The 135,844-nt window shown below is 43.1% G+C and overlaps 11 protein-coding genes across 16 annotated transcripts; 9 read left to right on the plus strand and 2 right to left on the minus strand.

The window, feature by feature from the left end:
- Nucleotides 1-7,582: 7,582 nt before the first annotated feature.
- Nucleotides 7,583-13,147, plus strand: LOC149974644 (protein NLRC3-like). Of its 2 annotated transcripts, XM_090209786.1 has the most exons (4): nucleotides 7,583-8,773; nucleotides 10,584-10,750; nucleotides 10,852-12,775; nucleotides 12,859-13,147. In XM_090209786.1, the coding sequence occupies exons 1-4, from the start codon at nucleotides 8,658-8,660 to the stop codon at nucleotides 13,034-13,036; spliced, it is 2,385 nt and encodes a 794-aa protein (XP_090065912.1). In that variant the 5' UTR covers nucleotides 7,583-8,657; the 3' UTR covers nucleotides 13,037-13,147. The 2 variants fall into 2 exon arrangements, with proteins under 2 accessions (XP_090065912.1, XP_090065913.1); XM_090209787.1 differs by lacking the exon at nucleotides 12,859-13,147 and having other exon boundaries at nucleotides 7,993-8,773; nucleotides 10,852-12,779.
- Nucleotides 13,148-13,596: 449 nt separating this feature from the next.
- On the plus strand, nucleotides 13,597-19,446 carry LOC149974645 (neoverrucotoxin subunit beta-like; the record flags this gene model as incomplete). Its single annotated transcript, XM_090211792.1, has 3 exons — nucleotides 13,597-13,814; nucleotides 18,305-18,351; nucleotides 18,488-19,446. Coding segments are annotated over 3 exons (819 nt in total), but the record flags the coding sequence as incomplete, so codon positions are not given.
- Nucleotides 19,447-20,407: 961 nt separating this feature from the next.
- Nucleotides 20,408-35,932, plus strand: LOC149974646 (NACHT, LRR and PYD domains-containing protein 1 homolog). Of its 2 annotated transcripts, XM_090209836.1 has the most exons (9): nucleotides 20,408-20,878; nucleotides 21,362-21,399; nucleotides 24,302-24,366; nucleotides 24,499-24,713; nucleotides 24,902-25,158; nucleotides 25,316-25,444; nucleotides 34,511-34,637; nucleotides 34,715-34,744; nucleotides 35,384-35,821. In XM_090209836.1, the coding sequence occupies exons 3-9, from the start codon at nucleotides 24,359-24,361 to the stop codon at nucleotides 35,716-35,718; spliced, it is 1,101 nt and encodes a 366-aa protein (XP_090065962.1). In that variant the 5' UTR covers nucleotides 20,408-20,878; nucleotides 21,362-21,399; nucleotides 24,302-24,358; the 3' UTR covers nucleotides 35,719-35,821. The 2 variants fall into 2 exon arrangements, with proteins under 2 accessions (XP_090065962.1, XP_090065961.1); XM_090209835.1 differs by lacking the exons at nucleotides 20,408-20,878; nucleotides 21,362-21,399 and having other exon boundaries at nucleotides 22,157-24,366; nucleotides 35,384-35,932.
- Nucleotides 35,933-41,434: 5,502 nt separating this feature from the next.
- LOC149974647 (NLR family CARD domain-containing protein 3-like) lies at nucleotides 41,435-49,699 on the plus strand. 2 transcript variants are annotated; one of them, XM_090209789.1, is made up of 5 exons: nucleotides 41,435-41,957; nucleotides 44,650-44,792; nucleotides 46,599-46,765; nucleotides 46,867-48,682; nucleotides 48,766-49,699. In XM_090209789.1, exons 2-5 carry the CDS (start codon nucleotides 44,677-44,679, stop codon nucleotides 48,941-48,943), a joined length of 2,277 nt encoding a protein of 758 aa, XP_090065915.1. In that variant the 5' UTR covers nucleotides 41,435-41,957; nucleotides 44,650-44,676; the 3' UTR covers nucleotides 48,944-49,699. The 2 variants fall into 2 exon arrangements, with proteins under 2 accessions (XP_090065915.1, XP_090065916.1); XM_090209790.1 differs by lacking the exon at nucleotides 48,766-49,699 and having other exon boundaries at nucleotides 46,867-48,686.
- Nucleotides 49,114-53,435, plus strand: LOC149974648 (neoverrucotoxin subunit beta-like). The gene is made up of 4 exons (XM_090209747.1): nucleotides 49,114-49,157; nucleotides 49,548-49,721; nucleotides 52,197-52,243; nucleotides 52,380-53,435. The coding sequence occupies exons 1-4, from the start codon at nucleotides 49,114-49,116 to the stop codon at nucleotides 52,931-52,933; spliced, it is 819 nt and encodes a 272-aa protein (XP_090065873.1). The 3' UTR covers nucleotides 52,934-53,435.
- Nucleotides 53,436-54,210: 775 nt separating this feature from the next.
- LOC149974649 (uncharacterized) lies at nucleotides 54,211-60,856 on the plus strand. Of its 2 annotated transcripts, none has more exons than XM_090209847.1 (3): nucleotides 54,211-54,716; nucleotides 55,200-55,237; nucleotides 60,792-60,856. In XM_090209847.1, the coding sequence occupies exons 1-3, from the start codon at nucleotides 54,246-54,248 to the stop codon at nucleotides 60,823-60,825; spliced, it is 543 nt and encodes a 180-aa protein (XP_090065973.1). In that variant the 5' UTR covers nucleotides 54,211-54,245; the 3' UTR covers nucleotides 60,826-60,856. The 2 variants fall into 2 exon arrangements, 1 of the variants encoding a protein (XP_090065973.1); XR_016488714.1 differs by lacking the exon at nucleotides 60,792-60,856 and adding an exon at nucleotides 59,638-60,388 and having other exon boundaries at nucleotides 54,247-54,716; nucleotides 55,200-55,560.
- A 137-nt stretch (nucleotides 60,857-60,993) lies between these two features.
- LOC149974650 (NACHT, LRR and PYD domains-containing protein 1 homolog) lies at nucleotides 60,994-69,637 on the plus strand. Its single transcript, XM_090209844.1, has 6 exons — nucleotides 60,994-61,203; nucleotides 61,392-61,648; nucleotides 61,806-61,934; nucleotides 67,718-67,844; nucleotides 67,920-67,949; nucleotides 68,692-69,637. Exons 1-6 carry the CDS (start codon nucleotides 61,113-61,115, stop codon nucleotides 69,024-69,026), a joined length of 969 nt encoding a protein of 322 aa, XP_090065970.1. The 5' UTR covers nucleotides 60,994-61,112; the 3' UTR covers nucleotides 69,027-69,637.
- A 6,016-nt stretch (nucleotides 69,638-75,653) lies between these two features.
- Nucleotides 75,654-88,621, plus strand: LOC118936809 (NLR family CARD domain-containing protein 3-like). The gene is made up of 4 exons (XM_090209798.1): nucleotides 75,654-76,155; nucleotides 84,587-84,729; nucleotides 86,537-86,703; nucleotides 86,805-88,621. The coding sequence occupies exons 2-4, from the start codon at nucleotides 84,614-84,616 to the stop codon at nucleotides 88,619-88,621; spliced, it is 2,100 nt and encodes a 699-aa protein (XP_090065924.1). The 5' UTR covers nucleotides 75,654-76,155; nucleotides 84,587-84,613.
- A 4,304-nt stretch (nucleotides 88,622-92,925) lies between these two features.
- On the plus strand, nucleotides 92,926-106,944 carry LOC110528616 (NACHT, LRR and PYD domains-containing protein 1 homolog). Of its 2 annotated transcripts, XM_090209797.1 has the most exons (13): nucleotides 92,926-94,280; nucleotides 94,721-94,767; nucleotides 94,896-95,457; nucleotides 97,835-98,118; nucleotides 98,740-98,777; nucleotides 101,183-101,247; nucleotides 101,380-101,594; nucleotides 101,778-102,034; nucleotides 102,803-102,937; nucleotides 103,069-103,201; nucleotides 103,303-103,332; nucleotides 105,665-105,947; nucleotides 106,320-106,944. In XM_090209797.1, exons 1-13 carry the CDS (start codon nucleotides 94,270-94,272, stop codon nucleotides 106,324-106,326), a joined length of 2,067 nt encoding a protein of 688 aa, XP_090065923.1. In that variant the 5' UTR covers nucleotides 92,926-94,269; the 3' UTR covers nucleotides 106,327-106,944. The 2 variants fall into 2 exon arrangements, with proteins under 2 accessions (XP_090065923.1, XP_090065922.1); XM_090209796.1 differs by lacking the exon at nucleotides 92,926-94,280 and having other exon boundaries at nucleotides 94,668-94,767.
- A 6,083-nt stretch (nucleotides 106,945-113,027) lies between these two features.
- Nucleotides 113,028-123,882, minus strand: LOC118936856 (uncharacterized). The gene is made up of 16 exons (XM_090211794.1): nucleotides 123,854-123,882; nucleotides 123,723-123,727; nucleotides 123,364-123,418; nucleotides 123,022-123,195; nucleotides 122,415-122,461; nucleotides 121,723-122,278; nucleotides 119,981-120,792; nucleotides 119,462-119,499; nucleotides 118,090-118,154; nucleotides 117,743-117,957; nucleotides 117,294-117,550; nucleotides 116,461-116,595; nucleotides 116,197-116,329; nucleotides 116,066-116,095; nucleotides 114,577-114,859; nucleotides 113,028-113,920 (listed from the first exon to the last, which is right to left on the minus strand). Exons 1-16 carry the CDS (start codon nucleotides 123,880-123,882, stop codon nucleotides 113,914-113,916), a joined length of 2,841 nt encoding a protein of 946 aa, XP_090067920.1. The 3' UTR covers nucleotides 113,028-113,913.
- A 4,958-nt stretch (nucleotides 123,883-128,840) lies between these two features.
- Nucleotides 128,841-131,616, minus strand: LOC149974651 (protein NLRC3-like). Its single transcript, XM_090209784.1, has 3 exons — nucleotides 131,199-131,616; nucleotides 130,772-130,938; nucleotides 128,841-130,672 (listed from the first exon to the last, which is right to left on the minus strand). The coding sequence occupies exons 1-3, from the start codon at nucleotides 131,585-131,587 to the stop codon at nucleotides 128,841-128,843; spliced, it is 2,388 nt and encodes a 795-aa protein (XP_090065910.1). The 5' UTR covers nucleotides 131,588-131,616.
- Nucleotides 131,617-135,844: the final 4,228 nt, after the last annotated feature.

Here is a 135,844-nt window from a genome sequence, read left to right on the forward strand (position 1 = left end):
ACCATTTAGGACTCATTCTTTAACTTGGTGAGTATCCCACCACACTTCTGTCTATTCATTATTGGTTGGCTGGGAAGCCTGTAAACATTAATCTAATACACACACATTAAGAATGAGACACACACACACACACACAGTAACGCAAAAACATCTACTGCCCCGTGTCCCTGAACAGGTAAATAATGTGCCAAACAAAAACCAGAACAGGTAACCATAACAACAGGGTGAAGAAAAACAAACTGTTCCGGTCGTTCTGCTTCGCTGATCAGTCCTCCGTCTATCGCTAAGCAACGGTCACTAGGCTGACACTACAACCCAGAGCCATGGATACAGGAAACTGGCCCATGTCCAGCTTTAGCATACGGGTCCATACAAATAGGCTCTAATCTCAACTGGCACCCTGTTCCCTATGAAGTGCACTACTTTAGACCAGAGCTGTGAGGGAAGTAGTACATTATATAAGGAGGAGGGTGCCATTTGAGGGTATGATCATAGACTACAAAGTTTGTGTGATTGTCTCTGGTTTAGACGTGACAGTCTAGTGTGCAGAGATGAGTGGGAGAGGGGAGTCTAGAGCTGTTTTCGAATACCCATACTAACATACTGTATACTACATACTTAATGAGAAAATACTACATACTATTAGTTCATTTTAGTATACAGTATACTACATACTATTAGTTCATTTTAGTATACTGTATACTACACACTAATGAGTATATACTACATACTATTAGTTCATTTTAGTATACTGTATACTACATACTTAATGAGGATATACTACATACTATTAGTTCATTTTAGTATACTGTATACTACATACTTAATGATTATATACTACATACTATTAGTTCATTTTAGTATACTGTAACCGACCAGCTCGTTGCCTTCTCTACCGGAAGTTGATGCTGTTGCTATGCAACCTCTTGCTAGCTAGTTAGCGTAACAAATTACTAGTTACACATTGTTAGACTTTGGGTGTGTTATTAAATTAAATCTGGAGTGCTGGACGCTCAGACAGAGGAGTAGGGTTGTTTTGAGCTTTCTGGTGCTGCTGGAAACAATTTAATTACGTTTTTTCCCCCGATGTTTACTGACACTGGTCATATTCAACGGGTGTTGAGCGCCTCGTAAATTCATTATTCTGCGCTCTGGTCTCTCAGGCGAGATGCTCTGAAATCGGAGTAGAGACAGAGAGAATTTACGAAAACACAACGACTATACCATTTAGCTAAGCTAAGAATGACGGGAATAATCCAGTCAATAAACGTTGAGTAGTTAGTTGGCCTGTTGTTAATATACTGACACGTTTGATGTATAAGTAGCCAACTACTGTAGCGTCAGGTAGGTAGCTAACATACCGGTACATACAGCTGTAATGATATGATGTGTGGTTCGTAAGGACAGCGTAGCTAGCAAATTATCAGCCAACATAACGTGTAAGGTAACTTATTTGAAAAGTAATTACTTTCTTACATTGCTCAACATTTTCTGAACATTTGTCATAATTTGTTAAAGCAATGAATTTGTATCCGCTGTCGTTGGACTTCAGCAACATACTTTCCACTATTTTCTTCAAATCTGAAAACTATGTGAAGCCCCGCCCACTTCATGAAGAATTGCATTATGGGCCCAAAGTACGGAATTAGTGTGCTCTGCTTGTAAATTTAATATTTTGGCGAATACGTACGAGATCCGGGAACTTTTGGCAAACTAAACTATATCATACTATGACCAATAAGCATACTATCTACTCAAATCACGTTGCAAATAGTACGGTTAGTGTGGTTAGTATGAGTATTAGAAAACGAACTTCCATCTGAAATGACACCCTATTGGAGGAGATGAGGGGAGACTAAGATTACCATCTGAAATGACACCCTATTGGAGGAGATGAGGAGAGTCTAGGACTACCATCTGAAATGACACCTTATTGGAGGAGATGAGGGGAGACTAAGATTACCATCTGAAATGACACCCTATTGGAGGAGATGAGGAGAGTCTAGGATTACCATCTGAACTGACACCCTATTGGAGGAGATGAGGGGGTCGAGGACTACCATCTGAAATGACACCCTATTGGAGGAGATTGTAAACATGTATTGTATATATATTGTAAACATGTATTGTGATGTTATTGGAATGTACTTACTGTATTTGCATACTCACTGTGAATGTGTCTGGGAAACTGGCTCTGAGAATTTGGCATTCAACTTAAAACCACAGAAATGTATTTGATGAATATATTGTACAGTGTTGGCCTGTTAGAGGTTAATGAGAGAGGCTGAATATCAACACAACCATCTCAGTCTATCAGCAGTTTTCTCAGTGAGAGCCTCACGTCTGGAACACATTGACCATTGACAGACATACGGAGCTGTGTAACCTGTCACCCCTTTACCAATGACTTGAGAGTGGTTGAAGGACAAATAAGGAGCTGTTAACCTGTCACCCCTTTACCAATGACTTGAGAGTGGTTGAAGGACAAATAAGGAGCTGTTAACCTGTCACTCCTTTCCCAATGACTTGAGAGTGGTTGAAGGACAAATAAGGAGCTGTTAACCTGTCACTCCTTTCCCAATGACTTGAGAGTGTCTGAAGGACATATAAGGAGCTGTGTGACCTGTCACTCCTTTACCAATGACTTGAGTGGTTGAAGGACATATAAGGAGATGTGTGACCTGTCACTCCTTTACCAATGACTTGAGAGTGTCTGAAGGACATATAAGGAGCTGTGTGACCTGTCACTCCTTTACCAATGACTTGAGAGTGTCTGAAGGACATATAAGGAGCTGTGTGACCTGTCACTCCTTTACCAATGACTTGAGAGTGTCTGAAGGACATATAAGGAGCTGTGTGACCTGTCACTCCTTTACCAATGACTTGAGTGGTTGAAGGACATATAAGGAGATGTGTGACCTGTCACTCCTTTACCAATGACTTGAGAGTGTCTGAAGGACATATAAGGAGCTGTGTGACCTGTCACTCCTTTACCAATGACTTGAGAGTGTCTGAAGGACATATTAGGAGCTGTGTGACCTGTCACTCCTTTACCAATGACTTGAGAGTGTCTGAATGACATATAAGGAGCTGTTCAACCTACGTTGATCTACCTGCCCAGGAACTACAGTTAAACTAGCTAGCTGGCTAAATCTGTCACATTTACAGAAATGATGACTGATGTGAAGTACCTCTGTCAAATACATTTTCAATAAATGACAGGAAAAGGAATGGAATGTATTTGTCTGTGCATGTCTATCTCTGAATGTGTGTTGGTCTCTGTGTGTGAATGTGTCTTTGATTAGTGTGATTAGTTCAATGTAACTTCCCATTATAAATAGTGTATTTTTAACTTCATATGCTATACATTATAATCAATATTTTGGGGGAGTTTGCAGAATCATTGTCTATCATTGGTTACCCATCCTATCATGTTCCCTTAACAACACAGATATGACCGTCTAGCGTCCTTCTGCCGAACCTGGTTGTTGTCACACTGCCCTCTGCTGGTAGCACTGCAAAACATCACTCAAACAAATCCTGATATAAAATAATACAAAATGCACGTGTACCAGATAGAATATGAATTTATGGGCTGAATACTTGCATTAAGTGTATGAAAACGTTACATGACATAAATATGAATCTATAATATAATCGTATACATGTTGAACCAGCCCACTGTGTTGAAATAGGAAGTACATTTATAAGGAAGTGAAGGAAGAAACTGACAATATCGGTAGAAGAAAAATGTTTCTAAGGTTTGTACTGTACCGTTCTTTTACAATTTTATGGAGAAAAGAGGTTTGGAGGAGTTAGGCCATCGCACAGGTAAGACATCCACAGAATTGTTAAATTATTACAATACTGATTTCAACTTTCAATAATAATTATTTTAGGCTTCCTTACATTGATGCTGATTCATATTGATCAGCCTAGTCAATATGAATCAATGTTATATTATAGTCTACAGGGCCATGAGGTAGGTAGGGTATGGGAGATTGACTGCACATGATCGTGATTATTATCTTTGCGCTCTTTCACTTCCCGGAGGAAGACGTGTATCACGTAAACTAGTTTATTTGAAAAATAAAAGTAATTCTCGTCAATTCGGGCAAGTATAAGTGACGTGCGGCAATGGGTATTGAAACCAAATGAAGGGCTCATGTGAAAAGTTTTTGCCGCGATCACAACAACTGGGAGCTCTGAAAAATACGATGTCAGCTCTCGAGAAAGAGGACGGTTCAAATCGATTTTTCCCAGTCAGATTTCGTTTTTTACCGAGATCCCTGTGGTTTTGAATGCGACATTAAGTTGATAAACTCAGAAAGGTGGTGATCTGCTTTGCTCACTAGTTACCACATCCACAAAGTCAGAAGGTCCGCCTACCCGACCAATCAGATGAGGGAGGGTGATGACGCATTAGCTTACCCGACCAATCATATGGTTCCGGGAAACGCCGCAATCTCCAAATGGGTAAATCTCGAGTTCAAGTTTTGAGGACAAAATAACGAAACACATTCAGGAACAAGAACTGGCAACGTCACTAAAATTCATAACATCTGGAAAATACAAACGTTTTGGCCAAAGAATTAAGTGGGCGTTTTTCTTTTTTTCAATAACTAGTATTTAAATGATTAGATCAACTGTTTGTTTTTTACGCACTACAAAGCCTTGACAAGAATGACGCGCTCGGCCCACTATTTATTGTTTCTGCAGTAAGGATTCACCCTCTTTAGAGAATTATTGTGTAACTTATCTGCAGGTAATCGTTGTTTTGAGCTCAAAAAGCACTTCGTAGCTGTATGTAAACCAGGGAGCGAAATGAGCAGCTCTTCACCGATGCAATTCGGTTACCGACGTTCACCAAAAAGATCCGTTCAAAAACAACCTGTCGTTATCGAAAGACCCATCACTAGTTGAAACAATAAATATTTGTATAAGGAAGTAGAGGAAGTAACGGACGTTATCGTCGAAGAAACATGTTTCAGAGGTTTGTAGCTTTCTTTTCTAATGTAATGTAGAAAAGTATTTTTGAGAAGTTAGTTCATCATAAAGAGAGAGATGATTTAGGGTTTAGGACATCCGCCAAGTTAATACAATATTGATTGAAACGTTCAAGAATGATTATTTTAGGCTTATTTACGTTGGTATTGATTCATAGTGATTAGCCTAATCAATAAGATCCAATGTGATGTGAGAAAGGCTACAGGGCTATGAGGTATGGTATTATTGTTATCGGTGATTGACAGCACATTAAGGTGATTATTATCTGAGGAAACTGGCTCACTTTCACTTCCCGAAAGAAGACATCGGAATTATGTATAGCTGTCAATAAGTAAAATAGTCTGTCTCGTCAAGTAAATGTGACGTTCAACAATGTGCGTAGGAACTATTTAAATGTAGGGCTAAATCACATGTCAACTTTAAAGCTTTCTGGTGACAGATGAGGAAGGCAGTGGTCTGTTTGACGAACTGCAGATGCGCTCGATATAACGTCACCGGCTCATCTATGCGCGTTGTGAACCCCGGGTTGAATCGTCAGCACGCCTTTTCTCAGAATGAAATTCCCGGTGCGCCGGGCAAGATAAACTGATCGCACCTCAAGTGAACTCAAGCAGAACATGAGTCTCTTCACTAAACCAGGGATGTGCAACTGGCGGCCCGCAACCAATAATAATACAAACATTGTTTTGGAACTCAGTCTGGATCTCAACTTCCTGTTGACCGTTATAATAATAGAAAACACACAGTGCAGTGTGTAAATGTGGTTGAGCATCAGCAGTCAGTCTATTAGCCCATGTTAGCTACATGTTTTTTAGATTGGTAAATTAGTCTAGCGGCTAAACTTGTGGTAAGCATGGTTGAATTACCAACCGGGGTGGGTCCCATTGATCATCAGTTATCATATTAAAAACAGTTAACATTTGCCTCCACCTCATGGCAACATGTCCCCATGGCAACATGAGTAGAATTATCTGTAAAACTGAAAATGTTTTCTCCTGACCCATGGGGGTGTATGGATGTGGGTATGCAGACCCACGAGACACTGAGGCCCCTCATGATGACTGACATTTTTTTGTGGCCCCCACCTTATCTATGTTCTCCATCCCTGCACTAAATTATGAGGAGAGGGAACTACCTGAATTTGTCCAATAGAAACTCTCGTTGTTGAAACATTTTGCTCTCCTACCACGTTAATTATCCTAACCTGCCACGTTAATTATCCTAACCTACCACGTTAATAATCCTAACCTACCTCGTTAATAATCCTAACCTGCCACATTAGTCATCCTAACCTGCCACGTTAATTATCCTTAATCTGAGGTAATGGTTAGGCACAAGGTTAGCAGTGTGGTTAAGGTTAGGTTTAAAACCTGTTTGGGATAGGGGGCAGCATTTTCATGTTTGGATGAAAAGCGTGCCCAGAGTAAACATCCTGCTACTCAGGCCCAGAAGCTAATATATGCATATTATTAGTTGTATTGGATAGAAAACACTCTGAAGTTTCTAAAACTGTTTGAATGATGTCTGTGAGTATAACAGAACTCATATGGCAGGCGAAAACCTGAGAAAAATCCAACCAGGAAGTTGGAAATCTGAGGTTTGTAGTTTTTCAACTCATTGCCTATCGAATATACATGTTATATGTTATTGTTATTATAAATACAATATAATATGGTCATAATAGTTTGTAGGCCATAATAGTTTGTAGGCCATAATAGTTTGTAGGTCATAATAGTTTATAGGTCATAATAGTTTGTAGGCCATAATAGTTTGTAGGACAAACCATTCAGACGCTACATAAGATTTTGTGAGAAAAACGATTTTCGGGATGTCTCGTGGTCTGACAAACACCGTTGAAGCTCTGCCATCTTCAACCGCAGATGCGGAAGGGCGATATCGACGGATTCATAGACGAAGCTATGGATGCAAGGACTGACCAGACATTATATCAACATTAAATTACAGTTTTAACCATGTTTTAAGGCTACGGTGATTGTTTACAAACATTGGGGTAAAACAAGCTTATATTTTGGGTTCTGATGCAGTACGACAGTTGAACTGAACTCATGAGGCATTTATAAGTTCTATTCTTCAAGAATGGATCAGTATTGTCACGAACCGGCTCAAAGCCCGTAACAAAAGGGAGACAACGTGGAGATAAGGAGTAAGAAAACATATATTTATTAAATAAAGTAAACGAAGTACAATATACAATGGTAATGGTGTAATCAGTCATGTAAGTCAGTGTTTTGCATGAATGTGATAATGCAGGGTGTTGAAAGGTGCCAAAGCAAACAACCAAAAACCACCAAGATACACAACAAAATCCAAAAGGTGTCTGCATGGAGTCTCCTCCAAGAATGGGGAAGTGGTGTATTTGTCCTTGGACACACTGGACCCAGGTGTTTCACATGTAGCTGATGATCCTCCAAACTCCGCCCACCGGCATCCTAATAAGGAAAAGAGAACAAAGAGAGAATACGGCAGACAGAGTGGGAGGGTCGTCACAGTATACAGTATATCATTAATTCATAAGTCCAAAAATGGATGTAGCAACTAAGGATTCTAGCTTTAAAGACCCAAAGCAGGCATGTTTATATCAATATCAAATCATTTCTGGTAAACAATTAATGAAGTACTTTGCTGTAATGGATTTCCCCCCAAAAATGGTCTGTTATGGAATCAGGGGATCCAACCAGGTAGACTAGCTGTTGTTATGTAGTCAGGGGATCCAACCAGGTAGACTAGCTGTTGTTATGGAGTCAGGGGATCCAACCAGGTAGACTAGCTGTTGTTATGGAGTCAGGGGATCCAACCAGGTAGACTAGCTGTTGTTATGGAGTCATGGGATCCAACCAGGTAGACTAGCTGTTGTTATGGAGTCAGGGGATCCAACCAGGTAGACTAGCTGTTGTTGTGGAATCAGCAAATGGGGATCCAACCAGGTAGACTAGCTGTTGTTATTGAGTCAGGGGATCCAACCAGGTAGACTAGCTGTTGTTATTGAGTCAGGGGATCCAACCAGGTAGACTAGCTGTTGTTATGGAGTCAGGGGATCCAATCAGGTAGACTAGCTGTTGTTATGGAGTTAGGGGATCCAACCAGATAGACTAGCTGTTGTTATGTAGTCAGGGGATCCAACCAGGTAGACTAGCTGTTGTTATGGAGTCAGGGGATCCAACCAGGTAGACTAGCTGTTGTTATGGAGTCAGGGGATCCAACCAGGTAGACTAGCTGTTGTTATGGAGTCAGGGGATCCAACCAGGTAGACTAGCTGTTGTTATGGAGTCAGGGGATCCAACCAGGTAGACTAGCTGTTGCTATGAAGTCAGGGAATCCAACCAGGTCGACTAACTGTTGTTATGGAGTCAGCTAATGGGGATCCAACCAGGTAGACTAGCTGTTGTTATGGAGTCAGGGGATCCAACCAGGTAGACTAGCTGTTGTTATGGAGTCAGGGGATCCAATCAGGTAGACTAGCTGTTGTTGTGGAATCAGCAAATGGGGATCCAAGTCAAATCAAATGAATATTGGACTGTGTATCTTTAATAACATATTGGACTGTGTATCTTTAATAACATATTGGACTGTGTATCTTTAATAACATAGTGGACTGTGTATCTTTAATAACATAGTGAACTGTGAGTAATATGAGTCTCTCTGGGGAGAGAGAGGAGGAGACCACGGCCTCTAAAATGAGTCTCTCTGGGGAGAGAGAGGAGGGGACCACTGACTCTAAAATGACTCAAGACACCAGTTCTAAGTGGTAAGAGATTAAATGTAAAATACACATTTCTCTTAAAGATATAAAACTAAAGGGAAAAGTGTTCCCAAATTATATCAAATGTAGGTCTACAGTCGTGGCCAAAAGTTTTGAGAATGACACAAATATTAGTTTTCACAAAGTCTGCTGCCTCAGTGTCTTTAGATATTTTTGTCAGATGTTACTATGGAATACTGAAGTATAATTACAAGCATTTCATAAGTGTCAAAGGCTTTTATTGACAATTACATGAAGTTGATGCAAAGAGTCAATATTTGCAGTGTTGACCCTTCTTTTTCAAGACCTCTGCATTCCACCCTGGCATGCTGTCAATTAACTTCTGGGCCACATCCTGACTGATGGCAGCCCATTCTTGCATAATCAATGCTTGGAGTTTGTCAGAATTTGTGGGGTTTTGTTTGTCCACCCACCTGTTGAGGATTGACCAGAAGTTCTCAATGGGATTAAGGTCTGGGGAGTTTCCTGGCCATGGACCCAAAATATTGATCTGTTTTTTCTTCCCCGAGCCACTTCGTTATCACTTTTGCCTTATGGTAAGGTGCTCCATCATGCTGGAAAAGGCATGGTTCGTCACCAAACTGTTTCTGGATGGTTGGGAGAAGTTGCTCTCAGAGAATGTGTTGGTACCATTCTTTATTCATGGCTGTGTTCTTAGGCAAAATTGTGAATGAGCCCATTCCCTTGGCTGAGAAGCAACCCCACACATGAATGGTCTCAGGATGCTTTACTGTTGGCATGACACAGAACTGATGGTAGCGCTCACCTTGTCTTCTCCGGACAAGCTTTTTTCTGGATGCCCCAAACAATCGGAAAGGGGATTCATCAGAGAAAATGACTTTACCCCAGCCCTCAGCAGTCCAATCCCTGTACCTGTTGCAGAATATCAGTCTGTCCCTGACTTTTTTCCTGGAGAGAAGTGGCTTCTTTGCTGCCCTTCTTGACACCAGGCCATCCTCCAAAAGTCTTCACCTCACTGTGTGTGCAGATGCACTCACACCTGCCTGCTGCCATTCCTGAGCAAACTCTGTACTGGTGGTGCCCCGATTCTACAGCTGAATCAACTTTAGGAGACGGTCCTGGCGCTTGCTGGACTTTGGGAGCCCTGAAGCCTTCTTCACAACAATTGAACCGCTCTCCTTGAAGCTCTTGATTATCCGATAAATGGTTGATTTAGGTGCGATCTTACTGGCAGCAATATCCTTGCCCGTGAATCCCTTTTTTTGTGCAAAGCAATGATGACAGCACGTGTTTCCTTGCAGGTAACCATGGTTGACAGAGGAAGAACAATGATTCCAAGCACAACCCTCATTTTGAAGCTTCCAGTCTGTTATTCAAACTCAATCAGCATGACAGTGTGATCTACAGCCTTATCCTCATCAACACTCGCACCTGTGTTAAGAAGAGAATCACTGACATGATGTCAGCTGGTCCTTTTGCGGCAGGGCTGAAATGCAGTGGAAATGTTTTTTGGGGGATTCAGTTCATTTGCATGGCAAAGAGGGGCTTTGAAAATCATCTGATCACTCTTCATAACATTCTGTGGTATATGCAAATTGCCAACATACAAACTGAGGCAGCAGACTTTGTGAAAATTAATATTAATTCTCAAAACTTTTGGCCATGACTGTACATCATTCATTTAAAAGGCCAAAAATGGATTTACCAATTGCAGACTGTAGCTTTATAAGAAACATCAGGCCTTCTAGAAGTTCCGCTATACAGTTGTTAAAATGAAGTAGATGAGGATTTGATGTGATATTGATGAGGTGTTCTCTCTCCCTGTTTTGTTCAGTGTCCAGAAGCCCAGAGCAGAGTCCCCTACAACCAGCCTGCTATCAATGAAGAGTGATCAGCCACCTGCTTTCAGCCAGGAACCATTACCAGATGACAATAAGGAAGTGGAGAGTTTGGACAGTGAGGATGTATTAAAGATCACACACAACCTTCTGGACAGAAGAAGTAAGACTGTGTTTCATACAATATCACAAAGAACGGTACAAAGGCCCTTATAAAACACACACACAAACTTATGAGTCCCAACTCTCATTGTTTTCCTACAGGTCAAACTCTGCTGACAGTCCAACAAGACATTAAGGCTAAACTGAAACACAAGTATCAACACATATCTGAAGGAATTGGACACCATGGAAATCAAAGTTTGTTCAAGGACATCTACACAGAGCTCTACATCACAGAGGGTGGAAGTGGAGGGCTCAATAATGAACATGAGGTTAGACAGATCGAGATGGCATCCAATAAACTAACCACACAAGAGACACCAATCAAATGCAACGACATCTTCAAGCCTTTACCTGGACAAGACAAACCAATCAGAATTGTGCTGACCAAAGGAATCGCTGGCATTGGAAAAACAGTCTCTGTGCAGAAGGTCATCCTTGACTGGGCAGAAGGAAAAGCAAATCAAGACATTCATTTCATGTTTCCTCTTCCTTTTTGTGATCTGAACCTGAAAAAGGACCAATACAGTCTGATGCAACTTCTTTCCCACTACTTGTCAGAGCTGAAAGAGATTGACAGCATTGAAGATGGTGAAACCAAAACTGTTTTCATTTTTGATGGTCTGGATGAGTGTCGACTTCCTCTAGACTTCAAAAACAATGAGAAATGCTGTGATGTCACGGAGCCAACCTCAGTGGACGTGCTGCTGACAAATCTCATCAAGGGGAATCTGCTTCCCTCTGCTCTCCTCTGGATAACCTCACGGCCTGCAGCAGCCAATCAGATCCCTCCTGAGTGTGTTGACCAGATGACAGAGGTACGAGGGTTCAATGATCCACAGAAGGAGGAGTATTTCAGGAAGAAAATCACAGATCAGAATCTGGCCAATGAAATCATCAAACACATGAAGACATCAAGGAGCCTCCACATCATGTGCCACATGCCAGTCTTCTGTTGGATATCAGCCACTGTCCTTGAGATGATGCTGAAAGAGGCAGAGAAGGATGAAGTCCCCAAAACTCTGACCCAGATGTACTCACACTTCATGATCCAAATAATTTTGAAGAACAGGAAGTACAACAAAGCCACAGAGACAAACCCAAAGGAACTGTCTCAATCAGACAAAGAGATGATCCTGAAACTGGCAAAGCTGGCTTTCCAACAGCTGCAGAAGGGCAACCTGATCTTCTATGAGGAGGACCTGAGAGAGTGTGGCCTTGATGTCACAGAGGCATCAGAGTACTCAGCATTGTGTACAGAGATCTTTAAAGAGGAATCTGGGCTGTACCAAGACAAGGTCTACAGCTTTGTGCATCTGAGCATTCAGGAGTTTCTAGCAGCAGTGCATGCTTTAGAATCATGTCTGGGCAAGAAGGAAAATGTTTTCTCCCCCAAAGCAGTCACTAAGGGTCAAGATTATTATGAAAACAGCCGATTCAAATTCTGGTCATGCAAGTTGAAGCCTGACAAGTTGACGTCAATCGATGATAATGATTCCGATGATTGCGATGAAGACAAAAAGGATGACAATGATGAAGAGGAGTCAATCCAGTTGTTTGACTTACACAGGAGAGCAGTGGACCAGGCCTTGAAGAGTGAGATTGGAGACCTGGACCTGTTCCTCTGCTTCCTTCTGGGTCTCTCACTGGCGTCCAATCAGAATCTGTTACGAGGCGTTCTGACACAGACAGGATGTACCACACAGACCAATGAGGAAACAGTTGAGAGAACAGTCAAGTACCTTACAGACAACATCAAAAGGGAATCCTCAACAGACAGGATCATCAACTTGTTCCACTGTCTGAATGAACTTGATGCCAATTCTCTAGTTGGAGACATGCAGACCTCCCTGCGATCAGGAACTCTTTCAGAAACAGAGCTAGAACCTGACCAATGTTCAGCCCTGGCCTTCCTGTTACTGATGTCAGAGGAGGTGCTGGAGGAGTTTGACCTGAAAACATACAACACATCAGAGAAAGGTTATCAGAGGTTGCTGTCGGTAGTGAGAACCTGTAAGAGAGCACTGTAAGTTCTGTTATTGAGTTGATGTATACAGTATCATTATAATGAAGGATTTGTATATCTAACAGAGTATCTCCTCTCTCCAGACTGGAAAGCTGTAAACTCACATATAAATCCTGTGAGACTCTGACCTCAGCTCTGCAGACACCAAACTCCCCCCTGAGAGAACTGGACCTCAGCTACAATGACCTGGGAGACAGAGGAGTGGAGCTGCTCTGTGTTGGACTAACCAGTCCACTCTGCAACATACAGACACTAGTGTGAGTTAAATAACTTGACAATGAGTTATTATGTGTGTTTGAACATTTGTTAATCCTGTGCTCTTCTGCCCTCTAGTCTAGGTCAGTGTGGTCTGACAGAGGGTACCTGTTCTGATCTGGCCTCAGTCCTGAGTTCACCCAGCTCACAACTGAAACAACTGGAGCTGAGAGACAATGACCTGCAGGACTCAGGAGTTACACTGCTGTCTGCTGGACTGGTGGATCCAGACTGTAAACTACACACACTGGGGTAAGTACAGCTGTTTCAGTCAGGTTGGTACTGAGCTGAGTTACACTGCTGTCTGCTGGACTGGAGGATCCAGACTGTAAACTACACACACTGGGGTAAGTACAGCTGTTTCAGTCAGGTTGGTACTGAGCTGAGTTACACTGCTGTCTGCTGAACTGGAGGATCCAGACTGTAAACTACACACACTGGGGTGAGTACAGCTGTTTCAGTCAGGTCGGTAATGAGCTTATTAAAACAAATTATCAGAAAATCTTATTTTTTATCACATTGTTTGTGTCATGGACAAATGTATTGGTGTCCTACAAGATGATTGACACCAGTACATCAACCTAGACAGCTGTTGTGTGTCTCTCTGTAGGCTGTCTGGCTGTCTGGTCACAGAGGAGGGCTGTGCTGCTCTGTCTTCAGCTCTGAGGTCAAACCCCTCCCACCTGAAAGAGCTGGACCTGAGCTACAATCACCCAGGAGTCTCTGCAGGGGGACTGCTTTCAGCTGCTCTGGTGGATCCCACATATAAACTGACGAAGCTGAAGTAAGTCAGAATAGATGTCCTAATAGTGTGAGCAGCGGTTGTGTCATATGTAGTGTAGTAGGGTCAGTAACATGAGGACATGATGGTAGAATTAAGGGGAACTTTACTCAGCAGGCTGAGCACTCCAACACAGCATACATCATCACCACATGAATACTCTTCTTCTGCATCTCTGATATCCTGTTGGAATTGTACTCTGTTCTGTATGCAGTAGGTAGGATAGAATACCTGTATGTCTCTGTTCTGTATGCAGTAGGTAGGATAGAATACCTGTATGTCTCTAGTAATGAATTGTACTCTGTTCTGTATGCAGTAGGTAGGATAGAATACCTGTATGTCTCTAGTAATGAATTGTACTCCGTTCTGTATGCAGTAGGTAGGATAGAATACCTGTATGTCTCTAGTAATGAATTGTACTCCGTTCTGTATGCATTAGGCAGGATAGAATACCTGTATGTCTCTAGTAATGAATTGTACTCCGTTCTGTATGAAGTACAGTGCCTTGCGAAAGTATTCGGCCCCCTTGAACTTTGCGACCTTTTGCCACATTTCAGGCTTCAAACATAAAGATATAAAACTGTATTTTTTTGTGAAGAATCAACAACAAGTGGGACACAATCATGAAGTGGAACGACATTTATTGGATATTTCAAACTTTTTTAACAAATCAAAAACTGAAAAATTGGGCGTACAAAATTATTCAGCCCCTTTACTTTCAGTGCAGCAAACTCTCTCCAGAAGTTCAGTGAGGATCTCTGAATGATCCAATGTTGACCTAAATGACTAATGATGATAAATACAATCCACCTGTGTGTAATCAAGTCTCCGTATAAATGCACCTGCACTGTGATAGTCTCAGAGGTCCGTTAAAAGCGCAGAGAGCATCATGAAGAACAAGGAACACACCAGGCAGGTCCGAGATACTGTTGTGAAGAAGTTTAAAGCCGGATTTGGATACAAAAAGATTTCCCAAGCTTTAAACATCCCAAGGAGCACTGTGCAAGCAATAATATTGAAATGGAAGGAGTATCAGACCACTGCAAATCTACCAAGACCTGGCCGTCCCTCTAAACTTTCAGCTCATACAAGGAGAAGACTGATCAGAGATGCAGCCAAGAGGCCCATGATCACTCTGGATGAACTGCAGAGATCTACAGCTGAGGTGGGAGACTCTGTCCATAGGACAACAATCAGTCGTATATTGCACAAATCTGGCCTTTATGGAAGAGTGGCAAGAAGAAAGCCATTTCTTAAAGATATCCATAAAAAGTGTTGTTTAAAGTTTGCCACAAGCCACCTGGGAGACACACCAAACATGTGGAAGAAGGTGCTCTGGTCAGATGAAACCAAAATTGAACTTTTTGGCAACAATGCAAAACGTTATGTTTGGCGTAAAAGCAACACAGCTCATCACCCTGAACACACCATCCCCACTGTCAAACATGGTGGTGGCAGCATCATGGTTTGGGCCTGCTTTTCTTCAGCAGGGACAGGGAAGATGGTTAAAATTCATGGGAAGATGGATGGAGCCAAATACAGGACCATTCTGGAAGAAAACCTGATGGAGTCTGCAAAAGACCTGAGACAGGGACGGAGATTTGTCTTCCAACAAGACAATGATCCAAAACATAAAGCAAAATCTACAATGGAATGGTTCAAAAATAAACATATCCAGGTGTTAGAATGGCCAAGTCAAAGTCCAGACCTGAATCCAATCGAGAATCTGTGGAAAGAACTGAAAACTGCTGTTCACAAATGCTCTCCATCCAACCTCACTGAGCTCGAGCTGTTTTGCAAGGAGGAATGGGAAAACATTTCAGTCTCTCGATGTGCAAAACTGATAGAGACAATACCCCAAGCGACTTACAGCTGTAATCGCAGCAAAAGGTGGCGCTACAAAGTATTAACTTAAGGGGGCTGAATAATTTTGCACGCCCAATTTTTCAGTTTTTGATTTGTTAAAAAAGTTTGAAATATCCAATAAATGTCGTTCCACTTCATGATTGTGTCCCACTTGTTGTTGATTCTTCACAAAAAATACAGTTTTATATCTTTATGTTTGAAGCCTGAAATGTGGCAAAAGGTCACAAAGTTCAAGGGGGCCGAATACTTTCGCAAGGCACTGTAGGTAGGATAGAATACCTGTATGTCTCTAGTAATGAATTGTACTCTGTTCTGTATGCAGTAGGTAGGATAGAATACCTGTATGTCTCTAGTACTGAATTGTACTCCATTCTGTATGCAGTAGGTAGGATAGAATACCTGTATGTTTCCGTTCTGTATGCATTGGGTAGGATAGAATACCTGTATGTCTCTAGTAATGAATTGTACTCCGTTCTGTATGCAGTAGGTAGGATAGAATACCTGTATGTCTCTAGTAATGAATTGTACTCCGTTCTGTATGCAGTAGGTAGGATAGAATACCTGTATGTCTCTAGTAATGAATTGTACTCCGTTCTGTATGCATTAGGCAGGATAGAATACCTGTATGTCTCTAGTAATGAATTGTACTCCGTTCTGTATGAAGTACAGTGCCTTGCGAAAGTATTCGGCCCCCTTGAACTTTGCGACCTTTTGCCACATTTCAGGCTTCAAACATAAAGATATAAAACTGTATTTTTTTGTGAAGAATCAACAACAAGTGGGACACAATCATGAAGTGGAACGACATTTATTGGATATTTCAAACTTTTTTAACAAATCAAAAACTGAAAAATTGGGCGTACAAAATTATTCAGCCCCTTTACTTTCAGTGCAGCAAACTCTCTCCAGAAGTTCAGTGAGGATCTCTGAATGATCCAATGTTGACCTAAATGACTAATGATGATTAATACAATCCACCTGTGTGTAATCAAGTCTCCGTATAAATGCACCTGCACTGTGATAGTCTCAGAGGTCCGTTAAAAGCGCAGAGAGCATCATGGAGAACAAGGAACACACCAGGCAGGTCCGAGATACTGTTGTGAAGAAGTTTAAAGCCGGATTTGGATACAAAAAGATTTCCCAAGCTTTAAACATCCCAAGGAGCACTGTGCAAGCAATAATATTGAAATGGAAGGAGTATCAGACCACTGCAAATCTACCAAGACCTGGCCGTCCCTCTAAACTTTCAGCTCATACAAGGAGAAGACTGATCAGAGATGCAGCCAAGAGGCCCATGATCACTCTGGATGAACTGCAGAGATCTACAGCTGAGGTGGGAGACTCTGTCCATAGGACAACAATCAGTCGTATATTGCACAAATCTGGCCTTTATGGAAGAGTGGCAAGAAGAAAGCCATTTCTTAAAGATATCCATAAAAAGTGTTGTTTAAAGTTTGCCACAAGCCACCTGGGAGACACACCAAACATGTGGAAGAAGGTGCTCTGGTCAGATGAAACCAAAATTGAACTTTTTGGCAACAATGCAAAACGTTATGTTTGGCGTAAAAGCAACACAGCTCATCACCCTGAACACACCATCCCCACTGTCAAACATGGTGGTGGCAGCATCATGGTTTGGGCCTGCTTTTCTTCAGCAGGGACAGGGAAGATGGTTAAAATTCATGGGAAGATGGATGGAGCCAAATACAGGACCATTCTGGAAGAAAACCTGATGGAGTCTGCAAAAGACCTGAGACAGGGACGGAGATTTGTCTTCCAACAAGACAATGATCCAAAACAAAAAGCAAAATCTACAATGGAATGGTTCAAAAATAAACATATCCAGGTGTTAGAATGGCCAAGTCAAAGTCCAGACCTGAATCCAATCGAGAATCTGTGGAAAGAACTGAAAACTGCTGTTCACAAATGCTCTCCATCCAACCTCACTGAGCTCGAGCTGTTTTGCAAGGAGGAATGGGAAAACATTTCAGTCTCTCGATGTGCAAAACTGATAGAGACAATACCCCAAGCGACTTACAGCTGTAATCGCAGCAAAAGGTGGCGCTACAAAGTATTAACTTAAGGGGGCTGAATAATTTTGCACGCCCAATTTTTCAGTTTTTGATTTGTTAAAAAAGTTTGAAATATCCAATAAATGTCGTTCCACTTCATGATTGTGTCCCACTTGTTGTTGATTCTTCACAAAAAATACAGTTTTATATCTTTATGTTTGAAGCCTGAAATGTGGCAAAAGGTCACAAAGTTCAAGGGGGCCGAATACTTTCGCAAGGCACTGTAGGTAGGATAGAATACCTGTATGTCTCTAGTAATGAATTGTACTCTGTTCTGTATGCAGTAGGTAGGATAGAATACCTGTATGTCTCTAGTACTGAATTGTACTCCATTCTGTATGCAGTAGGTAGGATAGAATACCTGTATGTTTCCGTTCTGTATGCATTGGGTAGGATAGAATACCTGTATGTCTCTAGTAATGAATTGTACTCCGTTCTGTATGCAGTAGGTAGGATACTAATGAACTGGGATAGTGCACCAGAACACAGCAATATGGTTTAAATGTTGACTGCTTTATTAGGGTTTTGTCAGTCAATAACCTGTTTCTCCTACAGTGTGGATCATGGTGGAGAGTGCAGGCTGAAATCAGGGCTGAGGAAATGTAAGTCTCTTCAATCCTAATTAACTGCATATTCAGAACTATAGTAACTTAGTAACTAATCAATACTTGTTCTGTACCTACAAAACAACATTTTATGTGAAGATGTGGTTTGATTAAACTCTCCTTTCATCTACAGATGCCTGTCATCTCACCCTGGACCCAGATACAGCACACCCAAACCTGAGACTGTCTGAGGGGAACAGGAAGGTGACACGGGTGTTGAAGGAGCAGCATTATGAAGACCATCCAGACAGATTTGATTGTCATTGCCAAGTTGTATGCAGTGAAGTAATTTCTGGAGGTCGTTATTACTGGGAGGTGGAGAGGTATGGTGACATGGCTGACATTGGTGTGGTGTACAAAGGAATGAAGAGGAAGGGACGGGAGGATGACAGTTGGATTGGACTCAATAGGAAGTCCTGGTGTTTATACTGCTATGATAGTGCTTATGAATTTATCCATGCTGGAGTCAGCAGATCCATCTCTGGTCGTTATTCTCACAGAGTTGGAGTATATCTGGACTGGCCAGCTGGTACTTTGTCCTTCTATAGTGTGTCCTCCTCTGGTACACTGACACACCTTCACACAGAACACACCACATTCACTGAACCCCTCTATCCTGGATTTGGGGTTTACTCCTCCTCCTCAGTGACCCTGTGTCAGATAGATGACCAACACATTCAGAGGTGAGTCATAGCAATGTTTCATCATTTGTTTTCCCCTGGAATAATTTCTACAGTTAGATTAGTAGTAGTGGTGTTTTTTAATGTGTTCTCTTGGACCAACAGACAGTTAGATGTGGCACAAGCTCAGTGTTTTATGAGGGGGACGTATGTGTGTGGAGGTTGATACCTGGTGACTTCACATCTCTAGGGGGGTGTGTAACTCATGATACCTGGTGACTTCACATCTCTAGGGGGGTATGTAACTCATGATACCTGGTGACTTCACATCTCTAGGGGGGAATGTAACTCATGATACCTGGTGACTTCATCTCTAGGGGGTTATGTAACTCATGATACCTGGTGACTTCATCTCTAGGGGGGAATGTAACTCATGATACCTGGTGACTTCATCTCTAGGGGGGAATGTAACTCATGATACCTGGTGACTTCACATCTATAAGCAATGTCCACCTGAGGGATCCTGAGTGTCGCAGACCAGGGTTCGATCCCGGGCTGTATCGCAACCGGCCGTGAGGGCGGCGCACAATTGGCCTAGCGTTGTCCGGGTTAGGGGAGGGTCTGGGGTAGGGGAGGGTTTGGCTGGGGTAGGGGAGGGTCTGAGGTATGGGAGGGTTTGGCTGGTGTAGGGGAGGTTCTGGGGTAGGGGAGGATCTGGCTGGGGTAGGGAAGTTTCTGGGGTAGGGGAGGGTCTGGCTGGGGTAGGGGAGGCTCTGGGGTAGAGGAGGGTCTGGGGTAGGGGAGGGTCTGGCTGGTGTAGGGGAGGCTCTGGCTGGGGTTGGGGAGGTTCTGGGGTAGGGGAGGTTCTGGGGTAGGGGAGGGTCTGGGGTAGGGGATGCTCTGGCTGGGGTAGGGGAGGGTCTGGGATAGGGGAGGTTCTGGTGTAGGGGAGGGTCTGGGGTAGGGGAGGTTCTGGGGTAGGGGAGGGTCTGGCTGGGATAGGGGAGGCTCTGGGGTAGGGGAGGGTCTGGGGTAGGGGATGCTCTGGCTGGGGTAGGGGAGGTTCTGGGGTAGGGGAGGTTCTGGGGCAGGGGAGGTTCTGGGGTAGGGGAGGGTCTGGGGTAGGGGGGGGTCTGGGGTATGGTAGGGTCTCAAGGGGAGGGTCTAGGGTAGGGGAGGGTCTGGGGTAGGGTTGGTTCTGGGGTAGGGAGGTTTTGGGTTAGGGAACGGTCTGGGGTAGGGGAGATTCTGGGGTAGGGGAGGTTCTGGGGTAGGGGAGGTTCTGGCTGTAGGCCGCCATTTTAAATAAGATATTTTTCTTATTGTTCTTATCTTATTGACTTGCCTAGTTAAATAATAAAATAATAATATAACTAAATATAATATATTTAGTTGAATCAGTCTATCCTTCTGCTTTACCAACACCAGAGACCATGGTGGAGAGAGTTGGACCAAGCCTGGACCTGAGAAAACCAGAGACCATGGTGGAGAGAGTTGGACCAAGCCTGGACCTGAGGACACCAGAGACCATGGTGGAGAGTGTTGTATCAAGTCTGGACCTGAGAACACCAGAGACCATGGTGGAGAGAGTTGGACCAAGCCTGGACCTGAGAACACCAGAGACCATGGTGGAGAGAGTTGGACCAAGCCTGGACCTGAGAACACCAGAGACCATCGTGGAGAGAGTTGGACCAAGCCTGGACCTGAGAACACCAGAGACCATGTTGCAGAGTTTTGGATCAAACCTGAACCTGAGGACACAAGAGACCATGGTGGAGAGAGTTGTATCAAGCCTGGACCCGAGGACACCAGAGACCATGGTGGAGAGTGTTGTATCAAGCCTGGACCTGAGAACACCAGAGACCATGGTGGAGAGTGTTGTATCAAGTCTGGACCTGATAAATGTGAGTAAACTAATTTAATTGTTTTAAAATCCAAATACGATGAAAGCAATCACTACAGTTGATTCCCAGGCAAGGAACACAATCATGGTTTATTTGGTCAAAACAAACTTAAAGGTATTGTCAGCGATATGACGTAGATGCACAAAGTAAACGGTATTGTGGGCCGATTTCCGCAACAACTAAGAGCGTTGTAACACAATGCTAAACTTCTTGGCTGACACTCTGTTAGAGAGTGAAGAGAACATCCTAGGATCTAGCAGAAATCAGACCCCAACATCTACAAAACACGGACCAGAACGATGTTGTTTCCTGCTTCCACAAACATTAATTAATATAACACTTATGTCAGATTATGGTATGCTAATGAGTGTACATTCTGAGACTGTTGCTTAGTTTTATTCATTTTATTACAAGTCTATTTAATAATTATTAATTCATTATTACATGAGATTGTCCATTTTAAATAACTACTTTTGACTTCAGGGATTCCTCAGACCTGTAAGACTTGTGAACATGTTGAGGTAAGTCATAATGTCAATTCTTACTTTTACATATCTGCAGGAGTCAGGCACAGTCTCAAAACCAGGTGTGTACTGACCAACCATTCATACTGGGATATAGACAGTCCTGTGTTCTGCTTTAGTAATATAAACACAGTCTCACAGCCAGGTGTGTACTGACCAATCATTCATACTGGGATATAGACAGTCCTGTGTTCTGCTTTAGTAATATAAACACAGTCTCACAGCCAGGTGTGTACTGACCAATCATTCATACTGGTATATAGACAGTCCTGTGTTCTGCTTTAGTAATATTAACACAGTCTCAAAGCCAGGTGTGTACTGACCAACCATTCATGCTGGGATATAGACAGTCCTGTGTTCTGCTTGGAGGCATGCAGGATTTTAGCTGTTGTCATATTTTGTCATTAGACAGTTCAATTGATAAATCACCAGCATTCCATGTAACATTGATTAAATACATTAGTTATAGTGTCACGTATTATCAAGGTGGGTGGAATCAGGCGCAGAGAGCAGGTTTCAGTGATTCGACAGTTCATTCTCCGGCGCACAAAAAACAAGGTCAACCCAACACACAGGATGAATAATCCAAACACAGGATCAAAATAGACCGGAGAGTAAAACACAAATAACAGGAATAAAAAAACAATCCCGCACAAAACAAGGGCGGGACAACCTACTACATATAAGGACGTTAATTAAACTAAAATACACACAGGTGAAACTAATAAGACAAAACCAACAGACAAACGAAAAAGGGATCGGTTAGTGGCTAGTAGGACGGTGACGACGACCGCCGAGCACCGCCCGAACAGGCAGGAGAGCCAACTTCGCCGGAAGTCATGACAGTAGCCCCCCCCCCCCCGACGCGCCGCCACCGCAGCGCGCCGCCACCGTCCTCGAGGACGACCCGGAGGACGAGGTGCTGGGCAATCCGGGTGGAGGCGGTGGAAATCTCTCAGTAGAGAAGGGTCCAAAATGTCCCCCACCGGAACCCAGCATCTCTCCTCTGGACCGTACCCCTCCCAGTCCACGAGGTACTGTAGGACCCCACCCGGCGTCTCGAATCCAGAATGCCCCGAACTGTGTACGCCGGGGACCCCTCGATGTCCAGAGGGGCGGATACTGTAATACCTAGGAAGTTGTAACCTGTAACACACCTCGTTTATTCTCCTCAGGACTTTGAACGGCCCCACACACTGCGGCCCCAGCTTCCGACAGGGCAGGCGGAGGGGCAGGTTTCGGGTCGAGAGCCAGACCCTGTCCCCCGGTGCAAACACGGGGGCCTCACTGCGGTGCTGGTCAGCGCTCCTCTTCTGCCGTTCTCCCGCTAACCGTAGTGAGTCCTGAACGGCTTTCCAGGTGTCCTTGGAGCGCTGTACCCATTCCTCCACCGCAGGAGCCTCGGTCTGGCTCTGATGCCATGGGGCCAGGACCGGCTGGTAACCTAACACACACTCGAAAGGGGACAAGTTAGTTGAGGAGTGGCGTAGGGAGTTCTGAGCTTGTTCAGCCCAGGGAACATACCTTGCCCACTCACCAGGCCGGTCCCGGCAATAGGACCGCAGAAACCTGCCCACATCCTGGTTTACGCGCTCCACCTGTCCATTACTCTCGGGGTGAAAACCTGAGGTTAAGCTGACCGAGACCCCCAGTCTCTCCATAAACGCCCTCCATACTCTGGACGTAAATTGGGGACCCCGATCAGAAACGATGTCCTCAGGCACCCCATAGTGCCGGAAGACACGGGTAAACAAGGTCTCCGCAGTCTGCAGGGCCGTAGGGAGACCGGGCAACGGGATGAGACGACAGGACTTAGAAAACCGATCCACAACGACCAGGATCGTAGTACTTCCCTGGGACGGGGGAAGGTCGGTAAGAAAGTCCACAGATAAGTGTGTCCACGGCCGTTGTGGAACGGGGAGAGGTTGTAATTTCCCTCTAGGCAGGTGCCGAGGAGTCTTGCTCTGAGCACACACTGAGCAGGAGGAGACATAAAATCTCACGTCTTTAGCCAGCGTGGGCCACCAGTATCTCCCTCTCAGACTCCGCACTGTCCTCTCGATGCCAGGATGACCCGAGGAGGGGAGAGTATGAGCCCACCGGATCAGCTTGTCCCGGACCCCCCTCGGCACGTACTGAGTCCCCACTGGACAGTTAGGGGGGGCCGGCTCTGACCGTGAGGCCTCCTCTATCTCCGCGTCCACCTCCCATACCACCGGTGCCACGAGACATGACGGTGAAATGATGGGAGTTGGCTCAACGGACCGCTCCTCGGTATCATAGAGGCGGGACAGCGCGTCGGCTTTGGTGTTTTGGGAGCCTGGCCGGTATGAGAGGGTAAACCGGAACCTGGTAAAAAACATGGCCCATCTAGCCTGATGTGGATTTAGTCTCGTCGCTGCCCGGATATACTCGAGATTACGATGGTCAGTCCAGATGAGAAAAGGGTGTTTAGCCCCCTCAAGCCAATGTCTCCACACCTTCAGAGCCTTGACTACAGCTAACAACTCCCGGTCCCCCACATCATAGTTTTGCTCCGCTGGGCTGAGCTTGCTCGAAAAGAAAGCACACGGGCGAAGCTTGGGTGGCACGCCCGAGCGTTGGGACAGCACGGCTCCGACCCCAGCCTCAGACGCATCCACCTCCACTATGACGACCGCCGAGCACCGCCCGAACAGGCAGGGGAGCAGACTTCGGCGGAAGTCGTGACATATAGATTAGATGAGTTACTTTCGTTAATGGGCCAGTTTCCCAGACACAGATTAAGTCTAGTCCTGGACCTTAAAGAACTTTCTATTGAAACTTCCATTGGGCATGCTTTTTAGTCCAGCACTAGACTCAATCTGTGAGGCAGGAAACAGGCCCCATATGTATTACTGACATGCTTGTCCTTGTTCAGGACTCCACACACTGGCTTGAGATTGAACCCTTGACTTCCACTGTCCAGGGAGTGACAATGTTCAGGTAAAATAACTACTTTTAACATTTCATTCCACTTGCTAGTGTATTTCCCCATTACCTTTGGGAATAGTCTTCTAATCCAACCTCTCCGTTTGATGATTGACCCTCTCTACCACATCTTGTTGTTGCCATAAGGCACAGGACACCCAAAGGGAGTTATGAGTGCACAGTGTCTGGGCTCCGCTGGCTGTGTGAGAGAGATGTCATTCTGAAGTATCACTTCAGGAACTGGGAACCCTACAGTCAACTTCTGAAAGACATGCAGTACACACAAGGTGGTCCATTGCTGGACATCACTATGGAGTTAGGTGAACTGGAGGAAGTTCATCTGCCACACTGTGTCTGTTTAGGTAAAACCATATAGAAATAGTTTTCAGAAAGACATTTCCATGTAACTGAGTTTCACTTCCTAAATTAATGAATGAACTATTCTGGGAGTTTGAGTTTACTGTGATCTGGTACTGCATATTCTTTGTGTTTTAGTTGGATGAATAATACAATATTTGTCTTTCTGTCTCCTTTGTATTGTGTTGTTCAGGGACCAACCCTTCCCTGAGGAATGAGATGAAGATTCTTCATGTAGAGGAACATGGAGTGTCTTTAGAGGAAGTGCATGAGGTCACCAGATTCCATGCTAAGATTCTCCATCCAAAGTTCTCAGCTATCTCTGTTATACTGAGATTACTGTCTTGGAACGTAGATGTCCACTGTGAGCTGATGCTCTATCTGACAGTGATAAAGGAAAAACTAATTCAACGCCTATACCTGTTTCCCAGTAACCCCGGCCAGATACAGGTGAGGTACCATTATTATAGAGATGACCTTAAACTGTACCACTGGTTAGTTATGTTGACACTCATTAAATGAAGATAAGTGTGTTGCTAGTTTTCTGAATAATGTTTGAATTAGACTATACATTGACTGGCTGTGTATTCCGTGCCTCGTTTCGCAGGCTGTGGAACAACAGGAAATAAAGTTTCAAGGGTCTAAAAGGATTCCCATCACAAGACCAGAGCGGTCCTTCAAACTGAATAGTTACTTCAGACTGAACATTCCCTGTTCAACCTCCATCACTCCACCGGTACAGTTTTAGTAGACTAAGAACATGAATCTGACATTTAAGTCACATATATCTCTCTCTCTCTGTCTCTGTTCATGCTGGCAGTGTTTGGTGCATGCTGGGTATTGTATGAGCGAGTGTGAGTGTTGCCTGGAGTTAGATCGCCTGTGGTTACTTTTCTGGGTGGTTTCCTTTTTGCCACTGATTCAGGTTTTTTTCAGTGGTAGAATTAGATATATTGTATTTCTTGTTGAATTGTTTTGGTTGGGATGGCGACCCACATGGGGATGTCACTGGAAATGGGGATGGCAGTGGAGGAGATGCCCGGTACTAGTGATGTGGTACAGGAGGGGGTTCAGGTGGGGCTAGTCTCCCAGGTAGTGGAGGAGATGCCCGGTACTAGTGATGTGGTACAGGAGGGGGTTCAGGTGGGGCTAGTCTCCCAGGTAGTGGAGGAGATGCCCGGTACTAGTGATGTGATACAGGAGGGGGTTCAGGTGGGGCTAGTCTCCCAGGTAGTGGAGGAGATGCCCGGTACTAGTGATGTGGTACAGGAGGGGGTTCAGGTGGGGCTAGTCTCCCAGGTAGTGGAGAAGATGGTACTAGTGATGTGGTACAGGAGGGGGTTCAGGTGGAGCTAGTCTCCCAGGTAGTGGAGGAGATGCCCGGTACTAGTGATGTGGTACAGGAGGGGGTTCAGGTGGAGCTAGTCTCCCAGGTAGTGGAGGAGATGCCCGGTACTAGTGATGTGGTACAGGAGGGGGTTCAGGTGGGGCTAGTCTCCCAGGTAGTGGAGGAGATGCCCGGTACTAGTGATGTGATACAGGAGGGGGTTCAGGTGGGGCTAGTCTCCCAGGTAGTGGAGGAGATGCCCGGTACTAGTGATGTGGTACAGGAGGGGGTTCAGGTGGGGCTAGTCTCCCAGGTAGTGGAGAAGATGGTACTAGTGATGTGGTACAGGAGGGGGTTCAGGTGGAGCTAGTCTCCCAGGTAGTGGAGGAGATGCCCGGTACTAGTGATGTGGTACAGGAGGGGGTTCAGGTGGAGCTAGTCTCCCAGGTAGTGGAGGAGATGCCCGGTACTAGTGATGTGGTACAGGAGGGGGTTCAGGTGGAGCTAGTCTCCCAGGTAGTGGAGGAGATGCCCGGTACTAGTGATGTGGTACAGGAGGGGGTTCAGGTGGAGCTAGTCTCCCAGGTAGTGGAGATGCCCAGTACGGGTGATGTGGTACAGGAGGGGAGTGTTGAGAGGGATGTGGCAGAGGGGAGTCATGTGTCTGTGACCTCAGTTGAGGAGGATCAGGATAAGGATATGAACATTTCTGATATGATAGCAGCTGGCGATGACTCAATGGACAATCTAGGTAAATGCGTTTCTGGACCAGACTTTGGGGAAATCTGTTAAATTGGCTTGGGTATTAGAGGTAATAAAACAGAAATGGCTTCATTTAGTTTTTCAACAGGAGATACATGATGAGGCCAATGAGGTGGACTTGGGAATATGGTGGGAGGGGCAGCTTTTACACATGTTCTGCTGTTTGGGGTTTTAGGCTGGGTTTCTGTTCAGCACTTTGGGATACCAGCTGATGTACGAAGGGCTTTATAAATACATTTGATTTGATATACTCAGTCATGGTACTACTTTCAGTGCTGGGACGGCAATTTTGTTTTCCTCAGGCTTAAGGGTGACTGGTATCTAGAGATTGTCAAGGGTTAGGTTTTAGTGGTCAATGTTTTTTTTGTAATGTTTCTGCTCCTGATGAGGGTACAGAGCCTATTGCTGTATTTGATCAGGTAATGGAAACCTTAAGACAGCGTGGCTTCGTGTCTGTCTGGTCTACTAACTGAGTTTGAGCCTTCTGATGTGTGGAGTGTAAAGAATGCAAAAGTTAGTCAGTAAACATGGTTAAAAATTAATGAAGGTGGTGTCGGTGCAGCAAGGTTAGACAGGTTGTATGTATCTGATCACTTCTGTAGTAGTTAATGAAGGTGGTCTCAGTGCAGCAAGGTTAGACAGGTTGTATGTATCTGAGCTCTACTGTAGTAGTTAATGAAGGTGGTGTCGGTGCAGCAAGGTTAGACAGGTTGTATGTATCTGATCACTACTGTAGTAGTTAATGAAGGTGGTCTCAGTGCAGCAAGGTTAGACAGGTTGTATGTATCTGATCACTACTGTAGTAGTTAATGAAGGTGGTGTCGGTGCAGCAAGGTTAGACAGGTTGTATGTATCTGAGCTCTACTGTAGTAGTTAATGAAGGTGGTGTCGGTGCAGCAAGGTTAGACAGGTTGTATGTATCTGAGCTCTACTGTAGTAGTTAATGAAGGTGGTGTCGGTGCAGCAAGGTTAGACAGGTTGTATGTATCTGAGCTCTACTGTAGTAGTTAATGAAGGTGGTGTCGGTGCAGCAAGGTTAGACAGGTTGTATGTATCTGATCACTACTGTAGTATTTAATGAAGGTGGTGTCGGTGCAGCAAGGTTAGACAGGTTGTATGTATCTGAGCTCTACTGTAGTAGTTAATGAAGGTGGTGTCGGTGCAGCAAGGTTAGACAGGTTGTATGTATCTGAGCTCTACTGTAGTATTTAATGAAGGTGGTGTTGGTGTAGCAAGGTTAGACAGGTTGTATGTATCTGAGCTCTACTGTAGTATTTAATGAAGGTGGTGTCGGTGCAGCAAGGTTAGACAGGTTGTATGTATCTGAGCTCTACTGTAGTAGTTAATGAAGGTGGTGTCGCTGCAGCAAGGTTAGACAGGTTGTATGTATCTGAGCTCTACTGTAGTAGTTAATGAAGGTGGTGTCAGGTTGTATGTATCTGAGCTCTACTGTAGTAGTTAATGAAGGTGGTGTCAGGTTGTATGTATCTGAGCTCTACTGTAGTATTTAATGAAGGTGGTGTTGGTGCAGCAAGGTTAGACAGGTTGTATGTATCTGAGCTCTACTGTAGTATTTAAGGAAGGTGGTGTCGGTGCAGCAAGGTTAGACAGGTTGTATTATCTGAGCTCTACTGTAGTAGTTAATGAAGGTGGTCTCAGTGCAGCAATGTTAGACAGGTTGTATGTATCTGAGCTCTACTGTAGTAGTTAATGAAGGTGGTGTCGGTGCAGCAAGGTTAGACAGGTTGTATGTATCTGAGCTCTACTGTAGTAGTTAATGAAGGTGGTGTTGGTGCAGCAAGGTTAGACAGGTTGTATGTATCTGAGCTCTACTGTAGTAGTTAATGAAGGTGGTGTCGGTGCAGCAAGGTTAGACAGGTTGTATGTATCTGATCACTACTGTAGTAGTTAATGAAGGTGGTGTCGGTGCAGCAAGGTTAGACAGGTTGTATGTATCTGAGTTCTACTGTAGTAGTTAATGAAGGTGGTGTCGGTGCAGCAAGGTTAAACAGGTTGTATTATCTGAGCTCTACTGTAGTATTTAATGAAGGTGGTGTCGGTGCAGCAAGGTTAGACAGGTTGTATTATCTGAGCTCTACTGTAGTAGTTAATGAAGGTGGTGTCGGTGCAGCAAGGTTAGACAGGTTGTATATATCTGATCACTACTGTAGTATTTAATGAAGGTGGTGTCGGTGCAGCAAGGTTAGACAGGTTGTATGTATCTGAGCTCTACTGTAGTAGTTAATGAAGGTGGTGTCGGTGCAGCAAGGTTAGACAGGTTGTATGTATCTGAGCTCTACTGTAGTAGTTAATGAAGGTGGTGTCGGTGCAGCAAGGTTAGACAGGTTGTATTATCTGAGCTCTACTGTAGTATTTAATGAAGGTGGTGTCGGTGCAGCAAGGTTAGACAGGTTGTATTATCTGAGCTCTACTGTAGTATTTAATGAAGGTGGTGTCGGTGCAGCAAGGTTAGACAGGTTGTATGTATCTGAGCTCTACTGTAGTAGTTAATGAAGGTGGTGTCGGTGCAGCAAGGTTAGACAGGTTGTATGTATCTGAGCTCTACTGTAGTAGTTAATGAAGGTGGTGTCGGTGCAGCAAGGTTAGACAGGTTGTATGTATTTGATCACTACTGTAGTAGTTAATGAAGGTGGTGTCGGTGCAGCAAGGTTAGACAGGTTGTATGTATCTGAGCTCTACTGTAGTAGTTAATGAAGGTGGTGTCGGTGCAGCAAGGTCAGACAGGTTGTATGTATTTGATCACTACTGTAGTAGTTAATGAAGGTGGTGTCGGTGCAGCAAGGTTAGACAGGTTGTATGTATCTGATCACTACTGTAGTAGTTAATGAAGGTGGTGTCGGTGCAGCAAGGTTAGACAGGTTGTATGTATCTGAGCTCTACTGTAGTAGTTAATGAAGGTGGTGTCGGTGCAGCAAGGTTAGACAGGTTGTATTATCTAAGCTCTACTGTAGTAGTTAATGAAGGTGGTGTCGGTGCAGCAAGGTTAGACAGGTTGTATGTATCTGATAACTACTGTAGTAGTTAATGAAGGTGGTGTCGGTGCAGCAAGGTTAGACAGGTTGTATTATCTGAGCTCTACTGTAGTATTTAATGAAGGTGGTGTCGGTGCAGCAAGGTTAGACAGGTTGTATTATCTGAGCTCTACTGTAGTAGTTAATGAAGGTGGTGTCGGTGCAGCAAGGTTAGACAGGTTGTATGTATCTGAGCTCTACTATAGTATTTAATGAAGGTGGTGTTGGTGCAGCAAGGTTAGACAGGTTGTATTATCTGAGCTCTACTGTAGTATTTAATGAAGGTGGTGTCGGTGCAGCAAGGTTAGACAGGTTGTATGTATCTGAGCTCTACTGTAGTAGTTAATGAAGGTGGTGTCGGTGCAGCAAGGTTAGACAGGTTGTATTATCTGAGCTCTACTGTAGTATTTAATGAAGGTGGTGTCGGTGCAGCAAGGTTAGACAGGTTGTATTATCTGAGCTCTACTGTAGTATTTAATGAAGGTGGTGTCGGTGCAGCAAGGTTAGACAGGTTGTATGTATCTGAGCTCTACTGTAGTAGTTAATGAAGGTGGTGTCGGTGCAGCAAGGTTAGACAGGTTGTATGTATCTGAGCTCTACTATAGTATTTAATGAAGGTGGTGTTGGTGCAGCAAGGTTAGACAGGTTGTATTATCTGAGCTCTACTGTAGTATTTAATGAAGGTGGTGTCGGTGCAGCAAGGTTAGACAGGTTGTATTATCTGAGCTCTACTGTAGTATTTAATGAAGGTGGTGTCGGTGCAGCAAGGTTAGACAGGTTGTATGTATCTGATCTCTACTGTAGTAGTTAATGAAGGTGGTCTCGGTGCAGCAAGGTTAGACAGGTTGTATGTATCTGAGCTCTACTGTAGTAGTTAATGAAGGTGGTGTCGGTGCAGCAAGGTCAGACAGGTTGTATGTATTTGATCACTACTGTAGTAGTTAATGAAGGTGGTGTCGGTGCAGCAAGGTTAGGCAGGTTGTATGTATCTGAGCTCTACTGTAGTAGTTAATGAAGGTGGTGTCGGTGCAGCAAGGTCAGACAGGTTGTATGTATTTGATCACTACTGTAGTAGTTAATGAAGGTGGTGTCGGTGCAGCAAGGTTAGACAGGTTGTATGTATCTGATCACTACTGTAGTAGTTAATGAAGGTGGTGTCGGTGCAGCAAGGTTAGACAGGTTGTATGTATCTGAGCTCTACTGTAGTAGTTAATGAAGGTGGTGTCGGTGCAGCAAGGTTAGACAGGTTGTATTATCTGAGCTCTACTGTAGTAGTTAATGAAGGTGGTGTCGGTGCAGCAAGGTTAGACAGGTTGTATGTATCTGATAACTACTGTAGTAGTTAATGAAGGTGGTGTCGGTGCAGCAAGGTTAGACAGGTTGTATTATCTGAGCTCTACTGTAGTATTTAATGAAGGTGGTGTCGGTGCAGCAAGGTTAGACAGGTTGTATTATCTGAGCTCTACTGTAGTAGTTAATGAAGGTGGTGTCGGTGCAGCAAGGTTAGACAGGTTGTATGTATCTGAGCTCTACTATAGTATTTAATGAAGGTGGTGTTGGTGCAGCAAGGTTAGACAGGTTGTATTATCTGAGCTCTACTGTAGTATTTAATGAAGGTGGTGTCGGTGCAGCAAGGTTAGACAGGTTGTATGTATCTGAGCTCTACTATAGTATTTAATGAAGGTGGTGTCGCTGCAGCAAGGTTAGACAGGTTGTATTATCTGAGCTCTACTGTAGTATTTAATGAAGGTGGTGTCGGTGCAGCAAGGTTAGACAGGTTGTATGTATCTGAGCTCTACTATAGTATTTAATGAAGGTGGTGTCGCTGCAGCAAGGTTAGACAGGTTGTATTATCTGAGCTCTACTGTAGTATTTAATGAAGGTGGTGTCGGTGCAGCAAGGTCAGACAGGTTGTATGTATTTGATCACTACTGTAGTAGTTAATGAAGGTGGTGTCGGTGCAGCAAGGTTAGACAGGTTGTATGTATCTGATCACTACTGTAGTAGTTAATGAAGGTGGTGTCGGTGCAGCAAGGTTAGACAGGTTGTATGTATCTGAGCTCTACTGTAGTAGTTAATGAAGGTGGTGTCGGTGCAGCAAGGTTAGACAGGTTGTATTATCTGAGCTCTACTGTAGTAGTTAATGAAGGTGGTGTCGGTGCAGCAAGGTTAGACAGGTTGTATGTATCTGATAACTACTGTAGTAGTTAATGAAGGTGGTGTCGGTGCAGCAAGGTTAGACAGGTTGTATTATCTGAGCTCTACTGTAGTATTTAATGAAGGTGGTGTCGGTGCAGCAAGGTTAGACAGGTTGTATTATCTGAGCTCTACTGTAGTAGTTAATGAAGGTGGTGTCGGTGCAGCAAGGTTAGACAGGTTGTATGTATCTGAGCTCTACTATAGTATTTAATGAAGGTGGTGTTGGTGCAGCAAGGTTAGACAGGTTGTATTATCTGAGCTCTACTGTAGTATTTAATGAAGGTGGTGTCGGTGCAGCAAGGTTAGACAGGTTGTATGTATCTGAGCTCTACTATAGTATTTAATGAAGGTGGTGTCGCTGCAGCAAGGTTAGACAGGTTGTATTATCTGAGCTCTACTGTAGTATTTAATGAAGGTGGTGTCGGTGCAGCAAGGTTAGACAGGTTGTATTATCTGAGCTCTACTGTAGTATTTAATGAAGGTGGTGTCGGTGCAGCAAGGTTAAACAGGTTGTATGTATCTGATCACTACTGCAGTAGGGTTGTAAGGTGACATTACTCCTGAGGGTTTTTCTGATCACCATATTGTTACTGTTGATATTCACTTGTCATGTCCATGAAGGTTCACCTTATTGGTATTTCAACATGAAGATATTACATGACGCAATGTTTTGGGAAAGGTTTTTGGTGTTTTGGGAAAAATTGAGGGTTATTAATTTGAATTTTGAATCCTTGAGACAATGGTGGGTGGTTGGGAAGGCCCAAATACGTGTGTCTTGTCAACAGTATACTGCTCCGTCTAGTATTGAGTTAAAGAGACTATCAGGGCCCTTAAACAGGACATCACATCTATTGAATTGAAGTTGCTCACTCAGATGGACCCCGGAGCCCCTGGCATCAATGTTTTACAATCTGAGTTCTATAAGCACTGGGGTGCTACCCCAGCTGTCTATTGGGGGGGATTTTTATGAAGTGGTGTGTGAATCTTGTCATGAGTATTCTCTTCCTGTATCCTGTCAACGTGTTGTGCTTTCATTGTTGCAAAAGGGGGGGATTTGGCCCTTTTAAAAAAAACTGCCAACTTGTTGCATTGCTGTGTGCAGAATTTTAAATGATATCTACGTGTCTCTCAAACAGGTATATAGAATGAAGAAGGCTTTTGATCGTGTGGACCACCATGTTTAAAACAATGAAAGCCTTTGGGTTTGGGGATGTTTTTTTTGTCTTGGATGAGTTTACTGTCTGCTGGGGCCTCGTGTATGGGGAGGGTGGGTTGAGCTGCCCCATCCCCATCCAAAGGGGCATCAGGCAGGGATGCCCAATTTCAGGACTGATATATTGTCTAAAGTTAAACTGTTACATTGGTGCCGTGACCCGGATCACTGGTTGCTGCGGAAAAGGAGGAGGTCAAAAGGGAGGTGAGTGTAACTGGTGTGAAATGGCTAGCTAGTTAGCGGTGGTGCGCGCTAATAGCATTTCAATCAGTGACGTCACTTGCTCTAAGACCTTGAAGTAGTGGTTCCCCTTGCTCTGCAAGGGCCACGGCTTTTGTGGGGCGATGGGTAACGATGCCAAGAGGGTGACTGTTGACGTGTGCAGAGCGTCCCTGGTTCGCGCCCAGGTTGGGGCGAGGGGATGGGTGTAAAGTCTAAACTGTTACACAAGGCCTGGTGGACATCTCTTCTTGGATCATGGCTTTCTGGCTTCATGCAGCCCAGAGACTGTTGTACTGTGACGGTTCTAGCTGGGTGGATACAGCCGACACATTGATGAGGAGAGCAGGCTGTTTGGCTTAGACAAGCAACTTTTCCTCTTAAAGCTGGAGGGGGGTGATTTGTCTGGCCTGACTCCATTCTATGAGTCTGTTATGCAGGCTTGGAGAGTTTCCTCTTAAAGCTGGAGGGGGGGTGATTTGTCTGGTCTGACTCCATTCTATAAGTCTGTTATACAGGCTTGGAGAGTTTTCACCATGTTGGGGATGGGTGTCCATTCTGTGCTGAGTCTGAAACTCTGACACATCTGTTCTTACAGTGTCCCAGGTTGGTCGAGATGATTGACCTGATCACTGGTTGGTTCTCAGCTCTGGGAGAGGTTTTCTCTTCCCAAATGTTTATATTTGGGACAAAGTACAGGTTTAGTAGAAGGGATGTTGTTCTCTTACTTAACTTTGTGTCAGGGGCAGCTAAATTATCAATTTGATAGACATGAAAGAACAGTATTCGGGAACAGGGGACTGTGGACGTGCTGGAGGGGATGTTGGCAGCCAGATTGAGGGTTGAGTTTGCCTGTTACAAAATGGTTAACATTGATCTGTTTGAGTATGTGGGTTATTCAGAGGCTGTTATATTTAGTTACTGTGGCGGAAGATTTGGAGTTGTGTTTTTAATTAATGTTTAACCATGTTTTTGTTTAACCTCTCCTCTCTCTCTCTCTCTTGCTCTCTCTCCCCCTCCCTCGCTCTCTCTCCCCCTCCCTCCCCCCAGAGGATTCATCTCATACATAGAGACACCACACCAAGCTTTTTCAAGGTGGATATGGAAATTACAGGGATTGAGATGGAGTTAATCGGTGATGATGAGAGGATAGTATGGAAAGAAACTCTACAAAAATGTAGGAGAATATGTCAATCATAACTTTTTCTGACAGATGCTATGTAGAGTGATATAACCAATTTATGTTTCTTTCAGATGAATTCATCACTGAAACCCATTCAACTAGTAAGTAAACATGAGAGATACAAACCAATGACTTGAGGGTCAGTCAACATGGTTTACTGTAGGACCCGGACTAGTCCTGATTATAAAAGACTGTCTTCAAGAACAATGACATCTCTTCCAGGACTTGATGTAGATTAGCCTGTTTCTGAATGCCCCAATGACATCTCCTCCAGGACTTGATGTAGATTAGCCTGGTTCTGAATGTCCCAATGACATCTCCTCCAGGACGTGATGTAGATTAGCCTGGTTCTGAATGCCCCAATGACATCTCCTCCAGGACTTGATGGAGATTAGCCTGGTTCTGAATGCCCCAATGACATCTCCTCCAGGACTTGATGTAGATTAGCCTGGTTCTGAATGCCCCAATGACATCTCCTCCAGGACTTGATGTAGATCAGCCTGGTTCTGAATGCCCCAATGACATCTCCTCCAGGACTTGATGTAGATTAGCCTGGTTCTGAATGCCCCAGTCTGGTTTTCTATGTCTGTGAAACCGCCCCTAAATGTGAATTTGTGATATGTTCAGGTCGTTATTGTAAAACAGAATGTTTTCTCAATACTTTTATTTTAGGATTCTGCTTCTAAATGACTGAAATGTAAATGTACAAATGTAATTATTTTGTAACCTGACTCTCTCAGGTGCTGTGTTGGGGGCAGGAGGTCCGGCTGAGAACAGTCTGACTGGTTCTGCAGTGCAGCAGCTGCGTTCTGTACGGACAGAGTTTGTGAAACGAGTATCAGGACCTGTCCTGGATGGTCTGCTGGACAGACTCCTGCAACACACAGTCATCAACCAGGAGGAAATGGAGTCAGTGAAGGTGATAGCTGAGAGGGCAGAGAAGGCACGTGACATCATCGACATGGTGTTGAGAAAAGGAACTGAGTCAAGTTACAGGATGATCAACTTATTTGGGGAACTGGACCCTTGTCTTTGTTCACAGCTTCAGATCAACAGTGTTGGGCTTCCAACCTAATGGTAGAATGGATAGTAACAGTGTTGGGGTAACAACCTAATGGTAGAATAGATAGTAACAGTGTTGGGGTACCAACCTTATGGTAGAATGGATAGTAACAGTGTTGGGGTACCAACCTAATGGTAGAATGGATAGTAACAGTGTTGGGGTACCAACCTAATGGTAGAATGGATAGTAACAGTGTTGGGGTACCAACCTAATGGTAGAATGGTTAGTAACAGTGTTGGGCTTCCAACCTAATGGTAGAATGGATAGTAACAGTGTTGGGGTAACAACCTAATGGTAGAATAGATAGTAACAGTGTTGGGGTACCAACCTAATGGTAGAATGGATAGTAACAGTGTTGGGGTACCAACCTAATGGTAGAATGGATAGTAACAGTGTTGGGGTACCAACCTAATGGTAGAATGGATAGTAACAGTGTTGGGGTACCAACCTAATGGTAGAATGGTTAGTAACAGTGTTGGGGTACCAACCTAATGGTAGAATGGATAGTAACAGTGTTGGGGTACCAACCTAATGGTAGAATGGATAGTAACAGTGTTGGGGTACCAACCTAATGGTAGAATGGATAGTAACAGTGTTGGGGTATCAACCTAATGGTAGAATGGATAGTAACAGTGTTGGGGTATCAACCTAATGGTAGAATGGGTAGTAACAGTGTTGGGGTAAAAACCTAATGGACAGTAACAGTGTTGGGGTATCAACCTAATGGTAGAATGGGTAGTAACAGTGTTGGGGTACCAACCTAATGGACAGTAACAGTGTTGGGGTACCAACCTAATGGTAGAATGGACAGTAACAGTGTTGGGGTACCAACCTAATGGACAGTAACAGTGTTGGGGTACCAACCTAATGGTAGAATGGACAGTAACAGTGTTGGGGTTAAGTGTTGTAGTAACAGTGTTGATCCTGATCCTAGACCAATTAAATATAGTTTTTGGTTCCTACAATGGTTCCATAGTGCTCTATTCACTATGTAGTGCACTAGTATCGACCAGGGCCCTATTCCCTATGTAGTGCACTACTTTAGACCAGGGCCCATAGGGCTCTATATAGGGAATAGGACTCTGGTCTAAAGTAGTACACCCTAATAGGGAATAGTACTCTGGTCTAAAGTAGTGCACTATATAGGGAATAGGACTCTGGTCTATAGTAGTGCACTACATAGGGAATAGGGCCCTGGTCTAAAGTAGTACCACTATATAGGGAATAGGACTCTGGTCTAAAGTAGTGCACTATATAGGGAATAGGGCCCTGGTCTAAAGTAGTGCACTATATAGGGAATAGGGCTCTGGTCTAAAGTAGTGCACTACATAGGGAATAGGGCCCTGGTCTATAGTAGTGCACTACATAGGGAATAGGGTCCCATTTAGGACTATCATTTAACTTGGTGAGTATTCCACCACACTTCTGTCTGTTCACCATTGGTTGGCTGGGAAGCCTGTAAACATTCATCTAATACACACACATTAAGAATGAGACACACACACACACACAGTAACGCAAAAACATCTACTGCCCCGTGTCCCTGAACAGGTAAATAATGTGCCAAACAAAAACCAGAACAGGTAACCAAAACAACAGGGTGAAGAAAAACAAACAGCTCCGTTCCGTTCGTTCTGCTTCGCTGATCAGTCCTCCGTCTATCGCTAAGCAACGGTCACTAGGCTGACACTACAACCCAGAGCCATGGATACAGGAAACTGGCCCATGTCCAGCTGTAGCATACGGGTCCATACAAATAGGCTCTAATCTCAACTGGCACCCTCTTCCCTATGAAGTGCACTACTTTAGACCAGAGCTGTGAGGGAAGTAGTACATTATATAAGGAGGAGGGTGCCATTTGAGGGTGTGATCATAGACTACAGAGTTTGTGTGATTGTCTCTGGTTTAGACGTGACAGTCTAGTGCGCAGAGATGAGTGGGAGAGGGGAGTCTAGAGCTGTTTTCGAATACCCATACTAACATACTGTATACTACATACTTAATGAGAAAATACTACATACTATTAGTTCATTTTAGTATACTGTATATTACATACTTAATGAGTATATACTACATACTATTAGTTAATTTTAGTATACTGTATACTACATACTTAATGAGTATATACCACATACTATTAGTTAATTTTAGTATACTGTATACTATTAGTTCATTTTAGTATACTGTAACCGACCAGCTCGTTGCCTTCTCTACCGGAAGTTGATGCTGTTGCTATGCAACCTCTTGCTAGCTAGTTAGCGTAACAAATTACTAGTTACACATTGTTAGACTTTGGGTGTGTTATTACATTAAATCTGGAGTGCTGGACGCTCAGACAGAGGAGTAGGGTTGATTTGAGCTTTCTGGTGCTGCTGGAAACAATCTGTTTACGCCTTTTTCCCCCGATGTTTACTGACACTGGTCATATTCAACGGGTGTTGAGCGCCTCGTAAATTCATTATTCTGCGCTCTGGTCTCTCAGGCGAGATGCTCTGAAATCGGAGTAGAGACAGAGAGAATTTACGAAAACACAACGACTATACCATTTAGCTAAGCTAAGAATGACGGGAATAATCAAGTCAATAAACGTTGAGTAGTTAGTTGGCCTGTAGTTAATATACTGACACGTTTGATGTATAAGTAGCAAACTACTGTAGCGTCAGGTAGGTAGCTAACATACAGGTACATACAGCTGTATATGATGTGTGGTTCGTAAGGACAGCGTAGCTAGCAAATTATCAGCCAACATAACGTGTAAGGTAACTTATTTGAAAAGTAATTACTTTCTTACATTGCTCAACATTTTCTGAACATTTGTCATAATTTGTTAAAGCAATGACTTTGTATCCGCTGTCGTTGGACTTCAGCAACATACTTTCCACTATTTTCTTCAAATCTGAAAACTATGTGAAGCCCCGCCCACTTCATGAAGAATTGCATTATGGGCCCAAAGTATGGAATTAGTGTGTTCTGCTTGTAAATGTAATATTTTGGCGAATACGTACGAGATCCGGGAACTTTTGGCAAACTAAACTATATCATACTATGACCAATAAGCATACTATCTACTCAAATCACGTTGCAAATAGTACGGTTAGTGTGGTTAGTATGAGTATTAGAAAACGAACTTCCATCTGAAATGACACCCTATTGGAGGAGATGAGGGGAGACTAAGATTACCATCTGAAATGACACCCTATTGGAGGAGATGAGGAGAGTCTAGGACTACCATCTGAAATGACACCCTATTGGAGGAGATGAGGGGAGTCTAGGATTACCATCTGAACTGACACCCTATTGGAGGAGATGAGGGGGTCGAGGACTACCATCTGAAATGACACCCTATTGGAGGAGATTGTAAACATGTATTGTATATATATTGTAAACATGTATTGTGATGTTATTGGAATGTACTTACTGTATTTGCATACTCACTGTGAATGTGTCTGGGAAACTGGCTCTGAGAATTTGGCATTCAACTTAAAACCACAGAAATGTATTTGATGAATATATTGTACAGTGTTGGCCTGTTAGAGGTTAATGAGAGAGGCTGAATATCAACACAACCATCTCAGTCTATCAGCAGTTTTCTCAGTGAGAGCCTCACGTCTGGAACACATTGACCATTGACAGACATACGGAGCTGTGTAACCTGTCACCCCTTTACCAATGACTTGAGAGTGGTTGAAGGACAAATAAGGAGCTGTTAACCTGTCACCCCTTTACCAATGACTTGAGAGTGGTTGAAGGACAAATAAGGAGCTGTTAACCTGTCACTCCTTTCCCAATGACTTGAGAGTGTCTGAAGGACATATAAGGAGATGTGTGACCTGTCACTCCTTTACCAATGACTTGAGAGTGTCTGAAGGACATATAAGGAGCTGTGTGACCTGTCACTCCTTTACCAATGACTTGAGTGGTTGAAGGACATATAAGGAGATGTGTGACCTGTCACTCCTTTACCAATGACTTGAGAGTGTCTGAAGGACATATAAGGAGCTGTGTGACCTGTCACTCCTTTACCAATGACTTGAGAGTGTCTGAAGGACATATAAGGAGCTGTGTGACCTGTCACTCCTTTACCAATGACTTGAGAGTGTCTGAAGGACATATAAGGAGCTGTGTGACCTGTCACTCCTTTACCAATGACTTGAGTGGTTGAAGGACATATAAGGAGATGTGTGACCTGTCACTCCTTTACCAATGACTTGAGAGTGTCTGAAGGACATATAAGGAGCTGTGTGACCTGTCACTCCTTTACCAATGACTTGAGAGTGTCTGAAGGACATATAAGGAGCTGTGTGACCTGTCACTCCTTTACCAATGACTTGAGAGTGTCTGAATGACATATAAGGAGCTGTTCAACCTACGTTGATCTACCTGCCCAGGAACTACAGTTAAACTAGCTAGCTGGCTAAATCTGTCACATTTACAGAAATGATGACTGATGTGAAGTACCTCTGTCAAATACATTTTCAATAAATGACAGGAAAAGGAATGGAATGTATTTGTCTGTGCATGTCTATCTCTGAATGTGTGTTGGTCTCTGTGTGTGAATGTGTCTTTGATTAGTGTGATTAGTTCAATGTAACTTCCCATTATAAATAGTGTATTTTTAACTTCATATGCTATACATTATAATCAATATTTTGGGGGAGTTTGCAGAATCATTGTCTATCATTGGTTACCCATCCTATCATGTTCCCTTAACAACACAGATATGACCGTCTTGCGTCCTTCTGCCGAACCTGGTTGTTGTCACACTGCCCTCTGCTGGTAGCACTGCAAAACATCACTTAATCAAATCCTGATATAAAATAATACAAAATGCACTTGTACCAGATAGAATATGAATTTATGGGCTGAATACTTGCATTAAGTGTATGAAAACGTTACATGACATAAATATTAATCTATAATATAATCGTATACATGTTGAACCAGCCCACTGTGTTGAAATAGGAAGTACATTTATAAGGAAGTAAATGAAAAAATGGACAATATCAGTAGAAGAAAAATGTTTCTAAGGTTTGTACTGTACCGTTCTTTTACAATTTTATGGAGAAAAGTGGTTCGGAGAAGTTAGGCCATCGCACAGGTAAGACATCCACAAAATGGTTAAGTTATTACAATACTGATTTCAACTTTCAATAATGATTATTTTAGGCTTCCTTACATTGATGCTGATTCATATTGATCAGCCTAGTCAATATGAATCAATGTTATATTATAGTCTACAGGGCTATGAGGTAGGTAGGGTATGGGAGATTGACTGCACATGACCGTGATTATTGTCTTTGCGCTCTTTCACTTCACGTAAACTAGTTTCTTTGAAAAATAAAAGTAATTCTCGTCAATTCGGGCAAGTAAAAGTGACGTGCGGCAATGGGTATTGAAACTAAATGAAGGGCTCATGTGAAAAGTTTTTGCCGCCATCACAACAACTGGGAACAACTGGGAGCTCTGAAAAATACGATGTCAGCTCTCGAGAAAGAGAACGGTTCAAATCGATTTTTCCCAGTCAGATTTATTTTTTTACCGAGATCCCTGTGGTTTTGAATGCGACATTAAGTTGATAAACTCAGAAAGGTGGTGATCTGCTTTGCTCACTAGTTACCACATCCACAAAGTAAGAAGGTCCGCCTACCCGACCAATCAGATGAGGGAGTGTGATGACGCAATAGCTTACCCGACCAATCATATGGTTGCGGGAAACGCTGCAATCTCCAAATGGTAAATCTCGAGTTCAAGTTTTGAGGACCAAATAACGAAATACATTCAGGAACAAGAACTGGCAACGTCACTAAAATTCATAACATCAGGAAAATACAAACGTTTTGGCCAAAGAATTAAGTGGGCGTTTTTCTTTTTTTCGATAACTAGTATTTAAATGATTAGATCAACTGTTTGTTTTTTACGCAATACAAAGCCTTGACAAGAATGACGCGCTCGGCCCACTATTTATTGTTTCTGCAGTAAGGATTCACCCTCTTCAGAGAATTATTGTGTAACTTATCTGCAGGTAATCGTTGTTTTGAGCTCAAAAAGCACCTCGTAGCTGTATGTAAACCAGGGAGCGAAATGAACGGCTCTTTCACCGATGCAATTCGGTTACCGACGTTCACCAAAAAGATCCGTTCAAAAACAACCTGTCGTTATCGAACGACCCATCACTAGTTGAAACAGGAAATATTTGTATAAGGAAGTAGAGGAAGTAACGGACGTTATCGTCGAAGAAACATGTTTCAGAGGTTTGTAGCTTTCTTTTACAATGTAATGTAGAAAAGTATTTTTGAGAAGTTAAGTCATCATAAAGAGAGAGATGATTTAGGGGTTAAGACATCCGCCAAGTTAATACAATATTGATTTAAACGTTCAATTATTATTTTAGGCTTATTTACATTGGTATTGATTCATAGTGATTTAAGCTAATCAATAAGATCCAATGTGATGTGAGAAAGGCTACAGGGCTATGAGCTATGGTATTATTGTTATCGGTGATTGACAGCACATTAAGGTGATTATTATCTGAGGAAACTGGCTCACTTTCACTTTTTGAAAGAAGACGTGCATCGGAATTATGTAAAGCTGTCATTAAATCAAATAGTCTGTCTCGTCAAGTAAATGTGACGTTCAACAATGTGCATATAAACTATTTAAATGTGAGGCTAAATCAAATATTAAGTTTAAAGCTTTCTGGTGACAGATCAGGAAGGCGGTCGTCCGTTTGGCGAACTGCAGTTGCGCTCGATATAACGTCACCCGCTCATCTATGCGCGTTGTGAACCCCGGCACGCCTTTAATCAGAATGTAATCCCCGGTGCGCCGGACGAGATAAACGGATCGCAACTCAAATGAACTCAATCAGTGCATGGGTCTATTCACTAAACCAGGGATGGGCAACTGGCGGCCCGCAACCAAGAATAAAAAACAGTGTTTTGGAACTCAGTCTGGATCCCAACTTCCTGTTGAGAAAACACACGGTGCAGTTTGTAAATGTGGTTGAGCATCAGCAGTCAGTCTATTAGCCCATGTTAATAAAACTTGCAATAAACATGGTTGAATTACCAACCGGGGTGGGTCCCATTGGTCCCATTGCTCATCAGTTATTGTCACGGCTTTCTTCTGTTGAAGGAGAGGCGGACCAAAACGCAGCGTGGTTATTGTGATACATCTTTAATGAATATGATAAATGAACAATATACAAAACAAGTAATGTGAAAAACCGAAAACAGCCCTATCTGGTGTAACAAAGACAGGAACAATCACCCACAAAACCCAACACAAAACAGGCTACCTAAATATGGCTCCCAATCAGAGACAATGACTAACACCTGCCTCTGATTGAGAACCATATCAGGCCAAACACAGAAACAGACAAACTAGACACACAGAACATAGAATGCCCACTCAGATCACACCCTGACCAACCAAAACATAGAAACAGACAAACTAGACATCCAACATAGAATTCCCACTCAGATCACACCCTGACCAACCAAAACATAGAACATACAAAGCAAACTAGGGTCAGGGTGTGACAGTTAACATATTAAAAACTGGTAAAACTCATAGGAAACTCAACTCATAGGAATCCCCACCCAGTTGACTACTTTTAAAATGGTTGTAGGCCTCAACCACATTCCGTTCTAAAACAGATTATATCCATGATGAGTCCTCCATCTCCAGGGCAACAGGCACAACTCCAATATAAAGTTGTTTTTTCCCCTCGCAACAACCGAACCGTTACGAAACTTCTATTAGATCAAATAACGTAGCAATTTAGTAATTCAATTTTTTGTTGACAAATGTCAGCTAATAAGGATCCAAGTCAAATCAAATGAATAACATATTGGACTGTGTATCTTTAATAACATAGTGGACTGTGTATCTTTAATAACATAGTGGACTGTGTATCTTTAATAACATAGTGGACTGTGTATCTTTAATAACATAGTGGACTGTGTATCTTTAATAACATAGTGGACTGTGTATGTTTAATAACATAGTGGACTGTGTATCTTTAATAACATAGTGGACTGTGTATCTTTAATAACATAGTGGACTGTGTATCTTTAATAACATATTGGACTGTGTATCTTTAATAACATAATGGACTGTGTATCTTTAATAACATAGTGGACTGTGTATCTTTAATAACATAGTGGACTGTGTATCTTTAATAACATAGTGGACTGTGTATCTTTAATAACATAGTGGACTGTGTATGTAACATATTGGACTGTGTATCTTTAATAACATAGTGGACTGTGTATCTTTAATAACATATTGGGCTGTGTATCTTTAATAACATAGTGGACTGTGTATCTTTAATAACATAGTGGACTGTGTATCTTTAATAACATAGTGAACTGTGTATCTTTAATAACATAGTGGACTGTGTATCTTTAATAACATAGTGGACTGTGTATCTTTAATAACATAGTGGACTGTGTATCTTTAATAACATAGTGGACTGTGTATCTTTAATAACATAGTGGACTGTGTATCTTTAATAACATAGTGGACTGTGTATCTTTAAAACATAGTGGACTGTGTATCTTTAATAACATAGTGGACTGTGTATGTTGGATAACATAGTGGACTGTGTATGTTGGATAACATATTGGACTGTGTATCTTTAATAACATAGTGGACTGTGTATCTTTAATAACATAGTGGACTGTGTATCTTTAAAACATAGTGGACTGTGTATCTTTAATAACATAGTGGACTGTGTATCTTTAATAACATAGTGGACTGTGTATCTTTAATAACATAGTGGACTGTGTATCTTTGATAACATAGTGGACTGTGTATGTTGGATACAATATGAAGTCGCTGATTGAACTCTTTGACCACAGATAGTAAATGTGTTGTCATTGTTTATGGTTCTTCAACAATGTTCAGAAATATTGACTGTTCTGTTATTTCTTATTGTAGCTGAGTGAGTTTTGACTTACATCTAATATGAGTCTCTCTGGGGAGAGAGAGGAGGAGACCACGGCCTCTAAAATGAGTCTCTCTGGGGAGAGAGAGGAGGGGACCACTGACTCTAAAATGACTCAAGAGACCAGTTCTAAGTGGTAAGAGATTAAATGTAAAATATACATTTCTCTTAAAGATATAAAACTAAAGGGAAAAGTATTCCCAAATTATATCAAATGTAGGTCTACAGTCGTGGCCAAAAGTTTTGAGAATGACACAAATATTAGTTTTCACAAAGTCTGCTGCCTCAGTGTCTTTAGATATTTTTGTCAGATGTTACTATGGAATACTGAAGTATAATTACAAGCATTTCATAAGTGTCAAAGGCTTTTATTGACAATTACATGAAGTTGATGCAAAGAGTCAATATTTGCAGTGTTGACCCTTCTTTTTCAAGACCTCTGCATTCCACCCTGGCATGCTGTCAATTAACTTCTGGGCCACATCCTGACTGATGGCAGCCCATTCTTGCATAATCAATGCTTGGAGTTTGTCAGAATTTGTGGGGTTTTGTTTGTCCACCCACCTGTTGAGGATTGACCAGAAGTTCTCAATGGGATTAAGGTCTGGGGAGTTTCCTGGCCATGGACCCAAAATATTGATCTGTTTTTTCTTCCCCGAGCCACTTAGTTATCACTTTTGCCTTATGGTAAGGTGCTCCATCATGCTGGAAAAGGCATGGTTCGTCACCAAACTGTTTCTGGATGGTTGGGAGAAGTTGCTCTCAGAGAATGTGTTGGTACCATTCTTTATTCATGGCTGTGTTCTTAGGCAAAATTGTGAATGAGCCCATTCCCTTGGCTGAGAAGCAACCCCACACATGAATGGTCTCAGGATGCTTTACTGTTGGCATGACACAGAACTGATGGTAGCGCTCACCTTGTCTTCTCCGGACAAGCTTTTTTCTGGATGCCCCAAACAATCGGAAAGGGGATTCATCAGAGAAAATGACTTTACCCCAGCCCTCAGCAGTCCAATCCCTGTACCTGTTGCAGAATATCAGTCTGTCCCTGACTTTTTTCCTGGAGAGAAGTGGCTTCTTTGCTGCCCTTCTTGACACCAGGCCATCCTCCAAAAGTCTTCACCTCACTGTGCGTGCAGATGCACTCACACCTGCCTGCTGCCATTCCTGAGCAAACTTTGTACTGGTGGTGCCCCGATTCTACAGCTGAATCAACTTTAGGAGACGGTCCTGGCGCTTGCTGGACTTTGGGAGCCCTGAGGCCTTCTTCACAACAATTGAACCGCTCTCCTTGAAGCTCTTGATTATCCAATAAATGGTTGATTTAGGTGCGATCTTACTGGCAGCAATATCCTTGCCCGTGAATCCCTTTTTTCGTGCAAAGCAATGATGACAGCACGTGTTTCCTTGCAGGTAACCATGGTTGACAGAGGAAGAACAATGATTCCAAGCACAACCCTCATTTTGAAGCTTCCAGTCTGTTATTCAAACTCAATCAGCATGACAGTGTGATCTACAGCCTTATCCTCATCAACACTCGCACCTGTGTTAAGAAGACAATCACTGACATGATGTCAGCTGGTCCTTTTGCGGCAGGGCTGAAATGCAGTGGAAATGTTTTTGGGGGATTCAGTTCATTTGCATGGCAAAGAGGGACTTTGAAAATCATCTGATCACTCCTCATAACATTCTGGAGTATATGCAAATTGCCAACATACAAACTGAGGCAGCAGACTTTGTGAAAATTAATATTAATTCTCAAAACTTTTGGCCATGACTGTACATCATTCATTTAAAAGGCCAAAAATGGATTTACCAATTGCAGACTGTAGCTTTATAAGAAACATCAGGCCTAGAAGTTCCACTATACAGTTGTTAAAATGAAGTAGATGAGGATTTGATGTGATATTGATGAGGTGTTCTGTCTCCCTGTTTTGTTCAGTGTCCAGAAGCCCAGAGCAGAGTCACCTACAACCAGCCTGCTATCAATGAAGAGTGATCAGCCACCTGCTTTCAGCCAGGAACCATTACCAGATGACAATAAGGAAGTGGAGAGTTTGGACAGTGAGGATGTATTAAAGATCACACACAACCTTCTGGACAGAAGAAGTAAGACTGTGTTTCATACAATATCACAAAGAATGGTACAAAGGCCCTTATAAAACACACACACAAACTTATGAGTCCCAACTCTCATTGTTTTCCTACAGGTCAAACTCTGCTGATAGTCCAACATGACATTAAGGCTAAACTGAAACACAAGTATCAACACATATCTGAAGGAATTGGACACCATGGAAATCAATGTTTGTTCAAAGACATCTACACAGACCTCTACATCACAGAGGGTGGAAGTGGAGGGCTCAATAATGAACATGAGGTTAGACAGATAGAGATGGCATCCAATAAACAAAACACACAAGAGACACCAATCAAATGCAACGACATCTTCAAGCCTTTACCTGGACAAGACAAACCTATCAGAACTGTGCTGACCAAAGGAATCGCTGGCATTGGAAAAACAGTTTCTGTGCAGAAGGTCATCCTTGACTGGGCAGAGGGAAAAGCAAATCAGGACGTTCATTTCATGCTTCCTCTTCCTTTCCGTGATCTGAACCTGAAAAAGGACCAATACAGTCTGATGCAACTTCTTGCCCACTACTTCTCAGAGCTGAAAGAGATTGACAGCATTGAAGATGGTGAAACCAAAACTGTTTTCATTTTTGATGGTCTGGATGAGTGTCGACTTCCTCTAGACTTCAAAAACAATGAGAAGTGCTGTGATGTCACGAAGCCAACCTCAGTGGACGTGCTGCTGACAAACCTCATCAAGGGGAATTTGCTTCCCTCTGCTCTACTCTGGATAACTTCACGACCTGCAGCAGCCAATCAGATCCCTCCTGAGTGTGTTGACCAGATGACAGAGGTACGAGGGTTCAATGATCCACAGAAGAAGGAGTACTTCAGGAAGAAAATCACAGATCAGAAACTGGCCAATGAAATCATCAAACACATGAAGACATCAAGGAGCCTCCACATCATGTGCCACATGCCAGTGTTCTGTTGGATATCAGCCACTGTCCTTGAGATGATGCTGAAAGAGGCAGAGAAGGATGAAGTCCCCAAAACTCTGACCCAGATGTACTCACACTTCATTCTCATCCAAATCATTGCGAAGAACAAGAAGTACCACAAAGCCACAGAGACGAACCCAAAGGAAATGTCTCAGTCAGACAAAGCGATGATCCTGAAACTGGCAAAGCTGGCTTTCCAACAGCTGCTGAAGGGCAACCTGATCTTCTATGAGGAGGAACTGAGAGAGTGTGGGTTTGATGTCACAGAGGCATCAGAGTACTCAGCATTGTGTACAGAGATCTTTAAAGAGGAATCTGGGCTGTACCAAGACAAGGTCTACAGCTTTGTGCATCTGAGCATTCAGGAGTTTCTAGCAGCAGTGCATGCTTTAGAATCATGTCTGGGCAAGGAGGAAAATGTTTTCTCCCCCAAAGCAGTCCCTACTGATGATGAAGAAGAGGAGGAGGAGTCAATCCAGTTGTTTGACTTACACAGGAGAGCAGTGGACCAGGCCTTGAAGAGTGAGAATGGACACCTGGACCTGTTCCTCCGCTTCCTTCTGGGTCTCTCACTGGAGTCCAATCAGAATCTGTTACGAGGCCTTCTGACACAGACAGGAAGTACAACACAGACCAATGAGGAAACAGTTAAAAGAACAGTCAGGTACCTTTCAGACAAGATCAACCAGGAATCCTCACCAGAAAGGATCATCAACTTGTTCCACTGTCTGAATGAACTTGGTGCCAACTCTCTAGTTGAAGACATGCAGACCTCCCTGCATTCAGGAACTCTTTCAGAAACAAGACTAAAACCTGACCAATGTTCAGCCCTGGCCTTCCTGTTACTGATGTCAGAGGAGGTGCTGGATGAGTTTGACCTGAAAACATACAACACATCAGAGAAAGGTTATCAGAGGTTGCTGTCGGTAGTGAGAACCTGTAAGAGAGCACTGTAAGTTCTGTTATTGAGTTGATGTATACAGTATCATTATAATGAAGGATTTGTATATCTAACAGATTATCTCCTCTCTCCAGACTGGAAAGCTGTAAACTCACATATAAATCCTGTGAGACTCTGACCTCAGCTCTGCAGACACCAAACTCCCCCCTGAGAGAACTGGACCTCAGCTACAATGACCTGGGAGACAGAGGAGTGGAGCTGCTCTGTGTTGGACTAACCAGTCCACTCTGCAACATACAGACACTAGTGTGAGTTAAATAACTTGACAATGAGTTATTATGTGTGTTTGAACATTTGTTAATCCTGTGCTCTTCTGCCCTCTAGTCTAGGTCAGTGTGGTCTGACAGAGGGTACCTGTTCTGATCTGGCCTCAGTCCTGAGTTCACCCAGCTCACAACTGAAACAACTGGAGCTGAGAGACAATGACCTGCAGGACTCAGGAGTTACACTGCTGTCTGCTGGACTGGTGGATCCAGACTGTAAACTACACACACTGGGGTAAGTACAGCTGTTTCAGTCAGGTTGGTACTGAGCTGAGTTACACTGCTGTCTGCTGGACTGGAGGATCCAGACTGTAAACTACACACACTGGGGTAAGTACAGCTGTTTCAGTCAGGTTGGTACTGAGCTGAGTTACACTGCTGTCTGCTGAACTGGAGGATCCAGACTGTAAACTACACACACTGGGGTGAGTACAGCTGTTTCAGTCAGGTCGGTAATGAGCTTATTAAAACAAATGATCAGAAAATCTTATTTTTTATCACATTGTTTGTGTCATGGACAAATGTATTGGTGTCCTACAAGATGATTGACACCAGTACATCAACCTAGACAGCTGTTGTGTGTCTCTCTGTAGGCTGTCTGGCTGTCTGGTCACAGAGGAGGGCTGTGCTGCTCTGTCTTCAGCTCTGAGGTCAAACCCCTCCCACCTGAAAGAGCTGGACCTGAGCTACAATCACCCAGGAGTCTCTGCAGGGGGACTGCTTTCAGCTGCTCTGGTGGATCCCACATATAAACTGACGAAGCTGAAGTAAGTCAGAATAGATGTCCTAATAGTGTGAGCAGCGGTTGTGTCATATGTAGTGTAGTAGGGTCAGTAACATGAGGACATGATGGTAGAAATAAGGGGAACTTTACTCAGCAGGCTGAGCACTCCAACACAGCATACATCATCACCACATGAATACTCTTCTTCTGCATCTCTGATATCCTGTTGGAATTGTACTCTGTTCTGTATGTAGTAGGTAGGATAGAATACCTGTATGTCTCTAGTAATGAATTGTACTCTGTTCTGTATGCAGTAGGTAGGATAGAATACCTGTATGTCTCTGTTCTGTATGCAGTAGGTAGGATAGAATACCTGTATGTCTCTAGTAATGAATTGTACTCTGTTCTGTATGCAGTAGGTAGGATAGAATACCTGTATGTCTCTAGTAATGAATTGTACTCTGTTCTGTATGCAGTAGGTAGGATAGAATACCTGTATGTCTCTAGTAATGAATTGTACTCCGTTCTGTATGCAGTAGGTAGGATAGAATACCTGTATGTCTCTAGTAATGAATTGTACTCCGTTCTGTATGAAGTACAGTGCCTTGCGAAAGTATTCGGCCCCCTTGAACTTTGCGACCTTTTGCCACATTTCAGGCTTCAAACATAAAGATATAAAACTGTATTTTTTTGTGAAGAATCAACAACAAGTGGGACACAATCATGAAGTGGAACGACATTTATTGGATATTTCAAACTTTTTTAACAAATCAAAAACTGAAAAATTGGGCGTACAAAATTATTCAGCCCCTTTACTTTCAGTGCAGCAAACTCTCTCCAGAAGTTCAGTGAGGATCTCTGAATGATCCAATGTTGACCTAAATGACTAATGATGATTAATACAATCCACCTGTGTGTAATCAAGTCTCCGTATAAATGCACCTGCACTGTGATAGTCTCAGAGGTCCGTTAAAAGCGCAGAGAGCATCATGAAGAACAAGGAACACACCAGGCAGGTCCGAGATACTGTTGTGAAGAAGTTTAAAGCCGGATTTGGATACAAAAAGATTTCCCAAGCTTTAAACATCCCAAGGAGCACTGTGCAAGCAATAATATTGAAATGGAAGGAGTATCAGACCACTGCAAATCTACCAAGACCTGGCCGTCCCTCTAAACTTTCAGCTCATACAAGGAGAAGACTGATCAGAGATGCAGCCAAGAGGCCCATGATCACTCTGGATGAACTGCAGAGATCTACAGCTGAGGTGGGAGACTCTGTCCATAGGACAACAATCAGTCGTATATTGCACAAATCTGGCCTTTATGGAAGAGTGGCAAGAAGAAAGCCATTTCTTAAAGATATCCATAAAAAGTGTTGTTTAAAGTTTGCCACAAGCCACCTGGGAGACACACCAAACATGTGGAAGAAGGTGCTCTGGTCAGATGAAACCAAAATTGAACTTTTTGGCAACAATGCAAAACGTTATGTTTGGCGTAAAAGCAACACAGCTCATCACCCTGAACACACCATCCCCACTGTCAAACATGGTGGTGGCAGCATCATGGTTTGGGCCTGCTTTTCTTCAGCAGGGACAGGGAAGATGGTTAAAATTTATGGGAAGATGGATGGAGCCAAATACAGGACCATTCTGGAAGAAAACCTGATGGAGTCTGCAAAAGACCTGAGACAGGGACGGAGATTTGTCTTCCAACAAGACAATGATCCAAAACATAAAGCAAAATCTACAATGGAATGGTTCAAAAATAAACATATCCAGGTGTTAGAATGGCCAAGTCAAAGTCCAGACCTGAATCCAATCGAGAATCTGTGGAAAGAACTGAAAACTGCTGTTCACAAATGCTCTCCATCCAACCTCACTGAGCTCGAGCTGTTTTGCAAGGAGGAATGGGAAAACATTTCAGTCTCTCGATGTGCAAAACTTATAGAGACAATACCCCAAGCGACTTACAGCTGTAATCGCAGCAAAAGGTGGCGCTACAAAGTATTAACTTAAGGGGGCTGAATAATTTTGCACGCCCAATTTTTCAGTTTTTGATTTGTTAAAAAAGTTTGAAATATCCAATAAATGTCGTTCCACTTCATGATTGTGTCCCACTTGTTGTTGATTCTTCACAAAAAAATACAGTTTTATATCTTTATGTTTGAAGCCTGAAATGTGGCAAAAGGTCACAAAGTTCAAGGGGGCCGAATACTTTCGCAAGGCACTGTAGGTAGGATAGAATACCTGTATGTCTCTAGTAATGAATTGTACTCTGTTCTGTATGCAGTAGGTAGGATAGAATACCTGTATGTCTCTAGTACTGAATTGTACTCCATTCTGTATGCAGTAGGTAGGATAGAATACCTGTATGTCGCTAGTAATGAATTTTACTCTGTTCTGTATGCAGTAGGTAGGATACTAATGAACTGGGATAGTGCACCAGAACACAGCAATATGGTTTAAATGTTGACTGCTTTATTAGGGTTTTGTCAGTCAATAACCTGTTTCTCCTACAGTGTGGATCATGGTGGAGAGTGCAGGCTGAAATCAGGGCTGAGGAAATGTAAGTCTCTTCAATCCTAATTAACTGCATATTCAGAACTATAGTAACATAGTAACTAATCAATACTTGTTCTGTACCTACAAAACAACATTTTATGTGAAGATGTGGTTTGATTAAACTCTCCTTTCATCTACAGATGCCTGTCATCTCACCCTGGACCCAGATACAGCACACCCAAACCTGAGACTGTCTGAGGGGAACAGGAAGGTGACACGGGTGTTGAAGGAGCAGCATTATGAAGACCATCCAGACAGATTTGATTGTCATTGCCAAGTTGTCTGCAGTGAAGTAATTTCTGGAGGTCGTTATTACTGGGAGGTGGAGAGGTATGGTGACATGGCTGACATTGGTGTGGTGTACAAAGGAATGAAGAGGAAGGGACGGGAGGATGACAGTTGGATTGGACTCAATAGGAAGTCCTGGTGTTTATACTGCTATGATAGTGCTTATGAATTTATCCATGCTGGAGTCAGCAGATCCATCTCTGGTCGTTATTCTCACAGAGTTGGAGTATATCTGGACTGGCCAGCTGGTACTTTGTCCTTCTATAGTGTGTCCTCCTCTGGTACACTGACACACCTTCACACAGAACACACCACATTCACTGAACCCCTCTATCCTGGATTTGGGGTTTACTCCTCCTCCTCAGTGACCCTGTGTCAGATAGATGACCAACACATTCAGAGGTGAGTCATAGCAATGTTTCATCATTTGTTTTCCCCTGGAATAATTTCTACAGTTAGATTAGTAGTAGTGGTGTTTTTTAATGTGTTCTCTTGGACCAACAGACAGTTAGATGTGGCACAAGCTCAGTGTTTTATGAGGGGGACGTATGTGTGTGGAGGTTGATACCTGGTGACTTCACATCTCTAGGGGGGTGTGTAACTCATGATACCTGGTGACTTCACATCTCTAGAGGGGTATGTAACTCATGATACCTGGTGACTTCACATCTCTAGGGGGGAATGTAACTCATGATACCTGGTGACTTCATCTCTAGGGGGTTATGTAACTCATGATACCTGGTGACTTCATCTCTAGGGGGGAATGTAACTCATGATACCTGGTGACTTCATCTCTAGGGGGGAATGTAACTCATGATACCTGGTGACTTCACATCTATAAGCAATGTCCACCTGAGGGATCCTGAGTGTCGCAGACCAGGGTTCGATCCCGGGCTGTATCGCAACCGGCCGTGAGGGCGGCGCACAATTGGCCTAGCGTTGTCCGGGTTAGGGGAGGGTCTGGGGTAGGGGAGGGTTTGGCTGGGGTAGGGGAGGGTCTGAGGTATGGGAGGGTTTGGCTGGTGTAGGGGAGGTTCTGGGGTAGGGGAGGATCTGGCTGGGGTAGGGAAGGTTCTGGGGTAGGGGAGGGTCTGGCTGGGGTAGGGGAGGCTCTGGGGTAGAGGAGGGTCTGGGGTAGGGGAGGGTCTGGCTGGTGTAGGGGAGGCTCTGGCTGGGGTTGGGGAGGTTCTGGGGTAGGGGAGGTTCTGGGGTAGGGGAGGGTCTGGGGTAGGGGAGGTTCTGGGGTAGGGGAGGGTCTGGCTGGGATAGGGGAGGCTCTGGGGTAGGGGAGGGTCTGGGGTAGGGGATGCTCTGGCTGGGGTAGGGGAGGGTCTGGGGTAGGGGAGGTTCTGGGATAGGGGAGGTTCTGGGGCAGGGGAGGTTCTGGGGTAGGGGAGGGTCTGGGGTAGGGGGGGGTCTGGGGTATGGTAGGGTCTCAAGGGGAGGGTCTGGGGTAGGGGAGGGTCTGGGGTAGGGTTGGTTCTGGGGTAGGGGAGGTTTTGGGTTAGGGAAAGGTCTGGGGTAGGGGAGATTCTGGGGTAGGGGAGGTTCTGGGGTAGGGGAGGTTCTGGCTGTAGGCCGCCATTTTAAATAAGATATTTTTCTTATTGTTCTTATCGTATTGACTTGCCTAGTTAAATAATAAAATAATAATATAACTAAATATAATATATTTAGTTGAATCAGTCTATCCTTCTGCTTTACCAACACCAGAGACCATGGTGGAGAGAGTTGGACCAAGCCTGGACCTGAGAACACCAGAGACCATGGTGGAGAGAGTTGGACCAAGCCTGGACCTGAGGACACCAGAGACCATGGTGGAGAGTGTTGTATCAAGTCTGGACCTGAGAACACCAGAGACCATGGTGGAGAGAGTTGGACCAAGCCTGGACCTGAGAACACCAGAGACCATCGTGGAGAGAGTTGGACCAAGCCTGGACCTGAGAACACCAGAGACCATCGTGGAGAGAGTTGGACCAAGCCTGGACCTGAGAACACCAGAGACCATGTTGCAGAGTTTTGGATCAAACCTGAACCTGAGGACACAAGAGACCATGGTGGAGAGAGTTGTATCAAGCCTGGACCCGAGGACACCAGAGACCATGGTGGAGAGTGTTGTATCAAGCCTGGACCTGAGAACACCAGAGACCATGGTGGAGAGTGTTGTATCAAGTCTGGACCTGATAAATGTGAGTAAACTAATTTAATTGTTTTAAAATCCAAATACGATGAAAGCAATCACTACAGTTGATTCCCAGGCAAGGAACACAATCATGGTTTATTTGGTCAAAACAAACTTAAAGGTATTGTCAGCGATATGACGTAGATGCACAAAGTAAACGGTATTGTGGGCCGATTTCCGCAACAACTAAGAGCGTTGTAACACGATGCTAAACTTCTTGGCTGACACTCTGTTAGAGAGTGAAGAGAACATCCTAGGATCTAGCAGAAATCAGACCCCAACATCTACAAAACACGGACCAGAACGATGTTGTTTCCTGCTTCCACAAACATTAATTAATATAACACTTATGTCAGATTATGGTATGCTAATGAGTGTACATTCTGAGACTGTTGCTTAGTTTTATTCATTTTATTACAAGTCTATTTAATAATTATTAATTCATTATTACATGAGATTGTCCATTTTAAATAACTACTTTTGACTTCAGGGATTCCTCAGACCTGTAAGACTTGTGAACATGTTGAGGTAAGTCATAATGTCAATTCTTACTTTTACATATCTGCAGGAGTCAGGCACAGTCTCAAAACCAGGTGTGTACTGACCAATCATTCATACTGGTATATAGACAGTCCTGTGTTCTGCTTTAGTAATATTAACACAGTCTCAAAGCCAGGTGTGTACTGACCAACCATTCATGCTGGGATATAGACAGTCCTGTGTTCTGCTTGGAGGCATGCAGGATTTTAGCTGTTGTCATATTTTGTCATTAGACAGTTCAATTGATAAATCACCAGCATTCCATGTAACATTGATTAAATACATTAGTTATAGTGTCACGTATTATCAAGGTGGGTGGAATCAGGCGCAGAGAGCAGGTTTCAGTGATTCGACAGTTTATTCTCCGGCGCACAAAAAACACGGTCAACCCAACACACAGGGTGAATAATCCAACACAGGATCAAAATAGACCGGAGAGTAAAACACAAGTACTACACCAAATGACATGAATACAAACAATCCCGCACAAAACAAGGGCGGGACAACCTACTACATATAAGGACGTTAATTAAACTAAAATACACACAGGTGAAACTAATAAGACAAAACCAACAGACAAACGAAAAAGGGATCGGTTAGTGGCTAGTAGGACGGTGACGACGACCGCCGAGCACCGCCCGAACAGGCAGGAGAGCCAACTTCGCCGGAAGTCATGACAGTAGCCCCCCCCCCCCCCCCCCCCCCGCCACCGCAGCGCGCCGCCACCGTCCTCGAGGACGACCCGGAGGACGAGGTGCTGGGCAATCCGGGTGGAGGCGGTGGAAATCTCTCAGGAGAGAAGGGTCCAAAATGTCCCCCACCGGAACCCAGCATCTCTCCTCTGGACCGTACCCCTCCCAGTCCACGAGGTACTGTAGGCCCCCCACCCGGCGTCTCGAATCCAGAATGCCCCGAACTGTGTACGCCGGGGACCCCTCGATGTCCAGAGGGGCGGAGGGACCTCAGGCACCTCACCTTCTTGCAGGGGACCAGCCACCACCGGCCTGAGGAGAGACACATGAAACGAGGGGTTAATACGGTAATACCTAGGAAGTTGTAACCTGTAAAACACCTCGTTTATTCTCCTCAGGACTTTGAACGGCCCCACACACTGCGGCCCCAGCTTCCGACAGGGCAGGCGGAGGGGCAGGTTTCGGGTCGAGAGCCAGACCCTGTCCCCCGGTGCAAACACGGGGGCCTCACTGCGGTGCTGGTCAGCGCTCCTCTTCTGCCGTTCTCCCGCTAACCGTAGTGAATCCTGAACGGCTTTCCAGGTGTCCTTGGAGCTCTGTACCCATTCCTCCACCGCAGGAGCCTCGGTCTGGCTCTGATGCCATGGGGCCAGGACCGGCTGGTAACCTAACACACACTCAAAAGGGGACAAGTTAGTTGAGGAGTGGCGTAGGGAGTTCTGAGCTTGTTCAGCCCAGGGAACATACCTTGCCCACTCACCAGGCCGGTCCCGGCAATAGGACCGCAGAAACCTGCCCACATCCTGGTTTACGCGCTCCACCTGCCCATTACTCTCGGGGTGAAAACCTGAGGTTAAGCTGACCGAGACCCCCAGTCTCTCCATAAACGCCCTCCATACTCTGGACGTGAATTGGGGACCCCGATCAGAAACGATGTCCTCAGGCACCCCATAGTGCCGGAAGACACGGGTAAACAAGGCCTCCGCAGTCTGCAGGGCCGTAGGGAGACCGGGCAACGGGATGAGACGACAGGACTTAGAAAACCGATCCACAACGACCAGGATCGTAGTACTTCCCTGGGACGGGGGAAGGTCGGTAAGAAAGTCCACCGATAAGTGTGTCCACGGCCGTTGTGGAACGGGGAGAGGTTGCAATTTCCCTCTAGGCAGGTGCCGAGGAGCCTTGCTCTGAGCACACACTGAGCAGGAGGAGACATAAAATCTCACGTCTTCAGCCAGCGTGGGCCACCAGTATCTTCCTCTCAGACTCTGCACTGTCCTCTCGATGCCAGGATGACCCGAGGAGGGGAGAGTATGAGCCCACCGGATCAGCTTGTCCCGGACCCCCCTTGGCACGTACTGAGTCCCCACTGGACAGTTAGGGGGGGGCCGGCTCTGACCGTGAGGCCTCCTCTATCTCCGCGTCCACCTCCCATACCACCGGTGCCACGAGACATGACGGTGAAATGATGGGAGTTGGCTCAACGGACCGCTCCTCGGTATCATAGAGGCGGGACAGCGCGTCGGCTTTGGTGTTTTGGGAGCCTGGCCGGTATGAGAGGGTAAACCGGAACCTGGTAAAAAACATGGCCCATCTAGCCTGACATGGATTTAGTCTCTTCGCTGCCCGGATATACTCGAGATTACGATGGTCAGTCCAGATGAGAAAAGGGTGTTTAGCCCCCTCAAGCCAATGTCTCCACACCTTCAGAGCCTTGACTACAGCTAACAACTCCCGGTCCCACACATCATAGTTTCGCTCCACTAGGCTGAGCGTGCTCGAAAAGAAAGCACACGGGCGAAGCTTGGGTGGCACGCCCGAGCGTTGGGACAGCACGGCTCCGACCCCAGTCTCGGACGCATCCACCTCCACTATGAACGCTAAAGAGGGGTCCGGATGCGCCAACACGGGCGCATTGGTGAACAGCTCCTTCAAACGACTGAAGGCTCTGCCTGCCTCTGCTGACCAGCGCAAGCGCACCGGTCCTCCCTTCAGCAGTGAGGTGATGGGAGCAGCCACCTGACCAAAACCCCGGATAAACCTCCGGTAGTAATTGGCAAACCCTAAAAACCGCTGCACCTCTTTCACCGTGGTCGGAGTCGGCCAATTACGCATGGCTGTAACGCGGTCATCCTCCATCACCACCCCGGAGGTGGAAATACGATACCCCAGGAAGGAAACGGACTGTTTGAAAAACTCACATTTCTCCGCCTTGCAATACAGGTCATGCTCCAGCAGTCGCCCAAGTACCTTACGCACCAGAGACACATGTGCCGCGCGTGTGGCAGAATAGATCAAGATGTCATCGATGTACACTACCACTCCCTGCCCGAGCAGGTCTCGGAGAATCTCATCTACGAAGGATTGGAAGACGGCTGGAGCATTCTTCAACCCGTATGGCATGACGCGGTCCTCATAGTGACCAGATGTAGTACTAAATGCGGTTTTCCACTCATCTCCTCCCCGGATACGCACCAGATTATACGCGCTCCTCAGGTCCAGTTTTGTGAAGAAGCGCGCCCCGTGAAAGATTCCACCGCCGTAGCAATGAGAGGTAGTAGGTAACTAAACCCCACTGTGATGGAATTTAGACCTCTATAATCAATGCACGGACGCAGACCTCCATCCTTCTTCTTCACAAAAAATAAGCTTGAGGAGACGGGTGATGCGGAGAGCCGAATGTACCCCTGTCCCAGCGATTCAGCAACATATGTTTCCATCGCTACCATCTCCTCCTGGGACAATGGATACACGTGACTCCTAGGAAGTGCAGCGTTCTCCAGAAGGTTTATCACGCAGTCCTCTCGACGATGAGGTGGTAATTGGGTCGCCTTCTTTTTACTGAAGGCGATAGCCAAATCGGCATATTCAGAGGGAATGCGCACGGTGGAAACTTGGTCTGGACTCTCCACCGTAGTCGCACCAACGGCAACTCCTATACACCTACCTGAACACTCCTCTGACCACCCCTTAAAAGCCCCCTGTTGCCAGGGAATCACAGGGTTGTGTTGAGCTAACCAGGGAACCCCCAACACCACTGGAAACGCAGGTGAATCTATAAGGAACAGACTAATCTGCTCCTTATGATCACCCTGCGTTACCATGTCCAGCGGCACCGTAGCCTCCCTAATTACTCCTGACCCTAATGGTCGGCTATCTAAGGCGTGCACGGGGAAAGGTAGGTCTAACGACACCAGGGGAATCCCTAGCCTTAACGCAAGCCCACGATCCATGAAATTCCCAGCTGCGCCTGAATCGACTAGCGCCTTATGCTGTAGAGAGGGAAAAAACCCAGGGAAAGAAGTCAACACATACACATGACCGAAAGGAAGCTCTGGGTGAGTCTGGTGCTTACTCACCTGGGGTGATCGAGCAGTGCTCCGCCTGCCCTCCCGACTCCCAGACGAGTTCCTCCAGCACCGGTCGGACGTGTGCCCTCGTCGACCACAACTGGTGCAGGAGGACACTCCTCCTCCGGTCCCCCTCGAAGCCGCCCCTCCTAATTCCATAGGGATAGGGGCAGGAGGGCTGGGAAGTGGAAACGACAGGGCCTGATCCGAACGCCCGCGGGCAGCCTGCAGGTTGTCGAGACGGATAGCCAAGTCAATGAGTTCATCCAGTGTGAATGTGGTGTCCCGACATGCCAGCTCCCTGCGGCCGTCCTCCCTGAGACTGCATCTGAAATGATCGATCAAGGCCCTGTCGTTCCATCCTGCTCCTGCGGCCAAGGTCCTGAACTCCAGAGCAAAGTCCTGTACGCTCCTCGTCTCCTGACGCAGGTGGAACAGCCGTTCACCCGCCGCCCGACCCTCTGGTGGATGGTCAAAAACAGCTCGGAATCGGCGGGTGAACTCTGGGTAATTATCCCTCACCGAGTCCGGACCATTCCACACTGCGTTGGCCCACTCGAGGGCTCGCCCAGTCAAGCAGGAGACGAGGGCGCTCACGCTCTCCTCTCCGGAGGGAGCAGGACGCACGGTAGCCAGGTATAGTTCCAGTTGAAGGAGGAAACCCTGGCACCCAGCCGCCGTTCCGTCATACTCCCGTGGGAGTGTCAGCCGAAGAGCCCCGGAGCGAGATGTGGTCGCAGGAACAGGAGGTGCTGGAGAAGGGGGTGCTAGAGATGAGGTGGGAAGGCCACTCCTCTCACATCGATCCATCCTCTCCATCATTTGGTCCATGGCAGAACCAATCCGGTGAAGCACGCTGGTGTGATGGAGGACCCTCTCTTCCATCGATGGGAGAGGAGACGCGGCTGCTCCTGCTGATTCCATGGTCGGTGCGGGATTCTGTCACGTTTTATCAAGGTGGGTGGAATCAGGCGCAGAGAGCAGGTTTCAGTGATTCGACAGTTCATTCTCCGGAGCATAAAAAACACGGTCAACCCAACACACAGGGTGAATAATCCAAACACAGGATCAAAATAGACCGGAGAGTAAAACACAAATAACAGGGATACAAAAACAATCCCGCACAAAACAAGGGCGGGACAACCTACTACATATAAGGACGTTAATTAAACTAAAATACACACAGGTGAAACTAATAAGACAAAACCAACAGACAAACGAAAAAGGGATCGGTAGTGGCTAGTAGGATGGTGACGACGACCGCCGAGCACCGCAAGAACAGGCAGGAGAGCAGACTTCGGCGGAAGTCGTGACATATAGATTAGATGAGTTACTTTCGTTAATGGGCCAGTTTCCCAGACAGATTAAGTCTAGTCCTGGACCTTAAAGAACTTTCTATTGAAACTTCCATTGAGCATGCTTTTTAGTCCAGCACTAGACTCAATCTGTGTCCAGGAAACAGGCCCCATATGTATTACTGACATGCTTGTCCTTGTTCAGGACTCCACACACTGGCTTGAGATTGAACCCTTGACTTCCACTGTCCAGGGAGTGACAATGTTCAGGTAAAATAACTACTTTTAACATTTCATTCCACCTGCTAGTGTATTTCCCCATTACCTTTGGGAATAGTCTTCTTATCCAACCTCTCCATTTGACCATTGACCCTCTCTACCATATCTTGTTGTTGCTCTCAGACACAGGACACCCAAAGGGAGTTATGAGTGTGCAGTGTCTGGGCTCCGCTGGCTGTGTGAGAGAGATGTCATTCTGAAGTATCACTTCAGGAACTGGGAACCCTACAGTCAACTTCTGAAAGACATGCAGTACACACAAGGTGGTCCATTGCTGGACATCACTATGGAGTTAGGTGAACTGGAGGAAGTTAATCTGCCACACTGTGTCTGTTTAGGTAAAACCATATAGAAATAGTTTTCAGAAAGACATTTCCATGTAACTGAGTTTCACTTCCTAAATTAATGAATTAACTATTCTGGGAGTTTGAGTTTACTGTGATCTGGTACTGCATATTCTTTGTATTTTAGTTGGATGAATAATACAATATTTGTCGTTCTGTCTCCTTTTTATGGTGTTGTTCAGGGACAAACCCTTCCCTGAGGAATGAGATGAAGATTCTTCATGTAGAGGAACATGGAGTGTCTTTAGAGGAAGTGCATGAGGTCACCAGATTCCATGCTAAGATTCTCCATCCAAAGTTCTCAGCTATCTCTGTTATACTGAGATTACTGTCTTGGAACGTAGATGTCCACTGTGAGCTGATGCTCTATCTGACAGTGATAAAGGAAAAACTAATTCAACGCCTATACCTGTTTCCCAGTAACCCCGGCCAGATACAGGTGAGGTACCATTATTATAGAGATGACCTTAACATAACTATCCAGTGGTACAGTTTGACACTCATTAAATGAAGATAAGTGTGTTGCTAGTTTTCTGAATAATGTTTGAATTAGACTATACATTGACTGGCTGGGCATTCCGTGCCTCGTTTTGCAGGCTGTGGAACAACAGGAAATAAAGTTTCAAGGGTCTAAAAGGATTCCCATCACAAGACCAGAGCGGTCCTTCAAACTGAATAGTTACTTCAGACTGAACATTCCCTGTTCAACCTCCATCACTCCACCGGTACAGTTTTAGTAGACTAAGAACATGAATCTGACATTTAAGTCACATATCTCTCTCTCTCTGTCTCTGTTCATGCTGGCAGTGTTTGGTGCATGCTGGGTATTGTATGAGCGAGTGTGAGTGTTGTCTGGAGTTAGATCGCCTGTGGTTACTTTTCTGGGTGGTTTCCTTTTTGCCGCTGATTCAGGTTTTTTTCAGTGGTAGAACTTGATATATTGTATTTCTTGTTGAATTGTTTTGGTTGGCATGGCGACCCACATGGGGATGTCACTGGAGATGGGGATGGCAGTGGAGGAGATGCTCGGTACTAGTGATGTGGTACAGGAGGGGGTTCAGGTGGGGCTAGTCTCCCAGGTAGTGGAGGAGATGCCCGGTACTAGTGATGTGGTACAGGAGGGGGTTCGGGTGGAGCTAGTCTCCCAGGTAGTGGAGGAGATGCCCGGTACTAGTGATGTGGTACAGGAGGGGGTTCAGGTGGAGCTAGTCTCCCAGGTAGTGGAGGAGATGCCCGGTACTAGTGATGTGGCACAGGAGGGGGTTCAGGTGGGGCTAGTCTCCCAGGTAGTGGAGGAGATGCCCGGTACTAGTGATGTGGTACAGGAGGGGGTTCAGGTGGAGCTAGTCTCCCAGGTAGTGGAGGAGATGCCCGGTACTAGTGATGTGGTACAGGAGGGGGTTCAGGTGGGGCTAGTCTCCCAGGTAGTGGAGGAGATGCCCGGTACTAGTGATGTGGTACAGGAGGGGGTTCAGGTGGAGCTAGTCTCCCAGGTAGTGGAGGAGATGCCCGGTACTAGTGATGTGGTACAGGAGGGGGTTCAGGTGGGGCTAGTCTCCCAGGTAGTGGAGGAGATGCCCGGTACTAGTGATGTGGTACAGGAGGGGGTTCAGGTGGAGCTAGTCTCCCAGGTAGTGGAGGAGATGCCCGGTACTAGTGATGTGGTACAGGAGGGGGTTCAGGTGGGGCTAGTCTCCCAGGTAGTGGAGGAGATGCCCGGTACTAGTGATGTGGTACAGGAGGGGGTTCAGGTGGGGCTAGTCTCCCAGGTAGTGGAGAAGATGGTACTAGTGATGTGGTACAGGAGGGGGTTCAGGTGGAGCTAGTCTCCCAGGTAGTGGAGGAGATGCCCGGTACTAGTGATGTGGTACAGGAGGGGGTTCAGGTGGAGCTAGTCTCCCAGGTAGTGGAGGAGATGCCCGGTACTAGTGATGTGGTACAGGAGGGGGTTCAGGTGGGGCTAGTCTCCCAGGTAGTGGAGGAGATGCCCGGTACTAGTGATGTGGTACAGGAGGGGGTTCAGGTGGAGCTAGTCTCCCAGGTAGTGGAGGAGATGCCCGGTACTAGTGATGTGGTACAGGAGGGGGTTCAGGTGGAGCTAGTCTCCCAGGTAGTGGAGATGCCCAGTACAGGTGATGTGGTACAGGAGGGGAGTGTTGAGAGGGATGTGGCAGAGGGGAGTCACGTGTCTGTGACCTCAGTTGAGGAGGATCAGGATAAGGATATGAACATTTCTGATATGATAGCAGCTGGCGATGACTCAATGGAAAATCTAGGTAAATGCGTTTCTGGACCAGACTTTGAGGAAATCTGTTAAATTGGCTTGGGTATTAGAGGTAATAAAACAGAAATGGCTTCATTTAGTTTTTCAACAGGAGATACATGATGAGGCCAATGAGGTGGACTTGGGAATACGTTGGGAGGGGCAGCTTTTACACATGTTCTGCTGTTTGGGGTTTTAGGCTGGGTTTCTGTTCAGCACTTTGGGATACCAGCTGATGTACGAAGGGCTTTATAAATACATTTGATTTGATATACTCAGTCATGGTACTACTTTCAGTGCTGGGACGGCAATTTTGTTTTCCTCAGGCTTAAGGGTGACTGGTATCTAGAGATTGTCAAGGGTTAGGTTTTAGTGGTCAATGTTTTTTTTGTAATGTTTCTGCTCCTGATGAGGGTACAGAGTCCATTGCTGTATTTCATCAAGTAATGGAAACCTTAAGACAGCGTGGCTTCTTGTCTGTCTGGTCTACTAACTGAGTTTGAGCCTTCTGATGTGTGGAGTGTAAAGAATGCAAAAGTTAGTCAGTAAACATGGTTAAAAATTAATGAAGGTGGTGTCGGTGCAGCAAGGTTAGACAGGTTGTATGTATCTGATCACTTCTGTAGTAGTTAATGAAGGTGGTCTCAGTGCAGCAAGGTTAGACAGGTTGTATGTATCTGAGCTCTACTGTAGTAGTTAATGAAGGTGGTGTCGGTGCAGCAAGGTTAGACAGGTTGTATGTATCTGATCACTACTGTAGTAGTTAATGAAGGTGGTCTCAGTGCAGCAAGGTTAGACAGGTTGTATGTATCTGATCACTACTGTAGTAGTTAATGAAGGTGGTCTCAGTGCAGCAAGGTTAGACAGGTTGTATGTATCTGAGCTCTACTGTAGTAGTTAATGAAGGTGGTGTCGGTGCAGCAAGGTTAGACAGGTTGTATGTATCTGAGCTCTACTGTAGTAGTTAATGAAGGTGGTGTCGGTGCAGCAAGGTTAGACAGGTTGTATGTATCTGAGCTCTACTGTAGTAGTTAATGAAGGTGGTGTCGGTGCAGCAAGGTTAGACAGGTTGTATGTATCTGAGCTCTACTGTAGTAGTTAATGAAGGTGGTGTCGGTGCAGCAAGGTTAGACAGGTTGTATGTATCTGATCACTACTGTAGTATTTAATGAAGGTGGTGTCGGTGCAGCAAGGTTAGACAGGTTGTATGTATCTGAGCTCTACTGTAGTAGTTAATGAAGGTGGTGTCGGTGCAGCAAGGTTAGACAGGTTGTATGTATCTGAGCTCTACTGTAGTATTTAATGAAGGTGGTGTTGGTGCAGCAAGGTTAGACAGGTTGTATGTATCTGAGCTCTACTGTAGTATTTAATGAAGGTGGTGTCGGTGCAGCAAGGTTAGACAGGTTGTATGTATCTGAGCTCTACTGTAGTAGTTAATGAAGGTGGTGTCGCTGCAGCAAGGTTAGACAGGTTGTATGTATCTGAGCTCTACTGTAGTAGTTAATGAAGGTGGTGTCAGGTTGTATGTATCTGAGCTCTACTGTAGTATTTAATGAAGGTGGTGTCGCTGCAGCAAGGTTAGACAGGTTGTATGTATCTGAGCTCTACTGTAGTAGTTAATGAAGGTGGTGTCAGGTTGTATGAATCTGAGCTCTACTGTAGTATTTAATTAAGGTGGTGTTGGTGCAGCAAGGTTAGACAGGTTGTATGTATCTGAGCTCTACTGTAGTATTTAAGGAAGGTGGTGTCGGTGCAGCAAGGTTAGACAGGTTGTATGTATCTGAGCTCTACTGTAGTAGTTAATGAAGGTGGTCTCAGTGCAGCAAGGTTAGACAGGTTGTATGTATCTGAGCTCTACTGTAGTAGTTAATGAAGGTGGTGTCGGTGCAGCAAGGTTAGACAGGTTGTATGTATCTGAGCTCTACTGTAGTAGTTAATGAAGGTGGTGTTGGTGCAGCAAGGTTAGACAGGTTGTATGTATCTGAGCTCTACTGTAGTAGTTAATGAAGGTGGTGTCGGTGCAGCAAGGTTAGACAGGTTGTATGTATCTGATCACTACTGTAGTAGTTAATGAAGGTGGTGTCGGTGCAGCAAGGTTAGACAGGTTGTATGTATCTGAGTTCTACTGTAGTAGTTAATGAAGGTGGTGTCGGTGCAGCAAGGTTAGACAGGTTGTATTATCTGAGCTCTACTGTAGTAGTTAATGAAGGTGGTGTCGGTGCAGCAAGGTTAGACAGGTTGTATGTATCTGAGCTCTACTGTAGTAGTTAATGAAGGTGGTGTCGGTGCAGCAAGGTCAAACAGGTTGTATGTATCTGATCACTACTGCAGTACGGTTGTAAGGTGACATTACTCCTGAGGGTTTTTCTGATCACCATATTGTTACTGTTGATATTCACTTGTCATGTCCATGAAGGTTCACCTTATTGGTATTTCAACATGAAGATATTACATGACGCAATGTTTTGGGAAAGGTTTTTGGTGTTTTGGGAAAAATTGAGGGTTATTAATTTGAATTTAGAATCTTTGAGACAATGGTGGGTGGTTGGGAAGGCCCAAATACGTGTGTCTTGTCAACAGTATACTGCTCCGTCTAGTATTGAGTTAAAGAGACTATCAGGGCCCTTAAACAGGACATCACATCTATTGAATTTGCTCACTCAGATGGACCCCGGAGCCCCTAGCATCAATGTTTTACAATCTGAGTTCTATAAGCACTGGGGTGCTACCCCAGCTGTCTATTGGGGGGGATTTTTATGAAGTGGTGTGTGAATCTTGTCATGAGTATTCTCTTCCTGTATCCTGTCAACGTGTTGTGCTTTCATTGTTGCAAAAGGGGGGGATTTGGCCCTTTTAAAAAAAACTGCCAACTTGTTGCATTGCTGTGTGCAGAATTTTAAATGATATCTACGTGTCTCTCAAACAGGTATATAGAATGAAGAAGGCTTTTGATCGTGTGGACCACCATGTTTAAAACAATGAAAGCCTTTGGGTTTGGGGATGTTTTTTTTGTCTTGGATGAGTTTACTGTCTGCTGGGGCCTCGTGTATGGGGAGGGTGGGTTGAGCTGCCCCATCCCCATCCAAAGGGGCATCAGGCAGGGATGCCCAATTTCAGGACTGATATATTGTCTAAAGTTAAACTGTTACATTGGTGCCGTGACCCGGATCACTGGTTGCTGCGGAAAAGGAGGAGGTCAAAAGGGAGGTGAGTGTAACCGGTGTGAAATGGCTAGCTAGTTAGCGGTGGTGCGCGCTAATAGCATTTCAATCAGTGACGTCACTTGCTCTAAGACCTTGAAGTAGTGGTTCCCCTTGCTCTGCAAGGGCCACGGCTTATGTGGGGCGATGGGTAACGATGCCAAGAGGGTGACTGTTGACGTGTGCAGAGCGTCCCTGGTTCGCGCCCAGGTTGGGGCGAGGGGATGGGTGTAAAGTCTAAACTGTTACACAAGGCCTGGTGGACATCTCTTCTTGGATCATGGCTTTCTGGCTTCATGCAGCCCAGAGACTGTTGTACTGTGACGGTTCTAGCTGGGTGGATACAGCCGACACATTGATGAGGAGAGCAGGCTGTTTTGCTTAGACAAGCAACTTTTCCTCTTAAAGATGGAGGGGGGTGATTTGTCTGGCCTGACTCCATTCTATGAGTCTGTTATGCAGGCTTGGAGAGTTTCCTCTTAAAGCTGGAGGGGGGGGTGATTTGTCTGGTCTGACTCCATTCTATAAGTCTATTATACAGGCTTGGAGAGTTTTCACCATGTTGGGGAGGGGTGTCCATTCTGTGCTGAGTCTGAAACTCTGACACATCTGTTCTTACAGTGTCCCAGGTTGGTCGAGATGATTGACCTGATCACTGGTTGGTTCTCAGCTCTGGGAGAGGTTTTTTCTTCCCAAATGTTTATATTTGGGACAAAGTACAGGTTTAGTAGAAGGGGTGTTGTTCTCTTACTTAACTTTGTGTCAGGGGCAGCTAAATTATCAATTTGATAGACATGAAAGAACAGTATTCGGGAACAGGGGACTGTGGACGTGGTGGGAATGCTGGAGGGGATGTTGGCAGCCAGACTGAGGGTTGAGTTTGCCTGTTACAAAATGGTTAACATTGATCTGTTTGAGTACGTGGGTTATTTAGAGGCTGTTGTTTTTAGTTACTGTGGCGGAAGATTTGGTGTTGTGTTTTTAATTAATGTTTAACCATGTTTTTGTTTAACCTCTCTCGCTCTCTCTCCCTCCCTCCCCCCAGAGGATTCATCTCATACATAGAGACACCACACCAAGCTTTTTCAAGGTGGATATGGAAATTACAGGGATTGAGATGGAGTTAATCGGTGATGATGAGAGGATAGTATGGAAAGAAACTGTACAAAAATGTAGGAGAACATGTCAATCACAACTTTTTCTGACAGATACTATTTAGTGATATAACCAATGTATGTTTCTTTCAGATGAATTCATCACTGAAACCCATTCAACTAGTAAGTAAACATGAGAGATACAAACCAATGACTTGAGGGTCAGTCAACATGGTTTACTGTAGGACCCGGACTAGTCCTGATTATAAAAGACTGTCTTCAAGAACAATGACATCTCCTCCAGGACTTGATGTAGATTAGCCTGGTTCTGAATGCCCCAATAACATCTCCTCCAGGACTTGATGTAGATTAGCCTGGTTCTGAATGTCCCAATGACATCTCCTCCAGGACTTGATGTAGATTAGCCTGGTTCTGAATGCCCCAATGACATCTCCTCCAGGACTTGATGGAGATTAGCCTGGTTCTGAATGCCCCAATGACATCTCCTCCAGGACGTGATGTAGATTAGCCTGGTTCTGAATGCCCCAATGACATCTCCTCCAGGACTTGATGTAGATTAGCCTGGTTCTGAATGCCCCAATGACATCTCCTCCAGGACGTGATGTAGATTAGCCTGGTTCTGAATGCCCCAATGACATCTCCTCCAGGACCTGATGTAGATTAGCCTGGTTCTGAATGCCCCAATGACATCTCCTCCAGGACGTGATGTAGATTAGCCTGGTTCTGAATGCCCAGTCTGTTTTTCTATGTCTGTGAAACCGTCCCTAAATGTGAATATGTGATATGTTCAGGTCGTTATTGTAAAAGAGAATGTTTTCTCAATACTTTTATTTTAGGAGTCTGCTTCTAAATGACTGAAATGTAAATGTACAAATGTAATTATTTTGTAACCTGACTCTCTCAGGTGCTGTGTTGGGGTCAGGAGGTCCGGCTGAGAGCAGTCTGACTGGTTCTTCAGAGCAGCAGCTGCGTTCTGTACGGACAGAGTTTGTGAAACGAGTATCAGGACCTGTCCTGAATGGTCTGCTGGACAGACTCCTGCAACACACAGTCATCAACCAGGAGGAAATGGAGTCAGTGAAGGTGATAGCTGAGAGGGCAGAGAAGGCACGTGACATAATCGACATGGTGTTGAGAAAAGGAACTGAGTCGTGTTCCAGGATGATCAACCTTCTTGGGAAGCTGGACGCCTATCTTTGTTCACAGCTTCAGATCAACAGTGTTGGGGTACCAACATAATGGTAGAATGGGGACAGTAACAGTGTTGGGGTACCAACCCAATGGATAGTAACAGTGTTGGGGTACCAACCTAATGGTAGAATGGATAGTAACAGTGTTGGGGTACCAACCTAATGGTAGAATGGATAGTAACAGTGTTGGGGTACCAACCTAATGGTTGCATGGATAGTAACAGTTTTGGGGTACCAACCTAATGGTAGAATGGATAGTAACAATGCTGGGGTATCAACCTAATGGTATAATGGATAGTAACAGTGTTGGGGTACCAACCTAATGGACAGTAACAGTGTTGGGGTATCAACCTAATGGTAGAATGGACAGTAACAGTGTTGGGGTACCAACCTAATGGTACCCCAACTATGCCACTTTACTCATCTCATATGTATATACTGTACTCGATACCATCTACTGCATCTTGCCTATGTCGTTCTGTAACCATCACTCATTCATATATCTTTATGTACATATTCTTTATCCCTTTACACTTGTGTGTATAAGGAAATAGTTGTGGAATTGTTAGGTTAGGTTATTACTTGTTGGTTATTACTGCATTGTCGGAACTAGAAGCACAATCATTTCGCTACACTCGCATTAACAACATCTGCTAACCATGTGTATGTGACAAATACATTTGATTTGATTTGGAATGGACAGTAACAGTGTTAGGGTATCAACCTAATGGTAGAATGGATAGTAACAGTGTTGGGGTGCCAACCTAATGGTAGAATGGACAGTAACAGTGTTGGGGTATCAACCTAATGGTAGAATGGATAGTAACAGTGTTGGGGTATCAACCTACTGGTAGAATGGGTAGTAACAGTGTTGGGGTATCAACCTAATGGTAGAATGGATAGTAAAAGTGTTGGGGTATCAACCTAATGGTAGAATGGATAGTAACAGTGTTGGGGTATCAACCTAATGGTAGAATGGATAGTAACACTGTTGGGGTATCAACCTAATGGTAGAATGGGTAGTAACAGTGTTGGGGTATCAACCTAATGGTAGAATGGATAGTAAAAGTGTTGGGGTATCAACCTAATGGTAGAATGGATAGTAACAGTGTTGGGGTATCAACCTAATGGTAGAATGGATAGTAACACTGTTGGGGTATCAACCTAATGGTAGAATGGATAGTAACAGTGTTGGGGTACCAACCTAATGGTAGAATGGGTAGTAACAGTGTTGGGGTACCATCCTAATGGTAGAATGGATAGTAACAGTGTTGGGGTACCAACCTAATGGTAGAATGGATGGTAACAGTGTTGGGGTACCATCCTAATGGTAGAATGGGTAGTAACAGTGTTGATCCTGATCCTAGACCAATTAAATATAGTTTTTGGTTCCTAAAATGGTTCCATAGTGCTCTATTCTCTATGTAGTGCACTAGTATCGACCAGGGCCCTATTCCCTATGTAGTGCACTACTTTAGACCAGGGCCCATAGGGCTCTATATAGGGAATAGGACTCTGGTCTAAAGTAGTACACTATATAGGGAATAGGACTCTGGTCTATAGTAGTACCACTATATAGGGAATAGTGCCCTGGTCTAAAGTAGTGCACTACATAGGGAATAGGACTCTGGTCTAAAGTAGTGCACTATATAGGGAATATGGCCCTGGTCTAAAGTAGTGCACTATATAGGGAATAGGGCCCTGGTCTAAAGTAGTGCACTATATAGGGAATAGGGCTCTGGTCTAAAGTAGTGAGCTACATAGGGAATAGGGCCCTGGTCTATAGTAGTGCACTACATAGGGAATAGGTCCCTGGTCTAAAGTAGTACCACTATATAGGGAATAGGGCACTGGTCGATACTAGTGCACTACATAGGGAATAGGGCCCTGGTCGATACTAGTGCACTACATAGGGAATAGGGCCCTGGTCTAAAGTAGTGCACTACATAGGGAATAGGGCCCTGTCTATAGTAGTGCACTATATAGGGAATAGGGCCCTGGTCTAAAGTAGTACCACTATATAGGGAATAGGGCCCTGGTCTAAAGTAGTACCACTATATAGGGAATAGGGCCCTGGTCTAAAGTAGTGCACTATATAGGGAATAGGGCCCTGGTCTAAAGTAGTGCACTATATAGGGAATAGGGCCCTGGTCTAAAGTAGTGCACTATATAGGGAATAGGGCCCTGGTCTAAAGTAGTGCACTATATAGGGAATAGGGCCCTGGTCTAAAGTAGTGCACTATATAGGGAATAGGGCCCTGGTCTAAAGTAGTGCACTACATAGGGAATAGGGCCCTGGTCTAAAGTAGTGCACTATATAGGGAATAGGGCCCTGGTCTAAAGCAGTACCACTATATAGGGAATAGGGCCCTGGTCTAAAGTAGTACCACTATATAGGGAATAGGGCCCTGGTCTAAAGTAGTACCACTATATATAGGGAATAGGGCCCTGGTCTAAAGTAGTGCACTATATAGGGAATAGGGCTCTGGTCTAAAGTAGTGCACTACATAGGGAATAGGGTACCATTTAGGACTCATTCTTTAACTTGGTGAGTATTCCACCACACTTCTGTCTATTCATTATTGGTTGGCTGGGAAGCCTGTAAACATTAATCTAATACACACACATTAAGAATGAGACACACACACACACACACACACACAGTAACGCAAAAACATCTACTGCCCCGTGTCCCTGAACAGGTAAATAATGTGCCAAACAAAAACCAGAACAGGTAACCATAACAACAGGGTGAAGAAAAACAAACTGTTCCGGTCGTTCTGCTTCGCTGATCAGTCCTCCGTCTATCGCTAAGCAACGGTCACTAGGCTGACACTACAACCCAGAGCCATGGATACAGGAAACTGGCCCATGTCCAGCTTTAGCATACGGGTCCATACAAATAGGCTCTAATCTCAACTGGCACCCTGTTCCCTATGAAGTGCACTACTTTAGACCAGAGCTGTGAGGGAAGTAGTACATTATATAAGGAGGAGGGTGCCATTTGAGGGTATGATCATAGACTACAAAGTTTGTGTGATTGTCTCTGGTTTAGACGTGACAGTCTAGTGTGCAGAGATGAGTGGGAGAGGGGAGTCTAGAGCTGTTTTCGAATACCCATACTAACATACTGTATACTACATACTTAATGAGAAAATACTACATACTATTAGTTCATTTTAGTATACAGTATACTACATACTATTAGTTCATTTTAGTATACTGTATACTACACACTAATGAGTATATACTACATACTATTAGTTCATTTTAGTATACTGTATACTACATACTTAATGAGGATATACTACATACTATTAGTTCATTTTAGTATACTGTATACTACATACTTAATGATTATATACTACATACTATTAGTTAATTTTAGTATACTGTAACCAACCAGCTCGTTGCCTTCTCTACCGGAAGTTGATGCTGTTGCTATGCAACCTCTTGCTAGCTAGTTAGCGTAACAAATTACTAGTTACACATTGTTAGACTTTGGGTGTGTTATTAAATTCAATCTGGAGTGCTGGACGCTCAGACAGAGGAGTAGGGTTGTTTTGAGCTTTCTGGTGCTGCTGGAAACAATTTAATTACGTTTTTTTCCCCCGATGTTTACTGACACTGGTCATATTCAACGGGTGTTGAGCGCCTCGTAAATTCATTATTCTGCGCTCTGGTCTCTCAGGCGAGATGCTCTGAAATCGGAGTAGAGACAGAGATAATTTACGAAAACACAACGACTATACCATTTAGCTAAGCTAAGAATGACGGGAATAATCCAGTCAATAAACGTTGAGTAGTTAGTTAGCCTGTAGTTAATATACTGGCACGTTTGATGTATAAGTAGCCAACTACTGTACCGTTAGGTAGGTAGCTAACATACCGGTACATACAGCTGTAATGTTATGATGTGTGGTTCGTAAGGACAGCGTAGCTAGCAAATTATCAGCCAACATTACTTGTAAGGTAACTTATTTGAAAAGTAATTACTTTCTTACATTGCTCAACATTTTCTTAACATTTGTCAAAATTTGTTAAATTTGTATCCGCTGTCGTTGGACTTCAGCAACATACTTTCCACTATTTTCTTCAAATCTGAAAACGATGTGAAGCCCCGCCCACTTCACGAAGAATTGCATTATGGGCCCAAAGTATGGAATTAGTGTGTTCTGCTTGTAAATTTAATATTTTGGCGAATACGTACGAGATCCGGGAACTTTTGGCAAACTAAACTATATCATACTATGACCAATAAGCATACTATATACTCAATTCACGTCACAAACAGTACGGTTAGTGTGGTTAGTATGAGTATTAGAAAACGGACTTCCATCTGAAATGACACCCTATTGGAGGAGATGAGGGGAGTGGAGGATTACCATCTGAAATGACACCCTATTGGAGGAGATGAGGGGAGTCTAGGATTACCATCTGAAATGACACCCTATTGGAGGAGATGAGGAGAGTCTAGGATTACCATCTGAAATGACACCCTATTGGAGGAGATGAGGGGAGTGGAGGATTACCATCTGAAATGACACCCTATTGGAGGAGATGAGGGGAGTCTAGGATTACCATCTGAAATGACACCCTATTGGAGGAGATGAGGAGAGTCTAGGATTACCATCTGAAATGACACCCTATTGGAGGAGATGAGGGGAGTGGAGGATTACCATCTGAAATGACACCCTATTGGAGGAGATGAGGAGAGTCTAGGATTACCATCTGAAATGACACCCTAATTGGAGGAGATGAGGGGGTCGAGGACTACCATCTGAAATGACACCCTATTGGAGGAGATTGTAAACATGTATTGTATATATATTGTAAACATGTATTGTGATGTTATTGGAATGTACTTACTGTAGTTGCATACTCACTGTGAATGTGTCTGGGAAACTGGCTCTAAGTATTTGGCATTCAACTTAAAACCACATAAATGTATTTGATGAATATATTGTACAGTGTTGGCCTGTTAGAGGTTCATGAGAGAGGCTGAATATCAACACAACCATCTCAGTCTATCAGCAGTTTTCTCAGTGAGAGCCTCATGTCTGGAACACATTGACCATTGAAGGACATATAAGGAGCTGTGTGACCTGTCACTCCTTTACCAATGACTTGAGAGTGTCTGAAGGACATATAAGGAGATGTGTGACCTGTCACTCCTTTACCAATGACTTGAGAGTGTCTGAAGGACATATAAGGAGCTGTGTGACCTGTCACTCCTTTACCAATGACTTGAGAGTGTCTGAAGGACATATAAGGAGCTGTTCGACCTACGTTGATCTACCTGCCCAGGAACTACAGTTAAACTAGCTAGCTGGCTAAATCTGTCACATTTACAGAAATGATGATTGATGTGAAGTACCTCTGTCAAATACATTTTCAATAAATGACAGGAAAAGGAATGGAATGTATTTGTCTGTGCATGTCTATCTCTGAATGTGTGTTGGTCTCTGTGTGTGAATGTGTCTTTGATCAGTGTGATTAGTTCAATGTAACTTCCCATTATAAATAGTGTATTTTTAACTTCATATGCTATACATTATAATCAATATTTTGGGGGGGTTTGCAGAATCATTGTCTATCATTGGTTACCCATTCTATCATGTTACCATAACAACATAGATATGACCGTCTTGCGTCCTTCTGCCGAACCTGGTTGTTGTCACACTGCCCTCTGCTGGTAGCACTGCAAAACATCACTCAATCAAATCCTGATATAAAATAATACAAAATGCACTTTTACCAGATAGAATATGAATTCATGGGCTGAATTCTGGCATTAAGTGTATGAAAACGTTACATGACATAAATGTGAATATATAATATAATCGTATACATGTTGAACCAGCCCACTGTGTTGAAATAGGAAGTACATTTATAAGGAAGTGAAGGAAGAAATGGATAATATCGGTAGAATACATTTTTTTCTAAGGTTTGTACTGTACCGTTCTTTTACAATTTTACGGAGAAAAGTGGTTCGGAGGAGTGAGGCCATCGCACAGGTAAGACATCCACAAAATTGTTAAATTATTACAATACTGATTTCAACTTTCAATAATAATTATTTTAGGCTTCCTTACATTGATGCTGATTCATATTGATCAGCCTAGTCAATATGAATCAATGTTATATTATAGTCTACAGGGCTATGAGGTAGGTAGGGTATGGGTGATTGACTGCACATGACCGTGATTATTGTCTTTGCGCTCTTTCACTTCCCGGAGGAAGACCCGTCACGTAAACTAGTTTCTTTGAAAAATAAAAGTAATTCTCGTCAATTCGGGCAAGTAAAAGTGACATGCGGCAATGGGTATTGAAACTGAATGAAGGGCTCATGTGAAAAGTTTTTGCCGCCATCACAACAACTGGGAGCTCTGAAAAATACGATGTCAGCGCTCGGGAAAGAGGACGGTTCAAATCGATTTTTCCCAGTCAGATTTATTTTTTTTACCGAGATCCCTGTGGTTTTGAATGCGACATTAAGTTGATAAACTCAGAAAGGTGGTGATCTGCTTTGCTCACTAGTTACCACATCCACAAAGTAAGAAGGTCCGCCTACCCGACCAATCATATGAGGGAGGGTGATGACGCATTAGCTTACCCGACCAATCATATGGTTCCGGGAAACGCTGCAATCTCCAAATGGGCAAATCTCGAGTTCAAGTTTTGAGGACCAAATAACGAAATACATTCAGGAACAAGAACTGGCAACGTCACTAAAATTCATACATCAGAAAAATACAAAAGTTTTGGCCAAAGAATTAAGTGGGCGTGTTTCTTTTTTTCAATAACTAGTATTTAAATGATTAGATCAACTGTTTGTTTTTTACGCACTACAAAGCCTTGACAAGAATGACGCGCTCGGCCCACTATTTATTGTTTCTGCAGTAAGGATTCACCCTCTTCAGAGAATTATTGTGTAACTTATCTGCAGGTAATCGTTGTTTTGAGCTCAAAAAGCACCTCGTAGCTGTATGTAAACCAGGGAGCGAAATGAACGGCTCTTTCACCGATGCAATTCGGTTACCGACGTTCACCAAAAAGATCCGTTCAAAAACAACCTGTCGTTATCGAACGACCCATCACTAGTTGAAACGGGAAATATTTGTATAAGGAAGTAGAGGAAGTAACGGACGTTATCGTCGAAGAAAAATGTTTGAGAGGTTTGTAGCTTTCTTTTACAATGTAATGTAGAAAAGTATTTTTGAGAAGTTAGTTCATCATAAAGAGAGAGATGATTTAGGGTTTAGGACATCCGCCAAGTTAATACAATATTGATTTAAACGTTCAAGAATGATTATTTTAGGCTTATTTACGTTGGTATTGATTCATAGTGATTAGCCTAATCAATAAGATACAATGTGATGTGAGAAAGGCTACAGGGCTATGAGGTATGGTATTATTGTTATCGGTGATTGACAGCACATTAAGGTGATTATCTGAGGAAACTGGCTCACTTTCACTTCCTGAAAGAAGACGTGCATCGGAATTATGTAAAGCTGTCATTAAATCAAATAGTCTGTCTCGTCAAGTAAATGTGACGTTCAACAATGTGCATATAAACTATTTAAATGTAGGGCTAAATCAAATATTAAGTTTAAAGCTTTCTGACGACAGATCAGGAAGGCGGTGGTCTGTTTGACGAACTGCAGATGCGCTCGATATAACGTCACCGGCTCATCTATGCGCGTTGTGAACCCCGGGTTGAATCGTCAGCACGCCTTTTCTCAGAATGAAAACCCCGGTGCGCCGGACGAGATAAACGGATCGCAACTCAAATGAACTCAATCAGTGCATGGGTCTATTCACTCAACCAGGGATGGGCAACTGGTGGCCCGCAACCAAGAATAAAAAACATTGTTTTGGAACTCAGTCTGGATCTCAACTTCCTGTTGAGAAAACACACGGTGCAGTTATGTGTAAATTATGTAAATGTGGTTGAGCATCAGCAGTCAGTCTATTAGCCCATGTTAATAAAACTTGCAATAAACATGGTTGAATTACCAACCGGGGTGGGTCCCATTGTTCATCAGTTATTGTCACGGCTTTCTTCTGTTGAAGGAGAGGCGGACCAAAACGCAGCGTGGTTATTGTGATACATCTTTAATGAATATGATAAATGAACAATATACAAAACAAGAAATGCGGAAAAACCAAAAACAGCCCTATCTGGTGTAACAAAGACAGGAACAATCACCCACAAAACCCAACACAAAACAGGCTACCTAAATATGGCTCCCAATCAGAGACAATGACTAACACCTGCCTCTGAGAACCATATCAGGCCCAAACACAGAAACAGACAAACAAGACATCCAACATAGAATGCCCACTCAGATCACACCCTGACCAAACAAAACATAGAACATACAAAGCAAACTATGGTCAGGGTGTGACAGTTATCATATTAAAAACTGGTCAATTTTCCTCCATTTGAAAAACTACAACTATAATCATTGATTCCAAAACAAAAATAAAATAAAACCATCATAATTAATGTTCAGTTTATTTTGTTTCCTTCTATAAAAACTGGTAAAACTCATAGGAAACTCAACCCATAGGAATCCCCACCCAGTTGACTACTTTAAAATGGTTGTAGGCCTCAACCACATTCCGTTCTAAAACAGATTATATCCATGATGAGTCCTCCATCTCCAGGGCAACAGGCACAACTCCAATATAAAGTTGTTTTTTCCCCTCGTAACAACCTAACCATTACGAAACTTCTATTAGATCAAATAACGTAGCAATTTAGTAATTCCATTTTTTGTTGACAAATGTCAGCTAATAAGGATCCAAGTCAAATCAAATGAATAACATATTGGACTGTGTATCTTTAATAACATAGTGGACTGTGTATGTTTAATAACATAGTGGACTGTGTATGTTTAATAACATAGTGGACTGTGTATCTTTAATAACATAGTGGACTGTGTATCTTTAATAACATAGTGGACTGTGTATCTTTAATAACATATTGGGCTGTGTATGTTTAATAACATATTGGACTGTGTATGTTTAATAACATAGTGGACTGTGTATCTTTAATAACATAGTGGACTGTGTATGTAACATATTGGACTGTGTATCTTTAATAACATATTGGACTGTGTATGTTTAATAACATAGTGGACTGTGTATCTTTAATAACATAGTGGACTGTGTATGTAACATATTGGACTGTGTATCTTTAATAACATATTGGACTGTGTATGTTTAATAACATAGTGGACTGTGTATGTAACATATTGGACTGTGTATCTTTAATAACATAGTGGACTGTGTATGTTTAATAACATAGTGGACTGTGTATGTTTAATAACATATTGGACTGTGTATCTTTAATAACATAGTGGACTGTGTATCTTTAATAACATAGTGGACTGTGTATGTAACATATTGGACTGTGTATCTTTAATAACATATTGGACTGTGTATGTTTAATAACATAGTGGACTGTGTATCTTTAATAACATAGTGGACTGTGTATGTTTAATAACATATTGGACTGTGTATGTTTAATAACATAGTGGACTGTGTATGTTTAATAACATAGTGGACTGTGTATCTTTAATAACATAGTGGACTGTGTATGTTTAATAACATAGTGGACTGTGTATCTTTAATAACATAGTGGACTGTGTATGTTTAATAACATAGTGGACTGTGTATCTTTAATAACATAGTGGACTGTGTATCTTTAATAACATAGTGGACTGTGTATCTTTAATAACATAGTGGACTGTGTATCTTTAATAACATAGTGGACTGTGTATCTTTAATAACATATTGGACTGTGTATCTTTAATAACATAGTGGACTGTGTATGTTTAATAACATAGTGGACTGTGTATCTTTAATAACATAGTGGACTGTGTATGTAACATATTGGACTGTGTATCTTTAATAACATAGCGGACTGTGTATCTTTAATAACATAGTGGACTGTGTATCTTTAATAACATAGTGGACTGTGTATCTTTAATAACATAGTGGACTGTGTATCTTTAATAACATAGTGGACTGTGTATCTTTAATAACATAGTGGACTGTGTATCTTTAATAACATAGTGGACTGTGTATCTTTAATAACATATTGGACTGTGTATCTTTAATAACATAGTGGACTGTGTATGTTTAATAACATAGTGGACTGTGTATCTTTAATAACATATTGGACTGTGTATCTTTAATAACATAGTGGACTGTGTATGTTTAATAACATAGTGGACTGTGTATCTTTAATAACATAGTGGACTGTGTATGTTTAATAACATAGTGGACTGTGTATCTTTAATAACATAGTGGACTGTGTATGTTTAATAACATAGTGGACTGTGTATCTTTAATAACATTGTGGACTGTGTATCTTTAATAACATAGTGGACTGTGTATCTTTAATAACATAGTGGACTGTGTATCTTTAATAACATAGTGGACTGTGTATCTTTAATAACATAGTGGACTGTGTATCTTTAATAACATAGTGGACTGTGTATCTTTAATAACATATTGGACTGTGTATGTTTAATAACATATTGGACTGTGTATCTTTAATAACATAGTGGACTGTGTATCTTTAATAACATAGTGGACTGTGTATGTTTAATAACATAGTGGACTGTGTATCTTTAATAACATAGTGGACTGTGTATCTTTAATAACATAGTGGACTGTGTATCTTTAATAACATTTTGGACTGTGTATCTTTAATAACATAGTGGACTGTGTATCTTTAATAACATATTGGACTGTGTATGTTTAATAACATATTGGACTGTGTATCTTTAATAACATAGTGGACTGTGTATGTTTAATAACATAGTGGACTGTGTATGTTTAATAACATAGTGGACTGTGTATCTTTAATAACATAGTGGACTGTGTATCTTTAATAACATAGTGGACTGTGTATCTTTAATAACATAGTGGACTGTGTATGTTTAATAACATAGTGGACTGTGTATGTTTAATAACATAGTGGACTGTGTATCTTTAATAACATAGTGGACTGTGTATGTTTAATAACATAGTGGACTGTGTATCTTTAATAACATAGTGGACTGTGTCTGTAACATATTGGACTGTGTATCTTTAATAACATAGTGGACTGTGTATCTTTAATAACATAGTGGACTGTGTATCTTTAATAACATAGTGGACTGTGTATCTTTAATAACATAGTGGACTGTGTATCTTTAATAACATATTGGACTGTGTATCTTTAATAACATAGTGGACTGTGTATGTTTAATAACATAGTGGACTGTGTATCTTTAATAACATATTGGACTGTGTATCTTTAATAACATAGTGGACTGTGTATGTTTAATAACATAGTGGACTGTGTATCTTTAATAACATAGTGGACTGTGTATGTTTAATAACATAGTGGACTGTGTATCTTTAATAACATATTGGACTGTGTATCTTTAATAACATAGTGGACTGTGTATGTTTAATAACATAGTGGACTGTGTATCTTTAATAACATATTGGACTGTGTATCTTTAATAACATAGTGGACTGTGTATGTTTAATAACATAGTGGACTGTGTATCTTTAATAACATAGTGGACTGTGTATGTTTAATAACATAGTGGACTGTGTATCTTTAATAACATAGTGGACTGTGTATGTTTAATAACATAGTGGACTGTGTATCTTTAATAACATTGTGGACTGTGTATCTTTAATAACATAGTGGACTGTGTATCTTTAATAACATAGTGGACTGTGTATCTTTAATAACATAGTGGACTGTGTATCTTTAATAACATAGTGGACTGTGTATCTTTAATAACATAGTGGACTGTGTATCTTTAATAACATATTGGACTGTGTATGTTTAATAACATATTGGACTGTGTATCTTTAATAACATAGTGGACTGTGTATCTTTAATAACATAGTGGACTGTGTATGTTTAATAACATAGTGGACTGTGTATCTTTAATAACATAGTGGACTGTGTATCTTTAATAACATAGTGGACTGTGTATCTTTAATAACATTTTGGACTGTGTATCTTTAATAACATAGTGGACTGTGTATCTTTAATAACATATTGGACTGTGTATGTTTAATAACATATTGGACTGTGTATCTTTAATAACATAGTGGACTGTGTATGTTTAATAACATAGTGGACTGTGTATGTTTAATAACATAGTGGACTGTGTATCTTTAATAACATAGTGGACTGTGTATCTTTAATAACATAGTGGACTGTGTATCTTTAATAACATAGTGGACTGTGTATGTTTAATAACATAGTGGACTGTGTATGTTTAATAACATAGTGGACTGTGTATCTTTAATAACATAGTGGACTGTGTATGTTTAATAACATAGTGGACTGTGTATCTTTAATAACATAGTGGACTGTGTCTGTAACATATTGGACTGTGTATCTTTAATAACATAGTGGACTGTGTATCTTTAATAACATAGTGGACTGTGTATCTTTAATAACATAGTGGACTGTGTATCTTTAATAACATAGTGGACTGTGTATCTTTAATAACATATTGGACTGTGTATCTTTAATAACATAGTGGACTGTGTATGTTTAATAACATAGTGGACTGTGTATCTTTAATAACATATTGGACTGTGTATCTTTAATAACATAGTGGACTGTGTATGTTTAATAACATAGTGGACTGTGTATCTTTAATAACATAGTGGACTGTGTATGTTTAATAACATAGTGGACTGTGTATCTTTAATAACATAGTGGACTGTGTATGTTTAATAACATAGTGGACTGTGTATCTTTAATAACATAGTGGACTGTGTATCTTTAATAACATAGTGGACTGTGTATCTTTAATAACATAGTGGACTGTGTATCTTTAATAACATAGTGGACTGTGTATCTTTAATAACATAGTGGACTGTGTATCTTTAATAACATAGTGGACTGTGTATCTTTAATAACATATTGGACTGTGTATGTTTAATAACATATTGGACTGTGTATCTTTAATAACATAGTGGACTGTGTATCTTTAATAACATAGTGGACTGTGTATGTTTAATAACATAGTGGACTGTGTATCTTTAATAACATAGTGGACTGTGTATCTTTAATAACATAGTGGACTGTGTATCTTTAATAACATTTTGGACTGTGTATCTTTAATAACATAGTGGACTGTGTATCTTTAATAACATATTGGACTGTGTATGTTTAATAACATATTGGACTGTGTATCTTTAATAACATAGTGGACTGTGTATCTTTAATAACATAGTGGACTGTGTATGTTTAATAACATAGTGGACTGTGTATGTTTAATAACATAGTGGACTGTGTATGTTTAATAACATAGTGGACTGTGTATCTTTAATAACATAGTGGACTGTGTATGTTTAATAACATAGTGGACTGTGTATCTTTAATAACATAGTGGACTGTGTATGTAACATATTGGACTGTGTATCTTTAATAACATAGCGGACTGTGTATCTTTAATAACATAGTGGACTGTGTATCTTTAATAACATAGTGGACTGTGTATCTTTAATAACATAGTGGACTGTGTATCTTTAATAACATAGTGGACTGTGTATCTTTAATAACATAGTGGACTGTGTATCTTTAATAACATAGTGGACTGTGTATCTTTAATAACATATTGGACTGTGTATCTTTAATAACATAGTGGACTGTGTATGTTTAATAACATAGTGGACTGTGTATCTTTAATAACATATTGGACTGTGTATCTTTAATAACATAGTGGACTGTGTATCTTTAATAACATATTGGACTGTGTATCTTTAATAACATAGTGGACTGTGTATGTTTAATAACATAGTGGACTGTGTATCTTTAATAACATAGTGGACTGTGTATGTTTAATAACATAGTGGACTGTGTATATTTAATAACATAGTGGACTGTGTATGTTTAATAACATAGTGGACTGTGTATCTTTAATAACATAGTGGACTGTGTATCTTTAATAACATAGTGGACTGTGTATCTTTAATAACATAGTGGACTGTGTATCTTTAATAACATAGTGGACTGTGTATCTTTAATAACATAGTGGACTGTGTATCTTTAATAACATAGTGGACTGTGTATCTTTAATAACATATTGGACTGTGTATGTTTAATAACATATTGGACTGTGTATGTTTAATAACATAGTGGACTGTGTATCTTTAATAACATAGTGGACTGTGTATGTTTAATAACATAGTGGACTGTGTATCTTTAATAACATAGTGGACTGTGTATCTTTAATAACATAGTGGACTGTGTATCTTTAATAACATAGTGGACTGTGTATCTTTAATAACATAGTGGACTGTGTATCTTTAATAACATAGTGGACTGTGTATCTTTAATAACATATTGGACTGTGTATCTTTAATAACATAGTGGACTGTGTATGTTTAATAACATAGTGGACTGTGTATCTTTAATAACATATTGGACTGTGTATCTTTAATAACATAGTGGACTGTGTATCTTTAATAACATATTGGACTGTGTATCTTTAATAACATAGTGGACTGTGTATGTTTAATAACATAGTGGACTGTGTATCTTTAATAACATAGTGGACTGTGTATGTTTAATAACATAGTGGACTGTGTATCTTTAATAACATAGTGGACTGTGTATGTTTAATAACATAGTGGACTGTGTATCTTTAATAACATAGTGGACTGTGTATCTTTAATAACATAGTGGACTGTGTATCTTTAATAACATAGTGGACTGTGTATCTTTAATAACATAGTGGACTGTGTATCTTTAATAACATAGTGGACTGTGTATCTTTAATAACATAGTGGACTGTGTATCTTTAATAACATATTGGACTGTGTATGTTTAATAACATATTGGACTGTGTATGTTTAATAACATAGTGGACTGTGTATCTTTAATAACATAGTGGACTGTGTATGTTTAATAACATAGTGGACTGTGTATCTTTAATAACATAGTGGACTGTGTATGTTTAATAACATAGTGGACTGTGTATCTTTAATAACATAGTGGACTGTGTATCTTTAATAACATATTGGACTGTGTATCTTTAATAACATTTTGGACTGTGTATCTTTAATAACATAGTGGACTGTGTATCTTTAATAACATAGTGGACTGTGTATCTTTAATAACATAGTGGACTGTGTATGTTTAATAACATAGTGGACTGTGTATGTTTAATAACATAGTGGACTGTGTATCTTTAATAACATAGTGGACTGTGTATCTTTAATAACATAGTGGACTGTGTATCTTTAATAACATAGTGGACTGTGTATGTTTAATAACATAGTGGACTGTGTATGTAACATATTGGACTGTGTATCTTTAATAACATAGTGGACTGTGTATCTTTAATAACATAGTGGACTGTGTATCTTTAATAACATAGTGGACTGTGTATCTTTAATAACATAGTGGACTGTGTATCTTTAATAACATAGTGGACTGTGTATGTTGGATACAATATGAAGTCGCTGATTGAACTCTTTGACCACAGATAGTAAATGTGTTGTCATTGTTTATGGTTCTTCAACAAGGTTCAGAAATATTGACTGTTCTGTTATTTCTTATTGTAGCTGAGTGAGTTTTGACTTACATCTAATATGAGTCTCTCTGGGGAGAGAGAGGAGGAGACCACAGCCTCTAAAATGAGTCTCTCTGGGGAGAGAGAGGAGGGGACCACTGACTCTAAAATGACTCAAGAGACCAGTTCTAAGTGGTAAGAGATTAAATGTAAAATATACATTTCTCTTAAAGATATAAAACTAAAGGGAAAAGTATTCCCAAATTATATCAAATGTAGGTCTACAGTCGTGGCCAAAAGTTTTGAGAATGACACAAATATTAGTTTTCACAAAGTCTGCTGCCTCAGTGTCTTTAGATATTTTTTGTCAGATGTTACTATGGAATACTGAAGTATAATTACAAGCATTTCATAAGTGTCCAAGGCTTTTATTGACAATTACATGAAGTTGATGCAAAGAGTCAATATGTGCAGTGTTGACCCTTCTTTTTCAAGACCTCTGCATTCCACCCTGGCATGCTGTCAATTAACTTCTGGGCCACATCCTGACTGATGGCAGCCCATTCTTGCATAATCAATGCTTGGAGTTTGTCAGAATTTGTGGGGTTTTGTTTGTCCACCCACCTGTTGAGGATTGACCAGAAGTTCTCAATGGGATTAAGGTCTGGGGAGTTTCCTGGCCATGGACCCAAAATATTGATCTGTTTTTTCTTCCCCGAGCCACTTAGTTATCACTTTTGCCTTATGGTAAGGTGCTCCATCATGCTGGAAAAGGCATGGTTCGTCACCAAACTGTTTCTGGATGGTTGGGAGAAGTTGCTCTCAGAGAATGTGTTGGTACCATTCTTTATTCATGGCTGTGTTCTTAGGCAAAATTGTGAATGAGCCCATTCCCTTGGCTGAGAAGCAACCCCACACATGAATGGTCTCAGGATGCTTTACTGTTGGCATGACACAGAACTGATGGTAGCGCTCACCTTGTCTTCTCCGGACAAGCTTTTTTCTGGATGCCCCAAACAATCGGAAAGGGGATTCATCAGAGAAAATGACTTTACCCCAGCCCTCAGCAGTCCAATCCCTGTACCTGTTGCAGAATATCAGTCTGTCCCTGACTTTTTTCCTGGAGAGAAGTGGCTTCTTTGCTGCCCTTCTTGACACCAGGCCATCCTCCAAAAGTCTTCACCTCACTGTGCGTGCAGATGCACTCACACCTGCCTGCTGCCATTCCTGAGCAAACTTTGTACTGGTGGTGCCCCGATTCTACAGCTGAATCAACTTTAGGAGACGGTCCTGGCGCTTGCTGGACTTTGGGAGCCCTGAAGCCTTCTTCACAACAATTGAACCGCTCTCCTTGAAGCTCTTGATTATCCGATAAATGGTTGATTTAGGTGCGATCTTACTGGCAGCAATATCCTTGCCCGTGAATCCCTTTTTTTGTGCAAAGCAATGATGACAGCACGTGTTTCCTTGCAGGTAACCATGGTTGACAGAGGAAGAACAATGATTCCAAGCACAACCCTCATTTTGAAGCTTCCAGTCTGTTATTCAAACTCAATCAGCATGACAGTGTGATCTACAGCCTTATCCTCATCAACACTCGCACCTGTGTTAAGAAGACAATCACTGACATGATGTCAGCTGGTCCTTTTGCGGCAGGGCTGAAATGCAGTGGAAATGTTTTTGGGGGATTCAGTTCATTTGCATGGCAAAGAGGGACTTTGAAAATCATCTGATCACTCCTCATAACATTCTGGAGTATATGCAAATTGCCAACATACAAACTGAGGCAGCAGACTTTGTGAAAATTAATATTAATTCTCAAAACTTTTGGCCATGACTGTACATCATTCATTTAAAAGGCCAAAAATGGATTTACCAATTGCAGACTGTAGCTTTATAAGAAACATCAGGCCTAGAAGTTCCACTATACAGTTGTTAAAATGAAGTAGATGAGGATTTGATGTGATATTGATGAGGTGTTCTGTCTCCCTGTTTTGTTCAGTGTCCAGAAGCCCAGAGCAGAGTCACCTACAACCAGCCTGCTATCAATGAAGAGTGATCAGCCACCTGCTTTCAGCCAGGAACCATTACCAGATGACAATAAGGAAGTGGAGAGTTTGGACAGTGAGGATGTATTAAAGATCACACACAACCTTCTGGACAGAAGAAGTAAGACTGTGTTTCATACAATATCACAAAGAATGGTACAAAGGCCCTTATAAAACACACACACAAACTTATGAGTCCCAACTCTCATTGTTTTCCTACAGGTCAAACTCTGCTGATAGTCCAACATGACATTAAGGCTAAACTGAAACACAAGTATCAACACATATCTGAAGGAATTGGACACCATGGAAATCAATGTTTGTTCAAAGACATCTACACAGACCTCTACATCACAGAGGGTGGAAGTGGAGGGCTCAATAATGAACATGAGGTTAGACAGATAGAGATGGCATCCAATAAACAAAACACACAAGAGACACCAATCAAATGCAACGACATCTTCAAGCCTTTACCTGGACAAGACAAACCAATCAGAACTGTGCTGACCAAAGGAATCGCTGGCATTGGAAAAACAGTTTCTGTGCAGAAGGTCATCCTTGACTGGGCAGAGGGAAAAGCAAATCAGGACGTTCATTTCATGCTTCCTCTTCCTTTCCGTGATCTGAACCTGAAAAAGGACCAATACAGTCTGATGCAACTTCTTTCCCACTACTTCTCAGAGCTGAAGGAGATTGACAGCATTGAAGATGGTGAAACCAAAACTGTTTTCATTTTTGATGGTCTGGATGAGTGTCGACTTCCTCTAGACTTCAAAAACAATGAGAAGTGCTGTGATGTCACGAAGCCAACCTCAGTGGACGTGCTGCTGACAAACCTCATCAAGGGGAATTTGCTTCCCTCTGCTCTACTCTGGATAACTTCACGACCTGCAGCAGCCAATCAGATCCCTCCTGAGTGTGTTGACCAGATGACAGAGGTACGAGGGTTCAATGATCCACAGAAGAAGGAGTACTTCAGGAAGAAAATCACAGATCAGAAACTGGCCAATGAAATCATCAAACACATGAAGACATCAAGGAGCCTCCACATCATGTGCCACATGCCAGTCTTCTGTTGGATATCAGCCACTGTCCTTGAGATGATGCTGAAAGAGGCAGAGAAGGATGAAGTCCCCAAAACTCTGACCCAGATGTACTCACACTTCATTCTCATCCAAATCATTGCGAAGAACAAGAAGTACCACAAAGCCACAGAGACGAACCCAAAGGAAATGTCTCAGTCAGACAAAGCGATGATCCTGAAACTGGCAAAGCTGGCTTTCCAACAGCTGCTGAAGGGCAACCTGATCTTCTATGAGGAGGACCTGAGAGAGTGTGGCCTTGATGTCACAGAGGCATCAGAGTACTCAGCATTGTGTGCAGAGATCTTTAAAGAGGAATCTGGGCTGTACCAAGACAAGGTCTACAGCTTTGTGCATCTGAGCATTCAGGAGTTTCTAGCAGCAGTGCATGCTTTAGAATCATGTCTGGACAAGAAGGAAAATGTTTTCTCCCCCAAAGCAGTCCCTACTGATGATGAAGAAGAGGAGGAGTCAATCCAGTTGTCTGACTTACACAGGAGAGCAGTGGACCAGGCCTTGAAGAGTGAGAATGGACACCTGGACTTGTTCCTCCGCTTCCTTCTGGGTCTCTCACTGGAGTCCAATCAGAATCTGTTACGAGGCCTTCTGACACAGACAGGAAGTACAACACAGACCAATGAGGAAACAGTTAAAAGAACAGTCAGGTACCTTTCAGACAAGATCAACCAGGAATCCTCACCAGAAAGGATCATCAACTTGTTCCACTGTCTGAATGAACTTGGTGCCAATTCTCTAGTTGAAGACATGCAGACCTCCCTGCATTCAGGAACTCTTTCAGAAACAAGACTAAAACCTGACCAATGTTCAGCCCTGGCCTACCTGTTACTGATGTCAGAGGAGGTGCTGGAGGAGTTTGACCTGAAGACATACAACACATCAGAGAAAGGTTATCAGAGGTTGCTGCCGGTAGTGAGAACCTGCAAGAGAGCACTGTAAGTTCTGTTATTGAGTTGATGTATACAGTATCATTATAATGAAGGATTTGTTTATCTAACAGATTATCTCCTCTCTCCAGACTGGATGGCTGTAAACTCACATATAAATCCTGTGAGACTCTGGCCTCAGCGCTGCAGACACCAAACTCTCCCGTAAGAGAACTGGACCTTAGCTACAATGACCTGGGAGACAGAGGAGTGGAGCTGCTCTGTGATGGACTAACCAGTCCACTCTGCAACATACAGACACTAGTGTGAGTTAAATATCTTCAGTATCCACTGTCTTTATAGTGTTTATATATTTGTAGTTATTATGTGTTAGGTTTTTTACATTAGTTGAACATTATGATAAATATGCAGAAACATACATACAATGTGATAAATATATCAAACTAAGGTTGAGAATATCTTGAGTGAGATAGTATGTTTTTAGCATTGGTGAATCATGTGCGCTTTTGTTATTGTCTTAGTGTATCTCATTATTCTTAAAGCGTTGCATATTTAACAGTGTATCGACATTAGTGGTCAAACTATTATGATTTTTACGCCGATACCGAATATTGGAGGACCAAAAAAAGCAGAAACCGATTAATTGGACGATTTTGTATTTTTTTAAAATATATTTGTAATAATGACAATTATCACAAGTTACCTGTGATGAATGTTGAAAACAACTGTAATTTCTATATGCAGGAAATCCTATTTTAATAATGGACATGGTATGTATTGACTACCAAAGTGTGAGTCATAAATCCCATGACACCTTCCAGCAAAATCTGAAAAGCGGTTCCTTCATTCATATATTCCATAGGATATGTTTAGATTCACTTCAAATCAGGTCTGTGTTTCGTGTAGGTTTACACCACCTTGCCAATTTAATAACTGTGTAGATATCCATAGGACAAGGTAACTCTGATCAATATTGGCTAAATTTTAGCGAAGATTTTCAAAAAAATTGTAGAGTGGATTTCTGAAAATATGTTGACAAACGTTACCTTATCCTAGCGAGATTTACACGACTATCAAAACTCCGAGGCGTTTCAAGCCTTCACAAAACCCAGACCGTATTTGAAGTAGATCAAGACATTCTCTACGGAAGACACGAACGGTAAAATAATGAAGGAACCCCTTTCGAGTTCAGCCGCAAAGGAATTATGACGCCGCGACTATTTCTCTCTGTACCATTTGTATTTCATATACCTCTGACTATTGGATGTTCTGATAGGCACTTTAGTATCGCCAGCCTGATCTCAGGAGTTGATAGGCGTGAAGTCATAAACGGCGTCAAGCATTGCGAAGAGTTGCCGGGAAACGGAGTAAAGGGCTGTTTGAATGAATGCTTACGAGTCTGCTGCTGCCTACCAACGCTCAGTCAGACTGCTCTATCAAATGACTCAATTTCCCTAGTTAATATGTGATATCCGGAACCGTTCCGCAGTTTATCTAATGGGTGACATCCCTAAGTCTAAATATTGCTGTTACATTGCACAACCTTCAATGTTATGTCATGATTATGTAAAACTTGGGCAAATTAATTCCGGTCTTTGTTAGGAAGAAATGGTCTTCACACAGTTCGCAACGAGCCAGGCGGTATACCCTGACGCAAGAGAAATTACTAAATTTCCCTAGTTAATATGTCCCGCTAACTTGAATTTCTTTCAACTAAATATGCAGGTTTAAAAAATATATATACTTCTGTGTATTGATTAAGAATGGCATTGATGTTTATGGTACATTTGTGCAACGATTGTGCTTTTTTCGGCAATGCGCTTTTGTTAAATCATCAGCCGTTTGGCGAAGTAGGCTGTGATTCGATGATAAATTATAAGGCACTGCATTGATTATATGCAACGCCTAACCTAGTAATATCATCAACCATGTGTAGTTAACTAGTGATCATGTGAAGATTGTTTTTTATAAGGTAAGTTTAATGCTAGCTAGCAACTTACCTTGGCTCCTTGCAGCAACAAGGTCCTTTTGATGCTGCACTTGTGTAACAGGTGGTCAGCCTGCCACGCAGTCTCCTCATGGATTGCAATTTAATCGGCCATAATCGGCATCCAAAAATGCTGATTACTGATTATGAAAACTTAATTAATCGGCCAACCTCTAATCGACATATCTCCTCTCTCCAGACTGGTTGACTGTAAAATCACACATGAATCCTGTGAGACTCTGACCTCAGCTCTGCAGACACCAAACTCCCCCTTGAGAGAACTGGACCTCAGCTACAATGACCTGGGAGACAGAGGAGTGGAGCTGCTCTGTGTTGGACTAACCAGTCCACTCTGCAACATACAGACACTAGTGTGAGTTCAATATCTCAAATCAAATCAAATGCATTTGTCACAAACACATGGTTAGCAGATGTTAATGCGAGTGTAGCGAAATGCTTGTGCTTCTAGTTCCGACAATGCAGTAATAACCAATTAATAATCTAACCTAACAATTCCAGAACTACTACCTTATACACACAAGTGTAAAGGGATAAAGAATATGTACATAAAGATATATGAATGAGTGATGTTACAGAACGGCATAGGCAAGATGCAGTAGATGGTATCGAGTACAGTATGTACATATGAGATGAGTAATGTAGGGTATGTAAACAAAGTGGCATAGTTTAAAGTGGCTAGTGATACATGTATTACATAAAGATGCAGTAGATGATATAGAGTACAGTATATACATATGAGATGAATAATGTAGGGTATGTAAACATTATATTAAGTAGCATTGTTTAAAGTGGCTAGTGATATATTTTACATCAATTTCTATCAATTCCCATTATTAAAGTGGCTGGAGTTGAGTCAGTGTGTTGGCAGCAGCCACTCAATGTTAGTGGTGGCTGTTTAACAGTCTGATGGCCTTGAGATAGAAGCTGTTTTTCAGTCTCTCGGTCCCTGCTTTGATGCACCTGTACTGACCTCGCCTTCTGGATGATAGCGGGGTGAACAGGCAGTGGCTCGGGTGGTTGTTGTCCTTGATGATCTTAATGGCCTTCCTGTGACATCGGGTTGTGTAGGTGTCCTGGAGGGCCGGTAGTTTGCCCCCGGTGATGCGTTGTGCAGACCTCACTACCCTCTGGAGAGCCTTACGGTTGTGGGCGGAGCAGTTGCCGTACCAGGCGGTGATACAGCCCGACAGGATGCTCTCGATTGTGCATCTGTAGAAGTTTGTGAGTGCTTTTGGTGACAAGCCGAATTTCTTCAGCTCCTGAGGTTGAAGAGGCGCTGCTACGCCTTCTTCACGATGCTGTCTGTGTGGGTGGACCAATTCAGTTTGTCCATGATGTGTAAGCAGAGGAACTTAACTTACTACCCTCTCCAATACTGTCCCATCGATGTGGATAGGGGGGTGCTGCCTCTGCTGTTTCCTGAAGTCCACAATCATCTCCTTTGTTTTGTTGAGTGTGAGGTTATTGGGGAGATGTTGTTGCCTACCCTCACCACCTGGGATCGGCCCGTCAGGAAGTCCAGTACCCAGTTGCACAGGGCGGGGTCGAGACCCAGGGTCTGGAGCTTGATGACGAGTTTGGAGGGTACTATGGTGTTAAATGCTGAGCTGTAGTCGATGAACAGCATTCTCACATAGGTATTCCTCTTGTCCAGATGGGGTAGGGCAGTGTGCAGTGTGGTTGCGATTGCGTCGTCTGTTGACCTATTTGGGCGGTAAGCAAATTGGAGTGGGTCAAGGGTGTCAGGTAGGGTGGAGGTGATATGATCCTTGACTAGTCTCTCAAAGCACTTCATGATGACGGAAGTGAGTGCTACGGGGCGGTAGTCGTTTAGCTCAGTTACCTTAGCTTTCTTGGGAACAGGGAGAATGGTGGCCCTCTTGAAGCATGTGGGAACAGCAGATTGGGATAAGGATTGATTGAATATGTCCGTAATCTTCAGTATCCACTGTGTGTTTATATATTTTGTATATAGTAAGTATGTGTATGTTTTTAACATTGTTTAATAATTTCCTTCTGTTATTGTCTTAATGAATAACATTATTCTTAAATCTTTGCATATTTAACAGTGTATCAACATATCTCCTCTCTCCAGACTGGTTGACTGTAAAATCACACATGAATCCTGTGAGACTCTGACCTCTGCTCTGCAGACACCAAACTCCCCCCTGAGAGAACTGGACCTCAGCTACAATGACCTGGGAGACAGAGGAGTGGAGATGCTCTGTGTTGGACTAACCAGTCCACTCTGCAACATACAGACACTAGTGTGAGTTAAATATCTTCAGTATGAGTTATTATGTGGATGTTTTAAACATGTGTTAATCATGTGCTCTTCTGCCCTCTAGTCTAGGTCAGTGTGGTCTGACAGAGGGTTGCTGTTCAGATCTGGCCTCAGTTCTGAGTTCACCTATCTCACAACTGAAACAACTGGAGCTGAGAGACAATGACCTGCAGGACTCAGGAGTTACACTGCTGTCTGCTGGACTGGTGGATCCAGACTGTAAACTTCACACACTGGGGTAAGTACAGCTGTTTCAGTCAGGTCGGTACTGAGCTGAGTTACACTGCTGTCTGCTGGACTGGAGGATCCAGACTGTAAACTACACACACTGGGGTAAGTACAGCAGTTTCAATCAGGTCGGTACTGAGCTGAGTTACACTGCTGTCTGCTGGACTGGAGGATCCAGACTGTAAACTACACACACTGGGGTAAGTACAGCTGTTTCAGTCAGGTCGGTACTGAGCTGAGTTACACTGCTGTCTGCTGGACTGGTGGATCCAGACTGTAAACTTCACACACTGGGGTAAGTACAGCTGTTTCAATCAGGTCGGTACTGAGCTGAGTTACACTGCTGTCTGCTGGACTGGAGGATCCAGACTGTAAACTACACACACTGGGGTAAGTACAGCTGTTTCAGTCAGGTTGGTACTGAGCTGAGTTACACTGCTGTCTGCTGGACTGGAGGATCCAGACTGTAAACTACACACACTGGGGTAAGTACAGCTGTTTCAGTCAGGTTGGTACTGAGCTGAGTTACACTGCTGTCTGCTGGACTGGAGGATCCAGACTGTAAACACACACTGGGGTAAGTACAGCTGTTTCAGACAGGTCGGTACTGAGCTGAGTTACACTGCTGTCTGCTGGACTGGAGGATCCAGACTGTAAACTACACACACTGGGGTAAGTACAGCTGTTTCAGACAGGTTGGTACTGAGCTGAGTTACACTGCTGTCTGCTGGACTGGAGGATCCAGACTGTAAACACACACTGGGGTAAGTACAGCTGTTTCAGACAGGTCGGTACTGAGCTGAGTTACACTGCTGTCTGCTGGACTGGAGGATCCAGACTGTAAACTACACACACTGGGGTAAGTACAGCTGTTTCAGTCAGGTCGGTACTGAGCTGAGTTAAACAAATAATCTAATATTTCATCACAATGTTTGTGTCATGGACAAATGTATGGGTGTCCTACAAGATGATTGACACCAGTACATCAACCTAGACCGCTGTTGTGTCTCTCTGTAGGCTGTCTGGCTGTCTGGTCACAGAGGAGGGCTGTGCTGCTCTGTCTTCAGCTCTGAGGTCAAACCCCTCCCACCTGAAAGAGCTGGACCTGAGCTACAATCACCCAGGAGACTCTGCAGAGGGCCTGCTTTCAACTGCTCTGGTGGATGCCACATATAAGCTGATGAAGCTGAAGTAAGTCAGAAAAAATGTCCCAATAATGTGAGCAGTGGTTGTGTCATATGTAGTGTAGTAGGGTCAGTAACATGAGGACATGATGGTAGAATTAAGGGGAAGTTTACCCAGCAGGCTGAGCACTCCAACACAGCATACATCATCACCACATGAATACTCTTCTTCTGCATCTCTGATATCCTGTTGGAATTGTACTCTGTTCTGTATGCAGTAGGTAGGATAGAATACCTGTATGTCTCTAGTAATGAACTGTACTCTGTTCTGTATGCAGTAGGTAGGATAGAATACCTGTATGTCTCTAGTAATGAATTGTACTCTGTTCTGTATGCAGTAGGTAGGATAGTAATGAACTGGGATAGTGCACCAGAACACAACAATATGTTTTAAATGTTGACTGCTTTATTAGGTCTTTGTCAGTCAATAACCTGTTTCTCCTACAGTGTGGATCATGGAGGAGAGTGCAGGTTGAAATCAGGGCTGAGGAAATGTAAGTCTCTTAAATCCTAATTAACTGTATATTCAGAACTATAGTAACTAATCAATACTGGTTCTGTTCCTACAATACAACATTTTATATGAAGATGTGGTTTGATTAAACTCTCCGTTTGTCTACAGATGCCTGTTATCTCACCCTGGACCCAAATACAGCACACCCAAACCTGATACTGTCTGAGGGGAACAGGAAGGTGACACAGGTGGTGGAGGACCAGCATTATGAAGACCATCCAGACAGATTGGATCATCCCCAAGTTCTCTGCAGAGAAGGCTTATCTGGAGGTCGTTATTACTGGGAGGTGGAGAGGGATGGTGACGGGGCTTTCATTGGTGTGGCGTACAAAGGAATGAAGAGGAAGGGAGGGAAGATTGACCGTAGGATTGGACTCAATAGGAAGTCCTGGTGTTTAGTCTGCTATGATAGTGCTTATAACTTTTACCATAATGGAGTCATCAGATACAGTCGACCAGATACTTGTCCTGATTCTGACCGAGTTGGAGTGTATCTGGACTGGCCAGCTGGTACTTTGTCCTTCTATAGTGTGTCCTCCTCTGGTACACTGACACACCTTCACACAGAACACACCACATTCACTGAACCCCTCTATCCTGGGTTTATAATGTACTCCTCCGACTACACCTCATTGACCCTGTGTCCGATAGATGACCAACACATTCAGAGGTGAGTCATAGCGATGATTTATCATTTGTTTTCCTCTGGAATCATTCCTACAATTAGATTAGTAGTAGTGGTGTGTATTAATGTGTTCTGTTGGACCTACAGACAGTTAGATTAGTAGTAGTGGTGTGTTTTAATGTGTTCTGTTGGACCTACATACAGTTAGATTAGTAGTATTGGTGTGTTGTGTTCTGTTGGACCTACAGACAGTTAGATTAGTAGTAGTGGTGTGTTTTAATGTGTTCTGTTGGACCTACAGACAGTTAGCTTAGTAGTAGTGGTGTGTTTTAATGTGTTCTGTTGGACCTACAGACAGTTAGATTAGTAGTAGTGGTGTGTATTAATGTGTTAGTAGATTCATGTCCTCTATTTAATTTCAGTCTGTTAAACATCCCCTCTGTACAGTCATTCTCTCTCTAACCACTACCTGGTACCTGGTGACATCACATCTCTAGGGGGAATGTAACTCATGATACCTGGTGACGTCACATCTCTAGGGGGGAATGTAACTCATGATACCTGGTGACATCACATCTCTAGGGGGAATGTAACTCATGATACCTGGTGACGTCACATCTCTAGGGGGGAATGTATCTCATGATACCTGGTGACATCACATCTCTAGGGGGTATGTAACTCATGATACCTGGTGACTTCACATCTCTAGGGGGGAATGTAACTCATGATACCTGTTGACATCATCTCTAGGGGGGAATGTAACTCATGATACCTGGTGACGTCACATCTCTAGGGGGGTATGTAACTCATGATACCTGGTGACTTCACATCTCTAGGGGGGAATGTAACTCATGATACCTGTTGACATCATCTCTAGGGGGGAATGTAACTCATGATACCTGGTGACATCACATCTCTAGGGGGGAATGTAACTCATGATACCTGGTGACTTCATCTCTAGGGGGGTATGCAACTCATGATACCTGGTGACTTCACATCTCTAGGGGGGAATGTAACTCATGATACCTAGTGACTTCACATCTCTAGGGGGGAATGTAACTCATGATACCTGGTGACATCACATCTCTAGGGGGGTATGTAACTCATGATACCTGGTGACTTCACATCTCTAGGGGGGAGTGTATCTCATGATACCTGGTGACGTCACATCTCTAGGGGGGAATGTAACTCATGATACCTGGTGACTTCACATCTCTAGGGGGGTATGTAACTCATGATACCTGGTGACATCACATCTCTAGGGGGGTATGTAACTCATGATACCTGGTGACTTCATCTCTAGGGGGGGGTATGTAACTCATAATACCTGGTGACTTCATCTCTAGGGGGGTATGTAACTCATGATACCTGGTGACATCACATCTCTAGGGGGGTATGTAACTCATGATACCTGGTGACTTCATCTCTAGGGGGGGGTATGTAACTCATAATACCTGGTGACTTCATCTCTAGGGGGGTATGTTACTCATGATACCTGGTGACGTCACATCTCTAGGGGGTATGTAACTCATGATACCTAATGACTTCACATCTCTAAGGGGGTATGTAACTCATGATACCTGGTGACTTCACATCTCTAGGGGGGAATGTAACTCATGATACCTAGTGACTTCACATCTCTAGGGGGGTATGTAACTCATGATACCTGGTGACTTCACATCTATAGGGGGGTATGTAACTCATGATACCTGGTGACTTCATCTCTAGGGGGGAATGTAACTCATGATACCTGGTGACATCATCTCTAGGGGGGTATATTACTCATGATACCTGGTGACTTCACATCTCTAGGGAGGGGGGGTATGTAACTCATGATACCTGGTGACTTCATCTCTAGGGGGTTATGTAACTCATGATACCTGGTGACTTCATCTCTAGGGGGGAATGTAACTCATGATACCTTGTGACGTCACATCTCTAGGGGGTATGTAACTCATGATACCTGGTGACGTCACATCTCTAGGGGGGAATGTAACTCATGATACCTAGTGACTTCACATCTCTAAGGGGGTATGTAACTCATGATACCTGGTGACTTCACATCTCTAGGGGGGAATGTAACTCATGATACCTAGTGACTTCACATCTCTAGGGGGGAATGTAACTCATGATACCTGGTGACTTCATCTCTAGGGGGGAATGTAACTCATGATACCTGGTGACTTCACCTCACTAAGGGCTATGCAATGTCACCTGTAATGTCACCATTAGTATTGACTTCATGGAAGTTGACATAGTGGGTTATGTCACATTTAGGCAATGCACCCTACATAGGGAGCTAGTCTGTCAACATTTATACACCCTTTGTACTGCTTATGAAGACTGTATGTATGCTATATAAAGCCTGTGTAAGTTGTATTTAGTTTAATCACAGTCTATCCTTCTGCTTTACCAAATCCAGAGACCATGGTGGAGAGTATTGGATCAAGCCTGGACCTGAGGACACCAGAGACCATGGTGGAGAGAGTTGGATCAAGCCTAAACCTGAGGACACCAGAGACCATGGTGGAGAGAGTTGGATCAAGCCTAAACCTGAAGACACCAGAGACCATGGTGGAGAGAGTTGTATCAAGTCTGGACCTGGGGACACCAGAGACCATGGTGAAGAGTGTTGGACCAAGCCTGGACCTGAGAACACCAGAGACCATGGTGGAGAGTGTTGGATCAAGCCTGGACCTGAGAAATGTGAGTGTTATCTGATAATTGTTTATGACTCAAAATATTTTTAAAGCGTTCATTGCAGTTGATTCCCAGGCAAGGAACACAGTCATGATCTATTTGGTCCCCAAAAAATTAAAGGTAGAGTCAGCGATATGACGTAGATGCACAAAGTAAATCGCATAGTGGGTCAATTTTCTACAACAACTAAGAGCGTTGTAATACGATGCTAAACTTCTCTGCTGTTTTGGTCCCGTGGCTACCACACCGTAAGAGAGTGAAGAGAACCCACGCACATGGGCAGATACTGTGTGTGACTGTGTGAGAGAGAAGTCAGGCATCTTGCTCATCACAATATCTGTGGTGCTGCTCGTACATCATCATTTAGCTGACTCTACCTTTAAGCTCTCATCCTAGAATCTACCAGAAATCAGACCCCCAACATCTACAAAACATGGACCAGAACGATGTTGTTTCCTGCTTCTACAAACATTAATTAATATAACACTAATGTCAGATTATGGTATACTAAAGAGTGTACATTCTGTGACTGTTGCTCACTTATATTCATTTTTATTACAAGTCTAATTATAAATTCATTATTCCATGATATTGTCCATTTTAAATAACAACTACTTTTTCCTTCAGGGATTCCTCAGAGCTGTAAGACTTGTGACCATGTTGAGGTAAGTCATAATGTCAATTATTACTTTTACATACCTGCAGGAGTCAGGCACAGTCTCAAAGCCAGGTGTGTACTGACCAACCATTCATACTGGGATATAGACAGTCCTGTGTTCTGCTTTAGTAATATAAACACAGTCTCAAAGCCAGGTGTGTACTGACCAACCATTCATACTGGGATATAGACAGTCCTGTGTTCTGCTTTAGTAATATAAACACAGTCTCAAAGCCAGGTGTGTACTGACCAACCATTCATCCTGGGATATAGACAGTCCTGTGTTCTGCTTTAGTAATATAAACACAGTTTCAAAGCCAGGTGTGTACTGACCAACCATTCATACTGGGATATAGACAGTCCTGTGTTCTGCTTTAGTAATATAAACACAGTCTCAAAGCCAGGTGTGTACTGACCAACCATTCATACTGGTACAGTGCCTTGCGAAAGTTTTCGGCCCCCTTGAACTTTGCGACCTTTTGCCACATTTCAGGCTTCAAACATAAAGATATAAAACTGTATTTTTTTGTGAAGAATCAACAACAAGTGGGACACAATCATGAAGTGGAACGACATTTATTGGATATTTCAAACTTTTTTAACAAATCAAAAACTGAAAAATTGGGCATGCAAAATTATTCAGCCCCCTTAAGTTAATACTTTGTAGCGCCACCTTTTGCTGCGATTACAGCTGTAAGTCGCTTGGGGTATGTCTCTATCAGTTTTGCACATCGAGAGACTGACATTTTTTCCCATTCCTCCTTGCAAAACAGCTCGAGCTCAGTGAGGTTGGATGGAGAGTATTTGTGAACAGCAGTTTTCAGTTCTTTCCACAGATTCTAGATAGGATTCAGGTCTGGACTTTGACTTGGCCATTCTAACACCTGGATATGTTTATTTTTGAACCATTCCATTGTAGATTTTGCTTTATGTTTTGGATCATTGTCTTGTTGGAAGACAAATCTCCGTCCCAGTCTCAGGTCTTTTGCAGACTCCATCAGGTCATTCTTCCAGAATGGTCCTGTATTTGGCTCCATCCATCTTCCCATCAATTTTAACCATCTTCCCTGTCCCTGCTGAAGAAAAGCAGGCTCAAACAATGATGCTGCCACCACCATGTTTGACAGTGGGGATGGTGTGTTCAGCTGTGTTGCTTTTACGCCAAACATAACGTTTTGCATTGTTGCCAAAAAGTTCAATTTTGGTTTCATCTGACCAGAGCACCTTCTTCCACATGTTTGGTGTGTCTCCCAGGTGGCTTGTGGCAAACTTTAAACGACACTTTTTATGGATATCTTTAAGAAATGGCTTTCTTCTTGCCACTCTTCCATAAAGGCCAGATTTGTGCAATATACGACTGATTGTTGTCCTATGGACAGAGTCTCCCACCTCAGCTGTAGATCTCTGCAGTTCATCCAGAGTGATCATGGGCCTCTTGGCTGCATCTCTGATCAGTCTTCTCCTTGTATGAGCTGAAAGTTTAGAGGGACGGCCAGGTCTTGGTAGATTTGCAGTGGTCTGATACTCCTTCCATTTCAATATTATTGCTTGCACAGTGCTCCTTGGGATGTTTAAAGCTTGGGAAATCTTTTTGTATCCAAATCCGGCTTTAAACTTCTTCACAGCAGTATCTCGGACCTGCCTGGTGTGTTCCTTGTTCTTCATGATGCTCTCTGCGCTTTTAACGGACCTCTGAGACTATCACAGTGCAGGTGCATTTCTACGGAGACTTGATTACACACAGGTGGATTGTATTTATCATCATTAGTCATTTAGGTCAACATTGGATCATTCAGAGATCCTCACTGATCTTCTGGAGAGAGTTTGCTGCACTGAAAGTAAAGGGGCTGAATAATTTTGCACGCCCAATTTTTCAGTTTTTGATTTGTTAAAAAAGTTTGAAATATCCAATAAATGTCGTTCCACTTCATGATTGTGTCCCACTTGTTGTTGATTCTTCACAAAAAAATACAGTTTTATATCTTTATGTTTGAAGCCTGAAATGTGGCAAAAGGTTGCAAAGTTCAAGGGGGCCGAATACTTTCGCAAGGGACTGTATATAGACAGTCCTGTGTTCTGCTTTAGTAATATAAACACAGTCTCAAAGCCAGGTGTGTACTGACCAACCATTCATCCTGGGATATAGACAGTCCTGTGTTCTGCTTGTAGTCATGCAGGATTTGTACCTGTTGTCATATTTAATCATTCAACAGTTTAATTGAATAAATACATTAGATTCGTTACTTTGGTTAATGGGCCAGTTTCCCGGACACAGATTAAGTCTAGTCCTGGACCTTAAAGAACTTTCTATTGAAACTTCCATTGAGCATGCTTTTTAGTCCAGCACTAGACTCAATCTGTGTCCAGGAAACAGGCCCCATATGTATTATTGACATGCTTGTCCTTGTTCAGGACTCCACACACTGGCTTCAGATTGAACCCTTGACTTCCACTGTCCAGGGAGTGACAATGTTCAGGTAAAATAACTACTTTTAACATTTCATTCCACTTGCTAGTGTATTTCACCATTATCTTTGGGAATAGTCTTCTAATCCAACCTCTCCATTTGACCATTGACCCTCTCTACCATATCTTGTTGTTGCCATAAGGCACAGGACACCCAAAGGGAGTTATGAGTGCACAGTGTCTGGGCTCCGCTGGCTGTGTGAGAGAGATGTCATTCTGAAGTATCACTTCAGGAACTGGGAACCCTACAGTCAACTTCTGAAAGACATGCAGTACACACAAGGTGGTCCATTGCTGGACATCACTATGGAGTTAGGTGAACTGGAGGAAGTTCATCTGCCACACTTTGTCTGTTTAGGTAAAACCATATAGAAATAGTATTCAGAAAGACATTTCCATGTAACTGAGTTTCACTTCCTGAGTTAATTAACTATTCTGGGAGATTGAGTTTACTGTGATCTGGTACTGCATATTCTTTGTATTTTAGTTGGATGAATAATACAATATTTGTCTTTCTGTCTCCTGTGTTTGTGTTGTTCAGGGACCAACCCTTCCCTGAGGAATGAGATGAAGATTCTTCATGTAGAGGAACATGGAGTGTCTTTAGAGGAAGTGCATGAGGTCACCAGATTCCATGTTAAGATTCTCCATCCCAAGTTCTCAGCTATCTCTGTTATATGGAAATCACTGTCTCGTAAGAAAGATGTCCACTGTGACGTGGTCCTCTACATGGCAGTAAAAAAGTCAACAGTAATTTCAAGGCTGTACCTGCTCCTCAGGAACTCCAGTCAGAAAGAGGTGAGGCACTATCACTGAAGTGACAACAGTATGTTGAAACTTACTGAAGGAAAGCTGATAGTTTGTTGAAAATCTCTAGATTACAACGACAACATGCAGCTCTGTGAGAAATCTATTTCTGTCTCGTTCATTTGAAGAGCCAGTAGACGGCACTCTTCCCTCTGGTCGAAGGAGAACCCAATGCCCCTGGGCAGTGAAGGGGACATTGCCCTGCGTAGGGCGCTGTCTTTCAAATGGGACGTTAAACGGGTGTCCTCTCCATGGTCACTGAAGATCCCATGGCACTTATCGTAAGAGTGGGGATGTTAACCCCAGTGTCCTGACTCTCCATGGTCACTGAAGATCCCATGGCACTTATCGTAAGAGTGGGGATGTTAACCCCAGTGTCCTGACTCTCCATGGTCACTAAAGATCCCATGGCACTTATCGTAAGAGTGGGGATGTTAACCCCGGTGTCCTGGCTAAACTCCCAATCTGACCCTCATACCATCATGGCTACCTAATCATCCCCAGCTTCCAATTGGCTCATTTTCCCCCTCTCCTCTCCCCTGTAACTCTTCTCCAGGTCGTTGCTGTAAAAGAGAATCTCTTCTCAGTCAACTTACCTGGTACACCTTTAAAATAATATCCTGGTAAAATAGGGATAGTAAAACAAAAGCATACACATTTGTTGTTGTTGACAAAAAATGGAATGCTCAGTGAGCTGCATGTTGTGTGAATTACGAGACTACATTGTTCTGACTGACTACTACATTGCTCATTTTGTAGGCTGTTCAGGAACGGGAGAAAAATCAGGTGTCCAAAGGATTTTCAGAATTCGTCCTGTCAAGTCCAAACGGGTCCTTAAAGCTGAACAGTTGGTTTGCGTTCAAGAATCCCCGCTCCACTTCCATCAATCCAGAGGTGTAGTTTTATCAGGCTGAGGACATGAATCTGTCATATTGTATATGAATTACTAGAATATCATTCTATTTCACTATTTCTCTCTCTCTCTGTCTGTTGTCTCAATCGTTGCACCATATGGCCTCCTACAGAAGATTCAGCTGTTACCTGCAGACACCACACCAAGCTGTTGTCAGATGATAATGGGAAACACAGGGGTGGACATTGAGATGGAGTTAATCGGGGATGATGAGAGGACAGTATGGAAATCAGTGTTATCAAAAGGTAAGAAATACTGGACATGAACAGTATGTCAATCATCAATGTCCTTTTCTAACAGATGCTATTAAAATGCTTTATGATATTTTCTATTGTTTGTTTTTCAGATGTGTACAGCAACGACTCTCATCCACCATGTAGGTTTGTCTTTGTGGACGAGGTTTATAAAATGGGTTATAGAGCTAACATCTCTTCAAGTTGGGATGAAGGACACTGATGAAGGTCTTCATGAGTCATGTTCAGTGGGGTGATGAAGGTCTTCATGAGTCATGTTCAGTGGGGTGATGAAGGTCTTCGTGAGTCGTGTTCAGTGGTGTGATGAAGGTCTTCATGAGTCGTGTTCAGTGAGGTGATGAAGGTCTTCATGAGTCGTGTTCAGTGGGGTGATGAAGGTCTTCATGAGTCGTGTTCAGTGGGGTGATGAAGGTCTTCATGAGTCGTGTTCAGTGGGGTGATGAAGGTCTTCATGAGTCGTGTTCAGTGGTGTGATGAAGGTCTTCATGAGTCGTGCTCAGTGAGGTGATGAAGGTCTTCATGAGTCGTGTTCAGTGGGGTGATGTCGGTCTTCATGAGTCGTGTTTAGTGGGGTGATGAAGGTCTTCATGAGTCGTGTTCAGTGGGGTGATGACGGTCTTCATGAGTCGTGTTCAGTGGGGTGATGAAGGTCTTCATGAGTCGTGTTCAGTGGGGTGATGAAGGTCTTCATGAGTCGTGTTCAGTGGGGTGATGAAGGTCTTCATGAGTCGTGTTCAGTGGGGTGATGAAGGTCTTCATGAGTCGTGTTCAGTGGGGTGATGAATGTCTTCATGAGTCTTGTTCAGTGGGGTGATGAAGGTCTTCATGAGTCGTGTTCAGTGGGGTGATGAAGGTCTTCATGAGTCGTGTTTAGTGGGGTGATGAAGGTCTTCATGAGTCGTGTTTAGTGGGGTGATGAAGGTCTTCATGAGTCGTGTTTAGTGGGGTGATGAAGGTCTTCATGAGTCGTGTTCAGTGGGGTGATGGTCTTCATGAGTCTTGTTCAGTGGGGTGATGAAGGTCTTCATGAGTCGTGTTCAGTGGGGTGATGAAGGTCTTCATGAGTCGTGTTTAGTGGGGTGATGAAGGTCTTCATGAGTCGTGTTCAGTGGGGTGATGAAGGTCTTCATGAGTCGTGTTCAGTGGGGTGATGAAGGTCTTCATGAGTCGTGTTCAGTGGGGTGATGAATGTCTTCATGAGTCTTGTTCAGTGGGGTGATGAAGGTCTTCATGAGTCGTGTTCAGTGGGGTGATGAATGTCTTCATGAGTCGTGTTCAGTGGGGTGATGAAGGTCTTCATGAGTCGTGTTTAGTGGGGTGATGAAGGTCTTCATGAGTCGTGTTCAGTGGGGTGATGAATGTCTTCATGAGTCGTGTTCAGTGGGGTGATGAAGGTCTTCAGGAGTCGTGTTCAGTGGGGTGATGACGGTCTTCATGAGTCGTGTTCAGTGGGGTGATGAAGGTCTTCATGAGTCGTGTTCAGTGGGGTGATGAAGGTCTTCATGAGTCGTGTTCAGTGGGGTGATGACGGTCTTCATGAGTCGTGTTCAGTGGGGTGATGAAGGTCTTCATGAGTCGTGTTCAGTGGGGTGATGAAGGTCTTCATGAGTCGTGTTCAGTGGGGTGATGAAGGTCTTCATGAGTCGTGTTCAGTGGGGTGATGAAGGTCTTCATGAGTCGTGTTCAGCGGGGTGATGAAGGTCTTCATGAATCATGTTCAATGGGGTGATGAAGGTCTTCATGAGTCGTGTTCAGTGGGGTGATGAAGGTCTTCCTTCATGAGTCTTGTTCAGTGGGGTGATGAAGGTCTTCATGAGTCGTGTTCAGCGGGGTGATGAAGGTCTTCATGAGTCGTGTTTAGTGGGGTGATGAAGGTGTAATGATATAAATACTTACAAAGTTACTGTAAATGAGGCCTTGTCTTTGTAGAAAGTTGAATCTGTGCTTGAAATGCGATACTTGACTGAGGGACCTTCCAGATGTTGTATGTATGGGGGACAGGTCCAATTTGACATTACAGAGTATTTTCAGTAGACTGTTAACAAAACATTACAATTAAATCCATTTTAATCCCACTATGTAACACAATAGAGAAATCCAAGGGGTATGAACACTTTTGCAAGGCTCTGTATGTTATATAGAATAGACAATCGTGTCAGCCAGGGTAGGCGTCAATTCCAAATAAATCAGTCAATTCAGGAAGTGAACTGAAATTCCAATTCAATAACTGGAAAAGGGCATCTACTTTTTACTGTCAGTGACTTCTCAATAAACCCAATAGGAATTTCATTTTTATTTTTTGACTGACTTCAATTGGAATTGCCTACAACCCTGGAGTCAGCTCTGTTCAAGAAATTACTATCAGAGGAATGGTAACCGGAGAGACTGCAAGATGTAGAAACAGCTGCTGTTAACCCTAAAACCATATTAATTTAATTGACCCCCCCCCTTCAGCATTAACACTCCTTGGGATTCCTGCAGAGGAGTTTCTTCAGAAACACAGGGCTGAACTCATTCAGGGAGTCAAAAACCCAAAGCCAATAGCAGATGTTCTGCGGTCAAAGAGCATGATTGGTGATGAAGAGTACTCCAGAATAACATCTGAAACAACTGAACAGGAGCGAATGAGAGAACTACTGAACGCAGTCCTCCCTAAAGGACCAGAAGTGATGGGAGCTTGTCTCAAAGCTCTCAGTGAACATGAACGCCATCTTGTTAAGTACTTGAGTGAATCTAGGTAAGACCGGTTTCTTTTTCTCCCTCCCTTGAATATGTGGAATGATTAAATATAGGTCAAATAACAACATAGCTACCCAGATCAAAGATAAAGTACTTTTCAGAATGGAAGCATGTTTTTGTGTTGCTGCCTGTAATAAATGTGTCTTATTATAGTTCTATCATAGGACCATCATCACATCATTATCTCAGGTGTATCATAGGACCATCATCAAATCATTATCTCAGGTGTATCATAGGACCATCATCACATCATTATCTCAGGTGTATCATAGGACCATCTCATCATTATCTCAGGTGTATCTCACTCCTCCTTCTTCTCCATACGTTTCTGATCTCCCTCTTCCCTTCTCCTCCATCCTCTGTCTTGTAGCACCTAATCTGAAGATGCTGAGGCCTGTCTCCTAGTCTGTGGACAAAGACACTTCTCCACCTAATCTGAAGATACTGAGGCCTGTCTCCTAGTCTGTGGACAAAGACACTTCTCCACCTAATCTGTAGATACTGAGGCCTGTCTCCTAGTCTGTGGACAAAGACACTTAAATGATTTCAAGGGAAATGTTTGTTTGTGCTATTAATTTAACAAATGTCTGTGTTTTATTCATGTGCTGTTCTGTAAACTAATTTCTGTGTTCATGCAAGTGGCTGACTGTACAAATCCTCACTATCAGTCGCTGTAATTTGGCAGTAAGGCCAGACGTTGGTTTGAGAACGAGATATCTCAGTTTCAAGATCTCATCTTAGAGAGAAGAAGTCTCGTGAGGTGTTGGTCTGTCAAATGCTATGAACCAGTATTGGTCGGTCACATGAATGAAGCAAACAGTAATGATTCATTAATTATGCTAAATCATGCAAATGTAACTTGTCTGTGTATAGCTATATATAAGAAAACTGCTGGGGCTGCCCCAGGCATAGCCCCTGATTGACATGTGTACTATGGTGCATTGAGTTGGTTGGAACCTCTCCAGCTCACTGACAATAAATAATGATTCATTTAAGATTGACTTTGAGTGTCACTGTGTGAGGCTAGTCAAAGATACACACCACCACGTTGTCATCTTGACCTTCCTTAGATTCTTTATGGGATGAGGAAATGGACTCACTAAGGGGGATAGCTGAGAGGGCAGAGAAGGCACGTACGAAAGGTCCAACCACACAGCCTCCTGGACGTGTGGATCTTCTAGCAGGAGGGTCAGTTAGGTCCAACCACACAGCCTCTCTCCTTCTGCAGCCTCCTGGACGTGTGGATCTTCTAGCAGGAGGATCAGTTAGGTCCAACCACACAGCCTCTCTCCTTCTGCAGCCTCCTGGACGTGTGGATCTTCTAACAGGAGGGTCAGTCAGTCCTCCACTAGGTACCTAGCTGGACCCCTATCTAGCAGGAGGGTCAGTTAGTCCTCCACTAGGTACCTAGCTGGACCCCTATCTAGCAGGAGGGTCAGTTAGTCCTCCACTAGGTACCTAGCTGGACCCGCTGTTAACCTGTCACTCCTTTACCAATGACTTGAGAGTGGCTGAAGGACATACAGTGCCTTGCGAAAGTATTCGGCCCCCTTGAACTTTGCGACCTTTTGCCACATTTCAGGCTTCAAACATAAATATATAAAACTGGGACACAATCATGAAGTGGAACGACATTTATTGGATATATCAAACTTTTTTAACAAATCAAAAACTGAAAAATTGGGCGTGCAAAATTATTCAGCCCCTTTAAGTTAATACTTTGTAGCGCCACCTTTTGCTGCGATTACAGCTGTAAGTCACTTGGGGTATGTCTCTACCAGTTTTGCACATCGAGAGACTGAATTTTTTTCCCATTCCTCCTTGCAAAACAGCTCGAGCTCAGTGAGGTTGGATGGAGAGCATTTGTGAACAGCAGTTTTCAGTTCTTTCCACAGATTCTCGATTGGATTCAGGTCTGGACTTTGACTTGGCCATTCTAACACCTGGATATGTTTATTTTTGAACCATTCCATTGTAGATTTTGCTTTATGTTTTGGATCATTGTCTTGTTGGAAGACAAATCTCCGTCCCAGTCTCAGGTCTTTTGCAGACTCCATCAGGTTTTCTTCCAGAATGGTCCTGTATTTGGCTCCATCCATCTTCCCATGAATTTTAACCTTCTTCCCTGTCCCTGCTGAAGAAAAGCAGGCCCAAACCATGATGCTGCCACCACCATGTTTGACAGTGGGGATGGTGTGTTCAGGGTGATGAGCTGTGTTGCTTTTACGCCAAACATAACGTTTTGCATTGTTGCCAAAAAGTTCAATTTTGGTTTCATCTGAGCAGAGCACCTTCTTCCACATGTTTGGTGTGTCTCCCAGGTGGCTTGTGGCAAACTTTAAACAACACTTTTTATGGATATCTTTAAGAAATGGCTTTCTTCTTGCCACTCTTCCATAAAGGCCAGATTTGTGCAATATACGACTGATTGTTGTCCTATGGACAGAGTCTCCCACCTCAGCTGTAGATCTCTGCAGTTCATCCAGAGTGATCATGGGCCTCTTGGCTGCATCTCTGATCAGTCTTCTCCTTGTATGAGCTGAAAGTTTAGAGGGACGGCCAGGTCTTGGTAGATTTGCAGTGGTCTGATACTCCTTCCATTTCAATATTATCGCTTGCACAGTGCTCCTTGGGATGTTTAAAGCTTGGGAAATCTTTTTGTATCCAAATCCGGCTTTAAACTTCTTCACAACAGTATCTCGGACCTGCCTGGTGTGTTCCTTGTTCTTCATGATGCTCTCTGCGCTTTTAACGGACCTCTGAGACTATCACAGTGCAGGTGCATTTATACGGAGACTCGATTACACACAGGTGGATTGTATTTATCATCAATAGTCATTTAGGTCAACATTGGATCATTCAGAGATCCTCACTGAACTTCTGGAGAGAGTTTGCTGCACTGAAAGTAAAGGGGCTGAATAATTTTGCACGCCCAATTTTTCAGTTTTTGATTTGTTAAAAAAGTTTGAAATATCCAATAAATGTCGTTCCACTTCATGATTGTGTCCCACTTGTTGTTGATTCTTCACAAAAAAATACAGTTTTATATCTTTATGTTTGAAGCCTGAAATGTGGCAAAAGGTCGCAAAGTTCAAGGGGGCCGAATACTTTCGCAAGGCACTGTATAAGGAGCTGTTAACCTGTCACTCCTTTACATATTCCTCTATCTCCATGGTAACCCCCTGAGCATGACCCTCGATCTTTACTGATCAGCCAAAGATGTCACAAATGGCATCATATTCCTGATGTGCAGAATCTCTGTCAAATACATGCAGTATATGTAAATTAAAATGAATGTATTTTGTGTGTCTTTGTACATACTGTGTGTTTGAGTTGATCTCTGATTACTGTGATTAGTTCAATGTAAAGTCATATACCAAACATTCTAATCAGTCTGTTTTGGGTTTGCAAAATAATTTTATATCATTGGTTACCCTTCCTATCATGTTAACAAACAGATGTGACTGACTAGCTCGGTGGTTCCCAACATTTTCCATTCTGGAGACCAGAATCCACATCAAATATGTTGCGGGTTAAATTCTGTCAATAGGTGTTAATGTAACAAGGCCTGTAAAGGTCTATTGTTACCATTTACTATTTGCATTGTGAAAAGGAATGTAAAATTGTAAGAGTAAGCGTCTGTTGGATGGTGGGGGGCAGGGTAAGAGTCTGTTAGGTGGTGGGGGGGAGGGTAAGAGTCTGTTGGGTGGTGGGGACAGGGTAAGAGTCTGTTGGATGGTGGGGGGGAAGAGTCTGTTAGATGGTGGGGGGCAGGGTAAGAGTCTGTTAGGTGGTGGGGGGGAAGGGTAAGAGTCTGTTAGGTGGTGGGGGGGAATCGTAAGAGTCTGTTAGGTGGTGGGGGGCAGGGTAGGAGTCTGTTAGGTGTTGGGGGGGAAGGGTAAGAGTTTGTTAGGTTTTGGGGGGAAGGGTAAGAGTCTGTTAGGTGTTGGGGGAAGGGTAAGAGTCTGTTAGGTGGTGGGGGGGAAGGGTAAGAGTCTGTTAGGTGTTGGGGGGGCAGGGTAGGAGTCTGTTAGGTAGTGGGGGGGCAGGGTAAGAGTCTGTTAGGTGTTGGGGGGGCAGGGTAAGAGTCTGTTAGGTGTTGGGGGGGCAGGGTAAGAGTCTGTTAGGTGTTGGGGGAAGGGTAAGAGTCTGTTAGGTGTTGGGGGGCAGGGTAAGAGTATGTTAGGTGGTGGGGGAAGGGTAAGAGTCTGTTAGGTGGTGGGGGGGAAGGGTAAGAGTCTGTTAGGTGTTGGGGGGCAGGGTAAGAGTCTGTTGGGTGGTGGGGACAGGGTAAGAGTCTGTTGGATGGTGGGGGGGAAGGGTAAGAGTCTGTTAGGTGGTGGGGGCAGGGTAAGAGTCCGTTGGATGGTGGGGGGCAGGGTAAGAGTCTGTTAGGTGGTGGGGGGGAAGAGTCTGTTAGATGGTGGGGGGCAGGGTAAGAGTCTGTTAGGTGGTGGGGGGGAAGGGTAAGAGTCTGTTAGGTGGTGGGGGGGAATCGTAAGAGTCTGTTAGGTGGTGGGGGGCAGGGTAGGAGTCTGTTAGGTGTTGGGGGGAAGGGTAAGAGTTTGTTAGGTTTTGGGGGGAAGGGTAAGAGTCTGTTAGGTGTTGGGGGAAGGGTAAGAGTCTGTTAGGTGGTGGGGGGGAAGGGTAAGAGTCTGTTAGGTGTTGGGGGGGCAGGGTAGGAGTCTGTTAGGTAGTGGGGGGGCAGGGTAAGAGTCTGTTAGGTGTTGGGGGGGCAGGGTAAGAGTCTGTTAGGTGTTGGGGGGCAGGGTAAGAGTCTGTTAGGTGTTGGGGGAAGGGTAAGAGTCTGTTAGGTGTTGGGGGGCAGGGTAAGAGTATGTTAGGTGTTGGGGGAAGGGTAAGAGTCTGTTAGGTGTGGGGGGGAAGAGTACGAGTCTGTTAGGTGTTGGGGGGCAGGGTAAGAGTCTGTTGGGTGGTGGGGGGGAAGGGTACGAGTCTGTTTGGGTAATGTGTAAATGAGGAAGTGATCCATGGTGGTCATTAGTAACAACAAACCAGCTTTGGTTTAATTTCCTTTGGATTTGTCTCCCGTCTTCTCATAGTTTTGTTTCTGTCCTGTTTTGTTCTAAAATACAATTCTGTTTCAACCCCCCCAAACACACTAATGTGTTGTTTGTTCACCTTTATTTTCTCCTTTATTTTATGCACTTTAAGATTTTCCTTGTTTTCAAAATAATGAATATTTTTTACTGTTGTTATTATTATTATTATTCATTACCTGAGGCCTCATTTAATTAATCAGACGTAGGAGATAATCTGTGTGTGAACCATGCTAGGGATCATTACCACGAAAAGTGTGAGATGTATCAATATAAACGTTATCTTGACAGTGTGCAGCCCCGTGACCATGGTACGTACAGAACAGTGCCACGTGGTGGAATGAGGGAACGGCTTGTCAAGTGTAGAATGGGGAAAATATTCTGTATGTTGAAAATGTGTGAAATTGTGAGAGTAATAATGACAGTATTGTTTAATTTATTTGTATTTCCAGTGTGAATTCAACACGTCTTGACAGGCTGTATATAATCTGACCACATCAGGTCATTTGATACGATAATAATCCATATAAAGGCCTCATTTATTAATCTTACATAGGCGCTAATCTGTGCCTAAAACATGCTGTGGATCATTTCCACAGAGTGTGAGATATGTATCAATATACATGTTATCTTGACAGTGTTCAGCCCCATGACCATGGTACGTACAGAACAGTGCCACGTGGTGGAATAGGGGAACTGCTATCGTGGTGGGGGGCAGGGTCCGTATTCAATATCTGACACTAACACCTCTATTCAATATCTGACACCATCACCTCTATTCAATATCTGACACCAGCACCTCTATTCAATATCTGACACCATCACCTCTATTCAATATCTGACACCAGCACCTCTATTCAATATCTGATACCATCACCTCTATTCAATATCTGACACCATCACCTCTATTCAATATCTGACACCATCACCTCTATTCAATATCTGACACCAGCACCTCTATTCAATATCTGACACCATCACCTCTAATCGACACAAACTCCAACTTATATGTGATGTTCGAATAACATTTACAATCTGACTATACCTGGTCAGACCCAACTCAATGTACCACAGTGCCCATATCAATCAGGAGCTCTACCTGGTCAGACCCAACTCAATGAACCATAGTGCCCATATCAATCAGGAGCTCTACCTGGTCAGACCCAACTCAATGAACCATAGTGCCCATATCAATCAGGAGCTCTACCTGGTCAGACCCAACTCAATGAACCATAGTACACATGTCAATCAGGATCTCTACCTGGTCAGACCCAACTCAATGAACCATAGTACACATGTCAATCAGGATCTCTACCTGGTCAGACCCAACTCAATGAACCATAGTACACATGTCAATCAGGATCTCTCCCTGGTCAGACCCAACTCAATGAACCATAGTGCCCATATCAATCAGGATCTCTCCCTGGTCAGACCCAACTCAATGAACCATAGTGCACATGTCAATCAGGATCTCTACCTGGTCAGACCCAACTCAATGAACCATAGTACACATGTCAATCAGGATCTCTCCCTGGTCAGACCCAACTCAATGTACCACAGTACACATGTCAATCAGGATCTCTCCCTGGTCAGACCCAACTCAATGAACCATAGTACACATGTCAATCAGGATCTCTACCTGGTCAGACCCAACTCAATGAACCATAGTACACATGTCAATCAGGATCTCTCCCTGGTCAGACCCAACTCAATGAACCATAGTACACATGTCAATCAGGAGCTCTACCTGGTCAGACCCAGCAGTTGTCTTATATATGCCATACACAGATATATTACTATATTATATTTATAATTTATTCATGATTCATTACCATTTTGTTCCATCCATGTGACCGACCAATACTGGTTCATAGCATTTGACAGACCAACACGTCACCAGTCTTCTTCTCTCTAAACTGAGACCTTGAAACTGAGATATCTCGTTCTCAAAACAACGTCTGGCCTTACTGCCAAATTACAGCTACTGATAGTGACAATTTGTACAGTCAGCCACTTAATGAACACACACATTGGTTTATAGAACAGCACATGAATAAAACACAGACATTTGTTAAAATAATAGCACAAACATAAACATTTCCATTACAATAATTTAAGTGTCTGTGTCCACAGACTAGGAGACAGGCCTCAGCATCTTCAGATTAGGTGAAGAAGTGTCTTTGTCCACAGACTAGGAGACAGGCCTCAGCATCTTCAGATTAGGTGAAGAAGTGTCTTTGTCCACAGACTAGGAGACAGGCCTCAGCATCTTCAGATTAGGTGGAGAAGTGTCTTTGTCCACAGACTAGGAGACAGGCCTCAGCATCTTCAGATTAGGTGGAGAAGTGTCTTTGTCCACAGACTAGGAGACAGGCCTCAGCATCTTCAGATTAGGTGGAGAAGTGTCTTTGTCCACAGACTAGGAGACAGGCCTCAGCATCTTCAGATTAGGTGAAGAAGTGTCTTTGTCCACAGACTAGGAGACAGGCCTCAGCATCTTCAGATTAGGTGAAGAAGTGTCTTTGTCCACAGACTAGGAGACAGGCCTCAGTATCTTCAGATTAGGTGAAGAGGTGTCTTTGTCCACAGACTAGGAGACAGGCCTCAGCATCTTCAGATTAGGTGGAGAAGTGTCTTTGTCCACAGACTAGGAGACAGGCCTTAACATCTTCGGATTAGGTGAAGAAGTGTCTTTTGTCCACAGACTAGGAGACAGGCCTCAGTATCTTCAGATTAGGTGAAGAAGTGTCTTTGTCCACAGACTAGGAGACAGGCCTTAACATCTTCAGATTAGGTGAAGAAGTGTCTTTGTCCATAAACTAGGAGACAGGCCTTAACATCTTCAGATTAGGTGGAGAAGTGTCTTTGTCCACAGACTAGGAGACATGCCTCAGCATCTTTAGATTAGGTGCTACAAAACAGAGGATGGAGAAGGGAAGAGAGAGATCAGAAATTATGGAGAAGAATGAGGAGTGAGATACACCTGAGATAATGATGTGATGATGGTCCTATGATACACCTGAGATAATGATGTGATGATGGTCCTATGATACACCTGAGATAATGATGTGATGATGGTCCTATGATACACCTGAGATAATGATGTGATGATGGTCCTATGATACACCTGAGATAATGATTTGATGATGGTCCTATGATACACCTGAGATAATGATGTGATGATGGTCCTATGATACACCTGAGATAATGATTTGATGATGGTCCTATGATACACCTGAGATAATGATGTGATGATGGTCCTATGATACACCTGAGATAATGATGTGATGATGGTCCTATGATACACCTGAGATAATGATTTGATGATGGTCCTATGATACACCTGAGATAATGATGTGATGATGGTCCTATGATACTCCTGAGATGATGATTTGATGATGGTCCTATGATAGAAGTCCTAAGACACATTTATTACAGGCAGCAACACAAAAACATGCTTCCATTCTGAAAAGTACTTTCTCTTTGATCTGGGTAGCTATGTTGTTATTTGACCTATATTTAATCATTCCACATATTCAAGGGAGGGAGAAAAGAAACCGGTCTTACCTAGATTCACTCAAGAACTTAACAAGATGGTGTTCATGTTCACTGAGAGCTTTGAGACAAGCTCCCATCACTTCTGGTCCTTTAGGGAGGACTGCATTCAGTAGTTCTCTCATTCGCTCCTGTTCAGTTGTTTCAGCTTTTATTCTGGAGTACTCTTCATCACCAATCATGCTCTTTGACGACAGATCATCTGCTATTGGCATTGGGTTTTTGACTCCCTGAATGAGTTCAGCCCTGTGTTTCTGAAGAAACTCCTCAGCAGGAATCCCAAGGAGTGTTAATGCTGAAGGGGAGGTCAATTAAATTAATATGGTTTTAGGGTTAACAGCAGCTGTTTCTACATCTTGCAGTCTCTCCAGTTACCATTCCTCTGATAGTCATTTCTTGAATAGAGCTGACTCCAGGGTTGTAGGCAATTCCAATTGAAGTCAGTCAAAAAATAAAAATGAAATTCCTATTGGGTTTATTGAGAAGTCACTGACAGTAAAAAGTAGATGCCCTTTTCCAGTTATTGAATTGGAATTTCAGTTCACTTCCTGAATTGACTGATTTATTTGGAATTGACACCTACCCTGGCTGACACGATTGTCTATTCTACATAACATACAGAGCCTGGCAAAAGTGTTCATACCCCTTGGATTTCTCTATTGTGTTACATAGTGGGATTCAGATGGATTTAATTGTAATGTTTTGTCAACAGTCTACTGAAAATACTCCGTAATGTCAAATTGGACCTGTCCCCCATACATACAACAGCTGGAAGGTCCCTCAGTCAAGTATCGCATTTCAAGCACAGATTCAACTTTCTACAAAGACAAGGCCTCATTTACAGTAACTTTGTAAGTATTTATATCATTACACCTTCATCACCCACTGAACACGACTCATGAAGACCTTCATCACCCCACTGAACACGACTCATGAAGACCTTCATCACCCCACTGAACACGACTCATGAAGACCTTCATCACCCCACTGCACCCGACTCATGAAGACCTTCATCACCCCACTGAACACGACTCATGAAGACCTTCATCACCCCACTGAACACGACTCATGAAGACCTTCATCACCCCACTGAACACGACTCATGAAGACCTTCATCACCTCACTGAACACAACTCATGAAGACTTTCATCACCCCACTGAACACGACTCATGAAGACCTTCATCACCCCACTGAACACGACTCATGAAGACCTTCATCACCCCACTGAACATGACTCATGAAGACCTTCATCACCCCACTGAACACGACTCATGAAGACCTTCATCACCCCACTGAACACGACTCATGAAGACCTTCATCACCCCACTGAACACGACTCATGAAGACCTTCATCACCCCACTGAACACGACTCATGAAGACCTTCATCACCCCACTGAACACGACTCATGAAGACTTTCATCAGTGTCCTTCATCCCAACTTGAAGAGATGTTAGCTCTATAACCCATTTTATAAAACTCGTCCACAAAGACAAACCTACATGGTGGATGAGAGTCGTTGCTGTACACATCTGAAAGACAAACAAGATAAAATATCATAAAACATTTTAATAGCATCTGTTAGAAAAGGACATTGATGATTGACATACTGTTCATGTATAGTATTTCTTACCCTTTGATAACACTGATTTCCATACTGTCCTCTCATCATCCCCGATTAACTCCATCTCAATGTCCACCCCTGTGTTTCCCATTATCATCTGGCAACAGCTTGGTGTGGTGTCTGCAGGTAACAGCTGAATCTTCTGTAGGAGGCCATATGGTGCAACGATTGAGACAACAGACAGAGAGAGAAAGAAATAGTGAAATAGAATGATATTCCAGTTATTCATATACAATATGACAGATTCATGTCCTCAGCCTGATAAAACTACACCTCTGGATTGATGGAAGTGGAGCGGGGATTCTTGAACGCAAACCAACTGTTCAGCTTTAAGGACCCGTTTGGACTTGACAGGACCAATTCTGAAAATCCTTTGGACACCTGACTTTTCTCCCGTTCCTGAACAGCCTACAAAATGAGCAATGTAGTAGTCAGTCAGAACAATGTAGTCTCGCAATTCACACAACATGCAGCTCACTGAGCAATCCATTTTTTGTCAACAACAACAAATGTGTTTGCTTTTGTTTTACTATCCCTATTTTACCAGGATATTATTTTAAAGGTGTACCAGGTACGTTGACTGAGAGGAGATTCTCTTTTACAGCAACGACCTGGAGAAGAGTTACAGGGGAGAGGAGAGGGGGAAAATGAGCCAATTGGAAGCTGGGGATGATTAGGTAGCCATGATGGTATGAGGGCCAGATTGGGAATTTAGTCAGGACACCGGGATTAACATCCTCACTCTTACGATAAGTGCCATTGGATCTTTAGTGACCATTGAGAGTCAGGACACCGGGGTTAACATCCTCACTCTTACGATAAGTGCCATGGGATCTTCAGTGACCATGGAGAGGCCACCCGTTTAACATGCCATCTGAAAGACAGCGCCCTACGCAGGGCAATGTCCCCTTCACTGCCCCGGGCATTGGGTTCTCCTTCGACCAGAGGGAAGAGTGCCGTCTACTGGCTCTTCAAATGAACGAGACAGAAATAGATTTCTCACAGAGCTGCACGTTGTCTTTGTAATCTAGAGATTTTCAACAAACTATCAGCTTTCCTTCAGTAGGTTTCAACATCCTGTTGTCACTTCAGTGATAGTGGCTCACCTCTTTCTGACTGGAGTTTCTGAGGAGCAGGTACAGCCTTGAAATGACTGTTGACTTTTTTACTGCCATATAGAGGACCACGTCACAGTGGACATCTAAGTTCCAAGACAGTAATCTCAGTATCAGAGCGATAGGTGAGAACTTGGGATGGAGAATCTTAACATGGAATCTGGTGACCTCATGCACTTCCTCTAAAGACACTCCATGTTCCTCTACATGAAGAATCTTCATCTCATTCCTCAGGGAAGGGTTGGTCCCTGAACAACACAGTACAAAGGAGACAGAAAGACAAATATTGAATTATTCATTATTCTAAAAAAACACAAAGAATATGCAGTACCAGATCACAGTAAACTCAAACTCCCAGAATAATGAATTCATTATTTCAGGAAGTGAAACTCAGTTACATGGAAATGTCTTTCCTGAATACTATTTCCATATGGTTTTACCTAAACAGACAAAGTGTGGCAGATGAACTTCCTCCAGTTCACCTAACTCCATAGTGATGTCCAGCAATGGACCACCTTGTGTGTACTGCATGTCTTTCAGAAGTTGACTGTAGGGTTCCCAGTTCCTGAAGTGATACTTCAGAATGACATCTCTCTCACACAGCCAGCGGAGCCCAGACACTGTGCACTCATAACTCCCTTTGGGTGTCCTGTGTCTGAGGACAACAACAAGATATGGTAGAGAGGGTCAATGGTCAAATGGAGAGGTTGGATTAGAAGACTATTCCCAAAGATAATGGGGAAATACACTAGCAAGTGGAATGAAATGTTAAAAGTAGTTATTTTACCTGAACATTGTCACTCCCTGGACAGTGGAAGTCAAGGGTTCAATCTGAAGCCAGTGTGTGGAGTCCTGAACAAGGACAAGCATGTCAGTAATACATATGGGGCCTGTTTCCTGGACACAGATAGAGTCTAGTGCTGGACTAAAAAGCATGCTCAATGGAAGTTTCAATAGAAAGTTCTATAAGGTCCAGGACTAGACTTAATCTGTGTCTGGGAAACTGGCCCATTAACCAAAGTAACTCATCTAATGTATTTATTCAATGTTACATGGAATGCTGGTGAATTATCAATTAAACTGTCTAATGACAAAATATGACAACAGCTAAAGTCCTGCATGCCTACAAGCAGAACACAGGACTGTCTATATCCCAGCATGAATGGTTGGTCAGTACACACCTGGCTTTGAGACTGTGTTTATATTACTAAAGCAGAACACAGGACTGTCTATATCCCAGTATGAATGGTTGGTCAGTACACACCTGGCTTTGAGACTGTGTTTATATTACTAAAGCAGAACACAGGACTGTCTATATCCCAGTATGAATGGTTGGTCAGTACACACCTGGCTTTGAGACTGTGTTTATATTACTAAAGCAGAACACAGGACTGTCTATATCCCAGTATGAATGGTTGGTCAGTACACACCTGGCTTTGAGACTGTGTTTATATTACTAAAGCAGAACACAGGACTGTCTATATCCCAGTATGAATGGTTGGTCAGTACACACCTGGCTTTGAGACTGTGTTTATATTACTAAAGCAGAACACAGGACTGTCTATATCCCAGTATGAATGGTTGGTCAGTACACATCTGGCTTTGAGACTGTGTTTATATTACTAAAGCAGAACACAGGACTGTCTATATCCCAGTATGAATGGTTGGTCAGTACACACCTGGCTTTGAGACTGTGTTTATATTACTAAAGCAGAACACAGGACTGTCTATATCCCAGTATGAATGGTTGGTCAGTACACACCTGGCTTTGAGACTGTGTTTATATTACTAAAGCAGAACACAGGACTGTCTATATCCCAGTATGAATGGTTGGTCAGTACACACCTGGCTTTGAGACTGTGTTTATATTACTAAAGCAGAACCCAGGACTGTCTATATCCCAGTATGAATGGTTGGTCAGTACACACCTGGCTTTGAGACTGTGTTTATATTACTAAAGCAGAACCCAGGACTGTCTATATCCCAGTATGAATGGTTGGTCAGTACACACCTGGCTTTGAGACTGTGTTTATATTACTAAAGCAGAACACAGGACTGTCTATTTCCCAGTATGAATGGTTGGTCAGTACACACCTGGCTTTGAGTCTGTGCCTGACTCCTGCAGGTATGTAAAAGTAAGAATTGACATTATTACTTACCTCAACATGGTCACAAGTCTTACAGGTCTGAGGAATCCCTGAAGGCAAAAGTAGTTATTTAAAATGGACAATCTCATGTAATAATGAATTAATAATCATTAAATAGAATTGTAATAAAAATGAATATAAGTGAGCAACAGTTTCAGAATGTACACTCATTAGCATACCATAATCTGACATAAGTGTTATATTAATTAATGTTTGTGGAAGCAGGAAACAACATCGTTCTGGTCCATGTTTTGTAGATGTTGGGGGCCTGATTTCTGATAGATTCTAGGATGAGAGCTTAAAGGTAGAGTCAGCTAAATGATGATGTACGAGCAGCACCACAGATATTGTGATGAGCAAGATGCTGACCCACTATGCTGTTACCTTTGTGCATCTACGTCATATCGCTGACTCTACCTTTAATTTTGTTTTGACCAAATAGATCATGATTTTGTTAATTGCCTGGGAATCAACTGCAATGAACGCTTTAAAAATATTTTGAGTCATAAACAATTATCAGATAACACTCACATTTCTCAGGTCCAAACTTGATCCAACACTCTTCACCATGGTCTCTGGTGTTCTCAGGTCCAGGCTTGGTCCAACACTCTTCACCATGGTCTCTGGTGTCCCCAGGTCCAGACTTGATACAACTCTCTCCACCATGGTCTCTGGTGTCCTCAGGTCCAGACTTGATACAACACTCTCCACCATGGTCTCTGGTGTCCTCAGGTCCAGACTTGATACAACTCTCTAAGCCATGGTCTCTGGTGTCCTCAGGTCCAGGCTTGATCCAACACTCTCCACCATGGTCTCTGGTGTTCTCAGGTCCAGGCTTGATCCAACTCTCTCCACCATGGTCTCTGGTGTCCTCAGGTCTAGGCTTGATCCAACACTCTCCACCATGGTCTCTGGTGTTCTCAGGTCCAGGCTTGATCCAACTCTCTCCACCATGGTCTCTGGTGTCCTCAGGTCTAGGCTTGATACAACACTCTCCACCATGGTCACTGGTGTCCTCAGGTCCAGGCTTGATCCAACTCTCTCCACCATGGTCTCTGGTGTCCTCAGGTCCAGGCTTGATCCAACTCTCTCCACCATGGTCACTGGTGTCCTCAGGTCCAGGCTTGATCCAACTCTCTCCACCATGGTCTCTGGTGTCCTCAGGTCCAGGCTTGATACAACTCTCTCCACCGTGGTCTCTGGTGTTCTCAGGTTCAGGCTCGATACAACTCTCTCCACCATGGTCTCTGGTGTCCTCAGGTTCAGACTTGATCCAACTCTCTCCACCATGGTCTCTGGTGTCCTCAGGTCCAGACTTGATCCAACTCTCTCTACCATGGTCTCTGGTGTTGGTAAAGCAGAAGGATAGACTGTGATTAAACTAAATACAACTTATAAAGGCTGTATATAGCATACATACAGTCTTCATAAGCAGTACAAAGGGTGTATAAAGGGTGACAGATCAGGTCCCTATGTAGGGTGCATTGCCTAAATGTGACATAACCCACTATGTCACCTTCCATAAAGTCAATACTGATGGTGATATTTAACTAGGCACAGTCTACCTGTCTGTAGGTCCAACAGAACACATTAAAACACACCACTACTACTAATCTAACTGTCTGTAGGTCCAACAGAACACATTAAAACACACCTCTACTAATCTAACTGTCTGTAGGTCCAACAGAACCCAACACACCACTACTACTAATCTAACTGTCTGTAGGTCCAACAGAACACAACACACCACTACTACTAATCTAACTGTCTGTAGGTCCAACAGAACACATTAAAACACACCTCTACTACTAATCTAACTGTCTGTAGGTCCAACAGAACCCAACACACCACTACTACTAATCTAACTGTCTGTAGGTCCAACAGAACCCAACACACCACTACTACTAATCTAACTGTCTGTAGGTCCAACAGAACACATTAAAACACACCACTACTACTAATCTAACTGTCTGTAGGTCCAACAGAACCCAACACACCACTACTACTAATCTAACTGTCTGCAGGTCCAACAGAACACATTAAAACACACCACTACTACTAATCTAACTGTCTGTAGGTCCAACAGAACCCATTAAAACACACCACTACTACTAATCTAACTGTCTGTAGGTCCAACAGAACACAACACACCACTACTACTAATCTAACTGTCTGTAGGTCCAACAGAACACATTAATACACACCACTACTACTAATATAATTGTAGAAATGATTCCAGAGGAAACAAATTATAAATCATCGCTATGACTCACCTCTGAATGTGTTGGTCATCTATCGGACACAGGGTCACTGAGGAGGAGTACATTATAAACCCAGGATAGAGGGGTTCAGTGAATGTGGTGTGTTCTGTGTAGAAGTGTGTCACTGTACCAGAGGAGGACACACTATAGAAGGACAAAGTACCAGCTGGCCAGTCCAGATACACTCCAACTCTCTTAGAAACAGGACAAGTATCTGGTCGACTGTATCTGATGACTCCATTATGGTAAAAGTTATAAGCACTATCATAGCAGACTAAACACCAGGACTCCTTATTGTGTCCAATCCTACGGTCAATCTTCCCTCCCTTCCTCTTCATTCCTTTGTACACCACACCAATGAAAGCCCCGTCACCATCCCTCTCCACCTCCCAGTAATAACGACCTCCAGATAAGCCTTCTCTGCAGAGAACTTGGGGATGAAAGTCAAATCTTTCTGGATGGTCTTCATAATGCTGGTCCTCCACCACCCGTTTCAACTTCCTGTTCCCCTCAGACAGTCTCAGGTTTGGGTGTGCTGTATTTGGGTCCAGGGTGAGATGACAGGCATCTGTAGACAAAAGGAGAGTTTAATCAAACCACATCTTCATATAAAATGTTGTTTTGTAGGTACAGAACAAGTATTGATTGGTTACTATGTTACTATAGTTCTGAGTATTCAGTTAATTAGGATTGAAGAGACTTACATTTCCTCGGCCCTGATTTCAGCCTGCACTCTCCACCATGATCCACACTGTAGGAGAAACAGGTTATTGACTGACAAAGACCTAATAAAGCAGTCAACATTTAAACCATATTGTTGTGTTCTGGTGCACTATCCCAGTTCATTACTATCCTACCTACTGCATACAGAACAGAGTACAAATCAATACTAGAGACATACAGGTATTATATCCTACCTACTGCATACAGAACGGAGTACAGTTCATTACTAGAGATATACAGGTATTATATCCTACCTACTGCATACAGAACGGAGTACAATTCATGACTAGAGACATACAGGTATTCTATCCTACCTACTGCATACAGAACGGAGTACAATTCATTACTAGAGACATACAGGTATTATATCCTACATACTGCATACAGAACAGAGTACAATTCCAACAGGATATCAGAGATGCAGAAGAAGAGTATTCATGTGGTGATGATGTATGCTGTGTTGGATTGCTCAGCCTGCTGAGTAAACTTCCCCTTAATTCTACCATCATGTCCTCATGTTACTGACCCTACTACACTACATATGACACAACCACTTCTCACACTATTAGGACATCTATTCTGACTTACTTCAGCTTCATCAGTTTATATGTGGGATCCCTCAGAGCAGCTGAAAGCAGTCCCCCTGCAGAGTCTCCTGGGTGATTGTAGCTCAGGTCCAGCTCTTTCAGGTGGGAGGGGTTTGACCTCAGAGCTGAAGACAGAGCAGCACAGCCCTCCTCTGTGACCAGACAGCCAGACAGCCTACAAAGAGACACACAACAGCTGTCTAGGTTGGTGTACGGGTGTCAATCATCTTGTAGGACACCAATTCATTTGTACACGACACAAATATTGTGATGAAACATCAGATTTTGAGAGTTTTTGTTTTACTCAGCTCAGTACCGACCTGAATGTAACAGCTGTACTTACCCCAGTGTGTGTAGTTTACAGTCTGGATCCTCCAGTCCAGCAGACAGCAGTGTAACTCAGCTCAGTACCAACCTGACTGAAACAGCTGTACTTACCCCAGTGTGTGTAGTTTACAGTCTGGATCCTCCAGTCCAGCAGACAGCAGTGTAACTCAGCTCAGTACAGACCTGACTGAAACAGCTATACTTACCCCAGTGTGTGTAGTTTACAGTCTGGATCCTCCAGTCCAGCAGACAGCAGTGTAACTCCTGAGTCCTGCAGGTCATTGTCTCTCAGCTCCAGTTGTTTCAGTTGTGAGCTGGGTGAACTCAGGACTGAGGCCAGATCTGGACAGCAACCCTCTGTCAGACCACACTGACCAAGACTAGAGGGCAGAAGAGCACATGATTAATACATGTTGAAAACATCCACATAATAACATATAATGAAGATATTTAACTCACACTAGTGTCTGTATGTTGCAGAGTGGACTGGTTAGTCCAACACAGACCAGCTCCACTCCTCTGTCTCCCAGGTCATTGTAGCTGAGGTCCAGTTCTCTCAGGGGGGAGTTTGGTGTCTGCAGAGCTGAGGTCAGAGTCTCACAGGATTTATATGTGAGGTAACAGTCAGCCAGTCTGGAGAGAGGAGATATGTTGATTCACTGTTAAATATGCAAAGATTTAACAATAATGAGATGCATTAAGACAATAACAGAAGGACATGATTTACCAATGTTAAAAAAATACTTTTTACCCTTTTAATTATTTTATATATATTTAGTATACGTTTTTACAAGATGAGTGATGAGAAGAGAATCGTCCAGCTCATTGGGTCTCTCTCTACACCCCCTATATGCCATGTCATGAAATATGCAGACAGTATGTTTACATTGTAATACTTCTGACAGACAACTTCTATCTCCGCCCATAACTTTAGGAATTATAGCATTCCCAGAAAGCATGAATTATTGACTCATTGTTAGTTTTACACTTAAGACATGGCTCTGTCGTTGTGCTGTAGAATTTGTTAATTTTGTCTTGTGTAACAAATTCTATACATTACTTTATACTGGATTAACCATACATTTTTGCTGACTTTAATTTCATTAGTTATGTTCCAACATTCCCTCCATCTTGTGCCAATTTCAGTTATTTTTAAGTCTTGGTTCCAATAGTAAAACATTTTTTTTCTCTAAAAACACATACTAACTCACACAAGATATTTAACCTTAGTTTGATATATTTATCACGTTTGATGAATGTTTCAGCATATTTACCAAGATGTTAAAATAATGTTAAAAACCTAACACATACTAGCTACATACAAAATATATAAACACTATAAAAACAGTGGATACTGAAGATATTGAACTCACACTAGTGTCTGTATGTTGCAGAGGGGACTGGTTAGTCCAACACAGAGCAGCTCCACTCCTCTGTCTCCCAGGTCATTGTAGCTGAGGTCCAGTTCTCTTACGGGGGAGTTTGGTGTCTGCAGAGCTGAGGCCAGAGTCTCACAGGATTCATATGTGAGTTCACAGTCAACCAGTCTGGAGAGAGGAGATATGTTGATACACTGTTAAATATGCAAAGATTTAAGAATAATGTTATTCATTAAGACAATAACAGGAGGAAATTATTAAACAATGTTAAAAACATACACATACTTACTATATACAAAATATATAAAACACACAGTGGATACTGAAGATTACGGACATATTCAATCAATCCTTATCCCAGTCTGCTGTTCCCACATGCTTCAAGAGGGCCACCATTCTCCCTGTTCCCAAGAAAGCTAAGGTAACTGAGCTAAACGACTACCGCCCCGTAGCACTCACTTCCGTCATCATGAAGTGCTTTGAGAGACTAGTCAAGGACCATATCACCTCCACCCTACCTGACACCCTAGACCCACTCCAATTTGCTTACCGCCCAAATAGGTCCACAGACGATGCAATCTCAACCACACTGCACACTGCCCTAACCCATCTGGACAAGAGGAATACCTATGTGAGAATGCTGTTCATCAACTACAGCTCAGCATTTAACACCATAGTACCCTCCAAACTCGTCACCAAGCTCGAGACCCTGGTTCTCGACCCCACCCTGTGCAACTGGGTACTGGACTTCCTGACGGGCCGATCCCAGGTGGTGAGGGTAGGCAACAACATCTCCCCAATAACCTCACACTCAATGTCAACAAAACAAAGGAGATGATTGTGGACTCCAGGAAACAGCAGAGGCAGCACCCCCCTATCCACATCGATGGGACAGTATTGGAGAGGGTAGTAAGTTAAGTTCCTCTGCGTACACATCATGGACAAACTGAATTGGTCCACCCACACAGACAGCGTCGTGAAGAAGGCGTAGCAGCGCCTCTTCAACCTCAGGAGGCTGAAGAAATTTGGCTTTTCACCAAAAGCACTCACAAACTTCTACAGATGCACAATCAAGAGCATCCTGTCGGGCTGTATCACCGCCTGGTACGGCAACTGCTCCGCCCTCAACCGTAAGGCTCTCCAGAGGGTAGTGAGGTCTGCACAACGCATCACCGGGGGCAAACTACCGGCCCTCCAGGACACCTACACAACCCGATGTCACAGGAAGGCCATAAAGATCATCAAGGACAACAACCACCCGAGCCACTGCCTGTTCACCCCGCTATCATCCAGAAGGCGAGATCAGTACAGGTGCATCAAAGCAAGGACTGAGAGACTGAAAAACAGCTTCTATCTCAAGGCCATAAGACTGTTAAACAGCCACCACTAACATTGAGTGGCTGCTGCCAACACACTGACTCAACTCCAGCCACTTTAATAATGGGAATTGATGGAAATTGATGTAAAATATATATCACTAGCCACTTTAAAACAATGCTACTTAATATAATGCTTACATACCCTGCATTACTCATCTCATAAACTGTACTCGATACCATCTACTGCATCTTGCCTATGCCGTTCTGTACCATCACTCATTCATATATCTTTATGTACATATTCTTTATCCTTTTACACTTGTGTGTATAAGGTAGTAGTTGTGGAATTGTTAGGTTAGATTACTCATTGGTTATTACTGCATTGTCGGAACTAGAAGCACAAGCATTTCGCAACACTCGCATTAACATCTGCTAACCATGTGTTTGTGACAAATACATTTGATTTGATTTGAGATATTTAACTCACACTAGTGTCTGTATGTTGCAGAGTGGACTGGTTAGTCCAACACAGAGCAGCTCCACTCCTCTGTCTCCCAGGTCATTGTTGCTGAGGTTCAGTTCTCTCAAGGGGGAGTTTGGTGTCTGCAGAGCTGAGGTCAGAGTCTCACAGGATTCATGTGTGATTTTACAGTCAACCAGTCTGGAGAGAGGAGATATGCCGATTAGAGGTCGGCCGATTAATTAAGTTTTCATAATCGGTAATCAGCATTTTTGGATGCCGATTATGGCCGATTAAATTGCAATCCATGAGGAGACTGCGTGGCAGGCTGACCACCTGTTACTCCATGAGGAGACTGCGTGGCTGACCACCTGTTACACAAGTGCAGCATCAAAAGGACCTTGTTGCTGCAAGGAGCCAAGGTAAGTTGCTAACTAGCATTAAACTTACCTTATAAAAAACTATCTTCACATGATCACTAGTTAACTACACATGGTTGATGATATTACTAGGTTAGGCGTTGCATATAATCAATGCAGTGCCGTATAATTTATCATCGAATCACAGCCTACTTCGCCAAACGGCTGATGATTTAACAAAAGCGCATTGCCGAAAAAAGCACAATCGTTGCACAAATGTACCTAACCATAAACATCAATGCCATTCTTAATCAATACACAGAAGTATATATTTTTTTTAAACCTGCATATTTAGTTGAAAGAAATTCAAGTTAGCGGGACATATTAACTAGGGAAATTGAGTCATTTGATAGAGCAGTCTGACTGAGCGGTGGTAGGCAGCAGCAGACTCGTAAGCATTCATTCAAACAGCCCTTTACTCCGTTTCCCGGCAACTCTTCGCAATGCTTGACGCAGTTTATGACTTCACGCCTATCAACTCCTGAGATCAGGCTGGCGATACTAAAGTGCCTATCAGAACATCCAATAGTCAGAGGTATATGAAATACAAATGGTATAGAGAGAAATAGTCGCGGCGTCATAATTCCTTTGCGGCTGAACTCGAAAGGGGTTCCTTCATTATTTTACCGTTCGTGTCTTCCGTAGAGAATGTCTTGATCTACTTCAAATACGGTCTGTGTTTTGTGAAGGCTTGAAACGCCTCGGAGTTTTGATAGTCGTGTAAATCTCGCTAGGATAAGGTAACGTTTGTCAACATATTTTCAGAAATCCACTCTACAATTAAAAAAAAAATCTTCGTTAATATTTAGCCAATACTGATCAGAGTTACCTTGTCCTATGGATATCTACACAGTTATTAAATTGGCAAGGTGGTGTAAACCTACACGAAACACAGACCTGATTTGAAGTGAATCTAAACATATCCTATGGAATATATAAATGAAAGAACCGCTTTTCAGATTTTGCTGGAAGGTGTCATGGGATTTATGACTCACACTTTGGTAGTCAATACATACCATGTCCATTATTAAAATAGGATTTCCTGCATATACAAATTACAGTTGTTTTCAACATTCATCACAGGTAACTTCAACTCTAGTTTAATTATTCAAACAGTTGAGAGTATTTGTGTCTCCTAAGCAGACTCTTCAGTATCCCTGTCACTTCAGAGAGCTGTGTGTGTGTGTGTGTGTGTGTGTGTGTGTACGATTATATTAATTTTACAGATAGCAGAGAAAAGCAGAGCACCAGTGTGGGACAATGACATTGAATTGGCACCAGGGAAAGCAAGGTGTCTAATTTGTGATAAAAAATACAAAATTGTCCAATTAATCGGTTTCGGCTTTTTTTGGTCCTCCAATATTCGGTATCGGTGTAAAAATCATAATCGTTTGACCACTAATGTCGATACACTGTTAAATATGCAACGCTTTAAGAATAATGAGATACATTAAGACAATAACAAAAGGACACATGATTCACCAATGCTAAAAACATACTATCTCACTCAAGATATTCTCAACCTTAGTTTGATATATTTATCACATTGTATGTATGTTTCTGCATATTTACCAAGATATTCAAATAATGTTAAACATACACATACTAACTAACTACAAACTATATAAACACACAGTAGATACTGAAGATATTTTACTCACACTAGTGTCTGTATGTTGCATAGTGGACTGGTTAGTCCAACACAGAGCAGCTCCACTCCTCTGTCTCCCAGGTCATTGTAGCTGAGGTCCAGTTCTCTTACGGGGGAGTTTGGTGTCTGCAGAGCTGAGGTCAGAGTCTCACAGGATTTATATGTGAGCTTACAGTGATCCAGTCTGGAGAGAGGATATAGTCTGTTAGATATACAAATCCTTCATTATAATGAAACTGTATACACATCAACTCAATAACAGAACTTACAGTGCTCTCTTACAGGTTCTCACTACCGGCAGCAACCTCTGATAACCTTTCTCTGATGTGTTGTATGTCTTCAGGTCAAACGCCTCCAGCACCTCCTCTGACATCAGTAACAGGTAGGCCAGGGCTGAACATTGGTCAGGTTCTAGTCTTGTTTCTGAAAGAGTTCCTGAATGCAGGGAGGTCTGCATGTCTTCAACAAGAGAATTGGCACCAAGTTCATTCAGACAGTGGAACAAGTTGATGATCCTTTCTGGTGAGGATTCCTGGTTGATCTTGTCTGAAAGGTACCTGACTGTTCTCTTAACTGTTTCCTCATTGGTCTGTGTTGTACTTCCTGTCTGTGTCAGAAGGCCTCGTAACAGATTCTGATTGGACTCCAGTGAGAGACCCAGAAGGAAGCGGAGGAACAGGTCCAGGTGTCCATTCTCACTCTTCAAGGCCTGGTCCACTGCTCTCCTGTGTAAGTCAGACAACTGGATTGACCCCTTCTCTTCATCATCTTCAACATCCTTCTCCTCCTCATCTTCATCATCATGGGGGAAAACAATATCCTTCTTGGACAGACATGATTCTAAAGCATGCACTGCTGCTAGAAACTCCTGAATGCTCAGATGCACAAAGCTGTAGACCTTGTCTTGGTACAGCCCAGATTCTTCTTTAAAGATCTCTGTACACAATGCTGAGTACTCTGATGCCTCTGTGACATCAAGGCCACACTCTCTCAGGTCCTCCTCATAGAAGATCAGGTTGCCCTTTTGCAGCTGTTGGAAAGCCAGCTTTGACAGTTTCAGGATCATCTCTTTGTCTGACTGAGACAGTTCCTTTGGGTTTGTCTCTGTGGTTTTGTTGTACTTCCTGTTCTTCACAATGATTTGGATGAGCATGAAGTGTAAGTACATCTGGGTCAGAGTTTTGACGACTTCATCCTTCTCTGCCCCTTTCAGTATCATCTCAAGGACAGTGGCTGATATCCAACAGAAGACTGGCATGTGGCACATGATGTGGAGGCTCCTTGATGTCTTCATGTGTTTGATGATTTCATTGGCCAGATTCTGATCTGGGATCTTCTTCCTGAAGTACTCCTCCTTCTGTGGATCATTGAACCCTCTTACCTCTGTCACCTGGTCAGCACACTCAGGAGGGATCTGATTGGCTGCTGCAGGCCGTGTGGTTATCCAGAGGAGTGCAGAGGGAAGCAGATTCCCCTCGATGAGGTTTGTCAGCAGCACATCCACTGAGGTTGGCTTCGTGAGATCACAGCACTTCTCATTGTTTTTGAAGTCTAGAGGAAGTCGACACTCATCCAGACCATCAAAAATGAAAACAGTTTTGCTTTCACCATCTTCAATGCTGTCAATCTCTTTCAGCTCTGAGAAGTAGTGGGCAAGAAGTTGCATCAGACTGTATTGGTCCTTTTTCAGGTTCAGATCACGGAAAGGAAGAGGAAACATGAAATGAACGTCCTGATTTGCTTTTCCTTCTGCCCAGTCAAGGATGACCTTCTGCACAGAGACTGTTTTTCCAACACCAGCGATTCCTTTTGTCAGCACAGTTCTGATTGGTTTGTCTTGTCCAGGTAAAGGCTTGAAGATGTCGTTGCATTTGATTGGTGTCTCTTGTGTGGTTTGTTTCTTGGATGCCATCTCTATCTGTCTAACCTCATGTTCATTATTGAGCCCTCCACTTCCACCCTCTGTGATGTAGAGCTCTGTGTAGATGTCCTTGAACAGACTTTGGTTTCTATGGTGTCCAATTCCTTCAGATATGTGTTGATACTTGTGTTTCAGTTTAGCCTTAATGTCTTGTTGGACTGTCAGCAGAGTTTGACCTGTAGGAAAACAATGAGAGTTGGGACTCATAAGTTTGTGTGTGTTTTATAAGGGCCTTTGTACCGTTCTTTGTGATATTGTATGAAACACAGTCTTACTTCTTCTGTCCAGAAGGTTGTGTGTGATCTTTAATACATCCTCACTGTCCAAACTCTCCACTTCCTTATTGTCATCTGGTAATGGTTCCTGGCTGAAAGCAGGTGGCTGATCACTCTTCATTGATACCAGGCTGGTTGTAGGGGACTCTGCTCTGGGCTTCTGGACACTGAACAAAACAGGGAGACAGATCACCTCATCAATATCACATTAATACCTCATCTACTTCATTTTAACAACTGTATAATGGAACTTCTAGAAGTCCTGATATTTATTTTAAAGCTACAGTCTGCAATTGGTAAATCCATGTTTGGCCATTTAAATGAATTATGTAGATCTACATTCCATGTCATTTGGGAACACTTTTCATTAGTTTTCATTAGTTAGATTTTTTTAATAGCAATGTATATTTTGCAATTCATCTCTTACTTCTTTGAACTGGTGTCTTGACTCATTTTAGAGGCAGTGGTCCCCCCCTCTCTCTCCCCAGAGAGACTCATTTTAGAGGCAGTGGTCCCCTCCTCTCTCTCCCCAGAGAGACTCATTTTAGAGGCAGCAGTGGTCTCCTCCTCTCTCTCCCCAGAGAGACTCATTTTGGAGGCAGTGGTCTCCTCCTCTCTCTCCCCAGAGAGACTCATTTTGGAGGCAGTGGTCCGCTCCTCTCTCTCCCCAGAGAGACTCATTTTGGAGGCAGTGGTCCGCTCCTCTCTCTCCCCAGAGAGACTCATTTTAGAGGCAGTGGTCCCCTCCCCTCTCTCCCCAGAGAGACTCATTTTAGAGGCCGTGGTCTCCTCCTCTCTCTCCCCAGAGAGACTCATATTAGATGTAAGTCAAAACTCACTCAGCTACAATAAGAAGAAACAGAACAGTCAATATTCTGAACATTGTTGAAGAACCATTAACAATGACAACACATTTACTATCTGTGGTCAAAGAGTTCAATCAGCGACTTCATATTGTATCCAACATACACAGTCCACTATGTTATTAAAGATACACAGTCCACTATGTTATTAAAGATACACAGTCCAATATGTTATTAAAGATACACAGTCCAATATGTTATTAAAGATACACAGTCCATTATGTTATTAAAGATACACAGTCCACTATGTTATTAAAGATACACAGTCCAATATGTTATTAAAGATACACAGTCCAATATGTTATTAAAGATACACAGACCAATATGTTATTAAAGATACACAGTCCACTATGTTATTAAAGATACACAGTCCACTATGTTATTAAAGATACACAGTCCAATATATTATTAAAGATACACAGTCCACTATGTTATTAAAGATACACAGTCCAATATGTTATTAAAGATACACAGTCCACTATGTTATTAAAGATACACAGTCCACTATGTTATTAAAGATACACAGTCCAATATGTTATTAAAGATACACAGTCCACTATGTTATTAAAGATACACAGTCCAATATGTTATTAAAGATACACAGTCCACTATGTTATTAAAGATACACAGTCCAATATGTTATTAAAGATACACAGTCCACTATGTTATTAAATATACACAGTCCAATATGTTATTAAAGATACACAGTCCAATATGTTATTAAAGATACAAAGACCAATATGTTATTAAAGATACACAGTCCACTATGTTATTAAAGATACACAGTCCACTATGTTATTAAAGATACACAGTCCAATATGTTATTAAAGATACACAGTCCACTATGTTATTAAAGATACACAGTCCACTATGTTATTAAAGATACACAGTCCACTATGTTATTAAAGATACACAGTCCAATATGTTATTAAAGATACACAGTCCACTATGTTATTAAAGATACACAGTCCACTATGTTATTAAAGATACACAGTCCAATATGTTATTAAAGATACACAGTCCACTATGTTATTAAAGATACACAGTCCACTATGTTATTAAAGATACACAGTCCACTATGTTATTAAAGATACACAGTCCACTATGTTATTAAAGATACACAGTCCACTATGTTATTAAAGATTCACAGTCCACTATGTTATTAAACATACACAGTCCAATATGTTATTCATTTGATTTGACTTGGATCCCCATTTGCTGATTCCAGAACAACAGCTAGTCTACCTGATTGGATCCCCTGACTCCATAACAACAGCTAGTCTACCTGATTGGATCCCCTGACTCCATAACAACAGCTAGTCTACCTGGTTGGATCCCCATTAGCTGACTCCATAACAACAGCCAATCGACCTGGTTGGATTCCCTGACTTCATAACAACAGCTAGTCTACCTGGTTGGATCCCCTGACTCCATAACAACAGCTAGTCTACCTGGTTGGATCCCCTGACTCCATAACAACAGCTAGTCTACCTGGTTGGATCCCCTGACTCCATAATAACAGCTAGTGTACCTGGTTGGATCCCCTGACTCCATAACAACAGCTAGTCTACCTGGTTGGATCCCCTGACTCCATAACAACGGCTAATCTACCTGGTTGGATCCCCTGACTCCATAACAACAGCTAGTCTACCTGGTTGGATCCCCTGACTCCATAACAACGGCTAGTCTACCTGGTTAGATCCCCTGACTCCATAACAACAGCTAGTTTACACTTCCGGCGCCGACAGAGATGGCCGCCTCGCTTCGCGTTCCTAGGAAACTATGCAGTTTTTTGTTTTTTTACGTGTTATTTCTTACATTGGTACCCCAGGTCATCTTAGGTTTCATTACATACAGTCGAGAAGAACTACTGCATATAAGATCAGCATCAACTCACCATCAGTACGACCAAGAATATGTTTTTCGCGACGCGGATCCTGTGTTCTGCCTTACAAACAACGGAGCGGATCCCATGCAGTGACCCAAAAAAACGAAAAAGAGGGAAACAAGGCGGTCTTCTGGTCAGACTCCGGAGACGTACACACCGTGCACCACTCCCTAGCATTCTTCTTGCCAATGTCCAGTCTCTTGACAACAAGGTTGATGAAATCCGAGCAAGGGTAGCATTCCAGAGGGACATCAGAGACTGTAACGTTCTTTGCTTCACGGAAACGTGGCTCACTGAGAGACGCTATCCGAGGCGGTGCAGCCAACGGGTTTCTCCACGCATCGCGCAGACAGAAACAAACATCTTTCTGGTAAGAAGAGGGGCGGGGGCGTATGCCTTTTGGCTAACGTGACATGGTGTGATGAAAGAAACATACAGGAACTCAAATCCTTCTGTTCACCTGATTTAGAATTCCTCACAATCAAATGTAGACTGCATTATCTACCAAGAGAATTCTCTTTGATTATAATCACAGCCGTATATATCCCCCCCCCAAGCAGACACATCGATGGCTCTGAATGAACTTTATTTGACTCTTTGCAAACTGGAAACCATTTATCCGGAGGCTGCATTCATTGTAGCTGGGGATTTTAACAAAGCTAATCTGAAAACAAGACTCCCTAAATTTTATCAGCATATCGATTGCGCAACCAGGGGTGGAAAGACCTTGGATCATTGTTACTCTAACTTCCGCGACGCATATAAGGCCCTGCCCCGCCCCCCTTTCGGAAAAGCTGACCACGACTCAATTTTGTTGATCCCTGCCTACAGACAGAAACTAAAACAAGAGGCTCCCACGCTGAGGTCTGTCCAACGCTGGTCCGCCCAAGCTGACTCCACACTCCAAGACTGCTTCCATCACGTGGACTGGGACATGTTTCGTATTGCGTCAGACAACAACATTGACGAATACGCTGATTCGGTGTGCGAGTTCATTAGAACGTGCATTGAAGATGTCGTTCCCATAGCAACGATTAAAACATTCCCAAACCAGAAACCGTGGATTGATGGCAGCATTCGCGTGAAACTGAAAGCGCGAACCACTGCTTTTAATCAGGGCAAGGTGTCTGGTAACATGACCGAATACAAACAGTGCAGCTATTCCCGCCGCAAGGCTATCAAACAAGCTAAGCGTCAGTACAGAGACAAAGTAGAATCTCAATTCAACGGCTCAGACTCAAGAGGCATGTGGCAGGGTCTACAGTCAATCACGAATTACAGGAAGAAATCCAGCCCAGTCACGGACCAGCATGTCCTGCTCCCCGGCAGACTAAATAACTTTTTGGCCCGCTTTGAGGACAATACAGTGCCACTGACACGGCCTGCAACGAAAACATGCGGTCTCTCCTTCACTGCAGCCGAGGTGAGTAAGACATTTAAACGTGTTAACCCTCGCAAGGCTGCAGGCCCAGACGGCATCCCCAGCCGCGCCCTCAGAGCATGCGCAGACCAGCTGGCCGGTGTGTTTACGGACATATTCAATCAATCCCTATACCAGTCTGCTGTTCCCACATGCTTCAAGAGGGCCACCATTGTTCCTGTTCCCAAGAAAGCTAAGGTAACTGAGCTAAACGACTACCGCCCCGTAGCACTCACTTCCGTCATCATGAAGTGCTTTGAGAGACTAGTCAAGGACCATATCACCTCCACCCTACCTGACACCCTAGACCCACTCCAATTTGCTTACCGCCCAAATAGGTCCACAGACGATGCAATCTCAACCACACTGCACACTGCCCTAACCCATCTGGACAAGAGGAATACCTATGTGAGAATGCTGTTCATCGACTACAGCTCGGCATTCAACACCATAGTACCCTCCAAGCTCGTCATCAAGCTCGAGACCCTGGGTCTCGACCCCGCCCTGTGCAACTGGGTACTGGACTTCCTGACGGGCCGCCCCCAGGTGGTGAGGGTAAGCAACAACATCCCCCTCCCCCCGCTGATCCTCAACACTGGGGCCCCACAAGGGTGCGTTCTGAGCCCTCTCCTGTATTCCCTGTTCACCCACGACTGCGTGGCCACGCACGCCTCCAACTCAATCATCAAGTTTGCCGACGACACAACAGTGGTAGGCTTGATTACCAACAACGACGAGACGGCCTACAGGGAGGAGGTGAGGGCCCTCGGAGTGTGGTGTCAGGAAAATAACCTCACACTCAACGTCAACAAAACTAAGGAGATGATTGTGGACTTCAGGAAACAGCAGAGGGAACACCCCCCTATTCACATCGATGAAACAGTAGTGGAGAGGGTAGCAAG

Source organism: Oncorhynchus mykiss, chromosome 19 (assembly GCF_057628025.1).
Source record: "Oncorhynchus mykiss isolate SJ-2025 chromosome 19, ASM5762802v1, whole genome shotgun sequence".
NCBI classification, from domain to species: Eukaryota; Metazoa; Chordata; class Actinopteri; order Salmoniformes; family Salmonidae; genus Oncorhynchus; species Oncorhynchus mykiss.

Bases quoted from the DNA above. Each gene is read 5' to 3' on its own strand.
- LOC110528616 (XM_090209796.1), top strand. From the start codon at position 94,668: ATGTTGACTGCTTTATTAGGTCTTTGTCAGTCAATAACCTGTTTCTCC. The intron at 101,248-101,379 runs GTAAAATAACTA...TGTTGCCATAAG, and splicing joins CAGGGAGTGACAATGTTCAG to GCACAGGACACCCAAAGGGA. The intron at 101,595-101,777 runs GTAAAACCATAT...TGTGTTGTTCAG, and splicing joins GCCACACTTTGTCTGTTTAG to GGACCAACCCTTCCCTGAGG.
- LOC149974650 (XM_090209844.1), top strand. From the start codon at position 61,113: ATGCAGTACACACAAGGTGGTCCATTGCTGGACATCACTATGGAGTTA. The intron at 61,204-61,391 runs GTAAAACCATAT...GGTGTTGTTCAG, and splicing joins GCCACACTGTGTCTGTTTAG to GGACAAACCCTTCCCTGAGG. The intron at 61,935-67,717 runs GTACAGTTTTAG...CCCTCCCCCCAG, and splicing joins CAACCTCCATCACTCCACCG to AGGATTCATCTCATACATAG.
- LOC149974651 (XM_090209784.1), bottom strand. From the start codon at position 131,587: ATGAGTCTCTCTGGGGAGAGAGAGGAGGAGACCACGGCCTCTAAAATG. The intron at 130,939-131,198 runs GTAAGAGATGAA...TGTTTTGTTCAG, and splicing joins CAAGACACCAGTTCAAAGAA to TGTCCAGAAGCCCAGAGCAG. The intron at 130,673-130,771 runs GTAAGACTGTGT...GTTTTCCTACAG, and splicing joins CAACCTTCTGGACAGAAGAA to GTCAAACTCTGCTGACAGTC.
- LOC149974644 (XM_090209786.1), top strand. From the start codon at position 8,658: ATGAGTCTCTCTGGGGAGAGAGAGGAGGAGACCACGGCCTCTAAAATG. The intron at 10,751-10,851 runs GTAAGACTGTGT...GTTTTCCTACAG, and splicing joins CAACCTTCTGGACAGAAGAA to GTCAAACTCTGCTGACAGTC. The intron at 12,776-12,858 runs GTAAGTTCTGTT...TCCTCTCTCCAG, and splicing joins AGAACCTGTAAGAGAGCACT to ACTGGAAAGCTGTAAACTCA.
- LOC149974648 (XM_090209747.1), top strand. From the start codon at position 49,114: ATGACCTGCAGGACTCAGGAGTTACACTGCTGTCTGCTGGACTG. The intron at 49,158-49,547 runs GTGGATCCAGAC...GTCTCTCTGTAG, and splicing joins CACTGCTGTCTGCTGGACTG to GCTGTCTGGCTGTCTGGTCA. The intron at 49,722-52,196 runs GTAAGTCAGAAT...TTTCTCCTACAG, and splicing joins TATAAACTGACGAAGCTGAA to TGTGGATCATGGTGGAGAGT.
- LOC149974646 (XM_090209835.1), top strand. From the start codon at position 24,284: ATGCTTGTCCTTGTTCAGGACTCCACACACTGGCTTGAGATTGAACCC. The intron at 25,159-25,315 runs GTGAGGTACCAT...CTCGTTTCGCAG, and splicing joins GTAACCCCGGCCAGATACAG to GCTGTGGAACAACAGGAAAT. The intron at 34,745-35,383 runs GTAAGTAAACAT...TGACTCTCTCAG, and splicing joins CACTGAAACCCATTCAACTA to GTGCTGTGTTGGGGGCAGGA.
- LOC118936809 (XM_090209798.1), top strand. From the start codon at position 84,614: ATGAGTCTCTCTGGGGAGAGAGAGGAGGAGACCACAGCCTCTAAAATG. The intron at 84,730-86,536 runs GTAAGAGATTAA...TGTTTTGTTCAG, and splicing joins CAAGAGACCAGTTCTAAGTG to TGTCCAGAAGCCCAGAGCAG. The intron at 86,704-86,804 runs GTAAGACTGTGT...GTTTTCCTACAG, and splicing joins CAACCTTCTGGACAGAAGAA to GTCAAACTCTGCTGATAGTC.
- LOC149974649 (XM_090209847.1), top strand. From the start codon at position 54,246: ATGGTGGAGAGAGTTGGACCAAGCCTGGACCTGAGAACACCAGAGACC. The intron at 54,717-55,199 runs GTGAGTAAACTA...TTTTGACTTCAG, and splicing joins CAAGTCTGGACCTGATAAAT to GGATTCCTCAGACCTGTAAG. The intron at 55,238-60,791 runs GTAAGTCATAAT...GTCCTTGTTCAG, and splicing joins AGACTTGTGAACATGTTGAG to GACTCCACACACTGGCTTGA.
- LOC118936856 (XM_090211794.1), bottom strand. From the start codon at position 123,882: ATGACCTGGGAGACAGAGGAGTGGAGCTG. The intron at 119,500-119,980 runs GTGAGTGTTATC...TTTTGCCTTCAG, and splicing joins CAAGTTTGGACCTGAGAAAT to GGATTCCTCAGACCTGTAAG. The intron at 117,551-117,742 runs GTAAAACCATAT...TGTGTTGTTCAG, and splicing joins GCCACACTTTGTCTGTTTAG to GGACCAACCCTTCCCTGAGG.
- LOC149974647 (XM_090209789.1), top strand. From the start codon at position 44,677: ATGAGTCTCTCTGGGGAGAGAGAGGAGGAGACCACGGCCTCTAAAATG. The intron at 44,793-46,598 runs GTAAGAGATTAA...TGTTTTGTTCAG, and splicing joins CAAGAGACCAGTTCTAAGTG to TGTCCAGAAGCCCAGAGCAG. The intron at 46,766-46,866 runs GTAAGACTGTGT...GTTTTCCTACAG, and splicing joins CAACCTTCTGGACAGAAGAA to GTCAAACTCTGCTGATAGTC.